Source organism: Carcharhinus amblyrhynchos, chromosome 15 (assembly GCF_965287045.1).
Source record: "Carcharhinus amblyrhynchos chromosome 15, sCarAmb.v2.hapA, whole genome shotgun sequence".
Classification (NCBI taxonomy): Eukaryota; Metazoa; Chordata; class Chondrichthyes; order Carcharhiniformes; family Carcharhinidae; genus Carcharhinus; species Carcharhinus amblyrhynchos.
Window position 1 is genome coordinate 6,390,134 of NC_137338.1, and position 144,179 is coordinate 6,534,312.

Sequence of the window (144,179 nt, forward strand, 5' to 3'; positions counted from 1 at the left end):
GGAATTTCCTTTGTAAACTTCTCCACTTGTCTCCTTTAAGATGCTTTTGTAGAACCTATCTCTGACTCGTCTTGATATCTCCATATACGGCTCACTAACAAGTTTAGTTTGACTAAATGCAAATTATTGGTGACTGATGAAGCAATGACAGTTTGATCAATGCTCCAACAACAGAAAATGCTGGAAAATCTCAGCAAGTCTGTCAGCATCTGTGGAGAGAGAATTGAGCCAATGTTTCGAGTCTGGCTGGCCCTTCATCCGAGCTGAAGAAAATCAGACAAGATTTATACTGTGAAGATTGGTGGTGGGGTGGTGGTGGTGGCGGGGGGGGGGTGGTGGTGGGGGGGGGGGGGGGGGGGGGTGGGGGGGGGGGGGGTGGTGGGGGGGGGGGGGTGGTGGTGGGGGGGGTGGGTGGTGGGGTGGTGGGGTGGTGTGGGGAGGGTGGTGGTGGGGGTTTGGGGGGGTTGGGGGGGGTTGGGGGGGTGCGGGGGGTGGTGGTGGGGGGGTGCGGGGGGGTGGGGGGGGTTTGGGGGGGGGTGGGGGGGTGGGGGGGGGCGCTGTAACTGGACAAAGGAAATATAAGTGGTGATTGTAATGTAAAGGCTGAAAAAGGTGTTAAGAGTGTCTATCAAGCGATTGGAATGTGTGAATGGCAGAACAAAAGGTACAGATCAATGCTTTATTTGGTCAACTGTATATTTTTTATTTTGTTTAACACCAACTGTATCTCTGTTGATTAAGGTCAATCCTTGACCAAGATGCCAAACTGATCTCTCACTGCTCTTTATTCCTCCCCCCCCGCCCCTCTCAATCCATGGATTCTGAGACCAATGCTCAGTGCTTCCCATCTAAACTTGGATTGGATCACTTGGATCAGTGCTTCCCATATAAATTTTATAGGAGGGGGTGGGGGGTGGGGAGGAGCTGCTGAACATACCCCTCCCTTCTCCCTCCAACTCCGGGATGAACTGTGAGACACCAATCGACCCACGTTAAACAGGGCCACTCCTCGGCAATGATACCTTCCTGGTGGACGTAAATCCGTGAAAATGAGAAGTCTGCCACTCAATGGGAGGAGATCCCAACCTCATGAGCTGTTGGTACCCATGATCAGGAATGCCCGTTAGTCTGCAAGTTCTCCATTGTGTCACAATAAGGAGTGCAACAGCTTACAGTTAAATATAGTGCTTTTAATGTAAATAAATGATCCAAAGGAGGTTCAAATATAAATGGAAACAGAATTGAAAGAAAAGTGTTAACAAAGGTCTGATTAAAAAAGTTTTTTTTTCAGGAGGGTTTTGACGGAGAGTTTTAGAGATGGAATATGGGCTGAGGTGGTTTGAGACACGGTTGGCAATGGTGGGACTAAAGAAGACAAGGTTGCATAACAGTGCAGAGAAAAAGAATATAGACAGTAGAGGGGGTAATTGAATGAGTGAATGAGTGAAAAAGGATCGCTGAATTCCCAACTATCAACATCCTGGGGGGTTACCATTGACCAAAAACTGAACTGGACCCTGACATATAAATACTGTGGCTGCAAGAAAAGGGCCAGAGGCTGGGAATCCTGCAGTGAGTAGCTCACTTCCTGACTCCCTAAAGCCTGTGCACCATCTACAGAGCATGAGACAGGAGTGTGATACAATACTCTTCACTGGTATGGGTGAGTGCAGCTCCAACAACACTCAAGAAGTTCAACACCATCCAGGACAAATTGATTGATACCCCATCTAGCACCTTAAACATTCACCCCCTCCATCACTGATGCACAGGGACAGCAGTGTGTACCATCTACAAGATGCACGACAGCAAGACTCCTTCGACTGCACCCTCAAAACCTGCGGCCTCTACCAAGTAGAATGATGAAGGACAGCAAATGTATGGAACACGCTTGCCTGCAGGTTCACCTCCAAGCCACACACCACCCTGAGTTTGAATGATATCATTGTCAGGGGAGAGGGGTGGGGAAGTGAGGAAAAACACAGAGGGTGGTGACAGTCTGGAATGGTGGAGGGTGGTGGAAGCGGGATGCCTCACATCCTTTAAAAAAGATACCTGGATGAGCACTTAGCACATCATAACACTCAGGGTTGTGAGCCAAGTGCTGGCAGAGGGGGTTAAGTGGGAGTTCAAGTATTTCCCATGGGTCAGTACGGACTGGATGGGCCAAAGGACTTCTTCTGCACTGTATGTATCAAATGGAACTCTTTCCCTAACAGCACTGTGGAGTACCTACACTACAAGGACTGCAGCGGTTCAAGAAGATGGTTCGCCTGACCTTCTCAGGGGCAATTAGGGATGGGCAATAACTGCTGACCAGGTAGTGACATTCATATCCCAGGAATGAAAAGCAGGCATTTTACATGAGTTTGCTAAGGCCATTAATTACCAGTGGAAATCAAACCTGTCAAAGTTAGATGTGCAGTAGTTGATTCTAAAGATGTGTTTAATGGAAACTATGCTGAAATTGATTGTTATTAAATTATTATTTAATTTTATAATTAATGGGACATTAATAAATGTGTACATTCAAATTGTTGCTTAATGGACATTTTAAAAAGGGAACTCTATACAATTCATTCATGTTGACACCACTGTTCACATGACATGACCCCTTCCACTCCCTCTCTCTGTCCACCTCAGGGACAGTGCTCCGTCACATTATTCTGATCATCATCAGAGCCCTTCTTCTGTCAGTGACTTCTTGTCCAGTTCAAATGCAGTAATTTCTGGAATCTTAGGATAATCAACCAAACCCTTTAGGGGCGGCACGGTGGCACAGTAGTTAGCATTGCTGCCTCACAGCACAAAGGATCCCGGGTTTAGTTCCGGCCAGGGGTGACTGTGTCGTGTTTACATATCCTCCCTGTGTCTGCATGCGTTTCCTCCGGGTGCTCTGATTTCCTCCCATACTCCAAGGGGGTGCAGGTTAGGTGGATTGGCCGTGCTAAATTACCCCTTAGGGTCAGGGGACTAGCAGGCTAAATATGTGGGATTATGGGGATTGGGCCTGGGTGGGCTTGCTGTTGGTGGAGGCTCCATGGGACCAATGGTCTCCTTCTGCTCTGTAGGGATTCTTGATGACCCATCCTTTTTGTTCATCTAGATGTTGTCCTTTAGTGATATCATACAGAGACCCGAGGTCACTATCTGGATGTGTAATCGCTAGAAGTGGTGTTCCCAGGTATCTGCTATCCTTGTCCTTCTAGGTGGCAGAAGTCACAGGTTTGGAATGTGCTGTCAAAGGAGCCTTGGTTAGTTGCTGCAATGAACGTAAACTGCTGGCACTGTGCACTGGTGTTGGAAGGAATGATTAGACAAGGTGATGAATTGGGTGCCAATCAAGTGGGCTGCTTTGTCCTGGATGGTGTCGAGCTTCTTAAGTGTTGTTGGAGCTGTACCCATCCAGACAATTGGAGAGTATTCCATCACACTCCTGATTTGGTACCTTGTAGATGGTGGACAGGATTTGGGGAAGTGGGGGGTGAGTTACTCACTGCAGAATTCCCAGCCTCCGACTGATTATGTACCCACAATATGTGGCTTGTCCAGTTTAGATTCTGGCCACTGGTAACCATCAGGATTTTAACAATGGGATATTCAGTAATGTTTTGAACATCAAAGGGAGGTGGTTAGAGTCTCTCTTGCTGGAGAAGGTCATTGACTGGCACTTCTGCGGTTTGAATATTACTTGTGCACGATTTTAAATCAAATGGAACAACCAGCTTTGAGAATGGCAGAAACAGAGCACACAAGGGAATTTTATGTGGCCACATTCACCAGTGTACTACCAGAGAAAACAAAATCCTTTGGTGTTAAAGTGATCCCAAACTCAGCCGCTGTGTTCAATCATAAATAAGAATATCTTGTATCCAATCCACGAATTCTGTAACACGTGCATAAACCCCTGGACTGTGGGGCAGCCCACATCCATGTCCGAACGAGGTTACACCAGCCAGGAACCACTGACTGCCCTGTTTACAGATGAGAGGGCCTCCAGAATCTCCCTAAGTACAAAAACAGGAATGTTGAAAATGACATTTACATACTGACCCTCCTTATCTCTCAGTCAGCTTCTGAAGTGCTACCCATATTCACAGGATCACAGATTACTACAGCGCAGAAGAGGCCCTTTGGCCCATTGAGTTGACACTGATACATGAAAGGCCTTGACCTGCCCAGCTAACCCCACTTGCCAGTACTTGGGCCATAGCCTTCATATTAATGGTAGGATTTTCATTTCCAGCCTTGTGGGGTGCTACAAATCCAGCCCAATGAATAAGTCTTGAGATGATCGACTACTGTTGTCTCAACAAACATACAATAATTTCCAAAAGAGTAAGAATGGAAATGGTCGATCCGATGGTCTTCAGGGTCATCCAGACTCAAAAAGATGGTTCTGTTTTCTCTCTCCCCAGATGCTGTTCAATCTGTTGAGATTTTCCAGCATTTGCTCTTTTTGTTTCCAGTTCCAGCAACCACAGAAATTTGCTTTTATCTCAATGGTTGATCTGTTTCTGGTGGTGTTTCGATGGACAGGATGTTGGCCAGAATAGTGGGAGAAATTCCTGCTCTTTGATTATATGGGAGAGGTGATGGCCTGGTGGTATTATCACCAGCCTATTAATCTAGAAACTCAGCTAATGTTCTGGAGAGCCGGGTTCGAATCCCACCGCGGCAGATGGTGGAATTTGAATTCAATGAAAAAAAAATCTGGAGTTTAAAATCTACTGATGACCATGAAACCATTGTCAACCGTCGGAAAAACCCATCTGGTTCACTAATGTCCTTTAGGGAAGGAAATCTGCTGTCCTTACCTGGTCTGGCCTACGTGTGACTCCAGAGCCACAACAATGTGGTTGACTCTCAACTGCCCTTGGGCAACTAGGGATGGGCAATAAATGCTACCCACGTCCAACAAATGAATAAAAATAGGGAAATCTTTCATGTCCCCTTGAAGGATAGATAAGCAGTCCTTGTTTTGAGGGCTGTCTGATTCAAGGGATTGGATCTCTGATAGAACAGCAATGCCTAGGTGCTACACAGCTGTTCCAGTCCAGAATATGTGTTGAAATCCTTGAACCTATGACCTCCTCACTTTGTTGCCAGCTGATTAGAATGTGAGAGCTGGTATGTTGGGTTGGAGGAAATTGCGGATGAAGGGTTTGGTGTGAACCCAGTGAATTTGTAAACAAAGATTTAACTTAAAGTAGGACGCAAGTGAAAAAAGACACGTGGGCCGGAATTCTCTGGCCACTCGCACTGGCTGGATTCTCCGGTCCCACCAGCAGCACACCCCCACCCATTAGTTTCCTGCCGACATGGGGTGAAGTCAGTGGGAATTTCCATCGACAGAGAATCCCGCGGCTCGCAAACAATGTGCTACCTCCTGCCAGTGGGAAACAGGGGGCTGGGAGGTGGGAGGATCTCTCCCCTGGTGTCTGGTCCCTTTAAGGGGCGATCTTCTCAAAGGATCACGTGACCACTCGGGCATCAAGTTGGGGCTTCACTCCAACTGGTTTGGGCTTGACCCAGCAGTTAGATCCTAGAGTTACATCTGGAAGCATTGAATCTGCATCACCCTGTAAATAGCTATTTTCTGTTAATAAATATTTATATTTTGTTCTAAATTGGTGGAGCCAAGTTGTTACAAAACTGTTTTGCGTTTGAGCCAGGGATCATTTTGTTGAAAAACCCAACATCTAAACAGAGCAATGTGACAAGAGATCCTCAGTATATCGGGCACCCTCGGCTGAACTGGTTATTGTTACACCTGGTAATTTGGAGCACCTTTCTCTTTGTGGTGCTGGCACAAAGGTTTTACCTGGCATGTGTCCACACCTCCGCCTTCATAGCCAGCGCAAATCATGTTTTGTGTAATGTTATACTGCGGCAACTGCTCCTGACACTTCCGATTGGACACGAGGGGGACCGCAGCCTCCTGCAGGACACTTGCTGGTGGCCCTAGGTGAAGAAGGCAAAAGGTAGATCAGATACAAGAGCTGGAGAGGGAAAACGATCCCTCAATTTGTCGTGATATGTGAGAACACTGGAGCAGGCTGGGTAGCTCAGTGAGTGTGTCCATCTGGTCTGATTCCCTGAGCATTCCTTAATGATCCTTTATTTGTGACAACTATCTATTACTTTTGAGACTATTCTGGATTGTGCCTCAACAATACTTTGTAAATTCCATATTCTGCTCATGCACAAGGAATGATTTTCTGATTTCCCTTTTAATATTGTTGCAATATTTTGTCCTATATACTGTGTAAAAATGTAATACCACTGAAAGAAAGAATTTGGATATCGCTATCATGTTGTAAAACCATGCTTCACGTCAAAAATGACTATCCATATTTCTTCGGCTGAAATCACTGGTAAAGTTTTTAAAAAGTGAGCAATACTATTTCAGTGATTTAAAACCCAGCTTTCAAGATGGGTGAATATTAAATTCACTGCACACTGCAAATTGCACCACCATTGTAATGGAGCCAGAGGCCAGATTTTTACCAGCACGCCCACCCCAATTCCAGGGGGCGGGCGAGGCTCGGAGGACGGCATTCTCCATTGGCCTCAGGCGAGATCGTACGAATCTCGGGCGGACGTTCCCGTAAAACTCCATCCAAACTGTCTAGAAGAACCATCAGGGGAGCAGTGAAGTTAGAGGAATGTCAGTGGCCCCCCTCAGGATCCATTCACAAAACATCCAGTGATTTAAATCATCCAAAACAACGGGTGTACTCAGCTAGGTACCGGACAAGGCATTCGCTACAACTCCATTGGACATTGGACTGTCTGAGAGAGGAACTCTTTCCAGCCATAATCTAAACCATGGATCTGGAATTAAGTTGCTTTGACCATGTTTGGGTAACTGCTCAGTTGGTGTGATGGAATCATGTGATGAACCGACTATTCTATTTTTGTGTTATAAGAAACTGCTTAGATCTAAGCCACAGTTCATAAGAGACACTAAAGAAGAAGCTACTTGAGTGGACACTATCTCTCTCTCTCTTTCTCTCTCTCTCTCTCATTCTATCCATCTTGCAAGCTTGAGCTCTACCTGTTTGACCAGCTAAACACCACACGCAGTATCTAAAAACGAACCCCACGACAGCTGACTCCAGCAAATCAAGTAAAAATCCACCATCACAGAACTGAGAAAGATATTGGTTTAAAAAAGAAAGCATGTACTTTTCTCAATTTCTTTGAGCATTTGTTCATGAGTTTAAAGGGTTTTGTATATTGGGGGGGAAATGGCTATTTGACTGGGTGAGTTGGCTGGGGGTAGGACACCATGTGACGAAACCTCTAGTGATACGTCCAATCAGAGAAAGGTTTCCAACTTTGGTTGGACTTATCTCTGGAGGTTTGATCACCTGCTGCTGGCACCTTCTTGGAAACTCCAGCATTTTATCCCCCCTTTCCTTATCTTTTCTCCCCCTTTGCTTCCCCTTTCCCACTTTTTTCCAATTTGACCTCTCTCCCACCCACAATTCCTCTCTCCCTACCACATCTTCAGCTGTCACAGCTTACCCTCTGATTTTCAGTTTCTCTACCATTTGGTTATTCACACCCTCTATTCGCTCTATGAACTGCCATTAGCAGCCTTTCTCCTTGTTTTTGTGGCAATGACTCACCTTTCATTCCCTCACCCTGCAGTATAAATACAAAGTAAAGTTTATTTATTAGTCACAAGTAAGGTTTATATTAGTACTGCAATGAAGTTACTGCGAAATTCCCTAAGTCACCATAGTTCAGCATGTGTTGGGTTAATGCACCCTAACCAGCACGTCTTTCAGAATGTGGGAGGAAACTGGAGCACCCAGAGGAAACCCATGCAGACACGGGGAGAGCATGCAAACTCCACGCAGGCAGTGACCCAAGCCGAGAATTGAACACAGGTCCCTAGCACTGTGAAGCAGCAGTGCTAACCACTGTGCCACCATGCTGCCCCAATTTCTATTGCTCTCTTTTAGCTTTGACAAAGGGTCATCTGGACTCGAAACGTCAGCTCTTTTCTCTCCTTCACAGATGCTGCCAGATCTGCTGAGACTTTCCAGCATTTTCTCTTTCATTTGCAAACCTGGAGAACAGCTGACCCGAAATGAGAAACTAGTATCCCTCAAGGGTAAGCCTCTCTTCTGAGACACGCCTCCTCCACACTATTGTATAAAGTCCTGCCAAGCTTACCATACTTCATCATAGCACCCCAACCGGCTATGTTGCACATCATTCCCGGTAGGAATTGCTGCGTCCTGTCTGGAAGGCATATCGGCTGGATAAACTCTGAAAAACAAGCAATCACGACTTGTAACCAAACCATTCACTGCTCTCCTAAAGCGACGGGGAGATGGGGAAGGGGGGTGGCGGGGCGGGGCTGGTGGGGAACCACCTCAACATGTTTACAAACACAGAAACTAGAAGCAAGGGTAGGCCATTTGGCCCTTCGAGCCTGCACCGCATTCGTTTTGAGCACGGCTGATGGTCAAATTCAATACCCTGATCCTCCCCATATCCCTTGATCCCTCTTGCCCCAGGAGCAAAAGAGACATTGCAGATGTTTGAGCAAAGGTGAGGAGTCAGGAAGATTCCTTAACTGCAGTGCGAAGCTGAGTGTTTGAACTGTTTTTTTTTTAAATTTGTTCATGGGATGTGTGTGGTGCTGACTGGGTCAACATTTCACCCTCCCCCCCGCGCCTCCACCAAGGGCATTTAAGAGCCACCCACATTACTGTGGGTTTGGAGTCACATTTGGTTTAGACCAGGTAATGACTGCAGATCCCCTTCCCGAAAGGGCATTGATGAATTAAATGGATTTTTCCTGACAATGGTTTCATGGTTACCATTAGATTTTTATTGAACTCACATCCTACCATCTGCCATGCTGAGATTCGAAGCCAGGGTCTTTGGATCACTAATCCAGGGACAATATCACTACGCCACTGCCTCCCCTTTACACTGTTCTACACTGCTTTGATGCAGATACTTTCACCACACATTGTGATTGTGGGGATAATGATTGCTAATGCTCTCTGGTGCTGCCATCCAATTCAACAGTGCCACACTTTCTCAAGCGACCGCTGGCATTATTTCAACCAGCACATTTATTTTTTCGCCTCTCTTGCTGCCCAATTTCCTCCCAGCAGCAAGCTAGAGGGTAACAAACCTGTTTTCAGGCGTGGACTTGCACAGGCCAGTTCAATCTGGCCAGTCCTAGCCGACAGGACCCAGGGAGACCCCCAACTTCTTTTCTTTGAAACGATGTTGTATTTCTTTTAACTTTAAAGTTCATTTATTAGCGTCACAAGTCGGCTTACGTTAACACTGCAATGAAGTTACTGTGAAAATCCCCTCCCCCTAAACACAGTAAGAAGTCTCACAACACCAGGTTAAAGTCCAGCAGGTTTATTTACCTGTTATAAACCTGTCAGACTTTAACCTGGTGTTGTGAAACTTTTCACTGGGAAATTTTCGCCATTGATTCACAGTTGCAGGGTCAAAATCCTGGAATTCCCTCCCTAACAGCATTGTGTGTCAACCCACAGCACACGATTCAAGAAGGCAGCTCACCACCACCTTCTCAAGGGGCAGCTAGGGATGGGCAATAAGATGCTGGCCAGCCAGCAACGCCCATGTCCCACAAATGAATATAAAAAAAAGTTAATTCAACAAATCTGGAATTTAAATGCTATTGTCTGCAATGATGACCATGGGACTAATAGATGCTTGTTTCCTTCAGGGGAACAATCCTTCACCTGACCCGGTTTGTTCTACATGTGGCACCTGAGCCATAATAATGTGCTGATTCTGAAATGACTGAACAAGCACTTAGTTGTGTTCAAGGGGATCAATCACCACCACTAATAGGCAATTAGCTAAATAAATAATACATTAAAGGCCAGAATCCAGACAACACAAATTGCCCTCCACACCCTCCCAAGTAAATACCCCATTAGCTTGCAGCAAGGGGAGACAGAGTGGATTGAAATGCAGCTGACATACCCGTGTAGTTCACTGGAGACACCAGATGCATCAAGGCGATATCACTGTCCTTGGTCCGCTTGTTGTAGTGAGAATTCATCATGATGCGGTCAATCAGCTGACTCTGCGTCTGTGGGTAGGTAAGATTCAGCTGTGTGTGCAGGCCCAATACTGCCTTCCAGCGTGAGGGTTCAAGGTTTCTCCTGATGATGAGAAGGTTATCTCACGTCAAAACTCTTTATTATCGCGTCTCCTGCTCCCTAGCCCTCTCTCACAAATCTTTTCACGCTACTGCTATGCAGGGCAAGTCGTGTTTGACGAATTTGCTGGATTTTTATGAAGATGTCACGAGTGCGGTAGACAGAGGGGAGCCGCTGGATGTGGTGTTTTTAGATTTCTAGAAGGCGTTCGATAAGGTGCCTCACAAAAAGTTGCTGCAGAAGGTTAGGGTGCACGGAGTTGGGGGTAAAGTTCTAGCGTGGATTGAAGATCGGCTATCTAACAGGAAGCAGAGAGTTGGAATAAATGGGTGCTTTTCTGGTTGGCAGTTGGTGACTAGTGGCGTGCTGCAGGGATCGGTGCTGGGGCCTCAACTGTTTACCATATACATAGACGATCTGGAGGAGGGGGCTAAGCAAAATTTGCTGATGACACGAAGATGAGTGGGAAAATGAATTGCGTGATCAAAAAGTTAACAGGATGCTAATCTTCACCGTAAGATACTTAGAATATAAAACTTGCGGAGAGGCTACGAGAAGTGGAGAAGGTTAGTCAGATGACGGCTGAAATTTTGGCAGGAAATTTCCTCTTAATCTATCCTCATTCACCATGGTAACCTTAAAGGAATACAAGTGTTTCGGTGCATAAAATAGAGACTGGAATGCTGGATAAACCCAGCAGGTCTGGCAGCATCTGTGGAGACAAACAAGGTTAACATTCCAAGTCTACATAACTCCTCTTCAGAACTGAAGAGAGGGAGAAATGTGATAAATTATATAATCCGAGGGGAGGGTGGAGGAGGGGGAGCAGAATAAAAGGTTGGAGCTCAGGAGAGATTGACAAAAATGTCATAGGCACAAGACAAAGGAATGTTAATGGTGGCATTAAGGATTAAAGAAGGTGCTGACAGTTTAAGTTTATTTATTAGTGTCACAAGTAGACTTACATTAACACTGCAATGAAGTTACTGTGAAAATCTCCTAGTCGCCACACCCCGGTGCCTGTTCAGGTACAGTGAGGGAGAATTTAGCTTGGCTAATGCATCTAACCAGAATGTCTTTCAGACTGTGGGAGGAAACCAGAACAGCCAGAGGAAACCCACGCAGACATGGGGAAAATGTGCAGACTCTGCACAGATAGTGACCAAGCCCAGAATTGAACCCAGGTCCTAGGGAGCATATCCTGTCAGCTAGAGCAAAACCCTTCAGGAGTGGGGTCAGAAACACATGAAACAGAAGCAAGACTTGGCACCAGTCCCTTCAATCCTGTCCAGCCATTCAATATGATCATCGTTGATCAATGTCAGCCTAGCTGCTTTTCAAGGAAGCATTTATTCTCACAAGAGCAGTGAAAGTCTGACATTCTTCCCCATCTCCAAGAACTATGGAAAATTTCAAAACTGAGATTGATGGATTTATTGAGATTTACTGAACCAAATCAGATTGACGGAGTTAAAATACACGTCAGGCCGGAACTAATTGAACCACACAGCAGACTGAATGGCCTTGGCCTAATCTTATGTTTCTGAACTAGTGGTTACTGCTCTCCTTATCGTCTTTGAAGCTCTCAGATCCCTTCTTATTGGTATTGTGCACCAAGCCTTTCCCTCACGGAGCCCGTGGCTGTGACAGAATGGTGATGTGAACAGTAAATGTCGGGAAGGTATCGAGACAGGGCTTACCCATAAACACAGTGAGCCGCTGAAACAATCCACTGCTCGCTGAGTAGCGCGGCCCCACACATATGACGACCGCCAAAGTGAAGGGACACAATCCAGGGCCAGCTGCCTTCGATGGCGTCCTTACCACCGACAATCCTCCCAACAGCACCCTTGGGTGAGACCAGGATCTTCCCACAAGCTAAAGGGAGGAAGCATAGAGTCATAGAGTCACAAAGGTTTACAGCAGGGAATCAGGCCCTTCGGCCCAACTTGTCCATGCTGCCCAGCTTTTACCACAAAGCTGGTCCCAATTGTTCACGTTAAGCCCTTATCCCTATATACCCGTTTTACCTATCTAACTGTCTAAACGCTTTTTAAAAGACAAAATTGTACCCACCTCTGGCAGCTTGTTCCAGACACTCACCACTCTCTGTGCCCCTCTGGACACTTTTTTATCTCTTCCATGTCACCTGAAACCTATGCCCTCTAGTTTTAGACTCCTCTACCTTTGGGAAATGATGTTAACTATCTAGCTGATCTGTACCCCTAATTATTTTATAAATCTCTATAAGATCACCCCTGAGCCTCCTGTGCTCCAGAGAAAAAAGTCCCAGTCTATCCAACCTCTTCTTATAATTCAAACCATCAGGTCCTGGTAGCATCCTAGTAAATTCTAGAAACCCTACAGTACAGAAAGAGGCCATTTGGCCCATTGAGTCTGCACCGACCACAATCCCACCCAGGCCCTACCTCCATATTCATGCATATTTCACCCACTAATCCTCTAACCTATGCATCTACGGTCAATTTAGCATGGCCAATCAATCTAACCCACACATCTTTGGGCTGTGGGAGGAAACTGGAGCAGCCGGAGGAAACCCACGCAGGCACGAGGAGAATGTGCACACTCCACACAGACAGTGACCCAAGCCAGGAATCGAACCCAGGTCACTGGAGCTGTGAAACAGCAGTGCTAACAACTGTGCTGCCGTGCCGCCCCTGGATAAAATTTTTTAAAAAATCACAGAATCGTAGACCCGAATTTTCAGGATGGTGAGGGCTGGCCCTGCTGGCTCCAACAACCACACTGCCAAGTTACGTTCTGACAAGTATTGATTGGCACAAGGCAAGACTTGTGTGGGGGGGCAGGATTAGTAAATTTGTGGATTATACAAAGATTGGCCAGATGGTTAACAGTGAGATAAAGCGTCTTGGGCCTCAAGAAGATAAAGACGGGATGGTCAAATGGGTGGATAAGTGGCAGGTGGAATTTAACTTTGAACAGTGAGAGGAGATACATTTTGGAAGGGGTAATTTGACAAGGAAGGGAGAGGTTCTCCCAGTCCGCTGTGCTGCTTAAGTAGTAGAGCAGATCGGGAGACATGAGCGGCAGGATTTCCGCTGGGCGTCACGCGCGTCTTTGAGCCCAAGATTTTTGACATATGAGCTCCACACCGAAAATCAACGTGGAACTGATTATCATGTGCAAATGTCATGGCGACAGACATTTCCATAGGATTAGCAGAACCAGGACTGAATTCTCCAGGCCCACTATCCTCCACCCTTTCCCCCCCCCAACATCCCAAAAAAGGGTCAGTCACCAGGGGTCATAGGTTCAGGGTGAGGGGCAGGAGGTTTAGGTGGGACATGAGGAAAAACGCTTTTACCCGGAGGGTGGTGGATGGTCTGGAATGCGCTGCCTGGGAGGGTGGTGGAGATGTGATGCCTCACATTCTTTGAAAAGTACCTGAAGGAGCACTTGGCACATCATAACATTCAGGGCTATGGGCCATGTGCTGGCAGGTGGGATTAGGTGGGCGGCAAGTGTTTCTCGTGTGTTGGTACAGACTTGATGGGTCAAAGGGCTTCTTCTGCACAGCATGGTTCTATGGCTTATGCATTCTGATTGACTGGCAGCTCTCCAATTCCTCTACAGTGCTGCAGTGGCCAGAAGAGGCACCAACTTCCAGGAACTGGAGGCCCAGCGAAGCTGCCGAGTTCCGAATGTTGGGAGAATAGGGAATGCCTGGGCGGTCACAAGGGAGATAATCGGGGTCTTATCAGATAGATTGGGGTAGGGGGTGTGGAGAGAGATCACGAGGTTTCTGGAACTTACGGAGAGATTGTTTGCAGTCAGAAGGGGGTTTCCGGTGGAGGTGCACCCAACTCCTTCTATCCATCAGTATGACTCAACCCCTTCCTCAGTAAGACATACTCTGGGTATTACACTTCATCACAGCTTTGCCCTCACTGAATTTAATTGTTGGACTGGGGAGCTTGGCAGAGTCAAAGGACATGTTGCAAAGTTGGAGACAGACCCACCCCATTTTGGATGGAAAACCTTGAACTTACCATGAGACATTCTGCCTCTGCCATGTTCCTTTGCTTGGGAAGAGGAAAATCTGTCTCTAAGTTCCATCATTACAAGTTTAGGCGCACACTGTGGGTCCAAGTCCATTGCGGTTAGTTCTTCCCTCACATTAACTAGTGATGCCGAAAATGACGTTGCTCCCCAGTCTCATTAAATGTTTATAAGATATCGGAGCAGAATCAGGCCATTCGGTCCATCGAGTCCGCTCTGCCATTCGATCATGGCTGATATGCTCCTCATCCCCATTTTCCTACCTTCTCCCCATAACCCTTCAACCCATTACCTTTTAAAAATCTGTCTAACTCCTCCTTAAATTTACTCACCGTCCCAGCATCCACTGCACTATGGGATTCACAAACCTTTGGAAGAGGTAGATTCTCCTCAACTCTGTTTTAAATTTGCTACCCCTTATCTTAAGACAATGACCTCTCATCCTAGAATGCCCCATAAGAGGACTGCATGGTGGCACAGTGGTTAGCACTGTTGCCTCGCAGTGCCAGGGATCTGGGTTCAATTGCAGTCTTGGATCACTGTCTGTGTGGAGTTTGCACATTCTCCCCATGTCTGCACGAGTTTGCTCTGGGTGCTCTGGTTTCTTCCCACAATAAAAAGTCTGACAACACCAGGTTTTAGTCCAACCTATTTATTTGATAATATACCCACATCATTCTTCCCACAATCCAAAGATGTGCAGGTAAGATGCATTGACCATACTAAATGCATGGGGTTAAGGGAACAGGGCAGAGGTGAGGGCCTGAATGGGATGCTCCTTTGGAGAGTCGGTACTGACTCAATGAGCTGAATGGCTTCCTTTTATAGTGTAGGGATTTTACTGTTAACCCTTTACCGTTTGTGTCAGATATTTAAGTTTCAGCTTTGACTCAGTGGCAGCAGTAACCTTTCTAAGTCAAAAGTCTCAATTTCCATTTTAGACAATGAGTATGTTAGCTGGGCTGACAGTCCCATGTTGGACTGAGGGAGATGTTGTCTTTGGAATGAGATATTAAACCTGAGGCCGTGTCTTTGCAAATGAATGCAAAGATTGCATGGCAAGATTGGTAGAATATCAGGAGAATTCTCCCTTGTGTCTGAACCAATATCAACACCGCTAAAGCAGGTTAAAGAGTCATAGAGTCAAAGAGGTTTACAGCATGGAAACAGGCCCTTCAGCCCAACTTGTCCATGCTGCCCTTTTTAAACCCCTAAGCTAATCCCAATTGCCCGCTTTTGGCCCATATCACTCTATACCCATCTTACCCATGTAACTATCTGAACATTTTTTAAAAGATAGAATTGTTCCAGCTTCTACTACTACCTCTGGCAGCTTGTTCCAGACACTCACCACCCTCTGTGTGAAAAAATTGCCCCTCTAGACACTTTTGTATCTCTCCCTTCTCACCTTAAACCTATGCCCTGTAGTTTTAGACTCCCCGACCTTTGGGAAAAGATCTTGACTATCTAGCTGATCTATGTCCCTCATTATTTTATAGACCTCTATAAGATTGTCCCTCAGCCTTCTACGCTCCAGAGAAAGAAATCCCAGTCTATCCATCCTCTCCTGAGAACTCAAACCATCAAGTCTAGTAACATCCTAGTAAATGTTTTCTGCACTCTTTATAGTTTAATAATATCCTTTCTATAATAGGTTGACCAGAACTGTACACAGGTTGTTTGGTCATTTATCTGATTTTTGTTGTGGGAGTTTGTTGTGTGCAATTTGGCTGCTGCATTTCTTATATTACCATGGTAACTATCCTTCAAAAATATTTCATTGACTGCACAATGTTTTGGGAGGTTGTGAAAGGTATAAATGAAAGATTATTGCTTCTTTTTTTTCCCCTTTTGTTAATTCTTTTATTCCGTCACCCAGCCTTGCAGCACTGAAAGGAAGGAGCACAGGACATCCCAGAGAGTTAGCTGCTTCAGCCCACTTACTGCGGAAACCTTCATCCGCGCTTTAGTTACTGCTAGACTCAACCGCTTTAATAGACTCTCGGCTGCCCTCTTATCATTGATCCTCCTTAGAGTTTAACCATCCAAAAGTTCTACTTGAATCACGCCAAGTTTCTGTTCACCATCACCCCTGTGCTGAACTGGACTACATTCCTGGGTCACAGAAATGCCTCAAATATAAAATTCTTATTCTGCTCTTCAAATCCCTCAATGATCTCATCCCTCCCGATCTCTGTAACTTTCCTTCAGCCCTGTGATCTTTCAAGAATCACTGTGGGGTGGCATGGTGACACAGTGGTCAGCATTGCTGCCTTAGAGCACCAGGGACCCAGGTTCAATTCTGGCCTTGGGTAACTGTGTGGGGTCTGCACATTCTCCCCGTGCCTGTGTGGGTTTCCTCCAGGTGCTCCAGTTTCCTCCCGCGGTCCAAAGATGTGCAGGGTAGGTTGATTGGCCATGCTAAATTGCCTCTTAGTGTCAGGGAGATTAGCAGGGTAAGTACATGGGGTACGAGGATAGAGCATGGGTCTGATTGTTGTTGGTGTAGACTTGATGGTTCATTTAGCCTCCTTCTGCACTGCAGGATTCTATGATTGTATTCTATGAATGAGATCTATGCCTCTATTTAAACTAAGGATTGCAGACAAAGCTCTCAATAAGATGCTTTTGCTTTTATCTCAGGGACATTCAGGACTGCAATGATACACATCCCAGTGGGACCTAACTGCAATGCAAGTGTGTACGTGCTGCATTTTAAATTCCATTTCCAGTCCTCTAGGCAGGCTGTGAGCCGTCATGTTAGAGTTATAGGAGGGAGCAGTTTGCTTCTTGGGAATTAACCCTCGAGTTATTTACTCACATTTCTTGTTGCAGTTCAGGTGCACAACGGCATTGTCAAAACATACCTCACTGGAAGGCAAAAAGAATGAAATGACTTAACGCAATGTCACTTTCACTCCTTGTGACTGCACGCTGACACACAGAAATCCACCCATAACATCAATTACAAATGTCAACATCACTCTCAATCAGACTACTGAGAAAAAAAGTACATTTTTACAGCAGAAGCAATGTGCGATCTCACTTCCTTCAAACAATGCAGTTTCTCCCATGAAGCTGTTGATTTACACTAAGATGAATACCTGCACTCTAGCACTCTCTCCCTGTACCTCTCCGCCTACCAGTCCATACCATTCTCCCTTAAATCCCCCTCTCTCACCAGGGTTTTTGGTTTCCCTTCCTAATCTGCCATTTAGTTTGGAAGTCACAAAGTCCACTTGGTATTGCTGATTGCACATCCCAGTATGAGAAGACTTTGCATCTTTACCTGGGATGTTGGAAAATCTGTGGATTGGAGTATTTGCTCAGAGTTTCTTAAGCAGTAAAACAATTCTTTCTGGTTGTACCACAGCTTGGTATGGTTCCTGCTCTGCCCAAGACTGCAAGAAACTACAAAAGGTCGTGAATGTAGCCCAATCCATCACACAAACCAGCCTCCCATCCATTGACTCTGTCTACATTTCCCGCTGCCTCAGCAAAGTAGCCTGCATAATTAAGGACCCCATGCACCACAGATATTCTCTCTTTCATCTTCTTTCTTTGGGAAATAGATACAAAAGTCTGAGGTCACGTACCAACCGACTCAAGAACAGCTTCTTCCCTGGTGCTATCAGGCTTACCTTGCATTAAGTTGATCTTTCTCTACACCCTAGCTATGACTGTAACACTACATCCTGCATTGTCTCTTTTCCTTCTCTGTAAACAGTATGTTTTATCTATATAGTGTGCAAGAAACATACTTTTCATTGTATGTTAATACATGTGACAATAATAAATCAAATCAAAGCAAATCAAATCAAAATCAGTGATTTGCTGCTGAGAATCTAACTGTAGGCTATACTCCTTCAGTGTCAGTCCATGTGTAATGTTACAACAATGACAGAGACAGAAAATGGGCAGAGAAAAGCTTACAGGAGAGACAGTTTATTTAAAACAGTTACCGCCAGGTACTCAAATAAGCAAGAGATGTCTTTTGATCTCTCGCTGTCTATCTCTCTCTCTGGAGGTTGCTGTTTGGGGCTGTCAGAAGACAGGTATCTCTCTCTCTCCCTCTCTCCAGAAGTGTTAAAAAAACTCTAGGACTGTTAACAAGTACCAGCACATAAGCCGGTGATGTTTGCTCACTCACTTTGAAGAGGAGTTTCAGTCTATAGGAGGACTATTGCTTGAATTGGAACTCATAGAGATATGTTAGCAGTTAAGAATTGTATCTGGTCATATTTAAGTATTTCAGTTGATAAAGGTTAAGTTAATTATAGTTAAGCTGTTTTGTTAAATAAAGTTTATTTTCAAGTGTGCCAATAGAATCACATCTGGAATGAAACACTTTATCTTCACATTAATTCCAAAATAGAAAATCTAGTGGGGGGGTCTAGTTAGGCTTCGTAATACACTTTGGGGTTTCTGATCCATATCTAATGCAGTCATCTCAAGGGCAACCTCGGATGGACAATAAACCCTGATCTTGCCAGCAATGCCCACATCCCATTAATCACTTAAAATATGTTTCAACTACCTTGGTATAAGTGCTGGGCCTCCATTTGGATTCTTATCCACTTTTACAAAGGGCTCATTGCCATCAGCAGAAGTTGTTGATGTTTTATTGCTGTTCCTGTCAGCGTGAAAATGAAAGATTAAATGGAAGGTTTAGTAATCACATAGATTTAAAAATCACTCAAGCTGCTATGAGAGAAACCGGAGGTCTTTATTGAAGTCAACCCAAATAAGCATCAAGGCCTAGCTGCAAGGGAGGAAACCATAGAATTTAGGTTTGTTTATCTAAAAAAGGCCTGTAGGCTGAGAGATTTCATTAAATCAGATATCTGAATATGAGAGAAGTGATTGGTACTGGGGCCAAGAATTGAGTAAATCGAGACACAAGCTGAGATGTTGAGGCTAACCTGTAACAATAATGAATTAGCTAAAATTATTAAGTATTCGCACTGCTTGGATATTATAATTAAGCAGGTACGTAATTATTGTTTTATTATCTGTATCGTATGCATGACGTAATCTTAATAAATAATTGTTAGTGGATGGAGATAACTCATATACCTTGACTAGTATTTGTAATTACTTGTAACTGAATTTGAAACTATATCTGCTTGTGGTGTGTTCCTGCATTCTATACTCTGGCTACGTACAGACTGTGACCTGTTACTTTCCAGGTCCCAGTTATCCTTTGCATTAAAACAGCTGCTAAGAGAATTCCGTGACTTGATCTGGTTACATCAAGGGAACAAATTTGTAATCAATCAAAAGGCTGAACGTCAAAGCCCGCAACACTAAACAAATGTTTTAAAACACTTCCACTTTCTTTCAATTTATCAAGATTTAAAGCCTATTATTATGCACACACAATGTGGAATGATAAACTGTAGGTATAAATTTTAAAGTATAAACTCAAAAAGGATACTTGTCTGCAACACAAAATAGAGTTAAGAGGTCAGGTGATCATTTTTCCCTTCTCTCTCTGGAGATAGAACATAGAATCCCTACAGTACAGAAGGAGACCATCCAGCCCATTGAACCTGCACTGACAACAATGCCACCCAGGACCTATCTCCCTAACTCCACATATTCATCTCACTAATCTCTCTGACACTAAGGGACAATTTAGCATGGCCAATCAACCTAACCTGTACATCTTTGGGCTGTGGGAGGAAACCAGAGTACCCCGGAGGAAACCCACGCAGACATGGGGAGAATGTACAAACTTCACACAGTCACCCGAGGCTGGAATTGAACCCGGGTCCCTGGCGCTGTGAAGCAGCAGTGCTAACCACTGTGCCATTGTTCTGCTCCTCATGGATCTTATTAAAATGTATAAAATTCTGACAGGGTTGGACAAACTGGATGTGGAATATTACTTTCCCTGTCTTGGCGGGGGAGGGGGAGTTCTAGAACAAGAGGCCACAGTCTGAATGTATAGGTTGTGCCATTAACCTCTGGAATTCTCTACCCTAGAAGGCTTGGAGGCCTCCTCTGAATATATTTAAGATAGATACAGTTAGGCTTCTAGACACTAAAGACATCAAGGAATATTGGGAGAGAATGGGAGTACGGTATTGAGATAAAGGATCAGGCGTGATCAGGCTTGAAGGGCTGAATGGCCTACTCCTGCTCCTTTTTTTATGTTTCTAATTGCATCCTTGCATTGTGGTGGCACGGTAGCACAGTGGTTAGCACTGCTGCTTCACAGCTCCAGGGTCCTGGGTTCAATTCCCAGCTTGGGTCACTGTCTGTGTGGAGTTTGCACATTCTCCTCGTGTCTGCGTGGGTTTCCTCCGGGTACTCCGGTTTCCTCCCACAGTCCAAAGATGTGTGGGTTAGGTTGATTGGCAGCGCTAAAATTGCCCCTTAGTGTCCTGGGATGTGTAGGTTTGAGGAATTAGCAGGTAAATGTATAGGGAATATGGGGGTAGGGCCTGGGTGGGTTTGTGGTCAGTGTAGACTCAATGGGCCGAAGGGCCTGTTTCTGCACTGTAGGGTTTCTATAATTGTTTCAAGTCTTCATCCCAGGGAAAAGTAAGTGTAAGAAAGAAATCTTGAAACCATGCTACTTCTGGAATCACTGGTTTTATCTGAGTGTGTTTATCCATGTGAATGTGAGCACAAGTATAGTTGCGTATATCCAGGTATTGAGCAATAAACGTTTATCTTTCTTTTAAGACTTACAAGGAAACCTGTCACTTGCCTGCTTCTGACAAGTAAAGCACTTATAAATTATAAAAGCTATTTTTCTTCAAATATAGTAGTCATGTGAGAACCAAAGGGGAGTTCTGCTCATCATTTCTCCTCTGTCTGTAACACTAGCCTTTCCTGCTCTGCAAGTTCCCTGTGTGGTGAACTTCTCTATTGACCCAATTCATTTCACCCAATGGAGACATGGAAATGTGGAGGACAGAACAGCCAGCAAAACAGTTTGAGTGAAGGTTTGTGGACAATCCCTCCTCAGCTGGTCCTCTCAGTAACATAACTTATTCAAGAATTTGCATTTATCTAGCATCCAATACAATCTGAAGGTGTCCTAAAGTGCTTTTAGGCTATCTTATTCTTGAATCAAAATCACTGTTATGGAAATAAGGCCACCACTTTAAATGCGGCAAGTTTGAGTGGCATGGTGGCACAATGGTTAGCACTGCTGCTTTGCAGCGCCATAGACCCAGTTTCGATTCCGGCCTTGGGTGACTGTCTGTGTGGAGTCTGCATGTTCTCCCGTGTCTGCGTGGGTTTCCTCCAGTGGTCCAGTTTCCTCCCACAGTCCAAAGATGTGCAGGTTATATGAATTGGCCATGTTAAATTGCCCTCAGTGTGAGAGGGATTAGCACGTAAATACATGGGGTTACAGGCATTGGGACTGGGTGGGATTGTAGTCAGTGCAGGCTCGATGGGCCTAATGGCCTCCTTCTGTACTGTAGGGATTCTATTCTTTTCTATTCTAGTTCCAGCAGTCGTTTTATCTTCTGGGGTTGGCAGAACAGTAAATGTTGGTCCAAGATACAGGGAGGACCTCCCTCTTCTTCTTTGTGTCCTTCTGAGAGGTTAGATGGAAACTTTGCTTAATGTCTCACACAGGAAATGTCATCTGGCAATGCAGCACTCCTTTAGCACTGCACTGGGAGTGTCAGCCGAGATTACGGCTGGGATTCTCCAATCTCCTTCGCCCTATCATCGCCGCATGCGAGGATGGAGAATTTGGCGTTCAGTCAAGATTCTATTCTCAGCAGTGGAACCGGAGAATCTCAGCTATGGGCGAGACTGGAGGATTCGAGCAACATGTTCAAATGTTTGGTGTGGCGGCTGAAACCCACACTCTTCCTCCTCCTAATTTCAGAGCCCGTGATTTACCATCCATTAGAATTATTAGGAAATTCTGGGGCCAAGAATTGGGTAGAACCCTGAAATCTCAGCATGTAACTCTGAGCAGGAAAGGACAGAAAAAAAAACCCTGAATGAATTGCGGAGAAGAAACAAGAATATTGTAAAAATACATAGCGAGATAAAGTGAGCGTTTGAAAGACAGTTGATGCAATTTAACGTAAGTACTACACTGTAGACATAACAATGACAGATGAGAGTAAAAGGTTGATTTTCAAAGCCCGGGTTAGCAGTCAGTTTTCACTAAGTGACAATTGTAGTGACACTGCCGGTGATTACTCCCATTCATTGGGGCACCGTGGAGATTTGATGGAAATTTAGGCTCCAGTTAAGCTATCAAAAAAAAGGTTTTCAGATACAAATAGTGATCAAAAGGTTAACAGGATGCTAATCTTCACCGTAAGATACTTAGAATATAAAACTTGCGGGAGGCTATGAGTAGTGGAGAAGGTTAGTCAGATGACGGCTGAAATTTTGGCAGGAAATTCCCTCTTAATCTATCCTCATTCACCATGGTAACCTTAAAGGAATACAAGTGTTTCGGTGCATAAAATAGAAACTGGAATGCTGGATAAACCCAGCAGGTCTGGCAGCATCAGTGGAGACAAATGAGGTTAACATTCCAAGTCTACATAACTCCTCTTCAGAACTGAAGAGAGGGAGAGATGTGATAAATTATATAATCCGAGGGGAGGGTAGAGGAAGGGGAGCAGAATAAGAGGCTGGGGTTCAGGAGAGATTGACAAAAATGTCATCGACGCAAGATAAAGGAATGTTAATGGTGGCATTAAGGATTAAAGAAGGTGCTGACAGTTTAAGTTTCTTTTATTAATGTCACAAGTAGACTTACATTAACACTGCAATGAAGTTACTGTGAAAATCCCCGAGTTGCCACGCTCTGGTGCCTGTTTGAGTACACTGAGGGAGAACTTAGCACAGCCAATCCACCTAACCAACACACCTTTTGGACTGTGGGAGGAAACCAGAGCACCCGGAGGAAACCCACGCAGACATGGGGGGCCTTATTTTACCATTTTGATTCTAAGTGCTAAATTGATCCTTGTGTTAGGGGACTAGCAGGGTAATTGTGTGGAGTTACGGGATAGGGCCTGGATGGGATTGTGGTCTGTACAGACTTAAAGTTTAACTTTTTTTTAAGTTTAAAATTTATTTATTATTATGATAAGTAGGTTTACACTAACACTGCAATTAAGTTACTGTGAAAATTCCCTAGTTGCTACACTCCGGTGCCTGTTTGGGTACACTGAGGGACAATTTAGCATAGCCAAAGTACCTAGCCAGCACGCCTTTCAGGCTGTAGGAGGAAATCGGAGCACCCGGAGGAAAACCGTACAGACACAGGAGAATGTGCAGACTCCACGCAGACAGACACTCAAGCTGGGAGTTGAACTTGGGTCCCTGGCGTTGTGAGGCAGCAGTGCTAAATACTGTGGCACCGTGCCGCCCCAGTAATATAAAGGTAAAATAGCAGATTTGTTATTTCGAGAACAAGGCACAGTGTAAGAAAAACTAGTGACAGGTAGTACAGTATGGGGTTGTTGGGGAGATGGGGTGGGGGGGAGCAAGAGGCAGAGTGTGGGGATGGTACATCGGGAGGGACCATGTTGGAAGCAGTGAATACAATGAACCAAATTGAATAGAAGTGTGGGTTCTTGGACAGTGAGGAGACGGGATGTAAAGGGAGAGGAGCTGCACCTTCTGCGACTGCATGAAAAGATGCCGTGGGAAGGGGATGAATGGTGGGGGTGATGGATGAGTGGGCCAGGGTGTCATTGACGGAGTGGTACTTGCAGAATGCTGACAGGGTAGTGCGTGGAAGGTGTGTTTCGTGGTGGCATCATGTTGGACTGAGTGGAAATGGCAGAGTAATCTATTGAGTGCGGAGGCTGCAGGAGTGAAAGATGAGGAGAAGAGGGGCCATATCTTGGTCCTGAAAGAACAAAGAACAAAGAACAAAGAACAACCCAGCACGGGAAACAGGCCCTTCGGCCCAACGAGCCCGCGCCGCCGCATCGCCCTACACCTATTCTACCCTGCATGTCTACGAATGGGACCCTACTCAGTCAGATTCAGGGAAGAAATAGTGTCAATTTGGTGGAAACCAATTAGCCTAAGAGCACATCTTTGGGGTGTGGGAGGAAACCCACGCAACCACAGGGAGAATGCGCAAACTCCCACAGACACAGGCCCAAATCCATGTATCTGCACAGCTAGCAGTGCTAGTCACTGAGCTGTTGTGGAGCCCGTCTATCGGTCCAGGATCAAGCACACACACCGACATGAAGTACTAGGCCACTCCTGGACTTCCAAGAGCAGCCCACGCACGACCCGCCGTGTGCATGCCCCTCGCTTGACACGAGGTGGACCTCCACCTGTGGAATAAAGACAAAAATATTAATCATACAGCCTGCCCTTCCGGTGTCTCCCGAGGTTTAACCCTATTTAATAGCCCCTACCATATCCCTCCATTCTCGTTTCACTCATGTGCCTATCTAACTGCATCTTAAACGAGTCCAACGTGCCTGCCTCCACCACCCTACTCGGTAGCGCATTCCAGACCCCCACAACTCTCTGCGTAAAGAACCTTCCTCTTACCTCCAAATTATACCTCCCCCCCCTCACCCTTAAGTGATGACCTCTTGTGTTCGTACCCAGTCTAGGGAGCAGTCCCTCACTATTAACTCTATCTATTCCCTTCAGTATCTTATATACCTCAATCATGTCCCCTCTCAATCTCCTTCTTTCCAAGGAGAATAGCCCCAGTCTCTTCAGTCTCTCCTCGTAACCCAGTCCCCCCATGCCAGGCAACATCCTGGTAAACCTCCTCTGCACCCTTTCCAGAGACTCCACGTCCTTCCGGTAATAAGGTAATAAGGGAGGAGAAAAGGTGAAGGCAGAGGTGCGGAAGGTGGGTTTGGCACAATTGAATGCCCTGCCAACAACAGTGAGGAGGAAGTCTCAGTTCAGGAAAAAGGTAAACATGTCCGAGGCATTGTTTCCGAAGGCGGCATCATTGGAACTGAGGGTGCAGAGGCGGAGAAACTGGGAGGATGGGATGGAGTCCTTACAGGGAATGGGAGTGAGGAGCAGTAGTCAAGGTAGCTGTGGAAATTGATGAGTCTATAATGAATATTGGCAGTCAGTTTATTGCCTGAAATGGAAATGGAAAGGTCATGGAAAAGAAATGCTTGAGATGGACCACGTGAAGATGAGAGAGGGGTGGAAATAGAAGCAAAATTGATAAATCTCCAGGTCCAGATAAGAGCGTGAAGTGGCACCAAAAAGCATTGATGTTACAGGAAAAGAGTACGGGAGAGGGCATGAATAGGACTGGAACAAGGAATGTTCCATATCCCCCACAAAAAAACAAGCATTACTGGCGCCCATGCGGATACCCAAAGCCACAACTTTTATTTGCAGGATATGCGACAAGTTAAAGGAGAAATTGCTGAATGTATTGAGAATATTGTGTGCATGGAATGCTTTTCTGGCTAATCTCTGCCTTGTATCCTATTGAATCCAAAACACTGTTACCCATATCCTAATTTTTTGCAGTTTCATTCATCTATTGCTCCATGTACATTGTTTCTTGATCCAGTAATGCCTTGGTTTTAAAATTCTCACTCTTATTTTCAAACACTTATATTTTCATTCGTGGGACATGGACGTCACTGGCTGGCCAACATTTATTGCCCATCCCTAATTGCCTGAAGGCAGTTGAGATTGTTGTGGCTCTGGAGTCACGTGTAGGCCAGACTGGATAAAGACAGCAGATTTCCTTCACTTAAGGACATTAGTGAATCAGCTGGGTTTTTCTGACAATCTGGAATGGTTTCATGGCCATCAGTAGACTCTTAATTCCAGATTTTTTTTGTATTGAATTCAAATTCCACCATCTAACATGACAGGATTTGAATCTGGGTCTTCAGAACATTCGCTCAGTTGCTGGATTCATAGTCTATTGATAATACCACTAGGTCATCGCTTCCCTCCACTCCGGTCGTGTTTTCTTTCCCAATGTCTGTGACCTCTTCCACCCAGCCCTACTACTCTCCAAGATCACCACCCACCTCTATATGGACTCTATTGCATCCTAGAATTTCAATATTGGTAGTCATTTCTTCAACTGCCTCGGCGAAAATCTCTGAAATGTCCTCCCTAAATCTCTCCATCCCGTTTTCCTTTACTCCTCCTTTGATTCCCACAAACCTATCCAGTTGATCTGGCTTGGGGGCATCTCTTCTGATACCTCCTCAGTGTAGTGTGGCTCAATGTAAAACTGTTTCTGATAATGTTCCCATGGAGTATATTGGCATGTTTGATCACGTTAAAGGTGCGATATAACTACAAATTACTGCTGAAGATGCTGAAAGTTTTTACACAATATGACTAAATGCCAATGACAAAACTATACCTTACCTGAAGCCCAATTCCATACATAGCAAAGTTGATATCTTCTCTGACCAATTGTCTGCACATGCTGAGAACCATTGAGTCTTCATCTTGAACTGCACCAGCCCGTCACTGCTCTGAGATCCATTCAACAGGCGCACTGGGGGTTTGAACAGAAAATGAGAAACTGAAGACTTCCACAAGAATCACAGAGGGGACTGGGTATTCAATACTGAGGATGCCTGGAGGCTCATTGAGCTGAAGGGATGTTCACACTGGCCATGGTGCAATGAATCGCTGTAATGTCCTGGGTTAGGGGTTGTGTGTTTTAAACAAAAAAATGTGATTTGCATATGCAGATTCAAACTGATAGTGACAAGGTTTATTGTAAGCGCTCTTGTCTATACAGAGTGGAAACTGAAACTAAACAGCCACCTGTGAAACACCCTAGTGGCATCATCACTGAACCATGTTATCTGCCCTTAAAGTAATCATGCAATTACTTCAATTTATAACAATCCCTGCTCCAGGAACAACTCACATCAGTGTCCTAGGTAGAACTATGATCAGCCCCTTCAGCAATGATCTCCAACATAGTATCAGACACGGGGGTGTTCGCTGATGATTGCGCAGTGTACGGCTCCATTCACAATACCTGTCCACTGAAGCTGTCTGGGCCCGCATGCAAGAAAACCTGGGTAACGTTCAAGCTTCAGAGGTTTGCGGCATGGAAACCAGCCCTTTGACCCAACTTGCCCATGTTGCCCAGTTTTTACCGCGAAGCAAGTCCCAATTGCTCACGTTTGGCCCATATCCCTCCATACCCATGTGACTGTCCAAATTCTTTTTAAAAGACAAAATTGTACCCACCTCTACTACTATCTCTGGCAGCTTGTTCCAGATACTTACCAACCTCTGTGTGAAAAATTTGCCCCTTTGGACCTTTTTGTATCTCTCCCCTCTCACCTTAAACCTATACCCTCTAGTTTTAGACTCCTCTACCTTTGGGAAAAGATATTGACTATCGAGCTGATCTATGTGCCCCTCATTATTTTGTAGACCTCTATAAGATCATCCCTAAGCCTTCTACATTTCAGGGAAAAAAATCTCAATCTGTCCAGCTTCTCCTTATAACTCAAACCATTAAATCCCAGTGAATCTTTTCTGCACTCTTTCTACTTTAATAATACCCTTCCTTGGCTGATGGGTAGCATGAACATTTGGGCCATGTAAGTGCCAGACAATTGATATCTCCAGCATCTCCCCTTGACGATGAACATCATTATCATTGCTGAATCTTCCACCATCAGAACACTAGGGTTGTCAATGACCAGAAACCTAACTAAACCACCTTCTAAATGCTAATTAGGAATGAACAATAAATGGTGGTCTGGCCATGCGATGTTCACACACCGTGAATGAACAAAGAAATACATTTCGCCATTTCAGGCACCTGAGGGAAAATTTCAACTCAAAACGCTGCTAGGAGACTGAGCGAGTGAGCAGTTAAAAGGTCCCATGCAAGTTAAATCTTCTGATCATCATTGTCTTTGGCACACTATAATTGCATGACACTCTTTCAACAGGTTATTGCTTAGTCACAAGTAGGCTTACACTAACACTGCAATGAAGTTACCGTGAAAATCCACTAGTCGCCACATTCCGGCGTCTGTTTGGGCAGACTGAGGGAGAATTTAGCATGGCCAATCCACCTAATCGGCACACCTTTTGTACAGTTGGAGGAAACCGGGGTACTTGGAGGAAACCCATGTAGACACGAGGAGAATGTGCAAACTCCACACAGACAGTGACCCAAGCTGGGAATCGAACCTGGGTCCCTGGCGCTGTGAGGCAGCAATGCTAACAACTGTGCCACCGTGCCACCAACGTAATTGCTTAATGCCACCAATTATACAACTTCCAAGATCTAGGAAATTCAACCCCCATGTTCTGAAAAATTGGTCCATGTACAGAGTAGAATATTTTACATCTGCACAACCAGCAAAGTCTACGGCCAAAGGTACTCACCACAATGTCTTTCATCAGAACCATCATCACAGTCTTGATGACCATTGCATAACTTGTCCATGAAGATACATTGCCCATTTGCACACCGATAATCTGTGGGAGCGCAGGGAGCTACAGAGACAAAGAACAAAGTCATTGGAATTTAAGATGAGGCTTCATTCTGTCTAAATGAATACGTTACGTGTTACCCTTACACAGAGTAGGCCAGAGATTGATCTTTCCTGGATTAGATCTCAGCGTGACAGAGGAGAACGGATTTACACACTGAACCTTTCAGAGAGAAAAGGAGAATGTGCAGGGCAAAGTGAATTGAGCAGGAGAAACAGGTCTGACTAGATTGTTCTGTAGAGAGCTGGCCTATACTCACAGGCCAGATGGTGACTTTCCGTACAGTAAACAGATGTACAACTCTTAACTCTCATTTCTGTACCTTTTTGTTGCAACTTCACCAACTTGCAAAGGACTTTACAGTGAATGAACTGCTTTCGAAGTGTGGTCACTATTATAAGGCAGGCAACAGTAGCTGCCAATCTGAGCACAGTAAGATCCCACAGCGAGCATGAGATACTGACCTGCAATATGTTTACTGACTTTGGTTGAAAAATACCATACATCGCAGAATGCAAATCGATCTTGCTTATTAGATGACCCCATTTTTCTGACCCCAAGAAGCAAGTTTTTCGCACATATGTTAAGTCACTTTTCAGTCATGACAAGCTACTTTTGTTAGCTTCAATTGTTCACACCACAAATGGATGCTTTACCTATAACTTGGAGTAAAAGACCAAGCAGGCAATACTGTCGTGTTGTGAAGGTGCGTGGCAGTTTAGGACATGCCCACAATGGCAGACACCATGTGATGAACTACAAAGATGGCAGCCCACCCACACCAACACTGGTGGCTCACTTTTATACTGACCATCAAAGTCAATCCCCATTTTTGGAGTGTGTTTTTGGACTTCAAGTAGATCGACTTAAACACCAACAACTGTGAGGAATATTGGGCAACCTTCCTGTGATCTTTAGAGAGAAAATGTTGGAAAATCTCAACAGGTCTGGCAGCATCTGTAAGGAGAGTAAGGAGCTGATGTTTTGAGTTCAGATGACCATTTGTCAAAGCTAAGAGGCATAGAAAGTGGGAGATATTTATTCTGTAGGGGGATCCATTCCCCCTTCTTGCGATCTTCTTTTGAAATAAAGCCCTGGGATCTTCTAGGCAGTCAGAGCAAATCAATCAGAACATGGAAACATGTTTAAAAAAACAAACTTAAATGCAGTCTATCTGAGCGCACGCAGCTTTTGAAAAAAGTAGATGAATTAATGGTCCAAAATAGATAAATGATTTAATTATGAATCCAGAGATATGGTTATGGGGTGACCAAGGCCAGGGTGACATGGGGAGGCAATGGCCTCGTGGCATTATTGCTAAATTATTAATCCAGAAACTCAGCCAATATTCTGGGGAAACAGGTTCGAATCCCACCATGGCAGATGGTAGAATTTGAATTCAATAAAAAATAATTTGGAATTAAGAATCTACCAGTGACCATGAAACCATTGTCGATTGTCAGAAAAAGGCTATCTGGTTCACTAATGTCCTTCAGGGAAAAGGAAAATCTGCTGTCCTTATTTGGTCTGGCCTACATGTGACTCCAGAGCCACAGCAATGTGGTTGACTCTCAACTGCCTTCCGAGGGTAACTAGGGATGGGTAATAAAGGCTGGCCAGCCAGTGATGCCAATGTCACTCGAATAAGAAAAAGACTGGGAATTAAATATTCAATGTTTCATTTAGGAAGCATAGGCAAAAATTAAAAGAGGTGGGGTAGTGTTGTTAATAAGGGATGAGATTAGTACATGAGTGATGAAGGATCTTAGAGGGGCGGCACGGTGGTACAATAGTTGGCACACAGTTCCAGGGGCCTGGGTTCGATTCCTGGCTTGGGTCATTGTGGAACAGATTTAGGATTGAGTTGAGGAGGAGTTTTTTCACCAAAAGGTTGTGAATCTGTGGAATTCCCTGCCCACTGAAGCAGTTGAGGCTACCTCACTGAATGTTTTTAAGGCAAGGATAGATTTATTTTTGGACAGTAAAGGAATTAAGGGTTATGGTGAGTGGGCGGGTAAGTGGAGCTGAGTCCACAAAAAGATCAGCCATGATCTTATTGAATGGTGGAACAGGCTCAAAGGGCCAGATGGCCTACTCCTGCTCCTAGTTCTTATGTCCTCATGTTCTGTGTGGAGCCTGCACATTCTTCCTGTGCCTGCTTGAGTTTCCTCCAGGTGCTCCGGTTTTCTCTTGCAGTCTAAAGATGTGCGGGTTAGGTGCAATAGACATGCTAAATTGCCCCTTAGTGTCCTGGGATGCATAGGTTAGAGGGATTGGGGGGTGTAAATATGTGGGGTTATGGGGATAGGGCCTGAGTGGGATTGTTATTGGTGCAGATTCGATGGGCCGAATGTCCTCCTTCTGCACTTTAGAGATTTGATGATCCAGAGGGTCACGATGTAAAGTCAGTTTGGATGGAAGAAAGCAACAGCAGGGGCAGCACATTGGTGGGCAATGTTTACACATCACCCACTGGAGGAGTAATGTTGGGCATGACATAAATAAGGAAATTAGAGCTACATTTAACATCAGTAATATTGTAATGATGGACAACTTCAATTTATGTATAATTTGGGTAAAGCTAATTAGCACTAATACGACAGAGGATGAATTACTGGAGCACTAATGAGATATGTTTCTGGAGCAACGCATTGAATAGCCAATTAGAGATTGGGCTATTGCAGATTTAGTATTAAGTAATGAGAAAGGATTAATTAATAACCTTGCTGTAAAGAAGCCTTTACATATGGACATGCATATGGATTAGGAGCAGGAGTAGGCCACTTGGCCCTCAAGCCTGCTTTGCCATTCAATAAGATCATGGCTTACCTAATTTCACTTCAACCCCACATATCCTGCCACCCCCCCCCCCCCCCCAATAACTTTCCTCCCTTCTCCTTCCCCCCACCTATTGTTAATGAAGAATGTAGCTAGCATATTTAAAGATTTTGCTTCCACTGCCTTTGGAGGAAGAGAGTTCTAGAGACTCACAAGCCTTTGAGAGAAAATAACTCTCCTCATCTCTGCCTTAAATGAGTGACCCTTTATTTTTAATCAGTGACCTCTAGTTCTAGATTCCCCGACAAGAGGAAGCATCCTCTCCATGTCAATACCCACAAGTATCTTAAAAGTTTTGAACAAGTTACTTTACTTTAGGAACTTTCAAGCAGTTATTGGATAGGCACATGGAGCACACCAGAATGATAGGGAGTGGGATAGCTTGATCTTGGGATTGGACATAGCTCGGCACAACATTGAGGGCCGAAGGGCCTGTACTGTGTTGTAATGTTCTACGTTCTATGAATAAGTTAACTCTTACTCTTTTAAACTCTAGTGGATTCAAACCTAACCTCTCCGACCTTGACCTGCTCATCCCTGGTATTGGCCCATTAAACCTTCTCTGAACTGCTTTTAATGTGTTTACATCTTTCATTAGATAATAAGATCAATACAGTACACAATGCTCCAGATGTGGTATCACAATACTCTGTAGAACTGAAGCATAATCTCTTTATTTATATAACCAAATCCGCTCAATATAAACAATAATATTATACTCATAGAACTCATAGAAGCCCTACAGTGCAGAACGAGGCCAATTGGCCCTTTGTGTCTCCATCAACAACAATCCCACCCAAGCCCTATCCCTGCGATGCCTTAAATTTATCCACTAATCCTTCTGACCCGTGATCCTGAGACACTAAGGAGAAACTTAGCGTGGCTAATGCACCTAACCTGCACATCTTTGGAGGAAACCAGAGCACCCAGAGGAAACCCACGCAGCCATGGGGAGAACATGCAAACTTCACACAGACAGTGATCCAAGTCAGGAATTGAACCCATGTCCCTGGAGCTGTGAGGCAGCAGTACTAAATACTGTGCCACCGTGCTGCCCACTCTATTAGCTTTCCTGATTACTCACTGTATCTGTGTACTAGCCTTTTGTGACTCATGTACTAGGACACCCAGATCCCTCTGCACCTCAGAGCTTTGCAATTCTCATCATTTAGATAATAAGCTTTTTTTCATTCTTCCTGTCAATGCGGACAGTTTCACATTTGCCCACATCATACTCCATTTGTCAGAGTTTTGTTCACTCATTTAACCGATCTATGTTCTTTTGTAGCCTCCTTACACCCTCCTCACAATTTATTTTCCTATCCATTTTTGTGTCACCAGCGAATTTTGCAACCATACCTTCGGCCCCTTCATCCAAGTCATTTATATCAGTGGTACATTGGGGAAGAGTGATATGATGGAACTTTACATCAAGTTTGAAAGCAATATAGCTCTGAGACTGGGCTCTTAAATCTGAACAAAGGAAATTAAGGTGTGAGGGGCAAATTGGCCATGATGGATTGGGAAAATACACTAAAAACTTTGATGGTGGGCAGACAATGGCTGATATTTGGTTTACAACAAATAAACATTTCTCTGCGGCACAAACATCCAGCAGCAAAGCTAAAGCAACTGTGGCTAATGAAAGAAGTTGAAAGACTGCATTAGATCAAAGAAAGTGGCTTCCAAGGCAACCAGAAAAAGTGGTAAGCCCGAAACTTGGAGTAAGTTGGAATTCATCAAAGGAGCCAAGAAACTGATAAGTAGGCTGAATGGTCCACTCATTCAGTGGTGGGTGCGTGGAATGGGCTGCCAGCGGTGGTGGTGGAGGCGGATTCGATAGGGTCTTTTAAGAGACTTTTGGGTAAGGACATGACACTTAGTAAGATAGAGGGTTATAGATAAGCCTAGTAGGTAGGGATATGTTCGGTGCAACTTGTGGGCCGAAGGGCCTGTTTGTGCTGTAGTTTTTCTTCCATGTTCCTGTTCTTCTACGTCCTGATGTCCATCTAAGAAGATGGACAGATCATGATTTAACATCTGATGCGAAAGACAGCACCTCTGGTGGTACAGCACTCTCTCAGTATTGCACCAAGTGCCAATTCTAGATTTTACACATTGAAACTCTTACGTAAAGCTTCTGGCTCAGAGGTGAGAACTTGATGGATCAGTTAACATTTTACAATACAGCTCGAATCATTATGATTCAATATTGGGACTGGTTTATCCAATGGCTGAAGCAAAATGAGACTGTTGTACCTGGCAATCCCAAGTGGAATCCCGTTGTAAAATTTGCCAGGAATCCTTTCCTGGTTCCCAACTTGTCTGAGGTGAAATAAACTGTCATTTCACTTTTGGTGGAGAAGAGGTCATTTACAGGTTGGTAACCTGTATACACACCTAGAACCAGAAAACAAAAAAAAGGTAGGGCGCAGTTCAGTTTTAATAAAGCTTAGACACAAAGCATTTCTTCAACATTACCCTTCGTTTCACAGTTCATTCATTTTTGAACATCTCAACGATGAATTGCCTGTGGCGTTTGTTACAGTAAGAAGTCTGACGACACCAGGTTTAAGTCCAACCGGTTTATTTGACAGTAAGTTCACAAGCTTTCGAGGTTTCCCTCTTCGTCAAGTGAATGCAGAGTTCTGGCATCAGACAGAGCATATGACAGTACAGACAGTTTACAGATTACTGATTAGAATGCAAATCTTTATACCTAGCCTGCTGTTCAAGTCCTAAAGTGGCCAACAATGTGAGTGGAAGGAGCACTGAGCACAGGTTAAAGAGATGTGTATTGTCTCCAGACAGCACAGTAAGTGAGGTTTTGCAAACCCAGGCAAGTCACGGGGGTTACAGATAGTGTGAGATGAACCCAAGATCCCCGTTGAGACCGTCCTCATGTGTGCAGAACTTGGCTATCAGTCTCTGCTCAGCGACTCTGCGCTGTTGTGTGTCATGAAGGCCACCTTGGAGAATGCTTACCCGAAGGTCAGAGGCCAAACTCTCCATTGACCTGACAAAGAGAGAAACCCCGAAAGCTTGTGAGTTTACTATCAAATAAATCAGTTGGACTTAAACTTGGTGTTGTCAGACTTCTTACTGTGTTTACCTCAGTCCAACGCCGGCATCTCCACATCGTGTCTGTTACACACAGGGTTGGTCAAGTTGACATTGCTACGTGGGAAATAAAAAAGTCCACTTTACAGTATCAAGAAGGCGTTGTATTTATCCAGCACTTTTCATGGTCCCAGATCACATCAATTAGCTAATTACCTACTTACAAAGCACGGTCTTCTCTTGCAATGCTGGGAGACCTAGCGGCATTATTGCTAGGCTACTGGGTGGAATGTTGATACAGTGATTAGCCCTGCTGCCTCACAGCGCCAGGGACTCGGGTTTGATTCCCGGCTTGGGTCACTGTCTGCGCGGAGTCTGCACATTCTACTTGTGTCTGTGTGAGTTTCCTCTGGTCTTTCCCCAGAGTCTGAAACACGTGCAGGTTAGGTGCGTTGGCCATGCTAAATTCTCCCTCAGTGTACCCGAACAGGCGCCGGAGTGTGGCAACAAGGACATTTTCACAGTAACTTCATTGCAGTGTTAATGTAAACCTACCTGTGGCACTAATGAGTAAACTTTAAACTTTATTAATCCCTAAACACAGCCAATGTTCTGGGGACCCGGGTTCAAATCCCACCATTGCGGATGATGCAATCTGAACTCAATACTAAAAATTCTGGAATTAAGAATTTACTGAAATTATTGTCGGAAAAACCCATCTGGTTCACTAATGTCCTTTAGGGAAGGAAATTTGCCACCCTTACCTGATCTGGCCTACACGCAACTCTACAGCAATGTGCTTGACTGAGAACTGTCCTCTGAAATGGCTTTGCAAGTCACTCAGTTTAAGGGGCAACTAGAGATGGGCAATAAATGCTGGCCAGCCAGTGATGCCCATGTCCCATGAACAAAATATGGTGGCTGGATTGCGGAACAGCTCTTTCCCAAAGCCAGTGAAATGAAATGATGCCACAGTCCCAGAGGACCATCCACTGCTCTCCCACTTGAGAGAGAGCTGACTGGTGGCGGTTCAACCTGAGAGTCACGGTTGAGAAGGTGGGGCCTTTAGGAATAGCTTCAGCCGGTACCCGTGAATTGGACCCGTGTCGTTGGTGTCACTCTGCATGACTAACCAGCCGACCAAAGCCGGAAATTAAAGTTTATTTCTTTGTCGCAAGTAGATTTGCATTTACTGTGAAAATCCCCCAGTCGCCACAACCCGGCACCTATTAGAGTACACTGAGGGAGAATTTAGCATGGCTGGTGCACCCTAACCAACACGTCTTTCGGACTGTGGGAGGAAACTGAGGAAACCCACGGGGAGCATGTGCAAACTCCGCACAGACAGTGACCCGAGCCGGGAATCAAACCTGGATGGCTGGAATCATTTAGCACTCAGCAATGTCTGGTTAACAGTAATGTGTCAGTGACTAGATTATCTGGTTTTAGTGATGTCGGTCGAGGGATAAATATTGGACAGGATGTAGGGTCAGAGAATCACAGAATGATACGACACAGTGGGTTCACGTTTATCCCACACTTTTAGTAGAAATGTCCAATTATTTCCATTCCCTACAGCTCTTTCCCTGTATGTTCCAATGCTTCAATTCTCTTTTGGAAAGTCACTACTGAACCTGCTTCCACAGCCCTTTCAGGCAGTGCATTCCAGTTCGTAATAACTGACTGCATCAAAACATATTTCCTCATATTGTCTCTGTTCCTTTTGACAATCATCTTGAATTTGTGACCCCTTGTCCTTTGTGCCAATGGAAACAACTTCTCCATCAGAATGGCTGTCTAACCTCCCCTAAACCTTCTCTGCTCTAAGGAGAATGGCTTAAACTTCACATAACTGAACTCACTCACCCCAGTACGATTCCAATAAATCCGATCTGCATCCAAGATCCTAATATCATTCTGAAGCATGGTACTTAGACTTTTTTCTATTCATTCGTGGGATGTGAGCATCGTTGGCTGAATCAGCATTTATTGCCCATCCCCGAGGGCATTTAAGAGTCAGCGATATTGCTGTGAGTCTGGAGTTGTGCGTAAGCCAGACCAGATGAGGATGACAGATTTCTTTCCCTGAAGGGCATTCATGAACCAGATGGGTTTTTACGACAATCAACAATGGGTTCCATGTTCATAAGTAGACTTTTAATTTCAGATTTTATTATTGAATTCAAATTTCACCCATCTGTCATGGTGGGATTCGAACCTGAGTCTCCAGAGCAATATCCTGGGGCTCTGGCCTTCCAGTCCAGTGACAGTACCACTGTGACACTGCCTCCCCAAATTGAACACAATACTCCAGCTAAGAGCTAAACTATGATTCATGAAGGCTTAGCTTTAGTTCCTTGATATGTATTCTGTGCATTTATTAATAATTTTGCTTACCCTTAATTGCCTTTGAGAAGTGGTGGCGAGCCCCATTACAAAGAGAGGAGATTTTATGGCACAGTGATAGTGTCACTTCCACTGAACCAGAAGCTCCAGGTTCAAGCCCAATGCCAGGACTTATTGTCCATGAAAGGAGCATTCAACACAGCTCAGTGGACAGGTTGGAAATCCTTCCATCACTTTCCCACTATTCACCAAATGGTAGATGGAAATAGTTTGGGTGTGAAGATACATGGACAACAACACTACAATCTGTGAAGTGCAGGTGCTCCCACTATGCCGGGAGGAGGGTTCCAGGATTTTGACCCAGGAACAGTGAAGGAATAGGGATATATTTCTAAGTTCAGGATGGTGTGGATTTGGAGGTGATGCTATTCCCAATGCCCTTGCCCTTCCATGTGCCAGAGGCTGTGTGTTAGGGAGGTGCTGTTGAAAAAGCCTTGGCGATGATGCTCACAATGACTGTTCAGGGACAGGAAGTATGTGGCTTCTGCTAGTTATTGCTGTACCATGTTACAACGGAATCCATGCATGAGGAATCATAAGGAGACTCACATTTTGCTAATGAGCAGAGTGGTGATTTAGAAATACACCAGGGCAAGTTGAAACTAGTAAGAGAGAATGAATAAAACAATGAAGGTGACGCTTACCCATCAGTAATGAATCTTTTCCTCTCCCATCTCTGACCTCCAACACGTCATAATTCTTTTCTAAACTGAAGTCTTCAAAATGGAGTTGGATATTTTTGCCCTTGCCTGCCATTAAATACCATGTACCTGAAATAAAATAAAACATATGTGGAGGATTCGGTGAAAGACGGAACATAAGAACATAAGAAATAGGAGCAGGAGTAGGCCATCTAGCCCTTCGAGCCTGTCCCACCATTCAATAAGATCATGGCTGATCTGAAGTGGCTCAGTTCCACTTTCCCGCTGTCCGCCCATAACCTTTAAGAACATAAGAACATAAGAAATAGGAGCAGGAGTAGGCCATCTGGCCCTTCGAGCCTGCCCCGCCATTCAATAAGATCATGGCTGATCTGTCGTGGCTCAGTTCCACTTTCCCGCCCTCTCCCCATAACCCTTAATCCCCTCTCTTATCAAAAACCCATCAACCCGCTTCTTAAAAATATTTAGCGAGGCAGCCTCCACCACTTCAACGGGCAGAGAATTCCAGATATTCACCACCCTTTGAGTGAAGAAGTTCCTCCTCAACTCCGTTCTGAACCGCCCCCCCTTTATCTTGAGGCTGTGCCCCCTAGTCCTACTGTCTTTTTTGAGCGGGAAGAGTCTTTCCACCTCTATCCTATCCATCCCATTCATCATCTTATACGTCTCAATGAGATCTCCCCTCATTCTTCTAAACTCTAACGAGTACAAGCCTAGTTTATTCAGCCTCTCCTCATAGCTCAACCCCCTCAACTCCCCTGTCTATCAGAAATCTATCTACCCGTGTCTTAAATATATTTAGCGAGGTAGCCTCCACCACTTCAACGGGCAGAAAATTCCAGAATTATTTTGAGGCTGTGCCTTCTAGTTCTGTTTTCCTTTCTGAATGGAGAAAGTCATCAATGGGAATTGGAATCCTTACTTAGTTAAAGCACCCTATGTCATCTCACTTGCTTAGTCCAGGAGCAACGTGACACAAAACCTCTGTCAGCTCATCTTGAAGGGTGGATGGACAACATCTATTGGCACTTAGACCAAAGAGTATAAAAAACAAAGAAAAGTACAGAACAGGGATGGGCCCTTCAGCCCTCCAAGCCTGCGCTGATCATGATGCCCTTACTATACTTAAAAAAACAATGTTTGCCCTTGCGATGTGAGGGGAAATAATACCCATGCTAATAATTATGGAGGAGAATAGTTAGCCACGTTGCCATGTTAATAATTGTGTTCAGCGAAAGGGTTAAAGGGGCCAAACCAAAAAAAAAGCCGGTTAAGAGTTTAACAGCAGAGATATTCATATCAGTATATTAAGTTGCTGTTTCCAGGCAAAAAATGACTATCCAAGTGACAGACCTTTCAGATAAGCAGGAGTTGGGGAGTGGTGGGGAGTGGGATGGGACCATCTTAGCCTGGGAGAGGCCATTGAACATTGAACCAGATATTTAGAATGGGAGAATTAATTTGTGTTTTAACATTCATTTGCATTTGGAGTGTCCAAAGACAGTTGGAACAATAACTTACAGATGCAATTAAAACATCATGCTGATTGGATATTATAATTAACAAGCTTAAGATGACAGTAATTGGTTTTAATATCCGTACCTTATGAATGATGTAATCTTAATCAATTATTGTGACAGGATAGAGATAACTCCCTGGCTGATTGGTATATGCCAATTACTTGTAATTGAATTTGAAACTATAACTGCTTGCGTATTTCTGACTTCTGTACTCCGACTGGTCTTGATGACTTAAGTCAGGGTCCTAGAGCTATAGTCCTTCAGCAAATCATCTTGAACCACTCTGTAACTTTGGCTGGCTGTTTGAGCAGAACAGTAGTTGTAACTACATTAACAAGCAAAGTATCAAAAAAGCCCCGCAACATGAAGGATTCTGTATCCCCTGTCTATGTTAGAGAGTGATCTTCTCTTGTTGGAAGAGAACCAGCTCCTCAGGCTTGCTACGCAAGGAGGTAAACTGCAAGATATTGCTTTGGAGATTGGACAATTTGGATTGTTTGTGAATGAGACAGGAACACTGCAAGCATTGGTGTGAGATTGGTAGAGGCGCAAGGTGGGGGAATTGTGGGGGTGTAGATGAGAACAGAAGTCAGGGGTGTCTCCCTGTCAGAATCTTTCTCTTTTCTCCTGATACATAGCTGAACTTGAATGGGAGTGGTGAGGGATCATCAGTGAAAGAGAAATGTTGGGAATTGCACAGGGGAACCACAATGGAGAGAATAAGAAACATTCTGATTCAAGCGCACCATCTATTCTCAAATCAATAATGTGAATAAAAAAATCCAACTGTTAGTGAAGGAGAGCCTTACTTACAAAATGCATGATTAACGTAGTTTCTGGGGTAATTCATTGAACTGAAGGTCGTGTTTGGTTCCCATAGTTCCAATGGACCTCCACAATCAGCTGTAAAAAGAAGATAATTTTTGGGAATAAATGATGTACAGTGTAACAGAGCAGTGATCAGACTTTTCACCAGGCAGGAATCTCCTTTCAGTTTTCTCTCTTCTTGCCCTCATTGGGCATGGGGTCCCATGGGCATTGGTGACCTCTCGATCATTCATCATCTCACCCACACAGGAACCTGCCTTTCTCTAATATCTTACCATGTCTTCCAGAAACAGTGCGGCAAATTTTCCCTTTCCGCACACCACGGGAATCATAGCGGGCGAGAGGGGCAGACCATGGATCCGTTGACCTCGGGTGAGCCTGGCCAGAAAATCCCACCCAATGTGCTTCAGGTAACGGCTTAACCTGAAGTGAGATCACACTTCAGGGATTACCTTCAGCAGAGATAGAGAGTGTGTTTTCCTGACTGAGAAGGCATGAGTAGCACAAAACATGGATTTTTGTTCATTGGCCTGGTGTACTACAGGTTTAAGCCCCACTCTAGGATTTGAGTTGACGGTCAGTTTAGCTCAGTTGGCTGGACCACTGGTTCGTGATACAGAGTGCAGCTAATAGCATGGGTTCAATTCCCATACCAGCTGAGGCCCCACCTTCTCAATCTTGCCCCCCACCTGAGTTGTGGTGATTCTTCCCCCCACCCCATCAAAGGGGAGAGCAGCCTATGGTCATCTTTCACTTTCTGTAGGATTTGAGTACCTAATCTGAAATTCCACTCCAAAGTGGCCTCGATGACTGCACTGTTGGACATGGTTCATCTGAGATCTCAGATTGAGGTCCCGTTTGCTTCTTTCCATGATACAATATAAAAGACTGACTAACACCATTGGGATTTTGCCCATCATGTGTCCATCAACCGATGCCACCCTGTAAGTTAACTGGTCAATCATCTCCTTGTTACTGTGGGACATAGCTCATATTAAGCATTTGTTGTACTGGTGTACAAAATAACAGACACTTCAAAAGCGATCCAGGTATAAGGCGTTCTGAGATGCTTTTCTGTTATAATGCTGTGTGCAAAGCAAATATTATTCTAATTCCAAAACTATTCTTCCAGGCAAACCCAATTCTGCTCTAAGTCAAATCTGACCACAGTCAGGGAAGATTGGATGAGTTTCTCTCTTCATGCTTAGCTCAGGAACCAACTGAGGATAATTGCAGCCTGCGACAGTTTTAAATGAAGTTCTGCAAATGCAGATTGGAAATGGAGAATGGAAACTTCTTATCATTCATTCATTTATCTACACCCTAGCTATGACTATATCAGTACATTCTACACTCTCTTATTTCCTTCTCTATGAATGGTATGCTTTGTCTGTATAGCGCAAGACACAATACTTTTCGCTGTATGTTAATACGTGACAAGAATAAATCAAATCAAAATCAAATCAAAAGGTCTCTTTATCAGTCTGCCCCATAAGTATATATCCACATGACGTTTCATACTCACTGGGCCCTGGAGGTGGTGTTGTGGGTTTCGGTTCCGCTGTTGGCTCTGGGTATTCACTCTTTTTGCAGGTGCCATTTGTCAGAAAGATGTCATCCAATGCAATGTCCGAGAAGCTGCCAGTATTCTTCATAGCTTCAAAGACAATCTGAGTGATGCATGAGTGAGTGTGCAGAAACACATGTTAGAGTGCTGAACTATTAACACCTCAGCTGACCTCCTCTTTCTCCTTCCAATGGAGTTTTGCCGAATCTGCCTCAGTGTTGTGAATCTTTGGAATTCTCTACCCCAGAGGATTTTAAATGCTCGATCATTGATGCTGGAAAATACGGATTACTGGTTTCTAAGAGATTTAAGGGATATGGGGAGCAGGCAGGTAATGGAAGTTGAAGATCAAGATCAGCCATGATGAGACTGAATGCGGACCTGCTCGATAGTACACGTGGTCTACTTCTGCTCCCATTTCTCATTCTCGTACAATGCCTGCAGACTCCTTGCATTCAGACGGTCACGGGATCTCCCTGTTCATCTTCCAGGGTATTTATGGGGTATGCCCAGCTGGAGACGGAAAGATCTGGGTCAACCTGTGTTTAGTTGTTGGTTGAGGGACAAATATTGCCCGGAATGCTGGGAACAAGGGAGGAGCCGGTGTAGTGATGGCAGTGTAATCCCCAAGGCAGTAATCTGGGGATTATTGGAGTTTATGCATGTCTACATATATTTCCTTCAGTGCCCTGGTTTCCTCCCACAGTCCAAAGATCATAGAGTCCCTACAGCCCAGAAGGAGGCCATTTGGCCCATCGAGTCTGCACCAGCCACAGTCCCACCCAGCCCCTATCCCCATAGCCCCACATATTCACCCTGCTAGCTCCCTAACACTAAAAGAAAATTTCTCATGGCTAATCAACCTAACCCACACATCTTTGGACTGTGGGAGGAAAATGGAACACCCAGGGGGAACCCACACAGGGAGAAAGTGCAAACTCCACACAGTCAGTGACCCAAGCCAGGAATCAAATCCTGATCTCTGGCGCTGTGAGGCAGCAATGCTAACCACTAAACCACTTTGCAGGTTAGGTGGATTAGCCATGCTAAGTTACCCCTGAGTGTCCAAAAATATGCAGGTTAGGTGGATTGACCATGCTAAATTGCCCCTTAGGGTCTAAAGGTATGTAGATCAGTGGGGTAAATACATGGGGTTGCAGGGCTAGTTGAGGAGTGGGGGGGATACTCGGTCGGAGAGTCAGTATAGGCTTGATGGGCCGAATGGTATCCTCTGCATTGCAGAGATTCTATAGAACTTCTCTGTTCTTCTTTGCAATAGGGCTGTAGGAATTTTACTGCTTTTTATTCATTCATGGGATGTGGTAGTCCCTGGCTAGATTAAGATTTATTGCCCATTCCTGAGGGCATTTAAGTGTCAACTGCATTGCTGTGACTCTGGAATCACATGTAGGCTCGACCAAGTAAGGACGGCAGATTTCCTTCTCTAAAAAACATTAGTGAACTGGATGGGTTTTTGTGAAATTGGTTTCATGGTCATCAGTAGGTTTTTAATTCTAGTTTTTTTTCGCCAGAATTTAAATTTCATTATCTGCCATGGCGCGATTTGAATTCTTGTCCCCAGTTCATTAGCCTGGATCCCTGGATTAGTAGTTCAGTGACATCGCCACTTGCCATTGTGACCAGAGGTTACTGACTAAAGAACCCAGAGGGACGTCAAGAAGAAATTTACTTGAGAAGTGACTTGCTATGATCTGGAAAGACACTGTCTGAAAGGGAAGTGGAAGCAGATTGAATAGTAAAAGGGAATTTGGATAAATACTTGAAAAGATAAATAATTCGAGGAATCTGAGGAATTAGGGAAGTGGGACTAATTGCATGGCTCCATCAAAGTGCTAGTACAACATTGATGGGCCGAAGTGCCTTCTTCCATGCTGTAGAATTCTACGAAACAAATAAAGCAAAGGGCAGCATTGCGGCCGCTGTCTATCAAGAACAAAGTGAGAGCCAAGGAAACGTGAGGAATAAGGATACTGTGTTAATTCACCAGCAGAGACTAACCCTGACTTCATCTGTTTCATTTATTGTCAGCTGCCCGTAGTTCCACTGATTCCCATAATTTCCTTCCTTCTGGAATGACGTCCGTGACACATTGTCGTTGCTGGTGATACGAACACGCAGCCGGGAAACGTCGAATCCATACATAAAATACCTGGGGAGAGACCAGAGTCAGACGGCCTTGTGAGTGCATGCTGACCACATGAGGATATTGCAGAGAGATGGTGAACATAAGCTTGGAATTAAGTAGCAAAGGAGGCCATTAGGTCCTTCATGTCTGTACTAAATCTTCGAAAGGGAGATCCAATCGGTGCTTTCTCTTCGGTCCTGCAGAGTATTCCTTTTCAACTGCAACATGTACCATTGAATCTGCTTCCAACACCTTTTTAGGCAATACAATCCAGATTATAGCAACTCATTCTGCAAAGAAAATTCTCTTCATCCTTCCCTCTGTGCTTCTTCCAGCCAGTGGAATCAGTTTTTCTTATTTGCTTTATCAAGCCATCTCAGAGTGAAGCCCTGTATTAACTTTCCCTTTGACCATCTCTGCCCAAGGGAGAGCTATCTGATTGTCTACAGCCTCTTTGAGGCCAAGGGCAGGTTTAATAGGTATGTACCAAATTGTGAGGGGCCTGGATAGAACAGGTGGGTAGAGGCCAGAAGGGACGGTGACAAGGGGGTGCAGATTTGCAATGATTGTCAGAAGGATTAGAGGAGAGATGAGGAAAATACCTTTCCCCAGGGCAGAAATGACAATTTCAAGGGGGCAAAAGTTCAAGGTAGAGTGGGAAGTTCAGTAGAGATGTGCAGGGGAGGTTTTTTACACAGAGTGTTGGGGGCCTGGAATACACTGCCAAGTAAGATGGTCGAGGTAGACACTTTAGCAACATTTAAGACTTATCTGGATAGACACATAAACAGTTAAGGAACAGAGGGATACAGGTGGTTGGTCTAGATAGCACAACATGACAGATGCAGACTTGGTGGGCTGAAGGACTAGTTGCCTTGTTCTCTGTGCTTTGTTCATGTCTAAATATACCCTCATTCTTGCTTATGTATCCACTCCTCCATGTCCCTGTCTTCCAATGGTCCCTTCAAAACCCAAACTTGGCCTCAAGTCACCGCTACTTCTGGAGAACGTCACCTTTTCTTTTACTCTTTCAACTCCTGTTGGTCATTGGGTCTTGTGTCTTCATTTGGTCTCTGAATAAACAATAAGTCTGAGCTCTTTACCTACCAGAAACTGAGACACCAGGGCTCAGGCTCAACAGGTAACACAGGGCTGAGGAGACTGATCTTTCTGATCTTATAGTATGGCTGCATTGGAGTCACAATATAATATCCTGGAATTAAAAGAAGAATGGGGGAAATCAGTACAACAACAGAAACCTGTACAGAGATAGATGAAACATCCCTCTTCACAAAAGTGTAAATGAATAAGAAATGGATAACTAACCCAAGATGGAGGGATGAAAGGGCTAGGTTTTAAGGCATGTTCTAAAGGAGGAGAGGAAGACAAAAGGAATTAGGGAGGCAATTTGAGTGCCTAAACAGCTAAAGGCACAATGGTGTTGATGATGGTGGAGAGACATATGGGGACTAGTCATGGCTCTGTGGGTATCATTCTTGGACCTCAGTTGGTTCAAGACACACTCATCTGAACGTGCAATTTAGGATCAGCCATGATCACACTGAATGGTGGATCAGGCTCGAAAGGCCTATTATCCTATCCTGCTCCTATGTTCTATGTTTCAATGAATTAGGCATGATGTGGATATGCTGGCGTTGGACTGGGGTAAACACAGTAAAAAGTCTGACAACACCAGGTTTAAGTCCAACCGATTTATTTGATAGTAAATTCACAAGCTTTTGGGTTTGTCCCTTCGTCAGGTGAATGGAGAGTTCTGGCCTCAGACAGAGCATATAAAGCACAGACAGTTTACAGATTACTGATTAGAATGCGAATCTTTACACCTAACCTGCTGTTCAAGACCTGAAGTGGCTGACAATGTGAGTGGAAGGAGCACTGATCACAGGTTACAGAGATGTGTATTGTCTCCAGACAGTACAGTAAGTGATGTTTTGCAAACCCAGGCAAGTCACAGGGGTTACAGATAGTGCGACATGAACCCAAGATCCCTGTTGAGACCGTCCTCATGTGTGCGGAACTTGGCTATCAGTCTCTGCTCAGCGACTCTGCGCTGTCGTGTGTCGCGAAGGCCGCCTTGGAGAATGCTTACCCGAAGGTCAGAGGCTGAATGCCCGTGACCACTGAAGTGTTCGCCAACAGTTCCCCAATGTTGGGGAGACTGTGCAGACGCTACGACAACGGATGAATGAACATCACTCGACAATCACCAGGTAAGACTGTTCCTTCCCTGTTGGTGAACACTTCGCTGGTCACGGGCATTCAGCCTCTGACCTTCGGGTAAGCATTCTCCAAGGCGGCCTTCACGACACACGACAGCGCAGAGTCGCTGAGCAGAGACTAATAGCCAGGTTCCGCACACATGAGGACGGTCTCAACAGGGATCTTGGGTTCATGTCGCACTATCTGTAACCACCATGACTTGCCTGGGTTTGCAAAACCTCACTTACTGTACTGTCTGGAGACAATACACATCTCTTTAACCTGTGATCAGTGCTCCTTCCACTCACATTGTCAGCCACTGTGGGACTTGAACAACAGGTTAGGTGTAAAGATTCGCATTCTAATCAGTAATCTGTATACTGTCTGTGCTTTATATGCTCTGTCTGAGGCCAGAACTCTCCATTCACCTGACGAAGGGACTAACCCAAAACCTAGTGAGTTTACTATCAAATAAATCAGTTGGACTTAAACCTGGTGTTGTCAGACTTTTTCCATGAATTAGGAGCAGGAGTAGGGACCTCAGCCTCTTGAATCTGTTTCGCAATTCAATAAGATTATAGAGGGAGGCAAGCTCCCTCCTACCCCAATAACCTTTCACACACCACCTTATCAAGAATCTATTTATCTCTGCCTTGAAAACATTTGACATCTCTTCTTCCATTGCCTTTTGAGGAAGAGAGTTCCAAAGTCTCACTACCCTCTGAGAGAAAAGAAAAATATTTTCCTTGCTGTCTTAAATGGATAGCTTCTTATTTTTAAATGGTAATCCTTAATTCTAAATTCTCCCACAAGAGGGAACATCTTCTCCACGTTCACCATGTCAATATCCCTTCGGATCCAGCAATCTTTTCTTTTTATTCATTCGTGGAACATGGATTTCTCTGGCAAGCTGGCATTTGTTGCCTGTCCCTAGTTGCCCTTGAAACTTAGGGACTTGCAAGGCCACTTCAGAGGGCAGTTGAGAGTCAACCGTGATTTGCAGTCACATGTAGTCTGGACAAGGTAGATTTCCTTCCCTAAAGGACATTAGTGAACCTGATGGGTTTTTCTGACAATTGACAATGGTTTTCATGGTCATTAGTAGATTCTTAATTGCAGATATTTCTTATTGAATTCAAGTTCCACCATCTGCCATGGTGGGATTCGAACCTGGGTCACCAGAACATTAGCTGAGTTTCTAGATTAATAGTCTAACGATAATACCACCAGGCCATCACCTCTCCTGAACACAAGGAAAGCTAGTCTAACATTCCAGTGTGGTAGTGGGACAATGCTGCACTGTCAGAGGTGTAATTATTAGGCTCAGGTGAGAATTCTGCCCATTGAGCTACAGTTGAGGACTAGGTTGGCCTCTACGGTAAATGTAAAAAAATGCCTCAGCACTCTTTGAAGGAGCAGGGGAGTTCTCCCCAATATCCTGGCCAACTTTCATCTCAATCAGCTTCACTCTAACAGATCATCTGGCCATTATGACAGTGCTGCTTATAGTAATTTGCTGTGTCTACTGATGACCACAAAACCATTGTCGATTGTCAGAAAAACCCATGTAGTTCACTAATGTCCTTTAGGAAATCTGCCATCCTTACTTGGTCTGGCCTATATGTGACTCCAGATACATAGCAATATGGTTGACTCTCGACTGCCCTCTGAAATGGCCATTCAGTTCAAGGAGAACTAGGGATGGGCAATAAATTACAACAGTGGCAGTGCTTCAACGTTTGTTACTTGTCTCTGAAGTGCTTTGGAAATACAAGTTATGACAATACTACGCATCTAAGAAATGTATTTTAGTCATGTTTCTTGCTTTATGATCTGTTCATGATTTGTTTTATGCACTCGGACCATTTTGTCTGGATCTCGTGGCACTGTGTTGTTACTGCAGCCAAATGATTGATCTAAATTGATACAATGTTTGTTTTAATCTGAACTAATGCAGGTTTCTGTTATTTTGAGCTTTCCCGGGGTATTGCAGAGTAGGGCTTGATTAGGTTGATTGACAAGTAATGTCATATAACTGGGTGCAGCAAGGCTTTCAAAGGAAACTCAAGGCACTCTGTTTTTTGGAATCTTTAGAGAGAGACCACTTCCTCTGTATCTCTTGCTCTGTCTGAATTCTACTGTTGGGGCGTGTGGTGGTGGTGGTGGGGGGAGAGTGGAATGAAGCTTATTCTGGAAGTTTCTGCCTAAAAATAAGAAGACAAATGTCTGTCTGGGTCACTCTGCAGAGGTGTCAAAAGGCTGGAAATCTAATACCTACATAAGCATCTTTGGTTTCTGTGCTAACTGGTTCTAAAGAAGGAATTCATGACTCAGGATAATAGAGACAGCTAGCTACTAAGAATTATACTTTGTCATGTTTAAGCTTTTTAACTAGGGAAGGTTGTGATAATTCTTTTTGTTACATTCTAACCGTGTTCTTAAAAAAAGTTTGCCTTGATAAAAGCTTCCGAGTGGGTCACTAGAATCATACCTGGAGCAAAACACCTTATACACCCTAATGGCAAATTCAAATGTAAAGCTTAGGGTCTAGGCTAACTTCATAATATACCTTGGAGCTTCTGCTCTGGTCCCTAACAAAGTCATTCAAGGGAGGTTGTAGGGGTGACACAGTGGCGCTCTGCTGCCTCACAGTGTCAGGGACTTAAGTTCAACTCCAGTCTCCAGTCACCGTCTGTGTGGAGTTTGCATTTTCTCCTCGTGTCCGCGTGGGTTTCCTTTGAGTGCTCCAGTTTCCTCCCACAGTCTAAAGGCATGCGGGTTAGGTGGATTGGCCATGCTAAATTGTATCAGGGCGATTAGGAAAGTAAGTATAAGGGGTTATGGGAATAGGGCCTGGATTGTGGTCAGTCCAGATTTGATAGGCCAAATGGCCTCCTTCTGTACTGTAGGGATTCTAAGTGATAGTTTTTCAACCACTCAAATGGTGACACTCGTGATATTAGTCAGAAGCTATACACTGCCCAAGATATCTTCATCTGGGGCCATCACCGCTCTTACTGTTGTGAGAGTTTCCATGGTCACATCTCATTTGGCTGTGGGATATTGATCTAGCTCAGCTTCTGTGCTGCTTTCCATTTCTAACTCAGCAAAACAAAAACAGCATGGGAATCTTATTAGGGGGAAAGGTTATCACAGCTTCCACACAAGAGAATAGATTGCATTAAGATAGAATGGAAGTTAATCATCTGCCAAAATACTTTACGGTTTACTGGGAACTGTAAAAGAAGAGGGTTGGTCGTGGTTAGCACTGCTGCCTCACAGCTCTAGGAACCCGGCTTCAATCCTGGGCTTGGGTCACTGCCTGTATGGAGTTTGAACGTTCTCTGCGTGGGTTTCCTCCGGGTGCTCCAGTTTCCTCCCACGTCCAAAGATGTGTGGGTTAGGTGCACTGGCCATGTTAAATTGCCCCTTAGTGCCGGGGGACTAGCTAGGATAAATGCATGGGGTTAGGGGCTGGTGGGACTGTGGCTGGTGTAGACTTGATGGGCTGAATGGGCTCCTTCTGCACTGTAGGATTCTATGTTAAGAGGGAAGTGCTGCTATAATTTATTGAACTAAAACTTAAGAAAGAAGTTTATTTCTAGAAATTCTCATATTTCTATTACGTCTTTTACAAACCAAGTTTTTTTTATCTCCAATGAAATATTTTTAAGTGTGTCATTGTAGCAATCATAGAAACCCTACAGTACAGAAGGGGGCTATTTGGCCCATCGAGTCTGCATCAACCACAATCCCACCCAGGCCCTACTCCCATATCCCTATATATTTACCTGTAAATCCCTCTAACCTATGCATCTCAGGGCTCTAAGGGGCAATTTTTAGCATGGCCAGTCAACCTAACCCACACACTTTTGGACTGTGGGAGGAAACCGGAGCACTCTGAGAAACCCACGCAGACACGAGGACAATGTGCAAATTTCACACAGACAGTGACCCAAGCCGAGAATCAAACCCAGGTCCCTGGAGCTGTGAAGCAGCAGTGCTAACCACTGTGCTACCATGCCGCGCATCGTCGAATGCGGGGAATGCATGGGGTGATGGGGACGCTCATCATCATGTAACATAGGAAATGCAGTAGCCAGTCTGTACACAGCAAATGCCTGCAAAAGCTGGTTGATCTTGTTGAGCAATGTGTGTTGGTCAGGACTCCCCTCACCCTCATTGAAACAGTACCAGGAGGTACAACTACCTGAGGGGGCAGACAAGGCATTGGTTTAATATTACATCCAGAAGATAAGGCTTTCAACAGTGCAGCACTCCCTCAGGACTGCACTGGGCTCTCAGCCTGGATTATATGCCCATTTGCCTGGTGTGAGACAGAAACCCATGAGCTGCTGACTCAGCTGAGAATCTTATGCACTGACTACAGTTACCATTGAACCATAGAATCCATACAGTGCAGAAAGATGCCACTCAGCCCATTGTGTCTGCACTGACTCTTCAAAATAAATTCTTCCATTGGAGCTTGGTTTTTAAATCTCACCCATTAAACTATTGAGCTATTTTTTTGAAACCTGTATTCCTCAATCACACGGCAAGAATAGAAAGCAGGCGGAACCTCCATGAATAGCTACAGTTCTGGATTGAAATCAGCAGGGGGCGATTTTGTTCCAGTTTATCACACCAGCACACATTCTCACACAAGGATCCTGCACTCAAGTCAGCTGCAGGAACAGACTTGGGGGTAAACCTGATCCACTTGCACCTGGCTGCTTGGGGTGGCACGGTGGCACAGTAGTTAACACTGCTGCCTCACAGCGCCAAGGACCCGGGTTTGATTCCAGCTCGGGTCACTGCCTGTGTGGAATCTGCGCTTCCCCTTTGTGTCTGCGTGGGTTTCCTCCGGGTGCTCCGGTTTCCTCCCACAGTCCGAAAGATGCGTTGGTTAGGTGCATTGGCCATGATAAATTCTCCCCCAGTGTATTTGAACAGGCGCCGGAGTGTGGCAACTAGGGGATTTTCACACTAACTTCATTGCAGTGTTAATGTAAGCCTACTTGTGAATAAATAAACGTTAACTTTAGATTGGCCCTTCCAACATTCTTCCCCTCTGGCCACTGTGGGGATGTCACATGGGGGGGGATTGCTTCCCACACACTGTGTGTTTCTAAGCCCCCACTTGAGCCTGAATCAGAGTCCCTGGAATGCAGAAGATATCAGTCCCCCCATTGAGTCTACACTAACTGTCTGACAGGGTATCTTACCCAAACTCTCTCCCCCCCGCTTTACCCCCATAACCTCACACAATTACCATGGCGAATCCACCTAACCTGCACATCTTTGGACTGTGGAAGGAAACCAGAGCACCTGGAGGAAACCCATGCAGATACGGCAGAACATTCAGACCCCACACAGACAGTGACCAAGGCTGGGGATTGAACCCGGGTCCCTGGTGCTGTGAGACAGCCGTGCTAACCACTGTCCATCATTCAGGGCATTGCTAAGCAGGGCCAGCATTTATTACCCACCCCTAATTGCCTTTGACCTGAAAGTATTTCAGAGGGCATATAAGAGTCAACCACATTAGGCCAGCCTAGGTAAGGCTGGCAGATTTCCTTCCTGAATTATATTATTTATCATTGTCACAAGTAGGTTTACATTAACTCTGCAATGAAGTTACTGTGAAAACCCCCCTGTCGCCACACTCTGGCGCCTGTTCGGGTACACTGAGGGAGAATTTCGCACCTAATCAGCATGTCTTTTGGACTGTGGGAGGGAACCGGAGCACCCAGAGGAAACCCATGCAGATATGGGGAGAACATGCAGACTCCACATAGACAGTGACCGAAGCCGGGATTCGAACCTGGGTCCCTGGTGCTGTGAGGCAGCAGTGCTAACCACTCTGTCACAGGTGGGTCTTTACGACAATCGGCAATGATTTCACGGTCATGATTAGACCTTTAATTCCAGATTGTTATTGAATTCAAATTTCATCAGCTGCCGTGTTGAGATTCAAACCTGGGTCCCCAATAACAATGTTATTGTTAAAGCAGGATTAGGAATCAACCTGATTGGTTCCCATACGTGTGGTCATCATTCGGGCCAGTTAAGGGTGGATAAGAAGGTCCACTGATCCTCTCCCAATCACCCTCGTCCGATGGGTCTTGTCGCCAATAGCAAAATCCGTCTTGGAAATCGCAGTTGATCTTCTCCCGATCTGCAGGTATACATCATGACATCACAGTTTTAAACACCTCAGCACTGCTTTCAGGAAAAGGTTCTGATCTTAACCTGACAATTCAACCAGTTCCATTGCACAAACCAGCCTCCCATCCATTGACACTGTCTACACTTCCAGCTGCCTTGGAAAAGCAGCCAGCATAATCAAGGACCCCACGCACCCCGGACATTCTCTCTTCCACTTTCTTCCATCAGAAAAAAGATACAAAAATCTGCGGTCACGTATCAATCGACTCAAGAACAGCTTCTTCCCTACTGCCATCAGGCGTTTGAATGGACCTACCTTATATTAAGTTGATTTTTCTCTACATCTTAACTATGACTGTAACCCTTACATTCTGCACTCTGTCCTTCCATCTCTATGAACAGTATATTTCATCTGTATAATGATCACGAAACAATACTTTTACTGTATAAAAATACATGTGACAATACTAAATCAAATCAAGTCAAAGTTCGCCCAATAAGAGCCTCATTGTTGACTGCGGTGGGATTGCTTAAACTGCTGGAATTGAGAATCATTCACAAAAACATGGGCTGTGCTGTCAGCAGGAAAGGACATCTTGGGAGACAGCATGAGTGTCATTTGAAACCCACGCAAACATGGGGAGAAGTTGCAGATGCTGCACAGACTTTGACACATGCCAGGAATCGGACCTGGGTCCCTGTGAGGCAGCAGTGCTCACCACTGTTTAAAGTTTATTTATTAGTGTCACAACTAGGCTTACATTAACACTGTAATGAAGTTGCTGTGAAAATCCCTGAGTCGCCACACTTTGGTGCCTGCTCGGGTTCACTGTGGGAGAATTTAGCTTGGCTAATGCACCTAACCAGCACATTTTTCTGACTATGGGAGGAAACCGGAGCACCTGGAGGAAACCATACGGACAATGGGAGAATGTGCAAACTCCACAGACGCAGTGCCCCACGTCGGGAATCAAACCCAGGCCCCTGTGAGGTGGCAGAGTTAACCACTTTGCCACCGTGTCACCCTTATATAATAGCTGTAGTGTGCTAGGGAGCAGAAAATTGATTTTGGGTCTCTAATGTTAAAATGGATCCAAGCTATGTGGTGATGTATGAAACCAGTCACTGGAATTTATGCGGAATTCCCAAAACTCCCCACATAGGGGTTTTCCACGCCTCATGTTATTGTCTGATTGCTTATCATTTCACCAGCAGAATGGTTGAATGAGACCTGGATGGATATTTGCCTTCTTGGGTGGAATCTTGCAGGGAGTCTTGCCTGCCTGCTTCAGAGTGAGAAGTCTGACAACACCAGGTTTAAGTCCAATCGGTTGGACTTAAACCTGGTGTTGTCAGACTTCTTACTGGGTTTACCCCAGTCCAATGCCGGCATCTCCACATCATGTTTTAGAGTGGGCATGGGATCTGTGCTTCCTTATTTTGGCAATCCCTCCAAACCCAACGCCAGTGAGGCATTGGTGAGGACAGCCCCTGGGAGCCTACGAAGAGCTGCTGGCCAATTGGAGACCACAGGGAAAGTGGTGGGTGCCGCCGGGAGGACAATGCTCAGACCTTCAGGATCATGAAGGACCCGGACTACAGATAAGTGAAGTTGGTGTCACAGGAGGGTGGGAGGGCGGTTCTATGGGAGAGGAGTATAGGGTGGTGAGAGGGGGTTATGTGACTCTCGGCAGCCCTCTCCTGCTCAATGTCCCATCCTTTGATCCGGGAACTCAATGTCTTTGGTTGAGGAGCCCCCCAACTACTCCCCGCACCCGAGGAGGTGACAAGCTGGCTGCATAGTTTTATCTGTTGTGTCCACTGCATGGTGACGGGCCTGTCTGTAACTGGTTCAATACATGCGGTGATGTGGGATGAGATCCTCACGTGGTCATTAATTGGCCAGCTGAAGGCCTCAATTGGCAATGGGTCGTCCTGCCCAGATCTTAGTTTGGGATCAGACACCATCCTGTCCATTTATTAAGTTTGCCACCAGAGGGAGAAGAAGAATGTGGCCCTTTATTTCTAACAATTCCTATGTTCCTATGCTTTATGTGCAGTATATTTGCTCAATGTATTGTGATGCCTGTCAGAGCATTTGGAATTTTCCACTATCAACTTACTTGGCATTTGGCTCCCAGCGATAACGCTGTGCAGTCAAATGTGGAACATGTGAGCACCTTAGAGTCTGATGGAGCCTATGTCATCTTTAATCTCGTCTTTAATCTCCAGCCCTGCTTGCACAGTCTGAACCCAACTGTCTCACGCACAATTCCATTCATCCATTACCCCAGCGCCCGCAGACCTCCACTGCCTCCTGGTTCAGCACTGCCTCGATTTTCAAATTCTCATTCTTGCTTTCAAATTCCCTCTCCTGGCCTCGCCACCTCCCTAGTACTCTAATCTCCTCCAACCCAGAGGTACCTGCACTCCGCCAATTCTGCCTCATCCTCAATTTTAATCACTCCACCATTGGTGGCTGTGCCTTCAGCTCTCTGGGCTCCAAGGCATGGTATTCCTTCTTGACTCTCTCCGCATCACCCACCTCTTTTGTCCATCAGTTGCAATATCTCCTTGTATGGCTTACAATCATGTTTTGCTTCACCATGGAGATGAGCTTTGAGACATGTTATTAAGGGTGTCATATTAATGCAAGTTGTTGTTGGCTCCTCCAAACTGGGAGATTGAATGGATGTGAGCTTCAATCAGATATAGAAGCCCAACATTGCAAACTCCTTCAGACCAGTAAGAGTGCGATCTGCATTCCAGCAATAGAGAGAGGGAACTCCCAAACCTCCCAGAAATATTGGCAATTTCAGTGCTGGAGGGCACTGTATTTTTTATTCATTCTTGGGATGCAGAGATTGTTGCTACTTATTGCCCATCTGAGATGGTGACAGTGAGCTGTCATATTGTACCTCTACAGTCCATGTGGTACAGACACTGTGTGGTTAGGGAGGGAGTTCCAGGATTTTGACTCAGCAACAGTGAAGGAACAGCGGTCTATTTCCGAGTCAGGATGCTGAATGACTTTGAGGGGAGCCTCCAAGTGGTGGATTTGCCGTGTATCTACATAAGAACATAAGAAATAGGAGCAGGGGTAGGCCATCTGGCCCTTCGAGCCTGCCCCGCCATTCAATAAGATCATGGCTGATCTGTCGTGGCTCAGTTCCACTTTCCGGCCCTCTCCCCATAACCCTTAATCCCCTCTCGTATCAAAAACCCATCAACCCGCTTCTTGAAAATATTTAGCGAGGCAGCCTCCACCACTTCAATGGGTAGAGAATTCCAGAGATTCACCACCCTTTGAGTGAAGAAGTTCCTCCTCAACTCCGTTCTAAACCGCCCCCCCTTTATCTTGAGGCTGTGCCCCCTAGTCCTACTGTCTTTTTTCAGTGGGAAGAGTCTCTCCACCTCTATCCTATCCATCCCATTCATCATCTTATACGTCTCAATGAGATCTCCCCTCATTCTTCTAAACTCTAATGAGTACAAGCCTAGTTTATTCAGCCTCTCCTCATAGTTCAACCCCCTCAACTCCGGTATCAGCCTAGTAAACCTCCTCTGCACTCCCTCCAAGGCCAAAATATCTTATTCTTCTGGGTGATTGCGGTCATGGATTTGGAAGGCGCTATCACAGACCATCTTGTAGATGGTACACACTGCTGCCACTGTGTGTTAGTGGTGGAGGGAGTGGATGTTTGTGGATTGTATATCAATCCATAAACTTTGTCCTTCATGGTGCGGAGCTTCTTGAGTTTTGTTGCAGCTGCACTCATCCAGGCAAAAAGAGAGTATTCCATCACACTCCCAACTTGTGCCTTGTAGATGGTGGACAGGTTTTGAGGAGTCAGGGGGTGAGTTACTCATCGTAAGATTCCAAGTCCTACTCTAGTAGCCACAGTATTTGTATGGCTAGTCTAGATCAGTTTCTGGTCAAATGAATACCGTGGCATTGTAACCAGGATCTTCTAAACCCATAACCTCTGCCTCTTAGCTTGATGAGGACAGCAGATGCATGGAAACACCGCCATCTGCAAATTCTCTGCCATGTCTCACATCATCCAGATGTGGAACTATATTGGTGTTTTTTCACTGTCACTGGTCCAAGTTCCTGGAAGTCCATTCCTCACAGCACTGTTGGTGTGCCTACACCACATGGGTTGCAGCAGTCTAAGAAGGTGGTTCACCACCAGCTTCTCAAGGGCGATCAGGGATGGGCAACAAATGCTGGCTTTGCCAGTGACACCACATCCTGAGAACAAATTCTTTCCTAGAAGTATACTTGCTGCTCATCCCCACTGCTAAACTTGCCCTTTAATGAAATTCACCTCTCCCCTCTGCCAAACACCCCCAGCAATATTCAGGATTAGAACAGCCACCTTCAGTGCATGGCAATTGACCGAGGTACTGGCATTGGGCATAGAGAATGGAAGAGGCCATTCAGCCCCGTTGTCCATCTAGTCCACCATTCAATGGCTAATCTTTATCTCAACTCCATTAAACTATATTTGCTTTCTTTACCCGGATATGATCTATTGATTTCAGTCTTGTTAGCTCCGATTTTCCCCCAGCCTTTTGCAGGAAGAAGGTTCCAAAGTTTCACTATCCTTTATGTGAAAATATACTTCACAATTTCTCTCCAAAACATGTTGTTGCTCTGAGTATGATAGTGTTCCCCTGGTTCCTGTGTCCAGATTTATTTCAGAGAACCACACCACTGGATCCCTGCTTTAATCTGAAGTCTTATTTATAACAAGTGCAAGCCAGTTGCTGGAACAGAAGATGTATGGTCAATAGTTTAATGAAACACAGCCTCCCTTTTTAAACAATAAAAGTGACTTACTGCTGACATCACTGATGTTAAATACAGTGAAAGTTGCGTTGAATTCAGGTTTGGAAGATGAGGATTTTTCTGTCCAGAATTCTGCTGTTGCCTGGTTGGAAAAAATCCTCACAGATATGGGATGGGAACCCGAGAGTGAAGCTAAATGAAACAAGAGCAAGGTTAGGATTGGATTACTTTATGTGAAAGAACATAGAACATAGAACACTACAGCACAAACAGGCCCTTCGGCCCACGAGTTGCGCCGATCACATCAACACCTATCTATAACCCCCAATCCCATAAAACCCCATATACTCATCCAGAAGTCTTTTAAAAGACCCCAGCGAGTTCGCCTCCACCACCACTGACGGCAGCCGATTCCACTCACTCACCACCCTCTGAGTGAAAAATTTACCCCTAACATCACATCTGTACTTTCCTCCCCGCACCTTAAATCTGTGTCCTCTCGTAGCGACCATTTCAACCCGGGGAAATAGCCTCTGAGAATCCACCCTATCTATTCGTCTCAACGTTTTATAAACCTCTATCAGGTCGCCTCTCAACCTTCTTCTCTCCAGGGAAAAGAGACCCAGCTCCCTCAACCTAACTTCATAAGGCATGCCTCCCAGTCCAGGCAACATCCTTGTAAATCTCCTCTGTACCCTTTCAATAGCTTCTACGTCTTTCCTATAGTGAGGCGACCAGAACTGCGCACAGTACTCCAAATGAGGCCTGACAAGGGTCTTATAAAGTTGCAGCATTACCTCCCGACTCCTAAACTCAATCCCTCGATTTATGAAGGCCAGTACACCATACGCCTTCTTGACCACCTCTTCCACCTGCGAGGCCGATTTAAGAGTCCTGTGGACCCGGGCCCCAAGATCCTTCTGCTCTTCAACACTACTAAGACTTCTGCCCTTGATAGTGTACTCGTTCATCCCGTTGGTTCTGCCAAAATGGACGACTACGCATTTATCCACGTTGAAGTCCATCTGCCACTTCTCCACCCAGTCCTGCATCCTATTTATGTCCTGCTGCAACTTTTGACATCCTTCCAGACCATCCACAACACCACCGACCTTCGTGTCATCAGCGAACTTACTTACCCATTTAAAAAAAAACAAGCTATTCCAACTTGATTTTGCCACAGTTCAAATCTCTTCCTCTTTTTGGTGTAATTTTCTCCACAAGTTGCTCTCCTGACTCACCCCAGGTTTGCTCCAGGGGTGGCACAGTGGCACAGTGCCACCCCTGCAGCCATTGCTTCCTCACAGCACCAGGGACACGAGTTCAATTCCGGCCTCGGGGCCCTGTCTGTGTGGAGTTTGCACATTCTCCCTGTGTCTGCATGGGTTTCGTCCGGGTGCTCCGGCTTCCCCCCACAGATGTGCAGGTTAGGTTGATTGGCCATGATCAGTTAACCCTAGTGTCAAGGAGATTAGAAGGATAATTTTGTGGGTTATGAGGTTAGAGTGGGATTGTGGTCAGTGCAAGCTCGATGGACTGACTGGCCTCTCTCTGCACTGTAGGGATTCTGTGATTCTATGATTCTACTCCCATGGGAGCCAAGAGGCAGCCAATGGGATGAATGGAGCAGGTAAGACTATCAGGCCCATTTTGAAATTGGGAATTGACACAAGAGTTCACTCAGATTACTTCTTTGTAAGCAAGAGAACATTTAGGCAGGGACTTCACTACAAATACATGGTGGTGATATCAAGGGGATGGGGAAGAGTTGAATTTCATTAAAGAGCAAATTTGGCAGTGGGGATGAGCAGCAAGCATAGTTCTAAAAAAAAATGAGGACTTGGGATGTGGGTGCCACTGGCGAAGCCAGCATTTGTTGCCCATTTCTGATTGCCCTTGAGAAGGTGGTGGTGAACCGCCTTCTTAGATTACTGCAATCCATGTGGTGTAGGCACACCAATAGTGCTGTGAGGAAAGGACTTCCAGGAACGTTGACCAGTGACAGAGAAAAAACCTATGAAGTTCCACATCTGGATGATGTGGGACACGGCAGGGAATTTGCAGATGGTGTTGTTTCCAATCATCTGCTGCCCTTGTCAAGCTAAATGGCAGAGGTTGACCTTGGGTGGGAATTTTTGGTCTCACCTGAGCGAGAGCATAAAAGATGCTGTTGAAGGAGCATTGGTGAGTTGCTGCAGTGCCCCTTACAGATGGCACAGACTGTTGCCACCGTGTGTCAGCGGTAGGGAGTATGAACATTCAAGGTGCTGGATGGGGAGATGATTAAGCAGATCTCATTCAAATTCTGCTAACCTTCTAAAACAGGTAGAGACAGCTTTAAGCAGTTTAAAACCATGGGTTCTAGAGCTTCCCCTCTGGCTCAAGTGGGCAGGGGAAGTGGGCATTGGGTCCATTTTGTAGGCAAGACAGAGGAGAAGCCAGGACAGCCGAGGTTTAGGGATGGGATTTTATGCCCTTGTTTAAGTGAGACCGGAAATTCCCACCCGCGGTCTACCAACATTGTAATTTTCCGATTCTGTGGCAGGCAGGGAGTGGGATTCTGAAGCTAGTTTTTCCCTATGCGGCCCAGAGTCATGTTCTTTTGCTTTTGATTTGTATGAGAAAGTCTCCTCTTCTTCCCTGGTGTGTGAGCGAATCCAGATTACCATCTGCATCTGATGACCAAGCCAGCTAGGAATTCTCAGCCACATAAACAACGGGTCCAGTCAGATGGAAGAGGGTAGGAATTGTACAGAAGTGACTCTTTGCAACACAAATTGTAACTGTACTCTGTGTGGTTTGGGTTAAATTTCAACTATCTCTGAAGACCTGCTATAGGACAAACCTTCCAATCTCGAGCATTAACAGTTCTTACCTTCACAAGAACACAAGAAAGAGGAGCAGACATGGGCTATTCACCTCATAGAGCCTGCTCCATCATTCAATATGATCGCGACTCATTGTGCTTCAACTCGATTTTCCCATCCACTCCCCAAATCCCTTAGTCCTCTGAAAGACCAAAACTCTCTGTATCCCATCCTTAAATATATTCAATGATGGAGTATCTACAACCCTCTGAGGTAGAGAATTTCAAAAATTTACAACCCTTTGAGTGAAAACATCTCTCTTCAGCTCAGTCCTCCATGGTAGGCCTCTTATCCTGAGACTGTGTCCCATGTTTTAGACTCCCGAAGTAGCAGAAACAATCTCTGAGTGTCCATCCTAACAAACCCCTTCAGAAGTTTGGCGACTTCAATGAGATTGTCTCTCATTCTTTGAAACTCCAGAGAATAACCCCAACTTACTTGAAAGTCTATCGCCTCATCCCAGGAACTAACTTAGTGGACGTCTGCTGTACTGTCTCCAATGCAAGTATGTCTTTTCTTACATTTGGAGACCAAAACTGTATGTGCTGTTCCAGATGTGGCTCTTATCAAAACTCTGTACAACTGTAACAGGACCTTTTTATTCTTACATTGAAAGAATAATGTCATGTGTGATTTAGTTCCTTAACAGTTGCTGTAACTGCGTGGTAACTTCCTGCATTCCTCGTACAGGTACAGCCAAGTACATTTCAACAGCCAAGTACATTTCAACATCCATGTACGTTTCACACCTTTTAACAAATATTCTGTTTTTTTCATTCTTATGACCAAAGTGAATAGCTTCACATTGCATACATGATACTCAGACTGGGATTCTCTAATCTCCCCGAATTTGAAACTATGGGCTGGATCTTATGGTCTCACTTGAGCGAGACCAGAAATTCCCATAGAACCATAGAAAATTACAGCTCAGAAACAGGCCTTTTGGCCCTTCTTGTCTGTGCTGAACCATTTTTTGCCTAGTCCCACTGACCCGCACTTGGACCATATCCCTCCACACCCCTCTCATCCATGTAGCTGTCCAAGTTTTTCTTAAATGTTAAAAGTGACCCCGCATTTACCACTTTATCCGGCAGCTCATTCCACTCTCCCACCACTCTCTGTGTAAAGAAGCCCTCCTAATATTCCCTTTAAACCTTTCTCCTTTCACCCTTAACCCACACCCTCTGGCTTTTTTTCTCCCCTAGCCTCAGTGGAAAAAGCCTGCTTGCATTAACTCTATCAAAATCTTATACACCTCTATCAAATCTCTCCTCATTCTTCTACACACCAGGGAATAAAGTCCTAACCTATTCAATCTCTCTCTGTAACTTAGCTTCTCAAGTCCCACCTGAAGTCAACAGGTATTTTCATTGTCCGGCCCTCATCCGCTCTGATTCTGTGGCGGGCGGGGTGGTAGAATTCCAGTGTACATCTGCGGGATATTCCTGGATTCTGTACTCTGGCAGTCCACTACGTGCCTCACTAGAGTCCTATTGCAATAGCTCGAATATACAATAGCTGTAAAACTCCATGACTTGATCTGGCTACTTCAAGGGGAACAAGATTGCAATAAATTGAACACCAAAAGGCCCCACAACATGGGCAATTACTTTCAGTTGATTGGCAGTTAAGCATCACTTCAGGCAGTTCCCTGTTTAGCTAAGCTATTAAACTAGGAGGGGGAAGTTTCCCATCCCACCCAACACGGGACTCATAGCAGGTGAGAGGCAGACCCTGCGCAAAGCTCCGTTGACCTTGAGCAGGAACACAGCCAAAAAATCCTGCCCATAATGTTTGAAGTTAACTCTTAATCGCAATTTCAACTTAAGGGAAGCTTACTGGAGCTTATCTCCTGAATCAAATTCTTGACTATATCTCATTCAGTTTACATTGTGTCCCGGTGGCACAGTGGTTAACACTGCTGCAACACAGAGTCAGGGATCCAGGTTCCATTCCCAACTTGGGTCACTGTCTGTGTGGAGTTTGCACACTCTCCCTGTGTCTGCGTGGGTCTCCTCCGGGTGTTCTGTTTCCTCCCACAGTCCAAAGATGAGTGGGTTAGGTAGATTGGCCATGATAAATTGCCCCTTAGGGTCAGGGGAATAGCTAGGGTAAATACATGGAATTATGTTGAGATAGGGCCTGGGTGGGATTGTGGTTGAAGCAGACTTGATGGGCCAAATGGCCTCCCTCTGCACTGTAGGATTCTATGATTGTATGAAAGAAAAGTAAAATAAATTTAATGTAAATAGCAGTGTATTGCCTACCGATTTTTGTTTTACTGCATCCCGTTCCTTCGTACAGGATCAGGTTGTCAGCCCAAACGTCCATTTGGAAGTCAGTGAAATTCACCTTTATGTAAAGGCCTGGTTCAACTCTGGTCACAAACACAAGTGGGACATAAGAGGCTCGAATTTTCTCCCAAACTTATCATCTCAAATTTAACTTGAACAACATACCTACATTGTGGGGGGGGGGTTGTTATGAGGCATTCTGAGGCCACTCCAAGGAATTTGACCCCAACAGCAGACAAAGAGGATGGCACTGGGGCACAAAGGGACTCAGGTTCAATTCCAGCCTTGGGTCACTGTCTGAGTGAAGTTTGCACATTCTCCCCATGTCTGTGTGGGTTTCCTCCAGGTGCTCCAGTTTCTTCCCCCAAAATGTGCAGATTAGGTGAATTGGCCATGCTAAATTGACCCTCAGTGTACCTGAACAGGCGCCGGAGTGTGGTGACTAGGGGATTTCCACAGCACTTTCATCATAGTGTAAATGTAAGTCTACTTGTGACTAATAAATAAACTTTACTTTAAAGAGAATTTCACTTTCAGTTTGGCTAATTAGAAGTTGTTAGGACTGCAAGTAATATCTGTGCCTCTCCCTAGTATTGGAAATTTTAGCTCTTGGCTAACTATTAATTAGAGGAAAGGAGCGCCTTTTTCTCGTGAAGTGATTTGCTGGCTAAAACCTAGAGGCAAGCGGTGACTCTACCTCAAGGTATGCTGGGAGCTACAGGACAGGGAAGTCAGAGTTTCAATTCTCCATTTAAAGGACTAAGTCACAATAGGTGTTGCAAAACTGTAAGATTCAGCATCACATGAGCATACTTCCTTTCTGTGTTAAACTTGGAACAGGGTTGTATATTTGTGAGAGCCTGGGTAAGGTGTTCTGTTGGAGAATTGATGCTGACCCGAATGTCTTCTTCTGCACTGTAGGGATTTTATGAAGTCTCACAACACCAGGTTAAAATCCAACAGATTTATTTGGTATCACGAGCTTTCAGGGCGCTGCCCCTTCATCAGGTGAATGGAGAGTTGGGTTCACAAGCAGGGCTTATACAGACAAAGACTCAATTGCAAGGTATTTTCTGTCCATTCACCTGAGGCAGGCGAAAGCTGTGCTACTAGATAAACCTGTTGGGCTTTAATCTGGTATTGTGAGACTTCTTACTGTGCCCAACCTAGTCCAATGCCTCATCAGGGATTCTATGATTCTAGGAGGGGTGTTTTCTCGAGACTAGACTATTCCTCTACTTTTCTGGCCAGCCTCCCATTATCTGCCCCTGAGCGTCAGCTCATGCAAGTGCTGCCTGTAGATCAAATCGTAGCAAGTTCCCATTCACTCATCTCCCTCGTGCTTGGTGACCATAACTGGGCCAAAATTAAAAATTCTCATCCTACTTCTCAAACATTCCCATGGCTTCACCATCACCCTCCTCACTGCAATCTCCCACGCCTCACAGGTCTCTTAGAGCTCTGCACTGCTCTGTTTCTGGCCCCTTGGGTCCCTACCAATAGTGACCGTGCCTTCATACTTTGGGCATGAGATTTGGTAATTCCATTGATAAACCTCCCTGCTCTTCCCTCCTTTAGATGCTTCTTAAAACTGGCTTTGCTGATCAAGCTTCAGGTCTGTTTATCTGGCTTGCATTAAATTTGATCTGGTGCCAAAGATCCTAATGTGAAATATATAAAATGTTCTATTTTCCATCACTTTAAACATAACCATCACTATTTTCATCATCGTTATAATAATCCTCATGAACACACTGCAGGAAGCCATCTGGAACAGTGGAAACACGTTTTATGAATCCCAGGGAGAGTGGGGCTGGCTTAGTTGTTACCAGGATGGTGGCAGATGAATGAGACAATGTAAGGCTATTGTTTGTCCTGCAATCCCTATGTTTCCTTTGTGAATGTGTTACCCTCCCTCAATCAGGGAGATTCCAGTTTGATGTCTGGTCTTTGCTGAGTTACTTAAATTAACACGGCCATCACAAATTTGCATCACAAATGAAAATCTTTGGTCCTTAATCTCAGCTTGGACAATGGTAGGAAGACCAGCATTGGGCTCAGAACCGCTGGATTAGGTAAGAGAAAGTTTCAGCCAGGGTCTCTGTGCCTGATCGCACCAGCGACTCAGGCTGGTGGGCATTTGTAGTGAATGTTAGGTGAGTTGGTTGACTTTGTGTCTGATGTTCCCTTCCCAAGTTCCAAGAATAGAGGGATACGGGGAATAGACGGATACACTGAATCCTTACAGTGCAGAAAGAGGCCATTCAGCCCATCGAGTGTGCAACGACAACAATCCTACCCAGGCCCTATTCCTGCAATCCCATGTATTTACCCCACTAACCCTCCTGACACTAAGGAGCAATTTAGCATGGCCAATTCACCTAACAAACCAGAGCACCTGAAGGAAACCCACGCAGACACGGGGAAAATGTGCAAACTCCACACAGACAGTGACCAGAATAGAACTTGGGTCCCTGGCTCTACGAGTCAGCAGTGCTAACCACTGTGCCACCATGCCGCCCATGATACAGAGCGTATTGAGGCTTTAGGTTTTAGTGTAGAAAGGTTTGGTGGGCCGAAGGACCTGTCCCTGTGCTTTACTGCTTTTTGTTCTTTGTTCTTGCAGCATAGAGGTACTCGTTGCTAATTGAGAGAAATGTTTTCACCCTCAGAATGCCCTCAAACTTCATCACAGTAAATGAGGATCTGCTGTTGTAGTCACAGTTGTAACTGAGGGATGGCAGTAGTGAATGTCTGTAAGCAAGATCCCAAAAACAGCAATGTGATAGTGTGTAAAATCAGCGAAAAGATGAGAGAGAAGGACAAAAGGGTTCAGGTGGGGATCTGGGCCCATTGGAGGAGTGGTTTGTAGAACCATATGACAGTCAAATCCCATCAGTACAATGCAATCCAAAGACATGCAGGTTAGGTAGATTAGCCATGCTAAATTGCCCCTTACTGTCAGAGGGACTAGCCGTGGTAAATATATGGAGTTATGAGGATAGGACCTGGGTGAGATTGTGGTCGGTGCAGACTGGATTGGCCGAATGGTTTCCTTCTGCACTGTAGGATCCCATAAGGAGGCCATTTGGCCCGTCGAGTTTGCACAGACTCTCCAAAAGAGTATCTTACAAAGGCCCACCCTTTGAAGACAAGGACGAGAGTTCATAGAAAAGGAAGAAAACTAATTTCAAATCCAGAAGGAAGAATTGTTTTGATAATTTACCTTATAATCCATCGGCAGAAAATGTCAGGGTCGGATGAATTGGGGAAATTCTTTGAATGGAATGAACCAGAAGAGCCAGTGAGGAGAAACTTGCCATCGCAGGGTGTAGCTGTGGAAAAGCGAGAGAGGGATTAATTCACATCTTCTGCACCAATACAGAGTGTATTTCACCACTTTCACATTACATTTGGATTGGAGACAGAAAAGATGGAAACCTGCAGCCATTGCATTAGCAACTGTTCATAAGTTCATAAGATATAGGCGGGAATTAGGCCATTTGGCCCATCGAGTCCGCTCTACTGTTTGATCAAGGCTGTTATGCTCCTCATCCCCATTTTCCTGCCTTCTCCCCAGAACCCTTCAACCCATTACCAATTAAAAATCTATCTAACACCTCCTTAAATTTACTCACTGTCCCAGTATCCACCGCACTTTGAGGTAGCGAATTCCACAGATTGACAGCCCTTTGGAAGAAGTGGTTTCTCCTCAACTCTGTTTTAAATTTGTTACCCCTTATCCGAAGACTATGACCTCAGAATGCCCCACAAGAGGCAGCATCCGCTCCACGTCTACTTTATCCATATCTTTTATCATCTGGTATACCTCAATTTGAACTCTCCTCATTTGTAGCGAATGTTAGGTGAGGAATTGGTTAACGTTGGGTGGGGTTCTCCGGCCACACTCGCCTGAAAACTAGAATTTCCCACCCGATTTCGAATGGACCTTTACACGGTCCATCCCCCCCCCCCCCCCCCCCCCCCCCCCACTGGCTCGAGTTCATAGAAAAGGAAGAAAATTTCAAATTCAGAAGGAAGAATTGTTTAGACTGAAGAGAAAAATGGTTCAGGACCAACAAGAGGCAGTGTAAAACCTCAAAGGTGGAACAAACAGTTTGCTTCCATTAGCCTGTTTCAATTTTATTGAAGCTGAGAAAACCCTATCCCATAGAAAGCATTCTTTCTGGTTGTATCATAGTTTGGTATGGGCTCCTGCACTGCCCAAGAACGCAAGGAGCTATAAAAAGTCATGAATGTAGCCCAATCCATCACACAAACCAGCTTCCCATCCATTGTCTCTGCCTACACTGCCCACTGCCTTGACAAAGCAGCAAACATAATTAAGGACCTCGCGCAGTCCAGACAATCTCTCTTCCATTTTCTTTCATCGGAAAAAAGATACAAAACTCTGAGGTCATATACCAACCGACTCAAGAGCAGCTTCTTCCCTGCTGCTGTCAGACTTTTAAATGGACCTACCTCACATTACGTTGATCTTTCTCTACATCCTAACTATGGTTGCAAAACTACATTTTGCACTATCTCGTTTCCTTCTCTATGAATGGTATGCTTTATCTATATTGTGCGCAGGAAACAATACTTTTCACTGTATGTCAATACACGTGACAATAATAAATCAAATCTCATTCTAGCTGGAGAGTGGGGAAAGAGAGACACTGGAATTACAATAAGGTCAATACATCAGGGAGGCCCAAGCTTTAAAGTTTATTTATGTATTAGTCATAAGTAAGGCTTACATTAACACCGCAGTGAAGTTACTGTGAAATTCCCCTAGTCGTCACACTCCAGCATGTGTTTGGGTCAATGCATCTAACCAGCAAGTCTTTCAGAATGTGGGAGGAAATCAGAGCAGCCAGAAGAAACCCACACAGACACAGGGAGAACGTGCAGACTCCACACAGAAAGTGGCCCATACCAGGAATCGAACTCAGATCCCTGGCACTGTGAAGCAGCAGTGCTAACCACTGTGCTACCGTGCCGGCTTTGGATGGGAACCTATGGACTATGAGGAAGGCATCCTTCCAAAGTGAAAGGTGAAAGGCAGACAGACCATAGTTGATCTCTGGGTCGAATTCTGCACACATAGAACATGATGTGGAAATGTCGGCGTTGGACTGAAGTAAACGCAGTAAGAAGTCTCACAACACCAGGTTAAAGTCCAACAGGTTTATTTGATAGTAAACGCACAAAGCTTGTGGCATTTACTATCAAATAAACCTGTTGGACTTTAACCTGGTGTTGTGAGACTTCTTACCACATATAGAACATGACAGCACACAAACTGATCAGTCTGTGTAGCAGTGTTCTCCCAATTTGCCTACTTCATTTCACCTCACATATTTATGGCTCCGAGTGAGGTCTCCCCTTCACATGGAAGCATCCTCTCTATCTATCCTATCCAAATGTTACATAATCTGGAAGAACCCCTTTGGGTCACCCCTAAACATCTGTTTTGCTTTCGAAAGAAAGAGCCTCAACCTGTTCAGTCTTTCCCATTAGTTATAACCTCTCAGTTTTGTTACTGTCTGTATATATTCCTTTTGCACTTTTTCTGATGCTTTATATTCTTTTCGTAACTTGGAGCTCCTAACTGTGCACAGTACTCCAAGTATAGCCTAACCAAGATTCTTCATAGTTTTAAACCAACCAAAGTGCTTTTCAATTCTATTTCTCTTGGTAGATGTACCAAAGTTGTAATTTATTCACCATACACAGTGTCTGCCAAGAGTAGTGTGTTTTATGTAATACTAGCAGATCGCTGATGTATCAGTCACAGTAAGACAACAGGTTGGCCAAAATATGATGTCTCAAGTTTGATGGTGTAAATGTGACAGGAAGTGAATGAGAGGGAGTGCCCACTACGTACAAGAGGTTTAGATGTGTTAGATGCCAGTTGAAATACAAGCTTCATGCTATGTTATGCAAAGAACAAAGAAAATTACAGCACAGGAACAGGCCCTTCGGCCCTCCAAGCCTGCATCGACCATGCTGCCCGACTGAACTAAAGCCCTCTATCCTTCTGGGGACCATATCCCTCTATTCCCTGTATATTTACGAGGAATATTTTCCCCACCAAAATTGTTTCCTCCGTCCTCTCTGTCTTTCCGTCTGTAAGGCACTAATAAATATAAAAGGATTCTTCATAAACATGCATAACTTAACATAAAGTTTGTATTCAATTAGTATCTACCACACCCAAATCTCTCATATATAATATGCATTTTCTCTCAGTGTCACACTCACTTCCTCATACTTTCATACTAAAGATTGGGGACAGGGTACTTGACAGGTGCAGTGCTGGGAAGGAAATGTCATTTACAAAGCTGAATAATCAAGCAGGAGTCTCAAAGCAGGAGCTCTTAGCTATAAAACACTTGATTACTTCTCATTCCTCCTCCCACTATGGATACTAAAACTCATCAGGGCATTTTCGTTACTTCTCTGGGGTCAGCTAGTTCATTCCCAGTCTGGATCCAACCCACACATCAAATGATTCACAAATCTAAATGGTACACCAATCAGGATAGGAAAGATTAAGCTAAATGGCTGAATAAAGTTGATAAGTGTTAAGCTATAACTGGCATGGTGGCATAGTGGCTAGCACTGCTGCCTTACAGTACCAGGGATCCAGGTTCAACCCTGTGTGAAGCTTGATGTTCTCCCCGTGTCTGTGTGGATTTCCTCCAGGTGCTCCATTTTGCTCCCAAAGATCAAAGATGTGTGGGTTAGGTGGATTGGCCATGCTAAATTGACCCTTAGTGTCCCAAGGTTTGGGGGATTAGTGGGGTAATGCATGGGTTTAAGGGAATGGGGCATGGCGTGGGGCTGGGTAAGATGCTGTATTGGAGAGTTAGTGCAAACTCGATGGGCCGAATTGCCTTCTTCTACTCTGTAGGGATTTTATACACTATCTTGACCAGAAAGGAATTAAGGGGGAAAATTTCAGAGGCATTAACCACAACTCTCCTGTTCTTTAGATACTGGGATGGTGTCAGAGTATTGGAGAACTGCAAATGTTACATCCTCTTCGAAAAAGGGTGTAAGGATGAACTCAGCAGCTACAGTTTAAGGTTGCGGAAACAATACCCTTGTAGAAACAATACTCTGTGACAGAATTAGCAGTCATTAACTTTGTGGATGAAGAAATGGATACCATCACTGATTTGTTAAAAGGCAAATTGTGTTTGCTCACTTGATGACATCATTTGATGAGTTACCGAGAGGGTTGCTGAGGGTAATCTCTTTGGTTCCTGAGACAGGGGCTTCAAAAAGGCATTTGTGTGATGACTTCAGCCAGGCGAATGAGGTTGGCTTGCTAGAGTATGAATGACCTGATGAGCCTTCTTCCTTGTGGAGTCCGTAGGCCATGTCTATGTTTTGTGTTTTAGATTGCACACCCTTTTTGTTTTCCTGAAAAATCTTTTATCAACGTTTTGTTTGCACTTCAGTCCCACGCTCCTGATCTACGGGCACCTGGTGCGGGGAGGGGCGGGTGGGGATGACGACCTCCTCGTGAACCTGCTCTTGGGCCTGGCGAGGTGTGGGCAGCGGGCAATCAAAGGGGTCGTCCATCCCGACAGTCTGCTCCTTTACCGCGGCTACGTTCGCGGCCAGGTGTCCCTGGAGAGGAAGCACGCGGTGTCCGCGGGTGCAGTCGACGCCTTCTGTGCCCGCTGGGCACCGCAGGGGCTGGCGTGCGTTATAGACCCCCTCAATCACATTTTGATTTAATGTTTTAAATTTCCTTTGGACTTTGGTTTCTGTTCGGGCCGTCCCCCCCGCTTCCTTTTTGGGGGGCTGCCCCTCTTAATTTGTCCCTAAGTTAATTTGAGTTATTTTTGCTCGTTTGGCTAACAAGAGCTACCTGATGAGTCCTAATTGATGATTAAATCAGGGAGCCTCATGCTCCCTATTTAAAGCAGGTGTGTCAGACTCCCAGCCTGTATTCAGCACAGAGTAACTAGAGAGCTGGCTGTGTACAGATGTATGGTGTAAATAAAATAACTTGGTGATGGGACTTTCACCTCTGTGGAGTTATAATTTGATAAAGTGCCACTTGACAGGCTTTTTAGCAAAGCTGAAGGCAAAGAAATGAAAGGGACAAAATTGGCTGAGTGTCTCAGACAATGGAGAGTGGTGGTGAATGGTTATTTTTCAGACTGGCAGAAGTGTGATAGGTTTCTGGGAAAACTGCTTTACTTGATACAGGTTAAAGACCTAGACTGAGGTGAAAAGGGCAAAATTTCAAACTCTGCATGCAACACAAAACTTGGAAATATTATGAACTCTAAGAAGGATGGAGTTAGACCTCAAGAGGATATAGATGGCCTGGCAGATTGGGCAGAGAGGTGACAGAAGCAATTTAATGCAGAGAAATGTGAAGTGATGCATTTTAGAAGGAAGATTGAGCAGAAGTAATTTAATATAAGGGGTGTTCTTTTAAAGGTGGGGCAGGAGCAAAGATACCTTGGGTATAATTGCACAAATCATTGAAGAGGGAAGGCAGAACTGGCAGGGAGCCAGGATGAACATGATAAGCTGAGTTCCACTCTCTTGTGCTGGAACCATTCTATGATTCGTTCAGTAGGCAATATAATCCCATGACTGGGAACAGTTTTATTGGACACTAAACAAAGCTTCAAGTCAATGCTCACCACCTGATTGTTTCAGTTCAAGGCATTGTGGCCTCTGGGTTGGATTTTCAAGCTGCGTGAGTCCCAAAACCAGAAATTCCCACCTGAGGTCAACAGACCTTTGAATGGTTCAGCAGATGTCCCGTCCCTTCTGTTACGATTCGAAAGGCAGGGAAGTTTCACTCTATATTTACTCTCATCCTTTGAGTTTTAAACTGTTTCTAATGAGGTAATTCTTGCATGTGTGGAATTAAATTGGAGAGGCACGGTGGCACAGTGGTTAGCACTGCTGATTCACGGTGCCAGGGACCTGGGTTCAATTCCTGGTTTCCGTCACTGTCTCTGCGGTACATTCTCTTCACGTCTGCGTGGATTTCCTCTGAGTGATTCAGTTTCCTCCCACAGTCCAAAGATGTGTTGGTTAGGTTGATTGGCCATGCTAACTTGCCCCTTAGTGTCCCAATAGGATGCGTAGGTTAGAAGGATTTGCAGGGTAAATATGTGTGATCACGGGGATAGGGCTTGGGTGGGATTATTGTCAGTGCAGACTCAATGGGCCTTTTTCTGCACTGTCGGGTTTCTATGTTTCTAAACAATAAATACATATTTGACTTGATAATTTGCATGACAATGATAAAATATTTCATGTCAACTCTCTGGTAATCAATAATTAAATATATTTTAAGCACTTTGGACAAATAATTATCAAGTATTCACTCTGATTGTTGGATTAAATTAATTATTAACATATATACATAGGAAATCCAAACTAAGATATCTCAAAAGGAGATAAATACCGCAGTGTTGTTCATTTTCATCTGAACTGTCAGGACAATTCACTGCTCCATTGCAGAACAAGTCTTGGTCAATACACGTTATGCCATCAGCACACACCCTATTTCCTGGGAGGCAATGTCCTTTGACAGAAAGAAATAAAACAATAAGTACAGCCAAGTTGCAGTAACAGTGAAACATTTCTCTTCAGCTCCTATTTAGGTTAGCTCTGCTGCCTCACCGAGCCAGGGACCCGGGTTCAATTCCAGCCTTGTGTGAGTGACTATCTGTCTAGCGTTTCCTGTTCTCCCCGTGTCTCCATGGGTTTTCTCCGGGTGCTCCGGTTTCCTCCCACATTCCGAAAGACATGCTACATTGTCCCTTCGTGTCAGGGGGATTACAGAGTAAATTTATGGGGTTATGGGGATGGGGCCTGGGTGGGATTGTTGTCAGTGCAGGCTCGCTCAATGGGCCAAATGGCCTCCTTCTGCACTGTAGGGATTCTATGAATGTACAATTACCAGAATAGGTCAGAGAAAGAACTGTCAGTCAAGAAATATTTGGAGGGATCAAGATATTGAATTTAATGATCAGCCATGATCATAATGATTGGCAGAGCAGGCTCAAAGGGCCAAATGGCCTTCTCCTGTTTCTAGTTCCTATGTTTCTTTATTTCTATTTCCACTCCCTCTTCCATTTCTCCTCCTCTTGTGAAGTCACTGATTCATTGAGTTAAAGAATTTTATGGCATGGAAACTGGCCCTTCAGCCCTATTTGTCCATGCCATCCTGTTTTTAACCATTAAGCTAGCCTCAATTGCCCGCAGTTGGCCCATATCCCTCTGTACCCATCTTGACTGTCTAAATGCTTTTTAAAAGCCTCTACTACGACCTCTGGCAGCTCATTCCAAACACTCACATCCCTCTGTGTGAAAAAATTGCCCCCCTGGACCCTTTTGTATCTCTCCCCCCCCCCCACTTTAAACCTATGCCCTCTAGTTTTAGACTCCTGTACCTTTGGGAAAAGTTGGATGCGGTTCTAAAGATGCTGGCTGTCCCTGGCATCCTTCCTTAATTCAGCCGTCAGATGCGGTTAACATATATTTTGCAGCACTATCCTATGAAGCTGCTCTGGATGCACAGGGTTCACATACTCAAGGTGATCAAGTCTACATGCGGCCAACCCAGAATTGCAAATGTCACCCAGATCCCGGGAACAAGTGCACTTTTCGATCATGGAATGTCATCATGATCAGAGGCATCCCGCTAAGTCCAGGATCACCCTTGTTACATGAGCTGGCATCAGTTGATTCAACATGGACAGAGAGTTTCAGGTTCTTTGATGGGATCAACTTTACAAATAGATGCAGAACCTGTGTAGATAGAACCTATGTAGGGAGGGAACACACAGGTTCACTGTGCATTAATCCTTCAGTAAGATGGGGTGCTATGACCTTGACATAAAATTGACCTCAATATTTCAATTGAACTCATTGATCTCTGTATGGGATACAGACCTGTTGTTGGTGTTGGCTCGTTCGATGTTTGCTGTGTTGTCCACTCCTCTGGTGCTGGTGAGAATATGGAATACAAACAGTCACTTCTTAGGACACAAATCGAATATAATTGAAAAGATCGAGAAATTGTTGAAGCTTTTCCATCCTGCACTCATTAAGACAAATATAAGAATGTCAAATGTAATTGTTTGAAATTTGGTCTTCTTGCAGTTGTCCTGATGAGTGCAAAATGATTAAGTCTAGAAACATGTCTCTTTCTTCTGCAATAGTAAGTAATCAGCTCAGTTATTTCTTATGTTCTTAAACATCAAACCCTAGTATTGAAACAGAGAAAACACTAAATCATCACCTACCTGTTGTTGGCGTTGGCTTGCTTGATGGTTGCTGTGCTGTCGATAGCTCTGGTGCTGTCGAGTGTAGAGAAATGAGCTCAGTAAAACATTAAACCCTAGTATTGAACAGAGATAATACTAAATCATCACCTACCTGTTGTTGGCATTGGCTTGCTTGATGGCTGCTGTGTTGTCCATTGCTCTGGTGCTGGAGAGTGTAGAGAAATGAACTCAGTAAAACATCAAACTTTAGTATTGAAACAGAGAAAACACTAAATCATCACCTACCTGTTGTTGGCATTGGCTTGCTCGATGGTTGCTGTGCTGTTGATAGCTCTGGTGCTGGAGAGTGTAGAGAAATGAGCCCAGTTAAACATCAAACCTTAGTATTGAAACAAAGATAACACTAAATCATCACCTACCTGTTGTTGGTGTTGGCTTGCTTGATGGCTGCTGGGTTGTCCACAGCTCTGGTGCTGGAGAGTGAAGAGAAATGAGCTCAATTAAACATTAAACCCCAGTGATAAAGTAGGCATAATGACCAGAATTCTCCCACCTTGCCTGCAGCTGGGATTCTGGGTTAGGGTGCATTGGTCACACTAAATTCTCTCTCAGTATACCCGAACAGGCGCCGGAGAGTGGCAAACAAGGCATTTTCACAGTAACTTCATTGCAGTGTTAATACGTAAAGTAAAAAGTAAAGTTTAATTATTAGTCGCAAGTAAAAATACATTAACACTGCAATGAAGTTACTGTGAAATTCCCCTAATTCCCCTAAGCCTACTTGTGACACTAAAATAAATAGGAAGCTGGGAGTTTCCAGTCCTGCTGCTGTGAATGGAGATTTGACTGAGTGCCAAATTTTCTGCTTTTGCCTCAACAGGGCATGGGAGACCGGAGAACTCTGGCCTGACACTGTACCCAAGTCATCACTCCACTTCGGCCTCAGTCTATCCCCTCACCTGTGATCTGGATGCTCTCTTTGTCGATTTGGAAGTTTCCCATAAATGACCCCTGGTTAATCTCGATGGCGGTCAACATTTCCGTCTTCACCTTGGTGTTTGAGACAGAGGTGGAGAAATAGAGGTCGAACAGTACAACCACACTCCCATTCCTGAAAAGCACAAGTAACAGCAACAACTTGCATTTATATGGTGCCCTTAACATAGTGCAATCATCCTACTTCACAGGAGTGGACGTCAGGTAAGTATTTGACACTGAGCCAATTTTGGACAGGTTATGAATAGAGCAGGTGACCCAAGCTTGGTTTACAAGAGCTTCACAAAATAGGATCGAGAGATAGAGAGAATTCAAGAGCTAAAAATGGTGAACTCAGATAATTTTGGATGATGCTTTAATTTAAATTTAGAGAATAACTACTCATTCACATGTGCTTTGTCTGAAGGCAAGTCCTTGGCTCACTGTCTGAAGATACTTCAAAGAATAAAGAAAATTACAGCACTGGAACAGGCCCTTCAACCATCCAAGTCTGCACTGACTATGCTGCCTGCCTGAACTAAAACCTTTTACCTTTCCAGTGACCATATCCCTCTATTCCCATCATATTTATGTATTTGTCAAGACAACCCTCAAAAGTCACTATCGTATCTGGATGTGCTTTGGGGTGGCGTGGTGGCACACTGGTTAGCACTGCTGCCTCACAGCGCCAGGGTCCCAGGTTCAATTCTGGGCTTGGGTCATTGCCTGTGTGGAGTCTGCACATTCTCCCCATGCCTGCGTGTGTTTCCTCCGGGTGCTCTGGTTTCCTCCCACAGTCCAAAGATGTGTGCGGGTTAGGTTGAGTGGCCATGCTAAGTTGCCCCTTAGTGTCAGTGTAAATGTGTGTTACAGGAATAGGGTCTGGATGGGATTGTTGCTGGTACAGACTCGATGGGCTGTATGGCCTCCTTCTGCACTGTAGGGATTCTATGAGCAGCAATGGTCTCCCTGATATTAAAGCCAATGTCTGTCTCTCAGTCAAAGTCATTGAAACAAATGATCTGATCAATGCCCCATTTTGTAGACCCTAACTGCAAGGCCATCTTTCCTACTATCACAAAGTGACCTTCACTGACTGTGAAGGTCCTTGGGATATCCTGAGTTTGTCTGTCTCCTAAAGTTAAAGAAGCTGTTTGCTCTTTAGGAGATGCAGGAGGCAAGTTTTTTGACACAGGGGAGGTAATGGAAGCAGATACAACAGTGACTTTTAAGAAGCGCCTGGACAAATACATGAATGGAATCAGATGGGAATAGAGGGATATGGACCCCGGAAGGGCACAGGGTTGTTCCTGTGCTGTAATTTTCCTTGTTCTTTGTTTGTTCCAATCTGCTAGCATCTTACAACATAATTCGTGACAGCAGAATTTATGTTGCATTACTGAGAGTATAACGCAGCAAATAATTTACACAGTCTGAAGTGGGGAACAACTCAAGTCAGAGATTGCACATTGGCTGCAACTCACTGATCTTGTTCATCTTGACACCACTGCCAGTAAGAATTGAGAACTTGGCCCTCAGCCAGATCTCCATTCACAGCAGAGGGACTGGAGAATCCCAGCCGCGAGTGAGATCGGAGAATTCCCTCCTATATATACGAGGGCAGGAGATTTGGAGCTCAGCATCGCTCTCACTACACTGCTCGGCTGCACTAATCTGTTAGATTTGAATGAAAGAGTTGCTTTCCCTCCACCACTAACTCACACTGGCAGCAGCATGTACCATTTATACCACAAGGAAATGCTACAGAGGCGAGAGGAAGAAAATAAGAAAGGTCTCACACTTACACAAGGGCCATCACATCCCCAACACAACTCAGGGTGTCAGCTGTGGACCAGTGACAGCTTTCTCACCTCAGTCTACTGGTTAAAGGTTCAAATCCCACTCCAGAAATGTGAGCCCGGTATCCAATCTGACAGCCCATTGCTGTCTTGAGGGAGGTGCATGCTGTATCTAAACTAAAAAAAAACGTTCTTCCCTTCCCCCTGCCTTTTGATGTACCCATCCAGATACTTCTTAAATGAGGGTGGCGGGTGCCTGGAACTTGCTGCTGGGGGAGGTAGTGGAAACAGATACGATAGTGACTTTAAAGGGGTGTCATGACAAATAGGATGGGAATAGAGGGATATGGTCCCCGGAAGGATAGGGGGTTTTAGTTAAGTCAGGCAGCATGGTTGGTGCAGGCTTGAAGGATCTGTTCCTGTGCTGTAATTTTCTTTGCTCTTTGTAAATGTTGCTAATGTGCCTGCTTCCATCGCCTCCTCTGGCAGCGCAAAGCAGGGACCCACCACTCTCCATGTGAAGAACATCCCCCACACATCTCCCTTAAGCTTTCTCCCTCTCACCCTGAACCAGTGACCCCTTGTGATTGACAAGTCCGCCCTGGGAAAAAGTCTCTGTCTATCCACACTGTTCCTCTCATAATTTTGTAGACCTCTATCAGGTCTCCCCTCAGCCTCTGTCTTCCCAGTGACAACAATCCTAGTTTATTCAACCTCTCCTCATAGCCAACACCCTCGAGACCAAGGTACCACATTGAAGGAGAATGGGAGAGCTGTTCCTGATGTCCTGGGCAAATATTTATCTCTCAACCGACATCACTGAAGCAGATGACAGAGCTATTTAATACAGTTTTGTTTTTGGGAGCTTGCCGTGTATAAATTGACTGCCATTATGCTATATTACAACAGTGAAAAAGAGCGGCTAGTTTGGGCACGAACCCGAAATGTATTCCCACAAATGAGAAAAATAAAGCAAACAAATCAGAGCTCCCTGGATGACGAAATAGATTGAGATTGTGATGAAGATGTAAAGCTTGGTTACGCTACAGAACTGCTCCCTTGGCCGGGAAGACTGGTTGTTCATCCTGAAGTTGTGAAAGGCGTAATAGAAATGTCAATTCTTTCCTTAAGCCCAGTACATTACTTCTAACTTGGTGAAGGAATGTAATTAATTAACATTCGCATGGCAAAGAAAGTAAAGAAAATGTTTTTTGGGTGTTGGTAAAGGCAGGGGTTCTCAAGCAGGGATTGAGGGCTCCTTGGCATCCGCAGGAAGGTTTCGAGGGGTCAGTCAAATCTTCAGATTGTTTTCACATTGAGGTTTACATGGATGAAAAATAGGGCATCCCATCGCAGAATTCCTACAGTACAGAAGGAGGCCATTCAGCCCATTAAGCCTGCACCGTCAACCATCCCACCCAGGCTCCATCCCCATAACATCCCCAGCGTATTTACTCTGCTGGTCCCCCTGACCCTAAGGGGCAATTTAGCATGGCCAAAAACACCAAACCCACACATCTTTGGACTGTGTGAGGAAACCGGAGCACCCGGAAGAGACCCACGCAAACATGGGAGAACATGCAAACTCCACACAGACAGTGGCCCGAGGCCGGAATTGAACCCGGGTCCCTGGCACCGTGAGGCAGCAGTGCTAACCTCCGTTCATGCCGCCCATGACTTCTTTGCCTTTCCGTGACGATGTGAGACAGATTTGAGGGGTTGTGAATGCTGCGCTTGTAGCCAGCTTATTAAATAAAATCATTAATTCCTGAATGTGTAAGAGCAATGTAAATGCAATCATCACGGATTTTATTCTCTCATCTGATATAATGGTTGTTTTTCACGTGCTTTTGCAGGGCATTTAATTTTAATTCTACACATTAGCTTAATGTGCATGAAATAACTTGCCAGTCAGCCCGTGTAATGTGATAGCAGGCTGCCTGACTTTAAACAGGATTGCAATGTCAGGGCTATTGATTTCTCAGGGATAACTTGATAGACATTGAAATGCGAACTGTTTGATTTCTCTCTGGAGATGCAGCCAATGTAAAAACAGGTTTTCATTTTAAATAATAGCAGCAGACTTCTCCACATCATCAGTCGCTTGTTATTACAAGACTTGAATACTGCTGGAAGGAGAGACATGCTGCCTGTTTTAATCTCGCACTCATCAGGACAAACACAAGAATGTCAAATTTTAAACAATAAATCATATTATGGGAGAAAAGAGTACGAATTGGTTGCAAGTTGACATTGAATGGCCACCAATGGAAAGAGATGCAGGGCATAATAGGCTCCCCAAGGTGCCGAGTAATTCAAAAAAGCCCCAAGGCTTGAACATATTCCTTTTGTTTGCAGTTTCTTCTGCAGCATACATTCTTGTGATCCTTTGAAATTCGGCATTCTAGTGTTTGTTCTGATGAATGCAAGATGAAAAGTTTCGACAACTTGTGTCTCTTTTCAGCAATCTTCACATTATCAAAAATTGGTTCCTGGTTAAATAAGGGATGGACCGAAAACAAAAAAAATCGTAATTTTCTGTTTTGAAGTTGCAAACTACCATCCACTCTTGCAATATCCAGCTGAACGCGCAGTATTAGCGCTGACTATTGAGGTGCTCAATATTTGGAGCACCAGCAAGTTTTCAGTCCTGAGGGGTGGGATTTTCCATCTGTGCTTGCCCCAAAACCAGAAAACCCCATCCAAGATCAACGGAGCTTTCCATGTTCAGGCTCCTGCCCGTTATTATTCCCATGGTGGTGGGGGAGAGGGAGGGTGGGGCAGGACTGGAAAATTCAGGTGGAGAAGTAGAATCCCAATTCATCGTTGTGAGACTTCTGCAATACATGCCATCAATTCACTAATGTCCATTAGGGAAGGAAATCTGCTGTCCTTACCTGGTCTGGCCTACTTGTGGTTCCAGAAACACAGCAATGTGGTTTAACTCTCAACTGCCCTCCAAAGTCAACTGTGGATGGGCAATAAATGCTGGGGAGCGAGTGATGCCCATGTCCCACCAATGAATAAAAAGACTTTCCTCTGTCCTATGAGTGGAACATCTATTTCCATTGTTCTCACACTGTCTGATTATAGAGTCATAGAATTCCTGAAGTGCAGACGAGGACATTGGGCAAACAAGCCTGCGCAAAGAGCATTTCACCCAGGCCCTCTCCGAGCCCTATCGCTGTAACGCCACACATTTACCACGGCTACTCTATCTAAATATGTACATCCTGGGGCACGAAGGGGCACTAAGGGACTCTCAACTGTCCTCTGAAATGGCCTGGCAAGCCATTCAGTTCAAGGGCAACTAGGGATGGGCAATAAATGCTGGTCCAGCGAACGACACTCATGCTCCATAAATGAATGAAAAGTAATGGTGATTTAAACATTGATCTAACTGGGAAGGGAAACTTCATAGTGTTATGGTGGTCACTTCCCATTTTACTATCACAGGTTACTAACACACATGATATGCCTGGCTGACCTTAACAGGTCTGGTGCAGTTAAATTCATTAAAGTCATTAGCTGCTTGTTTGCCATAGTTTCAGGAAATAAATGTGACCATTAAGAATCTTGCCGAATAGGTTAACACAACCTTTTGCCTTTAACACATATTTGTAACTAAAGCTTCTAAGTATGAATTTGAGACCATGTGGATAATGAGTATGGTTAAACAGCAGTGTTGGAGATCCATTCAGCCTCCTCACTTTGTAAACCCTGACCTTAAACCTACCAGGATTCATCAAAGCTTCGCATAAATTATTTATCACCTGAATCTCAACCCTCTTCTAAAATTAAAGTCAGTTTTTGGACCTAATGCTACTGAAAATGTTGACATTTGGAATTTGGCTTGGGAATGTTTCAGAATTATCCCCAGACAGCTCTACTATTCTGGTCCAAAAGCAAAATACTGCGGGTGCTGGAAATCTGAAACTAAAATCGAAATTTCTGACTCAGTAAGACAGGCAGGAGGTGCATAGAGAAAAACAAGATCAAAGAACAAAAAACAGTATAGCACAGGAACAGGACCTTTGGCCCTCCAAGCTTGCACTGAACACGTTGTCCTGTCTGGACCAACCACTGATATCCCTGTTTGTTCATATGCCTATCAAGATAAGTCTTAAATGTGGCTAACATAACTGTCTCAACCCCCTCACTTGGTAGTGCATTCCAAGCACCCATCACTCTGTGTAAAAAAAATTCCCTCGCGTATCTCCATTGAACATTTCCCCCCTTACCTTGAATTCATGTATCTATCCAGCTAAGTCTTAAACGTCACTAACATGAGCCCTTCAACCACTTCACTTGGCAGTGCATTGCAGGCCCCCACCTCCCTCTGTGTAAAACACATCTCCATTGAACATTTTCACCCTTACCTTGAACTTGTGCCCCCATGTAATTGTCATTTCTGCCCTGGGAAGAAGCTTCCGATTGTTCACCCTATCTATACCTCTCAATTTTATAAACTTTGATTTAGTCATCCTCAGCCTCTGTGAAGAACAATCTTAGTCTATTCAATCCCTCCTCATAGCTAATACCTTCCAGACTAGGCAACATCCTGATAAACCTTTTCTGCACTCTCTCCAAAGCCTCCTCGTCCTTCTGGCAGTGTGGTGACCAGAACTGGAAACAGCATTCCAAATGTGGCCTAACCACATTTCATACAACTGTAACATAGTTTACCAATTTTTATACTCGATACCCCATCCAATGAAGGTAAGCATACCATATGCTTTCTTCACTACCTGTTTCATCTTTGCTGCCACTTTTAATGATCTGTGGATCTGTACACCCAGATGTCCCTGTGTGTTTTTATGCTCCTGATGGTTCTGTCATTTATTTTATCACTCATCTAAATTGGATCTACCAAAATGCATCACCTCTCATTTGTCCGGATTAAATTCCACCTGCCATTTCTCTGCCCAGTTTTCCAGCCTATCGATATCCTGCTGTATTCTCTGACAGTCTTCATCACTATCCACAGAATTGACATTTATCTTATGACAGGTCTCTGGAATTTTTATAATAGGGAAGTGCTTCCTCAGACACAGCAAGGTTGGGAACTTCTGAGTCATGGAACGAAACTTGGCACAAGACACTGGAATTTTTCCTAACTCGCCTTCAAACATTGTTGTGGGAACCCTGGCATCAAGTTAATCTGAGATGCAAGGCCTGGTCACATCCAAAGACATCACATTTGAAATTGCAAATCGTCCCTCAATATAAAGCACAGGGCAAGTCAGTAATGCAAATCCTTGATTCATGTCGGGAGACTGTGAGATTGAACTGTACAGAATTAGCAATAAATGTGGTTTGTATATTTATGACAAATTTAATTAACTGTCTCAAAGAAATGTGTGCATCAGGGACAAGGCCAGCATTTGTTACCCATTGCTAAGGACCAGATCAGAAGCTTCAAGGTCCATTATGAAGTTAGCCTGGATCTTAAATTTTACATTTGATTTTGGCATTGGGGGAGCATTAAAGCATTTCACTCAAGGTGTATTTCAAGTGACCCACTAGGAAGCTTTTATCGAAACAAACTCATTTGGTTCACTAATATCCTTTAGGGAAGGAAATCTGCTGGCCTTACCTGGCCTGGCCTGCATGTGACTCCAGACTCCAGACCCATAGCAATGTTGTTGACTGTTATGAACTTTTAATTACCCTCAGAGATGAGCAACAAATGCTGGCCCAACCAATGACATCCATAGTTCATGAACAAATATATTAAAAGAATTGTCTGTTTGAATAGGTGGCAATAGTTTAAACTTTACTTGTTAGTGTCACAAGTTGGCTTACATTAACATGGCAATGAGGTTACTATAAAAATCCCCTGATCACCACACTCCAGCACCTATTCAGGTGTACTGAGGGAGAATTTAGCGTGGCTAATGCACCTTAACCAGCATGTCTTTCAGACTGTGGGAGGAAACTGGAGCACCCGGAGGAAACCCATGCAGACACGGGGAAGAAAGTGTTGAGCTCCACGCTCAGTGGAGTAGGTTGTGAAGGGATAAATCCTTGCCTTGATTTTGATTGGTTGAGTTTGGTGACTGCAGTTTCCCGTTGTAATGCCTGTGGCGTCAAAGCCAGTGACTACTGAGCTCTGATTATTAAAATGCGGCAGATCTGTCAAAAAGCTGAAGCAGGTTTATTGAATTTTCTCTGGATTTGCGTGTCATATTGGCCACAGTAGAAACAACTCAAAAGGCAGTCAGTAAACTCTGTTTACAAAGTTAGTCTACTTCCCAGACTATAAATTCTTCAAATGTACTGGCTCTATATCATTTCCTGCATTCAAATTTTGTGAAATCTGTGTGTGGTGTGCTAAATATATCCAGATTAATATGCACGTATTGAAGGCAGTATTATTTGGTACTCTGAGGTAACTGAATATCACCGCTATGGTGTCACAGTGGTGAGCACTGCTGCCTCACAGCATCAGGGTCTCGGATTCCATTCCCAGCCTTGGGTCACTGTCTGTGTGGAGTCTGTGCATTCTTCTCCCTGTCAGCGTGGGTTTCCTCCGGGTGCTCCGGTTTCCTTCCACAGTCTGAAAGACGTGCTGGTTAGGGTGCATTGGCCGTGCTAAATTCTACCTCAGTGTCGCCAAACAGGTGCTGGGGTGTGGGGACTAGGGGATTTTCACAGTAACTTCATTGCAGTGTTAATGTAAGCCTACTTATGACACTAATAAATCAACTTTAAGCTTAAACCAGTTGGAACATAGATCACAATGGCTGCAGACTGGAGTACCACACGGTGGCAGGGCAGCTGAGGGCTCAGGAAGGAGCCAATGGAGGCTTGTGTGATCGCCTGTGTGGCCTCAGGAGGTGGCCAATGGGAGTTTGGAGGAGGAGCAGTGGAGGATCTAGGGGAGGGGCGATGTGGGCTCGAGCGGAGGCAAGTCAGGGAGCAGGGGATAGCCAATGAGGCTCAGGACTGGCTTGGTAGGAGCTGGGGAGGATGTTTCCAAGGTGGAGGCGGGGGCTCAAGGGAGGGTGGGGATCAGCTGTGAGCTCAAGAGTGAATGTTTGGGGTGACGGAGGGAGCAGGTCAGTGTGGGACAGAACCATGAGGGGCAATTTAGTCCCTCCAGCCTGCTCCACTAGCCAATACGATCATGGCTAAACTCATCACGACCCCAACTCCACTTTCTTACCCGTTCTCCATAACCCTTCGTTACTAATTAAAAATCTGCCCCTCTACTCCTTAAACTCACACAAAATCCCAGCATCCACCACACTCTGCGGCAATGAATTCCACAGATTCACCATCCTTTGAGAGAAGTAATTCCTTCTCACCTCTGTTTTAAATCTACCACCCCTAAAACCATGACCTCTTGTTGAAATTTCCCCACAAGAGGAACCATCCTCTCCACCTCTACTTTGTCAATCCCCCTTAACATCTGGTACAATTCTCCTGCATTCCAGGGAGTACTGGCCTAAACTGTCCGATCTCTCTTCGAAAGATAAACCCCTCATCGCTGGAATAAATCGGGTGAATCTAGGACGAGCTGGGGGACCATCTGCTTGAGTGAAATCCCCAGTGTGAAGCCACAAACCAGCACTGGCACCAGCTGGAGCTTGGCGCACAGTGATGAGGGTTAGCTGTGGGACAAATCGTGCACACGTGGATGAACACGGTGAGAGCCTAGTGCAGATGCACAATCATTCCTGGCACTTTTAAATTGCAAAGGAAGGGTATTATCTGTATATCGTGTCAGTGTCAAGCTATGTGAGGTACTTACTCGAAGCGTAAAACCTGACAGTCTCTATATTGGTCATGGAGTCCACTCTGCAGGAATATTCTCTGAACCTGTGAAAACCAACGATTGCCACATTACACAAACCATTAGTCCTCAATGCCTGCATTTTGTCCATTAACAATGGTCCAAAATGTTTGGCATAATTTTATATTTAACCTCTATGAACCAGGCAGCACGGTTGTACAATGGTTAGCACTGCTGCCTCACAGCGCTAGGAACCAGGGTTCGATTCCTGGCTTGGGTCACTGTTTGTGTGAAGTCCAGAGGAATCCCCTTCCATTGGTTCAACTCCCCATTCTTCCATCCACCTGCCTTGTTGGGGGCCTGTCAAACAAGCCCTGGGTAAACCATCTTCTCACTCAGTTTTGAACCCCGTATCTATGACACCTTGGCATGGGAGACTGTCTGCGCTATTAGGAAAATGAAGGTAGTTTTAAGAGATTTATATTTGTATTGGTAAACATTAGAAATAAGGTATAATATTAAGTGAATGTAATGAGTCTTCAGAAGCAGAAGTGCCTTCACTGGAATGCCTTTATTTATAATTCCTACAGCAGTGCACAAAGTGTTATCAGTCAGCAGTCTATCTTCAGGAGTGCCAGAGGAATGACACTTCCAGTTAAATGCAAGGAAAAGACTCCCTGATTGGCCCAACAATTGACTCCTTAATGAGGGAGTTCACATTCCAATAGGCCAACCTCAATGGCCTGAATGAAGTCATTACAGTGGGTTTAATTTAGTATTTCTGTGGAAAGAAAGATAAAATTAGATTCGTCCTGGCTATAAAATGCAGCCAATCATTTCTACAGGTTAGTTTAGAATGTAAGTATGTGAAATTTCTGAAAATACTCAGCATCTGCGGAGAGGAGCCAATGTTCCTCTGTCAAAAACTGTGAAAGGCCATTGGGCCTGAAACATGATCTCTTTCTCTGCCCAACCTGTTGATTGTTCTCAGTTTTTCCAGCTTGAATTCCAAATTTGCAGCCTCTGTGGTATTTTGCTCTTGGATTAGGTTGGAATGTACCAGCTTCCTGTGCCTGCCTATGGTCACACTGTTCTGGACAAGTAAAACAAAATGGCTGACTCTTAACTGCCCTCCCAAGCTGCTGCCATGCAACAAGGTAGGGAGGGACAATTAATCTGGTCTTGCCAGTGATGCTCATATCCTGAGAGAAAGCTAGATAAACACATGGTTTAAGAAAAGAATAGCAGGTCATAGTCAACATCTTTTCCCAAGAGTAGGGGAGTTTAAAGAGGCCATAGGTTTTTAAGATGGGAGGGGAGAGATACAGTAGGGTCCAGAGGGGTATTCTTTTCACACAAAGTGTGGTGATGTCTGGAATGAGCTGCCAGAGGCAGTAGTAGAGGTAGGTACAATTTTGTCTTTTAAAAGCACTTAAACAGTTACATGTGTAAGATGGTTATTGAGGGATATGGGCCCAATGCAGACAACTGGGACTAGCTAAATTGTTAAAAAAAAGGGCGGCATGGATAAGTTGAGCCAAAGGGACTGTTTCAATGCTGCAAACCTCTATGACTCTCTGACTCAATAGTGCTGGGGTCAGAAAAAGTAAGGTTGGAGGAGACAAGCCAGAATGCACTAATTGGATGAATGGTCTGTTTCTTTGCTGCAAATTCTATGCGCAATAAAAATAATAATAAAAATACAGAACAAGAACTGAACCTGGGTCAAGAACAGCATCTCTGACAGTACAGCTCCCTCAGCATTGTGCTTGAGTAAGAGACCTGAGTGATGGTACTAGCAAATGTGATCATAGAAGCTAGAAGCAGGAATAGGCCATTTAGCCCTTTGAGTCTACTCCGCCATTCATTTTGATGACGGCTAATCATCGAATTCAATATCCTGATTCCCCCTTCCCCCCAAATCCCTTGATCTCTCTATCCCCAAGGGCTATGTCTGATTTATTCTTCAAATTAGACGGTGTTTTGGCCTCAACTACATTATATTAAAGCGAATTCCACACATTCACCACACTCTGGATGAAGAAACTTCTCCTCACCTCAGTTCTGAAAAGTTTACCCCTTATCCTCAAACTATGACCCCTAGTTCTGGACTGTCACACCATTGAGAACATTCTTTCTGAATTTACTCTGTCTAACCCTGTTAGAATTTTATAATTTCTATGAGATCCCCTCTCACTCTTCTAAACTCCAGTGAATATAATCCTAACCTACTTAGTATCTCCTCATATGACAGACCTGCCATCCCAGGAATCAGCCTGGTAAACCTTTGCTGTACTCCTTAATCACCTTATTAAGTCCTCTAGCAGTGTGACAATGTCCTGCTAGCTAAGCTTTGTGTGACAAAAGGTGATTGAATTCACTCTTCCACTGCCGAAGTAACTTTAATATAAGCATTAAACGGAATGACTAGATCACACATACCAAGTTCTTGAGATCAAAGGCAAGCGCTTTGAATTGTTGTGATGATTTGTTTTGTAAAAGGGCTGTGTACGACACTCCTTGGGTGATCCGAAAGGAGCCCCTTGACACTTGGGAAGGCTGATTGGTTATGTTGTGATTATCTGCAAATAAAATAAGAACAAATGAAAGAGGCCGATTAAAATGAGAACAGGTAATGATTTATTTTAGGCATTCAAAGCCTCACTGGCTCCCCCAGCATTGATTGCCCATCCCTAATTGTCCCTTGAGAAGGTGATGGTGAGCTGCCAACTTGAATGCTGCAGTCCCTGTGGTATAGGTACACCATTGGTACACATGTGTAGGTACACATTCGGCCTCTGATCTTCGGGTAAGCGTTCTCCAAGGTGGCCTTAACGACAGCGCAGAGTTGCTGAGCAGAGACTGATAGACAAGTTCCGCGTACATGACGGCCTGAACTGGGAACTTGGGTTCATGTCGCACTATCTGTAACCTGCATGACTTGCCCAGGCTTGCAAAATCTCACTAACTGTCCTTGTTGGAGACAATACACATTTCTTTAACCTGTGCTTAATCCTGACTCCACTCACATTGTCTGTACCTTTAAGACGTGATTACCTGTAAAGACTCGCATTCCAACCATTATGTCGTAAATTGAGTTTGTGTCTTTGTGTGCCCTGTTTGTGAACAGAACTCCCAATTACCTGATGAAGGGCAGTGCTCCGAAAGATCGTGGTTTTTGCTACCAAATAAACCTGTTGGAGTTTAACTTGGTGCTGTGAAACTTCTTATAGTGTGTAGGTACACCCACAGTGCTGTTAGGGAGGGATTTATAGGATTGTGAGTGGCAACAATGAAGGGTCAGCAATACATTTCCAAGTCAGGATGGTATGTGGCTTGCAGGAGAACTTCTCAGTGGTGGTGTTCCTCCTGTTCTAGTCCTTCTAGATGGTAAAGGTCATGGGTTTGGAAGATACTGTCTCAGGAGCCTTAGTGAAGTTCTTCCATGCAACTGGTAGATGGTACACACTATTACTACCATGCGTCGGTAGTTGGGAGGAAATGTCTGTGGAAGGGGTGCCAATTAAGCAGGTTACTTTGTCGAGCTTCTTGAGTGTTGTTGGAGCTGCAGTCATCCAGGTCAGTGTCGAGTATTCCATCTCACTCCTGACTTGTGCCTTGTAGATGGTAGACAGACTTTGGGCATGCATTGCTTGTTATAGGACTATGAGCCTCTGACATACTGTTGTAGCCACAGTATTTAGTTGGTTAGTTCAGTTCGGTTTCTGGTTAATGGTAATGTGCAGGCTGCCGATAGTGGGTGGGGTGGGGGGGGCTAGGTAGGGGATGGGAATTCAGGGATAGTAATGCGATGGTTAGATTGCCTGGCACTTTGTGGCACAAATGTTGCTTGCCACTTGTCAGCCCAAGCCTGGGTATTGTTCAGGTATTGCTGCATTTAGACATGGACTGCTCATGACAAAGCCTTAATTCTATCTCATCATTTATATGGAGAGTATATTGGGGACTCTGCAATTCACAGACCAGTGTCTCCAATGAGCAGCAATCCTGAGAAATTGGTTGCTTTAAATCCCAAACCACCCAGTTTCTCAGGGACTGGCCACCAGGAATTTATTACATGAAAATAAGAGACTGTAGATTCTAAGAATCAAATGGAAACACATAAACAGTGCTTAACACTACAGCCACCTCCTTATACTGAAAGCTTATCTAACATTCAAACATTCCCTAACACTTGTTATAATGATGCTACGTGCTAGGGTGGTCCAACCTGAAGTATTTGTTTCCATGTGTATTTTTCTTTTCTTAGATGTTAGCAAGAAAAGTTTGCAGCAACAGTGAGAACATAGACCTCTTTCATTAAATATCAAATAAAATGTATTGATTAATGTATTTATTGATAATAAAACACTGCAAAGAACAAACTTATACTTCAGCAAATTAACAGCAAATATTTAGTTCCTCAACAAATGAAAACGCAGAAGTATCTGTTCCCTCATAAATCTAAATTCTGCTGAGACCCCAGTTTTTCAAATAACAACCATAAGCCTCCTGCTGAAATCTAGCCAGTGATTGCCACACCATAACAGCTTAAGCAATCAGGGCCAGGAAAACGTCTTTGGCTCGGCGAAGAAAATGATCGTTTGTACAAATTAGCTTTTGCTTTAGCTGAGCTGATTCCTGAGGATGACTGACCCTCTCCCCTGCCCTTCTGCAGCCTTCCGCCCCTATCCTCCAGCTGAGTTGTTTCCTGAGGATGGCTGCCTCTCTCCCTCTTGCTGCTGCTTCTTCAACACCTCACCTGCATCCCAGCAGCCTGACTACTTGCACCAATTGCAAAGAACATCCTTTTCCCTATTCTTTCCTTGTTCCTTCCTTTCTCTTAATTACTGCCCACACATGGCTTACAAAATACATGGTAGTTTGATTTTATTTTTGCAAAAAAAAATCAATTCAATAGCATCCTACCATTTTGTGACCAATGGCTCTGAATTTTAACTTTCAGAGGATATTTTTTCTTTGCAAGGATTGCAGTGTAGATTTATCACAATGATGTCCAATGTTATGAGGACAGATTACATAAACTAGGGTTGCACACTGTACCAGAGGAGATGTGGATGGTTTGGAAAGGGTACAGAAGAGGTTTACCATGATTTGCTTTGTCTAGAGGGTATTAGCTATGAGGAGAGGTTGGGTAAACTCATTTTGCTCTCATGGAACGACAAAGGTTGAGGGATGACCTGATAGAGTTTACAAGATTATGAGTGGCACGGACAGAGTGGATAGTCAAATGCTCTTTCCTAGGGTAGAAAAGTCACATATTAGGGAATATAGGTTTTGGGGAAATGTTTAGAGGAGATGTGCGAAGCAAGTTTTTTTTTAAACATAGGGTGGTGAATGTCTGAATGCACTGCCCAGGAGATGGTGGGAGCAGGTACGATCGCAGCACTTAAGAGACATCTAGACAAATACATGAATAGAATGGGAATGGAAGGGTATGGACTCTGTAAGCGCATACGGTTTTAGTTCAGGGAAGCATCATGATCGACACAGCTTGGAGAGTTGAAGGGATGTTCCTGTGTTGTACTGTTCTTTGTTCTTTGTTCCTCCCTGGAAGTCAGAACATGAATGGATGATTTGATTAAAGTTTTCAGGATATTAAGGGGAAATAATATGGTATGGAGAGGAACAATTTTCCTAAGTTGGGATGTCTAGGACCATAGTCTAAAAACGAGAGCCAGATCTTTCAGGAGTGAAATTAAGAAATACATTGAGACACAAAGGGTGATGGAAATTTGGAGTACCCTTCTGTAAACAGCAATTCATGTGAGATTAATGGTTCATTTTAAAACTGAGATTGATATAGTTTTGTTATCCGAAGTAATCACGGATCTGCTGCCAATAAACATTTACGGTATCCGGTCACAAAGCCACAACAATCTTATTAAATCGCGGCACTGAAGGGCAAAATTTAAAATCAACTCACCTGCAGCACAGAGTGGCACAGTGGCACAGTGGTTAGCACTGCTGTCTCACAGCGCCAAGGAGCCGGGCTCAATTCCAGCCTCCAGTGCCTGTCCGTGTGGGAGTTTGCACATTTTCTCTGTGTCTGTGTAGGTTTCCTCCCACAGTCCAAGTTAGGTTAATTGGTCATGCTAAATTGTCCCTTAGTGCCAGAGGGGCTTCTTCCCTGCTGCCATCAGACTTTTGGATGGACCTACCTTATATCAAATTGATCTTTCTTTACACCCTCGCAATGACTATAACATTACATTCTGTACCCTCTCTTTCATTCTCTATGAATGGTATGCTTTATATAGTGCGCAAGAAACAATACTTTCACTGTACACCGACACATGTGACAATAATAAATGGAATGAAATCAAATCAGGGTAATTACAATGGGGGGTTACGGCAATAAGGCCAGGATGGGATTGTTGTTCGATGGGCCAACTGGCCTCCTTCTGCATTATAGGGATCCTATGAAAATGGCCACTCCAAATTCCCCATTCCTATATGCTACTTAACATGAACCAAGTCAACACTCCCAACACGCAACCAACTAAAGATGTGCAGGTTAGGTGGATTGGCTATGCTAAATTGCCCCTTAGTTTTCAGGATATTAAGGGGAAATAATAGGGTAGATAGAGAGGAACAATTTTCCTGAGTTGGGATGTCGAGCGCCGTAGTCTAAAAATGAGAGCCAGATCTTTCAGGAGTGAAATTAAGAAATACATCGAGATTAGGGATTAGCATGGTAAATGCGCAGGGTTATGGAGATGGGGTGGGGGGTGGATTTGGAAAAGATGTTCTGTTGGAGAGTCAGTGCAAACTTGATAGGCTGAATGGCCTCTTTCTGCACTGTAGGCTTTCTATGATTCAATCTCCAACAAGGCATCCCTAAAATGCACAAGCTCGCAAGACGTAAACCCACCTTGGAAAGTGAGAGAGTTGGGATATGACTAGTGTGCGAACAAATAGAACTTATTGGCCAGGATTTTATGGCCTCATTCATTGTGAAACCGTAAAATCCTACCCAAGGTCAATGGACCTTTCCATTGTCAACCCCTCGCCCACTCTGATTCCCATGGCGGACAGGATGGTAAAATTCTGGCCACTTTCAGTGGCGAAGAGATCGGACAGCTAATTCCATGAGAGGCCTCCCTTGGGCTTGTTTGGACATTCCCAAGCAAGGCTCCATAAGTAATTGCTATGCCATTTGCCCCTCTGTCCCAGTGGAGAAGGGCTGGTCTTTGGCACAATGGAACACCTGAGATCGGGAATTCTGTGGATCGAGAGAATGTGGTGCCACTCCCAAGGTATATGAGTTGCGGAAGGCACTGTATCACATGGGATTAAATATTGCTTTCAAACACCACATGCCGAGTAGGTACATCATTCGCATTGAAAATGAGCTCACCTGCAGCATACGGCTGGTGGATCACAAGCCACCCGAAGGCTATTAACCCAGCACATGCAATCAGCAGAAGGACAAAGTTGCTGACCAGTATGATTTCGAACGTGCTGAACTTTCGCCTCTCTCTGGGGTCACTGGAGCCGCCACACATTTTGTAAGTGTTGTTGGCGCGTCCACATGCAACACGCTTCAAACATACAGTGACAGCAGCTTTGCACAAGCAGTTATCAGGTAGCAAACTGAATTACCGAAGTCAGTTAGCCAGTGGCTGATGACAACTTTAAACCTGTGCTGATTAATGAGGTCTAATTTCACAATATATTTGGTTGTAGGATCACGACACTGCAAGAGAAAACTTCTTATCTGTTCAATTGCACCTATAAACAAAGTTATAAAATGGTAATTATCAGCTGCACGTGACATTTGGGAACAGTAAAGGAGATGTTGACATCTGTACAATGTTTCAAGCAGATACCCAAAGTACTTATTTTACATGATGTGTAGTCATTTTGATTTGATTTGAATTGATTTATTACTGTCACATATATTAGCATACAGTGAAAAGTATTGTTTCTTATGCGCTATGCAGACAAAGCATACCCTTCAAAGAGAAGGAAAGGAGAGAGTGCAGAATGTAGTGTTACAGACATAGCTAGGGCGTAGAGAAAGATCAACTTAATGCAAGGTAAGTCCATTCAAAAGTCTGATGGCAGCAGGGAAGAAGCTATTCTTGAATCGGTTGGTACGTGTCCTCAGACTTTCTAACTTTTTCCCTGAGGGAAGAAGGTGGAAGCAAGAATGTCCGAGGCGCATGGGATGTTTGATTATGCTGGCTGCTTTTCCGAGGCAGCGGGAAGTATAGACAGAGTCAATGGATGGGAGGCTGGTTCATGACCCTTCTTAGTTTCTTGCAATCATGGACAGATAAGTGTATCATAGAAACATAAAATCATCATAGAATCATAGAACCCTACAGTGCAGAAACAGGCCCTTCGGCCCATCAAGTCTGCACTGAACACAAAACCACCCAGGCCCTACCCCGATATCCCTACATATTATACCCACTAATCCCTCTAACCTACACATCCCTAGACACTAAGGGGCAATTTCTTAGCATGGCCAATAAACCTAACCCACACATCTTTGTAGTCGCTATCGGGATGTAGAAAAAGCAGCACTCCATTTGTAAGAAACAAGCTCCCACAAACAACAAGAACAGTTCATCTGTTTTGGTGATTTTGGCTGAGGGGTGGTTATTAGTCAGGAATCTGTGAATAATTCCCCTCACCTTTGAGATAGGGCCATGAGTTTTTTCACATCTGTCTGAGGATATGACACATTGACTGAAAGACAGACTGGAGGGACTGATTGTGGACAAGTCCCCAGGACCGGATGGAATGCATCCGAGGGTTCTGAAAGAAATGGAGGAGGTGATAGTGGATGCCTTGGTGGTTATTTCCCAAACGTCGATGGATTCCGAGGAAGTGCCAGAAGATTGGAAAATGGCTAATGTTACGCCGTTGTTTAAGAAGGGTGGCAGGCAAAAGGCAGGGAATTATAGGCCGGTTAGTTTAACGTCTGTTGTAGGTAAAATGTTAGAATCCGTCATCAAGGAGGAAATAGCGAGGCATCTTGAGGGGAATTGCTTGATAGAGCAGACACAGCATGGTTTCGTTGAGGGGAAATCGTGTCTGACAAATTTATTGGAATTCTATGAGGATGTGTCTAGGGCGGTGGATAGAGGAGAGCCGGTGGATGTGGTCTTTCTTGATTTTCAGAAGGCGTTTGACAAGGTACCTCACAAGAGGTTATTGCAGAAGGTCAGGGGGCATGGAGTTGGGGGTAGGGTGTTAGTGTGGATAGAGAATTGGTTGTCAAATAGGAGGCAGAGAGTAGGGGTCAATGGGTGCTATTCGGATTGGCGGTTGGTGACTAGTGGAGTGCCCCAGGGGTCGGTGCTGGGGCCTCAGCTATTTACCATTTATATAGATGAGCTGGAGGAGGGAACCGAGTGTATGGTGTCGAAATTTGCTGATGACACCAAGATTGGTGGAACGGCAAATTGCACGGAGGGTGTGGAGAGTCTGCAGAAGGATCTAGATAGGCTGGGCGAATGGGCCAGGAACTGGCAAATGGAATTTAATGTTGGCAAGTGCGAGGTGGTCCACTTTGGTAGGAATAATGGTAGGAAGGACTATTACTTACGTGGCGAAAAACTGCAGCATGCAACGGTGCAGAGGGACCTCGGGGTCCTTGTGCATGAGTCGCAAAAACCCAGCTTGCAGGTGCAGCAGGTGGTCAGGAAGGCGAATGGGATGCTGGCCTTCATAGCGAGGGGGATTGAATATAAAAGTAGGGAGGTCTTGCTGCAGCTGTATAGGGCATTGGTGAGGCCGCAGCTGGAGTACTGTGTGCAGTTTTGGTTGCCACACTTACGCAAGGATATTTTGGCCTTGGAGGGAGTGCAGAGGAGGTTTACTAGGCTGATACCAAAGTTGAGGGGGTTGAGCTATGAGGAGAGGCTGAATAAACTAGGCTTGTACTTGTTAGAGTTTAGAAGAATGAGGGGAGATCTCATTGAGACATATAAGATGATGAATGGGATGGATAGGATAGAGGTGGAGAGACTCTTCCCACTGAAAAAAGACAGTAGGACTAGGGGGCACAGCCTCAAGATAAAGGGGGGGGTGGTTTAGAACGGAGTTGAGGAGGAACTTCTTCACTCAAAGGGTGGTGAATCTCTGGAATTCTCTGCCAGTTGAAGTGGTGGAGGCTGCCTTGCTAAATATTTTTAAGACGCAGGTTGATGGGTTTTTGATAAGCGAGGGGATTAAGGGTTATGGGGAGAGGGCGGGAATGTGGAACTGAGCCACGACAGATCAGCCATGATCTTATTGAATGGCGGGGCAGGCTCGAAGGGCTGGATGGCCTACTCCTGCTCCTATTTCTTATGTTCTTATGTTCTTATGACAGCACCTCCTACACTGTTGCACTCCCTCGGTATAGCATTGGATTGTCACATGCAGGCTAGATTTGATGCCTCTTCTCCCCCCCCTCCCCCAACTCAGGGTAATGTGTTGGCCAGTGGGGTGAGGCACAAAGTTAGGTACCATGGTATTTGGACGCAATTTCTAGGGGCCCACCCACCAGAGGCCCACCCCCCTCCCCCGCCCACCCTTACAATCTTACCAGTGGGAGGGGAGGGATCTGGAGGCCTGTCCACCAGTAAGCCAACTGAAGCCCTTAAGTAATTGTAATTAAGTAATTAATGGCTCCTTACTGATTTCCTCCGGTCGACATGGCAGAGGTTCAATCCAGTTGAGACTCCTGCCGAGATCTTCCTACCCTGGCATTTCCCTTCCTCCCTGCCCTGCCCTGCCTATCATTAACCCCCTCACCTCCCTCGCAAGGCCTGCCACTCTGACCCTAGCAAAACCCTCGATTTACCTTAAATTTCAGCTCCATCACTTCCTACCTATTCAATTGGGACTGGCCACAGTTCCAGTAGTGGCCACCACACCCAGTGGGGCTTGCAGGGGTCAGACAGCTGCTGGCATGTATTTGGTTGTAGGCCCTGGGGAACACAGAACCTTCTCAGCAGATTGGGGGGGGTTGGGGATTTATGAAGCTGGAAGCCAATAAATCACCAGATGGCTGCTGGGTGAGCTGGGCAAGTGAAGGCAGGCACCCCTCCAACTTTAACGTGGACAGAGGGTCCCTTCCACAACTTCAACCCCTTCCCTCCATAAAATTCAATCCTTTATCCGTGGAGTGGGATTATGGAGTCTCAATTTTCTGATTCAGAGGAGTGAGGGCTACCAATTGAGGCGAGACCAACAGCTGTACCATCATCAGCTGTAAAATGCACTATTGATCCCATTCCCTCAAATATTCTTCAAATTTTCTAATGGTTAGTTAATGTCTGATGGACTATAGAACCTCTACAGTGCAGAAGAAGACTATTTGGCCCATCAGACTGCACCGACTCCCCAGTGGTACACCTTACTCAGGCCCTATCCACAGAGGACCATGTATTTACCCTGCTAATCTCCCTAATCTACAAATCATGGGACGTGTTGGGGCAATTTAGCATGGCCAATCCACCTAACCAGCACATCTTTGGACTGTGGGAGGAAACCGGAGCACCCAGAGGAAACCCACGCAGACACGGGGAGAACTCCACACAGGCAGTGAGCCAAGCCAGGAATCAAACCTGGGTCCCTGCAGCTATGAGACAACAGTGTTAACCACGAAGCCACCATGTTGTCCCTTGTGCCACTGTGCCACACCTAAGTTCTTCAGACTAAGAACAGATGGGAGCCGAGAACAAGGAGGATCCATCTTTGGAGGTCTTGAAACTATGGCTTAATTCCTCCACTCAGTGTCAGAGGTTTGACACCATCCTCCAGAGATTGCAAGAACAAAATCTAGGTTAACACTCCAAGCAGTACAACTGGAGGCATCTTTCAGCGCAGTGGTTAAACTAATGACTCATCTGCTTTCTCAGATAGATATAAAAGATCCCACATTATTTCAAAAATAAGTAGAGGTGCTTATTCCAGGATTCGCGATAATAATTATCCCTCAGTCAAAATGACGAAAGCAGACTCTCCACAAATAGTTATGCGTGGAAGGTTGCTGTGTCCAGATTGTCTGCCATATTTCCAACATTACAGACTCTGCTTGAATCATTGCCTGTAAAGCGCTATGGGATTCCTGAGCTGGTATATGCACTGTAAAAATGTAATGTCCTTCATTCTATTTTCCCAGACACTGAGTGCACCGAGGCTGGGTGTATATCACTGTAAGATGACTAACTGCATTGCCATAACCTAGGGTTCAAATTCCCTTCTTTTCTTTGATTTACCAAAGGCCACTTGAGGCAGTGGGATCGATAGATAGGGCCAGAAAGTGAAACTCCAGATAATAGAGTCTTGGAAGCACAGAGATTTACAGCATAGAAATAAGCTCTTTGGCCCAACTTGTTCATGCCACCCTTTTTTTTAAAACCCCTAAACTAATCCCAATTGCCCACATTTGGCCCATATCCCTCGATACCTATTTTACCCATGTAACCGTCTAAATGCTTTTACAAAGACAAAATTGTGCCCACCTCTACTACTACCTCAGGCAGCTCATTCTAGACACTCACCAGCCTCTGTTTGAAAATGTAATAATATAACAACTGTCTTGGCCAAATTGAGGGGGAGGCAGTGGTTGAGTGGTATTACTGCTAGATAATTAATCCAGAAACTCAGCTTATGCTCTGGGGACCCTGGTTCAAATCCCACCATGGCAGATGGCGGAAATTGATTCCAAATAAAAAAGAAAAATCTGAAATTAATAATCTACTGATGACTGAGACCAGCGCGACATGGTGGCACAGTGGTTAGCACTGCTGCCTCACAGTGCCAGGGACCCAGGTTCGATTCCCGGCTTGGGTCACTGTCTGTGTGGAGTTTGCACATTCTCCCCATGTCTGCATGGGTTTCCTCCGGGTGCTCTGGTTTCTTCCCAAAGATCTGCTGGGTCAGGTGAATTGGCCATGCTAAATTCTCCCTCAGTGTACCCGAACAGGCGCCGGAATCCTGTGAGTAGGGGATTTTCACAGTAACTTCATTGTAGTGTTAATGTAAGCCTACTTGTGACTAATAAATAAACTTTAACTTTTGAAACCATTGCTGATTGTTGGAAAAACCTTTCTGGTTCAATAAAGAAGGAAATCTGCCACCCTTACCTGGTCTGGCTTACATATGACTTCAACGCCACAGCAATGTGGTTGACTCTCAACTGCCCTCTGAAATGGCCAATTCTAGAGCAACCACGGATGGGCAATAAATGCTGGCTAGCCTCATCCTTGTCCCAAGAATGGATAAAAATATGTTAGGCAGGACATTTATCTCAAGTCTTGATCAGGACAGATCGCATCCACAAACTTTTGATTTTCAGCGAATTACTGGCTGAAATTTTCCAGCCGTTCACACCAGTGGGACTCTCTGCTGTGAACAGAGATTTGGCTGAGCGCAAAATTCTCTGTCCCCGCTTGCAGTGGCAACATGGTGTAAAGAACTGGAAAATTCTGGCCATTTGGAACCGGATACAAGGGAAGGAACTAACTCACAGGAAGTCACAATGACACCTGTACTTGCTGACCCACACTGACGCCTAGTTCAGCAATGATCCAATTAGAAAATTCTCATTCGTGTTTTCCAGTCCCTGTATGCCTCACCCCTCCCTGCCTCTGTAATCTTCTCTCACCCTACAGGTCTCCAATTGCAGCCTTCCTGTCAACCTTGATTTCCTTTGCTCATTCGAGCCTTCAGCTCCCTGAGTTGTATATTTCCTTTGTAAGCCTTTCCATCGATCTATCTATCACTCACTCCATCTTTGCAACATTCCTTACAATCCAGCTCATTGACCAAGCTTTTGTAATATCTCCTTGTATGGCTTGGTGTCCAATATTATTCGATAATGCTTCTATGAAATGCCTTGGTACATCTCACTACATTAAGGGCAGCAGAATGTAAGTGCAAATGCCGGAATTCTCTGATTTCTTACCCTTAACCACTGCTGCCAGCAAGAAGAGAGAATTTGGCACTCAGCCAAAGCTTCATTCACTGCAGCGGGACTGGAGAATCCCAGTTGCGGGCGAGATTGGAGAATTCCGGCCAAGTTATTATATTAGTGTTGATCAGAAATGATTAATAGGCTGGAAAATGTGTAAACAATTTATTTGAATTATTATTCTGCTGTTATTATTCATTTCATGCTAAAGTTATAATAAAGGGGGAAATTTTACTACCTCACCACATTTGGCAAATGGCACAGCGAGCTGGGAAGTTAGTGTGCAACTCTAAAAGTTTGATTTGTGCCCAACACCAGTTCATTAGGTTCCCGGCCTCCTTCCAAAGACACAAAGCACTTAGCGCCCAGAAAGAACGCAAAGCTTATTAGCATGGGATTGACTGGACTTCAGTATCATTGGCGAGTTCAGCAAGAATGCTTCCCCTCTTTCGGATGCTTCCCAGCTGTCCGTCAAGATGTCACGTTGCCATCAATCAGTCCCGCTCTTTAAGAGCGTGGCTCAGGTACAGCAGTAGCGAGGGAGAGCGAGGAAGTGAATACCACTGATCACCAACCTCAGGAATCCGGGATTGGCCACCACCATGGTCCGGGATGATGGTGGAGGTTTGCACGGGTGCGGGGGTTTGGGGAAACGCATGCCCAGTCTGGGGGTCCTCAGGTTGGTGTTCGCCACTAGCTTGAGGCTCTTGTTGCCCTGGCTGCTGAGTGACCCCCCCCACCCCCCTCCCTCCCAGAGGGGTTCCATATGAGGCCAAGTCCCAACCCCACTGGTGTCGCACTGGCGGCCCTGCCGACTGCTGTGACACTTTGAAATCTTTTGGGAAAATTCTGCCCAAAGACTTTCGAACAACAAGCTTTGGAGCTGCAAAGACTTGGTAAAAGCAGTGACGATTGAATAACGGCATTTTTAGATGATCCTATTCAAGGACAAGAAAAGGGGGGATTTTCCAGCCATTCACGCCCCACCGCTGCTGCCAGCGGAGGTGGAGAATTTGGCGCTCAGTCTAATCTCAGTTTACTGCAGTGGGAGCGGAGGGTCCCTCTTACACAAACGGCCAAAAAAATTTCCTGCCAAACTTCTTCACCAGAAAAAAAGGATGAGGGGTGCGAAATAAGAAGGTCAAGAGGAAGATTAAAAAGTAAATTGAACAGAAACCACAAATCACACAGTTACAAAGAGTGAGAGTCATACAAAGGGTGGTGGCGGCAGTGTGAATTGAAAGAACAAAGTCGAAAACAGGAAAGCAGATTGTCAGTTTCTCAAGAAATCTTTTTTTAAAAGCTGTGAACAAGATATGCGAGAATTAAATTGGCATTTTGCTGTTCTTTTGTTCAGTAGCTTTTGGCTTCAGCCAGTAATTTCATGGCTGGTGGTTCTTGAAGTTTTTATCAATGCCCACTTTGTAAAAAACATGTCACTCTCAGAATACAGGCACCCCTGGCAAGGCCATTGTTTATTATCCATCTCTAATTACCCACAAGAAGGTGGTCATAAGCCCACCTTCTTAAAATGCTGCAGACTCCGAGGTGTAGGTACACCCACTGCACCATTACAGGAGGATTTTGATCCTGAAACAATGAAGGAATAACAATAGATTTCAAATTAAGAATATGGGCGGCGCAGTGTTTAGCACTGATTTGATGTATTATTGTCTCGTGTTTTATTATACAGTGAAGAGTATTGTTTCTCGTGCGTTATACAGACAAAGCATAACGTTCATAGAGAAGGAAATGAGACAGTGCAGAATGTCTTATTACTAGGGTATAGAAAAAGATCAAATTAATGCAGGTTAGTCCATTCAAAAGTCTGATGGCAAGATGAAGCTGTTCTTGTATCATTTGGTACGTGGTACATGACTGCTGCCTCACAGTGCCAAGGACCCAGGTTTGATTTCAGCCTCAGGTGATTGTTGGTGTGGAGTTTGCACATTCTCCCCATGTCTGTGTGGGTTTCCTCTGGGTGCTCAGGTTTCCTCCCACAGTCCAAAGATGTGTGGGTTAGGTTGATTGGCCATGCTAAACTGTCCCTTATTGTCAGGGGGATTAAGAGGGTTATGACAGTAGGACCAGGGTGGGATTGTTGTTGGTGCGGGCTCGATCAGCCAAATGGCCTCCTTCCGCACTGTTGATTCTATGATTCTATACATAGTTCCAAGTCAGGATGGTGTTTGTAATTTGGAGGTGATTGAAATTAATATGAAATTCAATCATTCAAAGGGTCGTGAATCTGGGGAATTCTCAACTCCAGAGGGCTGTAACTCCTCTCGCGCTGAACATTTCAGGCTGAGACAAACAGTTCTCTGGTCTCTCAGGGAATCAATGGAAATAAGGAGTGGGTGGGAAAGTGGAGTTGAAGCCCAAGATTAGCTGTGAATAGCAGAGCAGGTTTGGCGGGTCAAATGGCCCCACTCTTGCTCCTACTTCTTGTGTGTTCTTGTGTGTTGTTGTGCTGCTCTTGTTCATCTAACTGGTGTGGTTGTGGCTTTGGGAAATGTTGTTGATCAGACCTTGACTGGAACTCTCAGCCGTTCACACCCTGCTGCAGCTGCTGTGAGGGCGGAGAATTTGCCACTCAGCCAAAGCTCCATTTAGTGTGGTGGAACCAGACAACCCCACTGGTGTGAACAGCCGGCGAATCCTGCCCCATGGCTCTATCAGAAAGTTAAAGAGTTCGCAGGCAGGGTAAGTAATAAACAGCCTACTTCATCCTTCCCAAAATCTTTTTGCTGTACTTATGCCTCCGAAACATGTGAAGAAATGAATGATTGACACACAGTGGGTAGAATTAGCTAGAAAAACAAAAATAGGTTCATCGGGCTTGTCAGGCAGTTTCTAAATTCCCCAAAATGATTGGGAAGAATTATCCTGCAAGTTGCATAAGAACTCATGGCATGGTGGCACAGTGGTTAGATCTGCTGCCTCACAGGGCCAGGGACCTGGGTCCAAAGATATGCGTGTTAGGTTGATTGGCCATGTTAAATTACCCCTTAGTGTCCTAAGATGTGTAGGTTAGAGGGATTAGCGGGTAAAATATGTAGGGATATGGGAGTAGAGCCTGGGTGGGATTGTGATCGGTGCAGACTCGATGGGCTGAAGGGCCTCTTTCTGCTCTGTAGGGTATCTATCTATCTATCTATCTTGGTTCCCGGCTTGGGTCACTGTCTGTGCAGAGTCTGCACATTCTGCCTGTGTCTGCATGGTTCTCCTCTGGGTGCTCTGGTTTTCTCCCGCAGTCTGAAAGACATGTTAGTTAGATGCATTGGTCATGCTAAATTCTCCCTCAGTGTACCCGGACAGGTGCCGGGGTGTGGCAGCTAGGGGATTCACAGTCACTTCATTGCAGTATTAATGTGCACCTACTTGTGAGACTTATAAACTTTAAATTTAAACACTATATATTGTTGGAATGATTCTCATCACTCCGCCTCAAACTAGAAATTTCTGCACATGTGAAATCAAGATGAATTAAACTGACGGTGGACAGTTGAAGCAGACAGGACACAGCTTACTGGGTTGGTGATTCAGAGGCCTGAACTCAAGAGTCAAAAACAGAAAACTCTGGGAAATCTCAGCAGGTTTGACTGCACCCGTGGGGAGAGAGAGCAGAACCAGTGTTACGAGCCTGGTTAACGTTTCATTAGAGCTTGTCAGATGCTGTTTGATCTGCTGTCACTGTTTGGGCTAGCATTTATTATCTATCCCCAATTGCCCTTGAACTGAATGGCTTGTTAGGCCATTGTTGTGGGTCTGAAGCCCCAGAGGTAGGTCAGACCAACTAATGAAGGCAGATTTCCTTCCTTAAAAGACGAGTGAACCAGATGGGTTTTTAAAACAACCGACTATGGTTTGTTTCATGGTCATCATTAGACTTTTTCATTCTAGATCTTTATTGAATTCACACTTTACCATCTGCTTTGGTGGGATTTGAACATGGATTTCTTGTTAGTCCTGTAACATCGTCACTCAGCTGTCCCCTCCCTGCAATATTGAATATATGTTGTAAATATCAAGAGTATTAATATTATTTTGAGACACCTCAAAATGAAACATGCTGTATGAAGAAAAAAAAGATTAACGTTGTACTTTTTGTCACCAAAATAAATTCTGTCATGATAAACATTTGAAATATTTTGGAATGTGCTTTTACACGTTTTATAGATCAAGTGTATTTCTGGAGAATCAAAATGATTTCAGGCTGGCAGTATTGCGGTTGACTCATACATGCTGTCTGAAATGGCCAAGCAAGATTATACTAAAGTACGCAAGAAGATGCCTCACCATCACCATCTCCTCAAGGGCAACCTGCAAGGCCAACATGCCATGAAAGAACGTACATCAAAAAACAGCAGTGTATTCTTTTTATGATGAGACTCTTGGGGAGGTGATGGCTTTCTGGTATTAGCACTGGACTATTAATCCAGAAACTCAGCTACTGTTCCAGGACCTTGGCACAGCAGATGGTGGAATTTGAACTCAATAAAAAGTTATTCACCCCAGAAGGTTTCATGATTTTATGGGATAGTCTGGAAGGGCCAGAACTTCTGTTATTATTCATACATCCCCTATTTAGGATTATTGACAGAAAGGGCAGGTGAAAGGTCAGACAAATTTCTTTTTTTCTGACAAGATCCTGGTGGGACCTGGATTGCATTCTCTGAAACGATGGTGGAAGCAGATTCAATAGTAACTTTCAAATGGGAAATCGATATACGCTTGGAAAGAGAAAAAAACACACGTGTATGGAATGAGAAGTTAATCTGTTGCTCTATCAGTGAGCTAGCACAGGTACAATGGGTTGAATGGTCTCAATCTATGATTCTATGTAAGGTAATATGAAATGCATTATTAAAGAAAGGTGAGATATTAAATATAAGGTAACGTCGCCATAGTCCCAAACGATCATAGGTAGCTCTGGTGATTTAAACTGAGGATCACCACACCTCAGGTGAGGGGCACAGTTGAGAAGGCGGGGTCTTCTTTTGGTATAGGAATGGAACCCGGGCTGTTGGTGTCAATCCATATCATGGCCCAGCCATCCAGCCAACTGAGCTGACTCAGTGGGTGGAATTTTACCAGCAAGTCCGCCCGGGGTTCATACAATCCCGCCCGAGGCCAACGCAGAATGCCGTTCTCCAAGCCCAGCCCGCCCTCGGAGTCAGGGCGGGCGTGCCTGTGAAATTCTGGCCAGTAACAGCGATAGATTATTAAACATTTTGGTGGGATTTTCCGGCTGTGTTCGCCCCAGAACTGGGAAATCCCACTTGAGGTCAATGGATCTTTGCATAGTCTGTGTCTCGTCTGCTACGAATCCCGTAGTGGGTGGGACAGGAAAATTCTGTTCTGAGGATGTGTCTCAGGACTTGTTCCTCACTGACCTTTCTGTTTGGCTTCTGTTGATACATATGCAATGAACAGATCTAAATTCATACTCTTAGATGTTTAACTTTTTCTCAAAATCATATAAAAAAGGTAGGGACTGAGGAAAACAAATCATTTTTTTCCATCTGGTCTATTTACATGAACATCTTTCCTTTCTGAGATCACAAACAGTCTGTTCCATACTAAGCATTATCCAATTCAGTCAATATTCTGAGGAAACATCACCGAGATTTCAAACTCTGTGAAATATTATTTGATCCCAAAGGCACTTAAAGATGCTAGAATATGGATCCACCAATCCAAGCAAACAGCTTTCATTTTACACTGTACCATTCAATTCAATTAGATCCCACTGGGTGACTTCGATTATGGAACATGTCCCCTCATAATCTTCCTTTCTATATAATAAAAACATTTTTCTCCTCGTAATTTGCATTTCAAAGTGCCCAAAAATTTCCTAAGCGCTATTCCCTGCACTCTCATTATATGAATGTTCTTCTCAGCCTCCAACATTTTCAATAGCATCTTGGTAATTAGATGCAAAGCATTTGCTGGCTTACTTTCAGAGTTTCAATCAGCTGGGACTTTTTATTTATGTGCCCTCACGCCCTTGAATTCTCGCTGATTCTTCTTTAAAAGCATATTTCCATCATCAAGCTGCTCGTTGCAAGACAGCAGCTGAATGCCATATTGTGTCTCAGGGGTGGTGATCTCACATTCAGTACCTCAGCTCAATGGGCCCTACCCAAGGCAAAACATCCTTTCATTCTTTCCAGTCTCTATCATCGAACAATGATTTGTCGCCATTGACCCTCGATTCGAGGACAACATCTAATCAGGGTCGTAAGGCCATGCATTTTCATGTCATTGAAAAGGCCGATTCTCCATCTGCAGAGCTCTGGGGACATCCCTTGAAGTAACGGGATCCAGATTGCAGGATTTGTTCCCTCTCTGCCGGCGCTCTGTCTCATCATTAAGACTTTGCAGCTCAAAGCGTGATTTGATTTGATTTGATTTATTATTATCAAATGTATTGGTATACAGCGAGAAGTATTGTTTCTTGCACGCTATACAGACAAAACATAGCGTTCATAGGGAAGGAAGCGAGAGAGTGCAGAATGTAATGTTACAGTCATAGCTAGGATGTAGAGAACGATCAACTTAATGCAAGGTAGGTCCATTCAAAAGTCTGACTGCAGCAGGGAAGAAGCTGTTCTTGAGCCGGTTGGTACGTGACCTCAGAATTTTGTATTTTTTCCCAACGGAAGAAGGTGAAAAAGAGAATGTCTGAGGTGAATGGGGTCTTTAATTATGCTGGCTGCTTTGCCAGGGCAATGGGAGTGTAGACAGAGTCAACAGATGGGAGACTAGTTTGCGTGATGGATTGGGCTACATTCACGACCTTCCGTAGTTCCTTGCAGTCTTGGACAGAGCAGGAACCATACCAAGCTGTGATACAGCCAGAAAGAATGCTTTCTATGGTATAAAATGTAGCATTTTGAACGAGTCGTGGCAGGTTCCATGCACTCATTCATATCAATTCCACCACACTTCAAAGTGAGCTTCCAAGTATTTTTGAAGCATTGTGGTGATTGTCCCTTTTAAGGGCAACATAACAGAGTAAGGGTCACATGTTCTGTGTGATCAATGAAGACTCAGGCTAGGAAATCACCCAAGACGGCGGTGGGCGGTGGGGGGGGGAGGGCGGGGGCTGGTGTCCTCTTAGGCAAAGAGTCATTTCAGGAGCTAGCTACAGCCATGAGGCTGCTGTACAATTCTTATTAATAAATACCTTTTTTGTTCAGTAATGAAGACTGTGCAAGTACATCTTTGCACCTGGAGACAAGGATAAATTATCCCCAACACTGCCTCTGGCCCAACAACTGTGAGTATCCTGTTTTAATCAATGTCTAGAAAAGTACTCACCAGAATGCTTCTCTTTTGGCTAATAGACACATTTGACTCCTCCACTGAGGACTGATACAAAGGGAGGAATTTTGCAGTCCTGCCTGCCACGGGAATCAAAGCGGGTGGGACGGACCATGCAATGGTCCATTGGTTTCAGATGGCTTTTTCTGGTTTTGGGGAAAGAGCGGCCAGGAAATCTCACCCACTATGTCAAGCTCCTTGGGCACCAACTCCAACCAAACAGGAGATGAAAATGCTTGCGACGAGTTATGTGTGGTGGCCTAATATTAATGCTGATATCATGAAGTTGTCAAGCACTATAACAGTGCCAACTGCAACAAAGTTTACCTGCTACAGCCGCACTGCATACAAGTTGGTGAGAGTTGTAGCTGGAGGTTGGAGGTGCTGATTGCAGCATTGAGTTTTTCCAAACCAGGGAGTCCTGTTGGTGGAAGCTGTGTGGAGATTGGGAAGTGAAGAACGTTGCATAGAAACTTGAAAAATAGGAGCAGGAGGAGGCCAATTGGCCCTTTGAGCCTGCTCCATCATTCATCATGAACATGGTTGACCAACCAACTCAATAGCCTAATTCTGCTTCCCCCCCCTCCATGAATCTAGGAAGAATGGTAGGAAGGACTATTACTTACGTGGCGAAAAACTGCAGCAGGCGACGGTGCAGAGGGACCTCGGGGTCCTTGTGCATGAGTCGCAAAAACCCAGCCTGCAGGTGCAGCAGGTGGTCAGGAAGGCGAATGGGATGCTGGCCTTCATCGCGAGGGGGATTGAATATAAAAGTAGGGAGGTCTTGCTGCAGCTGTATAGGGCATTGGTGAGGCCGCAGCTGGAGTACTGTGTGCAGTTTTGGGCGCCGCACCTGCGCAAGGATATTTTGGCCTTGGAGGGAGTGCAGAAGAGGTTTACTAGGCTGATACCGGAGTTGAGGGGGTTGAGCTATGAGGAGAGGCTGAATAAACTAGGCTTGTACTCGTTAGAGTTTAGAAGAATGAGGGGAGATCTCATTGAGACGTATAAGATGATGAATGGGATGGATAGGATAGAGGTGGAGAGACTCTTCCCGCTCAAAAAAGACAGTAGGACTAGGGGGCACAGCCTCAAGATAAAGGGGGGGCGGTTTAGAACGGAGTTGAGGAGGAACTTCTTCACTCAAAGGGTGGTGAATATCTGGAATTCTCTGCCCGTTGAAGTGGTGGAGGCTGCCTCGCTAAATATTTTTAAGAAGCGGGTTGATGGGTTTTTGATAAGAGAGGGGATTAAGGGTTATGGGGAGAGGGCGGGAAAGTGGAACTGAGCCACGACAGATCAGCCATGATCTTATTGAATGGCGGGGCAGGCTCGAAGGGCCAGATGGCCTACTCCTGCTCCTATTTCTTATGTTCTTATGTTCTTAATCTTTGATCCCATTTGCCACAAGCGCTATATCCAGTCACCTCTTGAATACAATGTTTGAACATCAACTACTTCCTGTGGTAATCAATTCAACAGACTCACCACTCTTTGAGTTTCCTCCCACACCCCAAAAATGTGCCCTTAGGCTGATTGGTGTAACAAATTATCCCTAAATTAGTCTTTCCTCAATCTTCCCCAGTAGGCGTAGACAAAGGTCATAGGTAGAGGAGGGCCCTCATAATGTTAAAATGGCAGCGTGGGCTTGTTGGGCCAAAGGGCCTGTTTCCCGTGCTGTGTTGTTCTTTGTTCTTTGTAAGAAATCCCTCTCCATCTCCATTCTAAATGGTCTACTCTATATCCTCAGACTGTGATCCCTGGTTCTGGACTTCCCCATCAAACAGGAACATTTACGCTGTCTAGTCCTGTTAAAATGTTATAGGTCTCTATGAGATCCTCCCCTCATTCGTTTAAAGTTTTAAAATTTATTTGTTAGTGCCACAAGTAAGACTTACATTAACACTTCAATTAAGCTACTGTGAAATTCATATGAACTCCAGTGAAAAAAATCTTAATCAAGTCAATCTCTCCTCATACATCAGTCCCGCCATCCTGGAATCAGCCTGGTAAACCTTCACTGCACTCCCTCGAGAGCAAGAACATCCTTCCTCAGAAAAGGAGATCAAAACTGCGCACAATGTTCTAGGTGCGGCCTCACCAAGGTCCTGTATAACTGCAACAACACATCCCTGCTCCTGTACTCAAAACCTCTCACAATGAAGGCCAACATACCATTTGCTTTCTTTACAGCCTGCTGCACCTGCATGCTTACCTTCAGTGACTGGTGCATAAGGAAACCCACGTCCTGGAGTGGTTAACACTGCTGCCTTACAAATCCAGGGACCAGAATTCAGTTCCGGCTTGGGTCACTGTGTGTGTGTGAGTGTGGGTCTCTGTGTGCTTGTGTATGTCCGTGTGAATGTGTATATGTTTGTGTGTGTGCATGTAAGTGTACGTATGCATCTCATTATACATGTGTGCATCTGTTTGTGCCTGTGTGTGCGGAGGCTGCATTTCTCCCCGTGTCTGTGTGGGTTTCTTCCAGGTGTTCTGGTTTCTTCCCACAGTCCGAAAGACGTGCTGGTTAGGTGCATCGATCATGCTAATTTCTCCCTCAGTGTACCCGAACAGGTGCCGGAGTGTATCGACTCGGGGATTTTCACAGTAACTTCATTGCAATGTTAATTTGTAAGCCTACTTGTGACACTAATAAATAAACTAAAGTGAATAGCTGGTGTCCCAGCACTGATCCCTGTGACGTACCACTAATTACTGCCTGCCAATTTGAAAAGGACCTTCCTACTCTTTATTTTTTTCTCTGTCAACTAGTTTGCGGCCAATTATAATACACACACACACGCGCGCGCGCACACACACACATGCACACAGACTCAAACACACACAAAGACACACACAAATACAGACACACACACACACATACATACTCACACAGACACACACGAAGAGCACAGACACACATACAGATACGTGCGCTTGCATGCACACACAGGCACACACACTCAAACACACACGGGCATACACAGTCACACTCACTCTCACACATACAAACACATAGATACACATTCACTCATAGAAGCAAATGCGAACATTCACACACACACACACACACACACACACATACACACACACAGTCAGCATGACAACATTTACAATCGGAGGCTCAATCATGAAGAGCCCTTTCTTGACGACTAGCATCTCTATAGCTCCATCTGGTAGAGAGACAACATCTTGATTTGGAAAAGAAAGAATTTTTTTGAAGAAGCAATTCAACAATGAAGACTTTTTTGTTATCGTTAATGGTTTGAACCTTCACCACTTAAAAAAAGACTTTGAAATGGAACTTTGAGTGGGTGTAATCCTCTGTATGAGCAATAAACATAACTCTTATCTCCCTCAACAGCTTAAAGAGCAAGCACTTTAAGATTCTATTTAAATTAGCAAAGCAATTAACTTAAACTATCGATAGCAGTGATTTTTAATCAAACGTTCTCACTGATACTTTCGAAAACTCTTTATTGCTATCATGCATTTCTTAAGATGGGAAAGTAAGAAAATCAATTACTTTTGGTCATCACAAACCAGTGGACTTTCAACTTATCACCTGGGTCATTTGCTGGATTCAGAAGATCATATGGGATGCCCAAGGATCAAAGGTGAGGACATAAAATGCTTCATTTTATTGGGTGTGATTTTAGAACAGTCATATTTTTATGCATGAGTGCTCTTTCTGTCACTTCCATCTTACTTGTTACATAAGAACTTAAGAACTAGGAGCAGGAATAGGCCATCTGGCCTCTCGAGCCTGCTCTGCCATTCAATAAGATCATGGTTGATCTTTTTGTGGACTCAGCTCCACTTACCCACCCGCTCACCATAACCCTTAATTCCTTTACTGTTCAAAAATGTATCTATCCTTGCCTTAAAAACATTCAATGAGGTAGCCTCAACTGCTTCACTGGGCAGGAAATTCCACAGATTCACAACCCTTTATGTGAAGAAGTTCCTCCTCAACTCAGTCCTAAATCTGCTTCCCCTTATTTTGAAGCTATGCCCCCTAGTTCTAGTTTCACCCATCAATGGAAACAACTTCCCTGCTATTATCTTATCTGTTCCCTTCATTATCTTATATGTTGCCTCATTATATGCCCTGTCATTCTTCTGAATTCCAATGAGTATAGCCGCAGTTTACTCAGTCTCTCTTCATAAGCCAACCCTCTCAACTCCGGAATCGACCTACTGAATCTCCTCTGCACCCCCTCCAGTGCCAGTATATTCTTTCTCAAGTAAGGAGACCAAAACTGTACATTGTACTCCAGGTGTGGCCTCACCAGCACCTTGTACAGCTGCAACATAATCTTGCTGTTTTTAAACTCTATCCCTCTAGCAATGAAGGACAAAATTCCATTTGCCTTCTTAATTACCTGCTGCTCCTGCAAACCAACTCCTTGAGATTCCTGCACAAGGACACCCAGGTCCCTCTGCACAGCAGCAAGCTGCAATTTTTTACCATTTAAATAATATTCCATTTTGCTGTTATTCCTACCAAAATGGATGACCTCACATTTACCAACGTTGTACTCCATCTGCCAGACCCTCGCCCACTCACTTAGATTATCTATATCATTTTGCAGACTTTCAGTATCCTCTGCAAACTTTGCTTTTCTATCCATCTTAGTGTCATCTGTGAATTTAGACACATTACACTTGGTCCCCACCTCCAAATCATTTATGAAAATCATAAACAATTGCAGTCCCAACATTGATCCCTGAAGCACACCACCAGATCACCAACCAGAAAAACACCCATTTACCCCCAGTTTTTGCTTTCTGTTAGTTAGCCAATCCTCTATCCATGCTAATACGTTATCCGTAACACTGTGTACCTTTATCTTATGTAGCAGTCTTTGGTGTGGCACCTTGTCAAATGCCTTCTGGAAATCCAGATACACCACATCCACAAATACTCCATTGTCCACTCATGTGTAATGTTCTCAAAGAATTCCACCAACTTAGTCAAACATGACCTTCCCTTCATGAACCCATGCTGCATCTTACCAATGGGACAATTTATAACCAGATGTCTCACTATTTCCTACTTGATGATAGATTCAAGCATTTTCCCAACTACAGAAGTTAAGCTAACCGGCCTATAATTACCTGCCTTTTGTCTACCTCCTTTTTTAAACAGTGGTGTCACACTTGCTGTTTTCCAACCTGCGGGGACCACCACAGAGTCCAGCGAATTTTGGTAAATTACCACTACTGCATTGCTACTTCTCCCGCCATCTCTTTTAGTATCCTCGGCTGCATTCCATCAGGACCAGGAGACTTGTCTACTTTTAGCCCCATTAACTTGCACAACACTACCTCTTTCATGATAATGATAGTTTCTAGGTTCTCACCTGCCATAGCCTTCCTGTCATCAATTTTTGGCATGTTATTTGTGACTTCCACTGTGAAGACTGACACAAAATACCTGTTTAATGCCTAAGCCATTTTCTTATTTCCAGTTATTACATCCCCCTTTTCATCCTCTAAAGGACCAATGTTTACTTTAGCTGCTCTTTTTCGTTTCATATATTTGTAGAAGCTTTTGCTATCTGTTTTTATATTCTGAGCTAGTTACTCTGATAATCCGTCTTATCTTTCTTTATAGCTTTCTTCATGGCTTTCTGCTGACCTTTAAAGATTTCCCAATCCTCTAGGTTCCCACTAATCTTTGCCACTTTGCATGCATTTTCTTTCAATTTGATACTCTCCTTTACTTCCTTCCATGGCTGATTATCTCTTTTCCTACAGTCCCTCCTTATCACTGATATATACTTTTGCTGAGTATTGTGAAAGATCGCTTTGAAAGTCTTTCACTGTTCCTCGATTGTCCCACCATAAAGTTTTTGCTCCCAGTCTACCTTAGCCAACTCCTCCCTCATCCCATTGTAGTCTCTTTTGTTTAAGGACAAGACACTGGTACTGGATTTTACCTTCTCGCGCTCCATCTGTATTTTAAATTCAACCATACTGTGATCGCTTCTTCCAAGAGGATCCCTACCTGCAAGATTATTAATTATTTCCATCTCATTACACAGGACCAGATCTAGGAGAGCTTGCTCCCTTGTCAGTTCCATTACATACTGTTCAAGGAAGCTATTGCAGATACATTCTATGAACTCCTCCTCAAGGCTGCCTTGACTGACTTAGTTTGACCAATTGATATGTAGATTAAAATCCCCCATGATAATTGCTGTACCATTTTTATATGCATCAGTTATTTCTTTGTTTATTTCTCGCCCCACCATGATATCATTATTTAGTGGCCTATAGACTACGCCTATCAATGACTTTTTCTCCTTACTATTTCTAATTTCCACCTAAATGGATTCAACCTTTTTTTCCATTGAACCTGTATCACCTCTCACCACCACCATGATGTCAACCTTAAATACCGGTGTTACACCACCTCCCTTACCTTCCTGTCGGTCTGTCCGAACAGTTTGATACCCCTGGATATTCAACTCCCAGTCGTGACCATCCTGCAACCATGTCTCGGTAATGCTCACCAAATCATATTCATTTGCAATGATTTGTGCTGTCAACTCATTTATCTTGTTTCGAATACTACGAGCTTCAGATAACGCGGCCTTATGCTAGTTTTTGTACCTTCTTTTTGAATTCTAACAGTTCCATTAATAACATCTCCTGAGTTCTCCTTCCTTTTAGTTTTTTTCCTGATTTTTGATGTAGTTGGAACCTTTTCCCCACATTTTGTTCAGCAAGTCCTTCTTGGACTCCTTACATGGGCTCCCATCCCCCCGGCATATTAGTTTAAACCCTCCCCAACCGCTCTAGCAAACACTCCCCCTAGGACATCAGTCCCAGTCCTGCCCAGGTGTAAACTCCATCCAATTTATACAAGTCCCACTTCCCCCAGAACTGCTCCCAATGCCCCACGAATCTGAAACCCTCCTGACACCATCTATACAGCCACATATTTATCTGACACATCCTCTCATTTCTGCTCTGACTAGCACATGGCACTGGTAGTAATCCTAAAATCACTACCTTTGAGATCCAATTTCTTAACTTGCTTCCTAGCATTTTTATTCTGCTTTTAGGACCTCATTCCTTTTTTTAACCTATGTTGCTTGTACCAATGTGTACTATGATCACTAGCTGTTTGTCCTCCCCCTTCAGAATGTTCTGCAGCTGCTCTGAGACATCCTTCATCCTCGCACCAGGGAGGCAACATACCATCCTAGAGTCTCATTTGCAGCCACAGAAATGCCTGTCTAATCCCCTTACATTGAATCCCCTATAACTACTGCACTGACACATCTTTTACCCCTCCCCTCTGCAGCAGAAACAACCATGGAGCAACAAGTTTGGCTGCCGCTACTTTCCCCAGAAAGGTCATTCCCCCCAACAGTACCCAAAGCGGTATACCTGTTTGGCAGGGGAATGGTCACAGGAGGCTGCTGCACTACCTGCCTATCTCTCTTGCTCAGTCTGGTGGTCACCCATTCTCTTCCTGCCTGTGACCAACTCTCTATTCGTGCTTTCCACAATGCTCTCTGACTCGCGGATGCTCCATATTGTCTCCTGCTGCCACACCAGCTCTGAAACTCAAGCTTCCAGGAGCTGTCGCTGGAGACACTTCCCGCACACATGCTGGCCCAGGGGACTGGAACTGTCCCCAGCCTCCCACATGGAGCAAGAGGAGCAAACTACAGCTTGCTGCTCTCCTGTCATGTCTTACCCTCACTTGCCATCTCGCTAAGTTGTTCAATTTTGTCTCTTTGTACAGCTTACTGCCCGATCAGTAAAAGGATGGTCACCTGTTCCAAAATGTCTCACTTAAACTTTTTGAATACTGTGCTCACAGGAAGGACGTGAAAGCTATTGAAAGGGTGTAGAGGAGATTTACAAGGATGTTGCCTGGATTAGGTGGCATGCCTTATGAGGATAGGTTGAGGGAGCTTGGTCTTTTCTCCCTAGAGAGACGAAGGATGAGAGGTGACCTGGTAGAATTGTATAAGATGTTGAGAGGTATAGATAGGGTGGATTCTCAGAGGCTTTTTCCAAGGGTTGGAATGGTCGCTACGAGAGGACACAGGTTTAAGGTGCTGGGGAGTAGGTACAGAGGAGATGTCAGGGGTAAGTTTTTCACTCAGAGGGTGGTGGGTGAGTGGAATCGGTTGCCGTCAGTGGTGGTGGAGGCGAATTCGACAGGGTCTTTCAAAAGATTTCTGGATGAGTACGTGGGATTTAATAGAATTGAGGGTTATAGGTAAGCCTAGTAGGTATGGATATCATCGGTGCAACTTGTGGGCCGAAGGGCCTGTTTGTGCTATAGTTTTTCTATGTTCTATGCTCTAATCAAGGAGCCTTACAACCATCCTGGAGGGACAGAGGAGAAAATAAGATAGTAAGCCAGTTCCTGTGTGCTCTCTGTAATCCAAATCTCCTTTATCTGACTAATCTCAATGTGCAGCCCCTATCTAAACCCCTATTTCTCAAGTAAACATCTATCTCGTCTTTCAACACTTGCTCTGTGTTTACATATATTTTTGATAAAGATACATTTTGTTGGCTTTGTTTTTGATTTGAAGAATATGTCATCTTGTTCTCAATTCCCACTACTCAAGAAAATAGTCATTCTTTACCAGCAATTCTCTTCATTATTTTAAACACCCTTGTCTCAATAAATTATTCATAGAATCCAGAATGCAGAATGAAGTCACTCAGTCCATCAAGTGTGCATTGACTTGCCAATGGAATAACTTACCCAGGCCCTATCCCTGTAACCCCATGCATTTACCCCACTAACCTCTTCAATCTACACAACTTGGGACACTAAAAGGCAATTTAGCATGTCCAATCAATCTAACTCGCACATCTTTAGAGTGTAGGAGGAAACCAGAGCACACAGAGGAAACCCACACAGACACGGGGAGAATGTGCAAACTCAACACAGTCAGTTACCCAAGGCTGGAATTGAACCCTGGTACCTGACACGGTGAGGCAGCAGTACTAACCACAATGCCACTGTGTCACCCGTATAGACAAATGACTAAATAACTAGGGGTCATAAATTTGTCATTAATATATCTAGTAACAAATTCAGGAGTAAAGTCTTTAACTGTAGAGAGTAATAAGATTGTGGACAGTGCATAATTTTCCAAATGAGTTGTAACCAAAAGCTTTCTGCATGACAGAAGTCCCTCGCTTGCGTATTCTAATCACCTTGCGAAAAATCCCATTAGCCCTTTGGATTATAATTTGGACTGATGGAGCTGCTTTGTAATGATCTATGTTTGTTCATCTCCCACTCACAGTGCTTCCCCAATGAGGTTGCTCCTTCCTCGGGGCTGTACCTTTGCATGGTGGGAAGGCAAGCATGGTGCTATGACCCTGAGTGCTATACAAAGGTACATGACTCCAAATAGGGCCTAAACCCGTCTAGTCAATTAATACCGGACTATGGAATAACCCTTGGCTCTCCCATTGTGAAACGGGAACCAATAGGATCTGTTACAGACTAACAAATATAGATATCATCTGTGGGGAACCTTAAACTGTTGCTTATGAGGCGCAGTGAAGACAAGTATCTTGTTCTGGTTGGACAGCAGTGGGAGAAGTAAGTTGTTGCATGTTTCAAAAGCACAGGAAACCAACTAAATAACTAACTTAATGTAACATTTAATGCCCTCCCTTGAGGCATGTTCAGTTGCTGAATGTGCAAGGTGCTCCCCCCTCCCGCCCCTCCACCCCTCACCCTTCCTCCTCCTATCCAGTCCAAGTTGGGAAATCCTGCCAATAGGTGGGAAGAGACCTTAAGTATTTTTTGATTCATTTATATGATGTGGGTGTCGTTAGCTAGGCCGGCATTTATTACTCATCCCTAGTTGCCCTTCAGAAGGTAGTGGTGAGCTGCCTTCTTGAACTGCTGTAGTCCCTGAGGTGTAGGTATGCCCAAATTGCTGTTGGAGAGAGTTCCAGGACTTTGACCCAGTGACAGTGAAGGAATGGCGATATGTTTCCAAGTCATGATGAGTGACTTGGAGGGGAACTTCCAGGTGGTGGTGTCCCTAGGTAGCTGCTGCTCTTGTCCTTCTAGATGGTGGCAGTTGCGGATTAGGAAGGTGCTGCCGAAGGAACCTTGGTGAGTTTTTGCAGTGCATCTCGTAGATGGTACACATTGTTTGTCAGTCGTGGAGTGAGTGAATGTTTTTTGAAGAGGTAGTAACCAAATGGGCTGCTTTTTCTCTGATGGTGTGAAACTTCTTGAGTATTGTTGGAGCTGCACTCACGTGGAGAATATTCCAGCATAATTCTGACTTGTGACTTGTAGATGGTGGACAGGCTTTGGGGAGTCAGGAGGTGAGTTACTTGATGACCATAACATCTGACTGCTGGTGATTAAACTTGTGGATCACCACACCTCAGGCGAGGGACAAGGTGGAAAAGGCAGAGCTTTCATGAGTAACTTCAGCTAAGTGTCTGTACCTATATTTATTAACCATCTAACCATATTAATTACATTCCCATAGAACCATACAATCCTTACAGTGCAGAAGGAGGCCATTCAACCCAATGGGTTTGCACTGATTCTCCAAAAGAACTTGCCACTTAGGCCCACTGCCCATAACCCCATGCATTTACGTGGTCAATCCATATAACCTACACATCCAGGGACACTAGGGGACAATTTAGCATGGCCAATCCACTTAATCCATCTTTAGACTGTGGGAGGAAACTGGATCACCCGGAGGAAACCCATGCAGACACTTTTTTTGTCCAGAATGTCCTTGATCCCATTTTGTTGTGTTGAACTGTGTCTACCTCCTCTCTGCCTGCTTGCTTCATGCAGTTTTCAACCTCTCTTTTCAGAGTTTATCATCTTACCTGGTTTCATATCTTTTGTGAGTGTGGTATAACTGCCCTTCTGTCCAATCCAGTTCATTACTCTCCGGATTAAAAAGCCTAGCCTGAAGGACACATTAGTTACCTGCCAGGTGACAATACTTTTATCCCAACTGTCCACCTTTTATCTCCTGACATGTTCCCAAACTGTTCATAAAATCATCTCCAATTCACTGTGCCTCAGTTAAAACCTGCTCTCTTCTATTTGTCAATTTTATAGACCGTCCAATTTTGCTTCTGACTCATGAAGGGAAAATACGATGCAGTCGTGTGTCAAATGGATCTGATCTTAATGGGAGAATTATTAAAATTACTTCCAAATCTTAGAGAGTGAAAAACCCTTAAGCATCAATCATATTATTAAGCCACTTTCAATGGTCCTGTCTAATGCGTTAAGCCATGTGGTTATTGATTCAAGGGTTACGATAAATTGAAGTTTCACCCAATAAAGTCTATTTAGAGTTGGTGAGAAGGCATTATTTTGTGAAAATTACCCTTTTATTTTGAGAACATAAGAACATAAGAAATAGGAGCAGGAGTAGGCCATCTAGCCCTTCGAGCCTGCCCCGCCATTCAATAAGATCATGACTGATCTGAAGTGGCTCAGTTCCACTTTCCCGCTTTCTCCCCATAACCCTTAATCCCCTTGCCTACCAAAAACCTATCAACCCGCGTCTTAAATATATTTAGCGAGGTAGCCTCCACCATTTCAACGGGCAGAGAATTCCAGAGATTCACCACCCTTTGAGTGATAATCTTTTTTCTGATAATCATCGGGCTACTGATGGTTACTAATAAAGGGACGTGTGCTGCAGCACGGTTTTCTCACAGATATCAGTCACCTTGGACTTGCCCAATACTCATTATCATGAGGCAGATTATTCATTAGGTGGAGGCGATGGCATCTTGTCACTTGACTAGCAATCCAGAAACCCAGGGCAAGATCTGAGGACCCGGGTTTGAATCCCACCACAGCAGATGGTGAAATTTGAGTTGGAGTCATAGAGTCACAGAGGTTTACAGCATGGAAACAGGCCCTTTGGCCCAACTTGTCCATGCCGCCCTTTTTTTTAACCATTAAGCTTGTCCCAATTGCTCATATTTGGCCCATATCCCTCTATACCCATCTTACTCATGTAACTGTCTAAATGCTTTTAAAAAGACAAAATTGTAACTGTCTCTACTACTGCCTCTGATAGTCCATTCCAGACACACTATGAAAAAATTGCCCCCTTGGACACTTTTATATCTCTCCCCTCTCACCTTAAACCTATGGCCTCTAGTTTTAGACACGCCTACCATTGGGAAAAGATATTGACTGTCTAGCTGACCTATGCCCCTCATTATTTTATAAATCTCTGTAAGTTCACCCTTAAGCCTTCTACACTCCAGGGAAAAAAGTTGCAGTCTATCCAGCCTCTCCTTAAAACTCAAACCATCAAGTCCCGGTAGCATCCTAGTAAATCCTTTCTGCCCTCTTTCTAGTTTAATGATATTGTTTCTATAGTAGGGTCAATAAAAACTGGAAATAAGAATCTACTGATGACCATGAAACCGATTGTCATAAAAATCCATCTGGTTCATCTAATGTTCTTTGGGGAAGGAAATCTGACGAACTTATCTGGTCTACCCTAAATGTGATTCCAGAGCCACAGCAATGTGATTGACTCTCAAATGCCCTCTGAAATTAAGGGCAGTTAGAGCGATAGATGTCCTATGTCTAGATCCCATCTGCTAGCACTTTATTCTTTCATGGGAAGAGGGCACCACTGGCAAGATCAGCATTTGTTGCTCATTCCTAATTGTCCTTGTACTCAGTGGCTTGCTCACCCATTTCAGGGCACAGTTAAGAGTCAGATGGAGACAAGACCAGGTAAGGACAGCAGATTTCCTTCCCTCAAGGACATTATAGAACCCAATGGTTTACTTACGTTCATCAATGATAGTTCCATCATCACCAATACTGAGACGAGCTTTCAAGGTCAGATTTTATTAATTGAATTTAAATTTCCCCAGTGGGATTTGAACTCATGTCCTTAGATCATTAGCCTGGGCCTCTGCATTGAACAACATCACCACGAGGCTACCATTCCTCTATAATCTGCTGGCCTGTGAGATCTCATTAGGAAGAGGGGGAACATCCGATTAGACTTTGTCTATTTGCTAACCGAATATATGGCTGAGAATTCTGGACTCTGTCTTCTGTCTGAGGTAATACCTGGCTCACTCCAGGGCCCTTCTCCTCTCAGACCACATAATCATTTTGGAAACTCCACCAAGGGAGCAGACAAAAGAATCACTATCAGCTTTGGAGAGAAGATAACAGCCCCCATGGCATTGTCATACTTTCTTTCCCTACGTGTAGGATCGACGTTTGTCCATCTGGAAGTTGCTATATCTCATGTATCAAACAGTACAGTTTAGGCTAATACTCTCTGAGATTTAGAAGAATGAGGGGAGATCAAATTGAGGTATACAAGATGATAAAAGATATGGATAAAGTAGACATGGAGCAGATGCTTCCTCTTGTGGGGCATTCTAGGACAAGAGGTCAGAGTCTTAGGATAAGGGATAGCAAATTTAAAACAGAATTGAGCAGAAATTATTTCTCCCAAAGGATTGTGAATCTGTGGAATTCGTTATCTTAAAGTGTGGTGGATGCTGAGACAGTGAATATATTTAAGGGGGAGCTAGATAGATTTTAAATTAGTAATGGGTTGAAAGGTTACGGGAGAAGGCAGGAAAATGGGGATGAGGAGCGTATTAGCCATGCTCGAATGGCAAAGTGGACTCGATGGGCTGAATGGCCTAATTCATCTCCTTTATCTTATGAACTGACAAACTCATGTCCCTCTTCCTACTGATCTCCGGCTATACATTTGTTGTAGTTGTGCCAAGGATGAAGGAACTCCCAATCTGAGCAATCTTTGTCTGTCGACTCTCGTTATCCCCTTCCTATCAATCAACTTGCAACAGGTAAGCAGAAATGAGAAATTCCGATTTAAATCTACATGTAGAGTGTCAAAGAACAAAGAAAATGACAGCACAGGAGCAGGCCCTTTGGCCCTCCAAACCTGCATAGACCATGATGCCTGTGTGAACTAAAACCCCCTACCCTTCCAGGGACTATATCCCTCTACTCCCATTCCCTCATGTATTTGTCCAGACTAAAGTCACTGTCATATCTGCTTCCATTACCTTCCCGGCAGCGAGTTCCACCACCCTCTGTGTAAAAAAAACTTGCCCCCTACATCTCCTTTAATCCTTGCCCCTCGCACCTTAAGGTTATGCCCCCTGCTAATTGACTCTTCCACCCTGGGGAAAAGACTATCCACTCTGTCCATGCCCCTCAAAATGTATACAGCCAGGTCCCATCAAAGTCGTCTTCTATATTTCTCACAAGTGGAACTCTTCCAGGGGGGGAATGGAGGGGCGGAAGCTTCTTGGGCGAGGCTTTTGAACTACGTTCCAGGTAGAATAAAGAAACACATTGTAGTTTTAAGTCTGTCTTCGCAAGAGATGGGGGGAGTCAGCAATGTGATAAAGTTCAGCTCATTTGCTGCCATACAGAAAATAGACTTCACGGACCAGGGATCAGCAACAGACAAGTAGAGCAATTTTCAGTAAAAAGAAAGAATTTGCATTTATATAGCACTCTTCACAGCTTGCCCAACGTGCTTCACAGCTAATAAAGTACTTCCTGAAGTGTGGTCGCTGTTGCAGTGTAGGGAAACGCAGCTGCCAATCTGTGCACAGCAAGACCCAACAAACGTAAAGGGGATAAATGAACAAATAACCAGTTTTGGTGATGTTAGTCCAGGACTAAGTATTGGCCGGAACTCAGGAAAACGCACACCCACTCGTTCTTTGAGAAAGTGGGCATGGGATCTTCAAGATGGCAGCTGGGAACTGGGTTTGATGCCATGACAATCTTACTGGTGGCCATTCCGACGAAATGAAACATGGGGGAAGGAATAGAAGTTATAGAAGCAGGGGGAGGCCCTTCCAGCCTGAGCCACCATTCATTTTGATCATCAAGTTCAATATCCTGATCCCCCTTCCCCCTATATCTCTTGATCCCTTTAGCCCCAAGAGCTATATCCAATTTCTTCTTAAAATCAGGCAACATTTTGGCTTCAACGACTTTCTGTTGTAGTGAATTCCACACATTCACCACCTTCTGGGTGAAGAAATCTCTCCTCACCTCAGTCCTAAAATGTTTACCCCTTATCCTCAAACTATGACCCCCTAGTTCTGGACCACCCCCACCATCAAGAACATTCTTTCTGAATCTACCCTGTCTAACCCTGTTAGAATTTTATAAGTTCCTACGAGATGCCCTCTCACTGTTCTAAACTCCATTTGTAAGGTGTGACCATCCTAAGAAGTTTGAAATAGATATTGAAGCAAAAATGGGTGTTGTGCTGCAAAGGCCACTGTGTGGCGCTGTTGTTTTGTGGTTGATCTGTATACAGTATTTTTATTCTTCAATAATAATAGTCTTTCAAACGTTTCGTGACATGATGTGGACCTACAGCCCAGGCCGCACTTTATCAGCATTTGGACGGTGGAGGCCCTCTGACATATATGGTGTTCACCAGGTTTTCCTTGGAAGGTTCTAGATAGGGCTCCCCTTTTTCATGCAATCTTTGATCCATGGATGACTAGCCACTCCCGTGTGTGATGATACTCTGCCTTTAAGTAATATATTTTGACCCTACTTCTCTGCAGGATATTTCTAACAGTCCCTGGCATTTTGCTGGAGCCGTTCTGTCAACCGACATCCTATATTGCTGTTGCAGTGGCAAAATTATTTCTAATCTGAACTACTGTTGTTCTGCTGTTTTTCCCTGGGATTTTGCAGAGTGGGGCTTCATTGGGATGATTGGCAGGTATGGTCATGTGATGGAGAAGTGACCACCCCCTCTTCTGTCACTGGGGACTGCCCAATTGGCCTCTGTTTCCCCCAGGCTACTGGCTTTGAGGGCACATGATCACTGAGGGTGAAGCTACCCACCTCTTCTTGAAATTCAATGGCATTACCATCAGTGATTTCACCGCCATCAAAATCCTGGCGTTTGTCGTTGACCAGAAGCTGAACTGCACTAACCATATAAATACTGTGGCTACAAGAGGAGGTCAGAGGTTGGGAATCCTGCAGCCAACAGCTCATCTCCTGACTCCTCAAAGCCTGTCCGCCATCCACAAGGCACAAATAAGAGTGTGCTGGAATGCTCTCACATTCCCTGGGTGTGTGTAGCTCCAACAACACTCAGGTAGTTCAACACCACCCAAGACAAAGCAGTCCAATTGACTGACGCCCAATCCACCATTTTACAACATTCACTCCCTCCATCACTGATACACAGGGACATGATCCATTGACAAGGTGTATTGCAGTAACTCTGCAGGGCACTGCAATATGCTCAACCTGATGAAAAGTCACAACCTGAAACTTTAACTCTGAGTTGAACAAATGTTTCAAGACATTTTTGTTACCAAAAGGATATAAATAACAAACTCCAAGGGTCCAAGGCAAATAAGCATCCAGATTGAGGTTAGAAGTTCCCACATTTAAATTGGAATTTTCTTTAGAAATACATGAATTAACATCAATTTTTAAAAAAATTATTCATGGGACGTGGACATTTCTGGCTGGGCAAACATTTATTGCTTGTTCCTAATTGACCTTAACTGAGTGGTGTGCTAATCCATTTCAGAGGGCATTTAAGAGTCGACAACATTGCTGTGGCTCTGGAGTCACATGTAAGCCAGACCGGGTAAGGACGGGAGATCTCCTTCCCTAAGGGATATGAATGAACCTGATGGGTTTTTACAACAATCATTTCATGGTCATCGTTAGATTTTTTTAATTCCAGATATTTTAATGGGATCATGTTTCACCATCAGCCTTGGTGGGATTAGAATCTGAGTCCCCAGAATATTACCCTGGATCTCCAAGTTACTAGTCTTGTGGCAATGCCACTGCCTCCCCACTAGCGTGGGGTAATTGGGACAGGTCCCCTTACCTAAAACTTGATCAAAAGTGTGAAACATAGAAACTAGAAACAGAAGTAGGCCATTTGGCCCTTTGAGCCTGCTCCGCTATTCATTTTGATCATGGCTGATCATCAAATTCAATATCTTGATTCCCGCCTCACCCCCACCTTCACCCCCATATCCCTTGATCTCTTTAGCCCAAGAGCTATATCGAATTTCTTCTTGAAATCAGACAGTGTCTTGGCCTTGGCTTGGGATCGAGAATATTGTCTCAGAACAAGGGTTCAAGCATTTAAGAATAAGACAAGGAGAAATCTTTTCACTCAAAGGAATGTGAATCTTTGGAGATAGCTGTGAATACTCAGGTTTTGAGTATATTTAAGAAAGAGATGATAGACCTTTTTTGGATATTAAAGTAATTAAAGGATATTAGGACAGTGTTTGGGAAGACATGATCTTAATAAATGGAAGAGCGGGTCTAAAGGGTCAAATGGCCATCCCCTACTCCAATTTCTTACGTCTGGAATAATGGGTGGGATTTTACGGTCTCGCTCATGCCAAAACCATAAAATCCCGACCAAGATCATCAAACCTTTCCGTAGTCCATCCCTCGCTCGCTCCGATTCCCGTGGCGGACAAGGTGGTAGAATTCTGACCATTGGCTATGTGCGCTCTCCACAGATGCTGTCAGACCTGCTGGGATTTTCCAGCATTTCCTGTTGTGGTTTTGGATTCCAGCATCCCACAGCATTTTGCCTTTAGCCCGCTATAATCATCTTGCTGTTTATGAGATCTCGATGTTTACAAATTGACGACCATATTTTCCTGCATCACAATAGTGACTATGCTTCAAAAGTGCTTTACTGTCTATAAAGTGCCTTTGGATGTCCTGAGGTGGTGGAAGGACCTTTGTAAATACACGTTCTTTCCTTAAACGTATGATAGGTCTCATTGTATGAGCTACTGATCAAATCAGCTTCAGCTTTGTTCCAGCAGAGCTCCAGATTCTTGGATGCCTGCCCGTACATTGCTGCCAAAAATTGATTAAAATGAATCACGGCATTGCAAGTTGAGTGGCGTTGTCATTGATAGAGGCATCAGCATGCATGTTCATCAATTATCAGGATAAAAAGAGGACAGAGAGGGGCAATAGCATCTTTCCCATGAGGATAAGAAACATTTGCCAGCTATTGGTTGTTGGATCCTCCTCCTTCAGCTGGCTGCAATCATTTTTGGGCACAGTTGTACTCGCATCCGCTGGGTTACCAATTAAACTGGCCCTGCGGTCCTCTGGCACGTGTTAATGAATGACAGGTTTGGCGATGAAAAAATGGTGATATAATTCCAAGTCAGCAGTACGGGGCTGGGAGAGTAACTTGCAGGCGTTCCCAAACATCTGCTGCTAGGTGGTCAAGCTTGCAAATCTGGAGGGTGCTGTCAAAGGAGACTTGCTGCAAAGGATCTTGCAGATGGTACACAATTCTGTCACTGTATGTCACTGGCCACTTTACACATTCACTCCCTTCATCATTGTTGGAGTGAGTGAATGTATAAGATGGCCAGTGATGTATAGATCATATGGGTTGCATTGTTCTGGATGGTGATGACCCTCTCGAGTGTTGTCACTCATGTATAGTTGAGTGTGCTGCGCTCATCTGGGGTGGTGGAGAGAACTCCAATCCAATCCTGACCTGTAGCTTGTGTAAGAAGTCTCATAGCGCCAGATTCTTCTTATTGTGCTTACCCCAGTCCAATGCCAGCATCTCCACTTCTGTAGCTTGTGGGCAGGTTTTAGAGAGTCCCTCACAGCTTCTTTGAATTGTAGTCACAGTATTTACATAGCTACTCCAGTTAAAGTCTGGTCAATTAATCAAAGGCATTTTTTATTTTCCTGAAATGTACAGGCCCTTGCATGAATGTTGCACAGGTCCCTGTGTGCATGTTCAATGTTCACTGTGTTTGGAGCAGCACAATGGTTAGCACTGCTGCCTCACAGTGCCAGGGACCCGGGTTCAATTCCTGTCTTAGGTCACCGTCTATGTGGAGTTTGTATTTTCTCCCTGTGTCTGCGTGGGTTTCCTCTGGGTGCTCTGGTTTCCTCCCACAGTCCAAAGATGTGTGGGTTATGTTGATTGGCCGTGCTAAATTGATCCTAGTGTCAGGGAATTAGTAGGGTAAATATGTGGGGTTATGGGAATAGGGTCTGGGTGGGATTGTAATCAGTGTAGACTAGATGGGCTGAATGGCCTCTCCCTACACTTTAGGGATTCTATGATGTGTGCAGAGGTATGCTATCCGTAAGGGTGTATTCATGCGTGTGAATTCATGTGTAACACATGGAGTCACCAAGTCAATGGTGAATGTTCTTGGCAAATATTTATCCCTCATCCAACACCATCGTGTAACAGATTGTCAAGTCATTATTTGCAGGATCTTGCTGTGTGAAAAAGATTGGCTGCCTAAGTTATAACAGTGCCTGATTTTACCATCGTCACCTGCCCGTTTTTGGGCGTGAAAGCATGGTAAAGTCGGGCATGAGGCCATTAACACGATTCGCACCCATGTCTGCGCGGATGCCCACTTTACCGAGGCCTGGGAATGACCACCATCCGATTTGTGCACAAAACAGGAGCAACAGCAATTCAAATGTATTTGCATTTATTTAAATTGAATTAATGAACTGCCTGCCCAACTTTACCAGCATTTCCCCCTTTACCATCGCGTTCGCCAATCTGGAATCGAGGCAAAATGGACATGCTAAATAAAAGTCTGTTTCGGGCACTCCAGCTACTGAAGAGGTAAGTTTAGAGCTTTCAAAGGCTCTCTGACTCAGATCGATGGTGGGGGTGGGGGTGGGGGTTGGGGGTGGGGGGAGTGGTGGGGGTGGGGGGATGGGGGGCGTTTTGTGGGGGGAGGCAAGCCAGATCATTCTCTGATAATGGGAGAGGGAGGAGGGAGGCTTGATTGTTGTCTGGTTGGGGGGTGAGACCAAATCATTCTCTGGGGTAGGGGAGGGAGTGGGTAAGCCAGATCTCTGGTGAGGGGGAGGGCTTGGGGGGGGCGGGGTGCAGCAGGGGTTTTTTGCATGTTATGGTTAATTTTCTTCAATGGGGTCAGATGTAGAAGATGCTGTGGTTATTTTGAGATCTCGGCTCACTGGTAGTTTTCTGGTGGAGTTAATTTCTCAAAGCAGGCAACATGCTTATTCCAAAAGAGAGAGAGCAGCAGCTCCCAGCTTATTTCCTCTGCTGAAGACTTTCTTCACACTGCCTGAGTCACTTGCAATCTCCATCTCGTAGCTCATAGCTCAGTCTTGAAATACTTCACCCATTGTGTATCCCTAAGGTGTTTTGCATGGGTCTGTCATTGTGTTGATATCAGGTTTTCGCATTTTAATAGCTCTTCCTTGGATAGTTATGAGTTTCAATGAGTGTCTAGATTATCATAGAATCCCTACAGTGCAGAAGGAGGCTATTTGGTCTGTTAAGTCTGCATCGACCACAATTCCACCCAGGCCCTATTCTTGTAATCCCATGTATTTACCCTGCTCATCCCCCTGACACTCAGGGGCAATTTAGCATGGCCAATCAGCTTAATCCACACGTCTTTGGAAGATGGGAGGAACCTGGAGGAAACCCATGCCGATATGGGAAGCTCCACACAGACAATGACCCAAGCCAGGAATTGAACCTGGGTCCCTGGTCCTGTGAGGCAGCAATGCTAACCCCTGCGCCGCTGTGCTGTTCCTGTTTTCCTCTCTTCACATCCCCCTGTGGGTGAATTGCTGATTTCCCACCTGAAACTTGAAATGCGGTCTTTTCAATTGTTTGCTCCATCTCGGCTCAGATCACAGAAGTTCCAGTAAGTTTAAAGTTGAAAAATTACATTTTCTGAAATAAAGGACATGTCCTGGTAATGCCTTATGTTCCGGTGTTGCTGAAACCATAATACCATAAGATACAGGAGCAGAATTAGGCCACTGTGTCTGCTTCACCATTCAATCATGGCTGATATGATTCTCATCAAAAAAAAGCCCACCAATGCCTCTATTTTCTCAGAAGACTGAGGAAATTTGGCATGTCAGCGACGACTCTCACCAACTTTTACAGATGCACCATAGAAAGCATCCTTTCTGGTCATATCACAGCTTGGTATGGGCTCCTGCTCTGCCCAAGATCACAAGGAACTACAAAAGGTTGTGAATGTAACCCAATCCATCACTCAAACCAGCCTCCCATCTATTGACTCTGTCTACACTTGCCGCTGCCTCGGCAAAGCAGCCAGCATAATCAAGGACCCCACACACCTTGGGCACTCTCCCTTCCATCTTCGTCCACTGAGAAAAAGATACAAAACTCTGAGGTCATGTACCAACTGATTCAAGAACAGCTTCTTCCCTGCTGCTGTCAGACTTCTGAATGGACTTACTTTGCCATCTTTCTCTAAACCCTTGCTATGACTGTAACGCTACATTCTGCACTCTCTTGTTTCCTTCTCTATGAAGAGTATGTTTTGTCTGTGTAGCACACAAGAAACAATACTTTTCACTGTATGTTAATACATGTGACAATAATAAATCAGATCAAATCAAATCCCCACTCTCCTGCCTGTAACCCTGGATCCCCTTACTGATCGAGGGCATATCTAATTTTGTCTTAAAGACACTCAATGATCTAGCCTCCACAGCTCTTGTTGGCAATGAGTTTCATAGATTCACCATCCTCTGGCTGAAGAAATCCCTCTTCATCTCAGTTTCAAAGGAGCGTCCCTGTAATCTGTAATATATGTGTCCTCAGCGCTTTTGCTGTCCCACCAGAAGTAACGAGGAAATCTTCCTGAATGTACCAACATGGATTCTGGATAAGTTATGGCAGTGGCATGGGCAGTAGCTCAGGGCCTTATCCCGAGTTGCGGTCTTTGGAGTCAGACCAGGGGCTGTTGGGTGTGATGAACCACTTCTGTGGGTCTGGAGTAGAGCCAGATGGTCCTTCACAGCTGGTTACCAGCAACCTGCAGAGCCAGCGTTAATTTCAAGAACCTCCGAAAAAATATTGGTCTTTAAATCTAAACTGTATCCAACAAATAATCACGTCAGCTTGCCATGGATCAGAAAATACTGTTCACTCTCTCACCTCATGGTACAGGAGAACATGTCCTGTGTTATGCAGCTAGATATTACACTTGAGGTGAATGGGATCAAAGTTTACAGGGAGAAAGCAGGATTGGGCTATTGAGTTGGACAATTAGCCATGATTGTAATATATCCTAAACTCTCAGCAAAGAGTGGGAGTAAATGGGTGTTTTTCAGGTTGGTCTTCATAGCGAGGGGGATTGAATATAAAAGTAGGGAGGTCTTGCTGCAGCTGTATAGGGCATTGGTGAGGCCGCAGCTGGAGTACTGTGTGCAGTTTTGGGCGCCGCACCTGCGCAAGGATATTTTGGCCTTGGAGGGAGTGCAGAGGAGGTTTACTAGGCTGATACCGGAGTTGAGGGGGTTGAGCTATGAGGAGAGGCTGAATAAACTAGGCTTGTACTCGTTAGAGTTTAGAAGAATGAGGGGAGATCTCATTGAGACGTATAAGATGATGAATGGGATGGATAGGATGGAGGTGGAAAGACTCTTCCCGCTCAAAAAAGACAGTAGGACTAGGGGGCACAGCCTCAAGATAAAGGGGGGGCGGTTCAGAACGGAGTTGAGGAGGAACTTCTTCACTCAAAGGGTGGTGAATCTCTGGAATTCTCTGCCCGTTGAAGTGGTGGAGGCTGCCTCGCTAAATATTTTTAAGAAGCGGGTTGATGGGTTTTTGATAAGAGAAGGGATTAAGGGTTATGGGGAGAGGGCGGGAAAGTGGAACTGAGCCACGACAGATCAGCCATGATCTTATTGAATGGCGGGGCAGGCTCGAAGGGCCAGATGGCCTACTTCTGCTCCTATTTCTTATGTTCTTATGTTCTTATGTAATCAGTGACTAGTAGTGTGCCTCAGGGATAAGTGTTGGGACTGCAAATGAGCAAAGTGGGTGCTGAAAGTCTGCAAAGGGATAAAGATAGTCTAAGTTAGTGGGCGAGGGTCTGGCAGACGGTGTACAATGTTGGTAAATGTGAGGTCATCCATTTTGGCAGGAATAACAGCAAAATGGACTATTATTTAAATGGTAAAAAATTGCAGCATGCTGCTGTGCAGAGGGACCTGGGTGTCCTTGTGCAAGAATCACAAGGAATTTTGCAGGTGCAGTAGGTAATTAAGAAAGCAAATGAAATGTTGTCCTTTATTGTGAGAGGGATGGAGTTTAAAAACAGCGAGATTATGTTGCAGCTGTATAAGATGCTGGTGAGGCCTCACCTAGAGTACTGTGTACAGTTTTTGTCTCCTTACTTGAGAAAGGATATACTAGCACTGGAGGGGGTGCAGAGGAGATTCACTGGGTTGATTCTGGAGTTGAGAGGATTGGCTTATGAGGAGAGACTGAGTAAACTGGGGCTATACTCATTGGAATTCAGAAGAATGAAGGGAGATCTTATAGAAACATATAAGATTGTGAAGGGAATAGATAAGATAGAAGCAGGGAAGTTGTTTCCACTGGCGGGTGAAACTAGAACTAGGGGGCATAGCCTCAAAATAAGGGGGAACAGATTTAGGACTGAGTTGAGGAGGAACTTCTTCACACAAAGGGTTATTTATCTGTGGAATTTCCTGCCCAGTGAAGCAGTTGAGGCTACCTCATTGAATGTTCTTAAGGCAAGGATAGATAAGCTTTTGAAAAGTTATGGTGAGTGGGCGGGTAAGTGGAGCTGAGTCCACAAAAAGATCAGCCATGATCTTATTGAATGGCGGAGCAGGCTCGAGGGGTTAGATGGCCTACGCCTGCTCCTAGTTCTTATGTTCTTATGATCTATGTTTCTATGTTTACACTGCCTAGGGACTGTAATTGAAACAATACCCATCCAGTGTGTTTATATTTTGAATAAAAATGACCTTTCATGACTTGGGATGTCCCAAGGCTCTTTGGGATAAGCTATGAGAAACTTTTGAAGTATAGGCGCTGTTGTAATGTAGCCAAATGCGGCTATAAGTTTTGCACAGCAAGATCCCAGAAGCAACAAGTGAGATAGTTTGCGAGCAGCGGCATATCCACAATACCCACAAATGATCAGTTCTTTATCTCCTGCAATTGCAATTAGATTCCACCAGAGGATGCTCAAGTCCTCAAAATGGCAAACCTGAGCTTGGACCAAATGTCTTTGACTGGGAACTTGTTGGGAACTGCTCGGGTTCTGGCACACACCCTCAGCAGAGGTGGCGAGCCACCTTCTTGAGCTGCTGCAGTGATAGTGGTTCACCCACAGTGCTGTTGGGGAGGGATTTCCAGGATTTTGACCCAGCGCCAGTGAAGGAACGTTGACGTAGTTCCAAGTCAAGATGGGTGGGTGACTTAGAGGGGGGACTTGTAGGCAATGGTATTCCCATGCACCTGCTGCTCATTGGATTGCCAAGAGAATGTTGGCCTGATTGGAGTGTGTCTGATTAAATTCTGGCTGCTCCAACATTACAATCAAGCCAATATTTTATACATATCCTGGCAACACGTAACATCACGACCCAGTGTCATGCGAATCAGACTAGCATAACTAGGCACCAATCAAGTTCTTTTTCTTGGTGGGTTCCTGATGGTGAGACTCTCTCTATGAAAGGGGTCCCTGATTCTCTCCATAAAAGGGGTCCCTGATTCTCTCTATAAAAGGGGTCCCTGATGGTGAGACTCTCTCTCTATAAAAGGGTTTCTGATGGTGATTCTCTCTCTATAAAAGGGGTCCCTGATGGTGAGATTCTCTCTATAAAAGGGGTCCCTGATGGTGATTCTCTCTCTATAAAAGGAGTCCCTGATGGTGAGACTCTCTCTATAAAAGGGGTCCCTGATGGTGAGACTCTCTCTCTATAAAAAGGGTCTCTGATGGTGAGACTCTCTCTATAAAAGGGGTCCCTGATGGTGATTCTCTCTCTATAAAAGGGGTCCCTGATGGTGAGACTCTCTCTATAAAAGGGGTCCCTGATGGTGAGACTCTCTCTATAAAAGGGGTCTCTGATGGTGAGATTCTCTCTATAAAAGGGGTCCCTGATGGTGAGACTCTCTCTATAAAAAGGGTCCCTGATGGTGATTCTCTCTCTATAAAAGGGGTCCCTGATGGTGAGACTCTCTCTATAAAAGGGGTCCCTGATGGTGAGACTCTCTCTATAAAAGGGGTCTCTGATGGTGAGATTCTCTCTATAAAAGGGGTCCCTGATGGTGAGAATCTCTCTGTGAAGCGGTCTCCAGTACAGAGTCCCTACCGAAGAGCTTGGACTGGTACAGTGACTGTGAGAGGTTTGGAAGCCTGCTTGACAGTATGCTATTGTGAATACAAGGCTTGTTTATTCAACTGAATGAATTAATGTCACCCGACTCACTTTGACTGAACCAATGGATTGTACCATGACAGTTGACACATGAGGTGATCAGATTATCCATCTGTCTTAACAAAGGTCTTGCTGATGACTCCTTTTCAACAAGAAGAAAGCCTTTCCTTGCAGCCCACATTTTCAGCATTATTTCACTGAGTTTATTCAAAGGAGTGGTCACTACCTGCTGTCAACATCGAGCCTTCTAATTCTGAAGTGCTTTGCAGAAAACAAACATTTTCAGATCTATTCTCAATCTATAAAGCGTTCAGACAGTTACATGGGTAAGATGGGAAAAGAGGGATATGGGCCAAATGCGGGCAACTGGGCCTAGCTTAATGGTTAAAAAGAAGGACAGCATGGACAAGTTGGGCTGAGGGGCCTGTTTCAATGCTGTAAATCCCTATGACTCTAATGTCTACGCTCATGTATCATAATCATAGAATGATACAGTCCAAAAGAAGCCATTTGGTCAATCATTCATGCGCCAGCCTTTTGGTAGAGCTATCCCTATAACTTTGTAATTGTTTTCCATGTGAGTATTTATTCAATGGCCCTTCAAAAGTTACTACTGGAATTGATCCCTTCCCCTTTGCGTGAAATGTATTACAGATCATACAACTCGCTCTGTAAAAATATCGTTCCCCCGTCACCTCTTATTTTTTGCAGCTAACTCTATGGTCTTCTGACCTTTCAGCCGCAGGGGACATTCTCTCTTTAGTTGTTCTGTCACAATTTTGGAAAACACTTTCAAAACTCCCCTTCACCTTCTCTGCTCAAGGAGAACAACACCAGCTTCTGCAGTCTCCACATAACTGAAGTCCCTGATCATGGTAACTGTAGTAAACCGAATAAATCTCCTCCACATTCTCTCTCAAGCCTTAATATCCACTGAAAGCATGATGTCCAGAATTCATAGAATCATACAATGCTTATAGCACAGAAGGAGGCTATTTGGCTCATTGAACTTGAACCAACAATGACCCCACCCAGGACCTACCTCATAACCCCACATATTTACCCTACTAATCACCCCCTGACATTAAGGGGCAATTGAGCATGGCCAATCAACCTAACCCACACATCTTTGGAGAGTGGGAGGAAACTGGAGCACCCAGAAGAAACCCACGCAGACACAAGGAGAACGTGCAAACTCCATGCAGATAGTGAGCCAAGGCCAGAATTCATAAGAATGATCCCAGGAATGAAGAGTTTGTCATATGAGGAGCAGTTGAGGAGTCTAGGAATATAAAAGGATGGAGGAGGGGATCTAATTGAAAATTTCAGAACACTGAGCAGCCTAGAAAGACTGGGCATGGAGATGTTTCCACAAGTAGCAGAGACTAGAAGTCAAGGGCACAACCTCAGAGTGAAGGGATGCTCCTTTAAAACTGAGATGAGGAAAAATTTCTTCAGCCAGACAGAGGCAAATCTGTGGAACTCATTGCCGCAAAGGGCTTTGGAGACCACGTCATTGAGTGTCGTTAAGACAGAGATAGATAGGTTCTTGATCAATAAGGAGATCAAGGATTACGGGGGGAATGGGAATGAGAATCATATCAGCCATGATTGAATAGCTTGATAGGCTGGATGGCTAATTCTGCTCCTATATCTTATGGTCTTATGAACCCGGTTCCTTGGTGCTGTGAGGTCATGATGTGGAGATCCCAGTGTTGGACTGAGGTAAGGAATTAGCAGTGTTGTGAGGCAGCAGTGCTAACCACTGTACCACTATCATAATACTGCAGGTAAGGCCTATCCAGTGCTATACAAAGGTTTAGCATTGCATTCTTGCTTTGGTACTCGAGTCATCTATTAATAAAATCAAGGATTGCTTATGCTTTTTTAAAAGCCTTCATGACTTACCCTGCTACCTTTAAAGGTTTGTGTACATACACACCCATTCCTGCTTCTGCTTTAATATTGTGCCATTTAGTTCATGTAGCCTCTCCTCAGTCTTCCCAGCCGCAGGAACTGATTCACACTTCTCTGTGCTATATTGCACCTGCCATATGTCCGCCTGTTTCATCCATCTGGTTATATCCTCCTGAAGTCTTCTACACATCATCTGCAGAATGATTTGTCCCTCCCTCTGCACTATTGTATTGAAGTGTAACATGTGACTTGGAGGGAAGAGTCCTTTTGGCCAGACAAACTATTTGCATTAAGCTTGATTGACCTCCCCATCTAGACATGGCCATTGCCAATATTAAAACCATAGAAACTATATGCAGGAGTAGGCCATTCAGCCCTTCCAACCTGCTCCATCATTCAACGTGATCGTGGCTGATCCTCTATCTCAACACCATACTCTCCCCATTCCCACTGACATCTTTAGGGTCTAGAAATCTATTTCCTGCTGAAATATATTCAGTGACTCTGCCTCCACAGCCTTCTATGGTAGAGAATTCCACAGGTTCATCAGTCTCTGAGTGAAAAAAGCTTTCTTCATCTCAGTCCTAAATGGCCTTACCCATATCCTGAGATTGTGACGCTTGTTCTAGACCACCCCCAGCTGGGTGGCATGGTGGCACAGTGGTTAGCACTACTGCCTCACAGATCCAGGGACCTAGGTTCAATTCTTGGCTTGGGTCACTGCCTTTGTGAAGTTTGCACATGCTACCTGTGCCTGCGTAGGCTTCCTTCAGCTATTCCAGTTTGCTTCCACCATCCAAAGGGGTGCAGGTTAGGTCCATTGGCCATGCTAAATTGCCCTTTAGTGTCCCGGGATGTGTAAATTAGAGGGATTAATGGGGTAAATGTGTGATGTTATAAGGATAGGGCCTTGGTGGGATTGCTGTCAGTGCAGACTTGATGGGCTGAATGGCCTCCTTCTGAACTGTAGGGATTCTATTCTATTCTATCAGTCCTGCATCCAGTATGTCAGAATTTTATCCCTTTCAATTTGATTCTCTCTCATTCTTCTAAACTCCAGTGAATAAAGGTGCTGTCGATGCAATCACATCCTACATAATGACCGGAATTTTACCGTCCCGCCTGCCATGGGAATTGGGGCAGGTAAGGAGTGGACAATGGGAAGGTCTGTTGACCTCAGGTGGGATATTATAGTTTTTGGGACAAGTGAGGCCATAAAAACCTACCCAATAAGTCTGCCATCCCAGGAATCGGTCTGGTGGACTGTTTCCGTTCTATGACAGGAGATCAAAACTACTCATTATACTCCAGGTATGGTCTCACCAAGGCCCTGTACAGCTTTAGTGAGACATCCTTGTTCCTGCACTCAAGCACTTGAATAAGGTCAACATACCACATGCTTTCCAAACTGCCTTCTGTACTTGCATGCTTGCTTTCAGTGACTGGTGCACTGGGAAACCCTTTGAACCTCAACATTTGACCTCAACATGGCGTAGACAAAGGTCACAAGTAGAGGAGGGCACTCATAATGTTAAAATGGCGGCACGGGCTCGTTGGACTGAAGGGCCTGTTTCCTGTGCTGTGTTGTTCTTTGTTCTTTATTTCCCAATCCATCACCATTTAAATAACACTCATATTAATAATGAAGTGCTGGATGTGTGTTTCATACTGCCATTGTTATTTTAGTGAATAAAATTTAGTGACAAATCTATTTAAAATATAAAGTTTCTGCTTTTCTCCCACCTTTTTCACTGAAACCCATTCCTCGGATCTCAATGTGCAATCCATTCTCTCAGCAGTAATATATCTAATTGCTTTCGAACCCACTCATGCTTTCCACTTCTTTGCCCTCTTCTTACTTCTTCCGTCTGCCCATTAAAAAGTTCCGCCTGACAAGTTTTCTCATTTCCCATTTTGTATCTTGTGCCCAGAGCCATTGATGTCTTTGCCGTAGTGTCCTAGGTCAGCTCCCTCCATATTCTTGCAAATATTAATTTACATAAGAACATAAGAACATAAGAAATAGGAGCAGGAGTAGGCCATCTAGCCCTTCGAGCCTGCCCCGCCATTCAATAAGATCATGGCTGATCTGTCGCTGCTCAGTTCCACCTTCCCGCCCTCTCCCCATAACCCCTAATCCCCTCTCTTATCAAAAACCCATCAACCCGCGTCTTAAAAATATTTAGCGAGGCAGCCTCCACCACTTCAACGGGCAGAGAATTCCAGAGATTCACCACCCTTTGAGTGAAGAAGTTCCTCCTCAACTCCGTTCTAAACCGCCCCCCTTTTATCTTGAGGCTGTGCCCCCTAGTCCTACTGTCTTTTTTGAGCGGGAAGAGTCTCTCCACCTCTATCCTATCCATCCCATTCATCATCTTATACGTCTCAATGAGATCTCCCCTCATTCTTCTAAACTCTAACGAGTACAAGCCCAGTTTATTCAGCCTCTCCTCATAGCTCAACCCCCTCAACTCCGGTATCAGCCTAGTAAACCTCCTCTGCACTCCCTCCAAGGCCAAAATATCCTTGCGCAGGTGCGGCGCCCAAAACTGCACACAGTACTCCAGCTGCGGCCTCACCAATGCCCTATACAGCTGCAGCAAGACCTCCCTACTTTTATATTCAATCCCCCTCGCTATGAAGGCCAGCATCCCATTCGCCTTCCTGACCACCTGCTGCACCTGCAAGCTGGGTTTTTGCGACTCATGCACAAGGACCCCGAGGTCCCTCTGCACCGTCGCCTGCTGTAGTTTTTTGCCACGTGGCTGCAACGTCCTCACTTCTCCAAAGGCCAACCAATTCCAATGTCTTCAATACTAAAGCAAGATACTGTTGATGCTGGATGTCTGAAATCTGAATCAAAAATGCTGGAAATACTCAGCACATCAGGCAGCGTCTGCGAAGAGAAAAACAAAGTTAATGTTTTGGGTCGATGACCTTTAATTAGAATCTCCTTAACCTGTGCTCAAAATGTCAGTATCTGCTTGTCTCTGCATCTGGTCTCAACTTTCCTTCTGTGATCAGTGCAGACGAAATGGGCCAAATGGCATCATTCTGCATTGTAGAATCCTACAGTACAGAAGGAGACCATTCGGCCCATCGAGTCTGCACTGACCACAATCCCACCCAGGCCCTATCCCCATAGCCACATATATTTATCCTACCTAGTACCCCTGACACAAAGGACAATTTAGCATGGCCAATCAAGCTAACCCACACATCTTTGGACTGCGGGAGAAAACTGGAGCACCCGGAAGAAACCCACGCAGACACAGGGAGAACATGCAAGCTCCACACGTACAGTGATCCGAGGCTGGAATTGGACTTGGGTCCCTGGCGCCGTGAGGCAGCACTGCTAACCCTTGTGGGGGCACAGTGCTCATATATGCTCATTTTCCTGTATAAAGCCTTGGATGACAGTGCACAGAGGGAAATGTGGAAAGAATGGGTTATTCTGTGGAAATTTTGTAAAAATGATAATTCTCCCACCATTTACCATGCTCTCCTTATCATGGGAAACAAACTATCTTGTGACTTCAATATTCCAATGGAGTTATTTTCAGAGGCCTCACTCATCATGTAGTAAGTGTCCAATAATTTTGAGTGTTCAAGTTGATCCTTCTGTATCAATAGTTGCAGTGTTTTGAATGAAGGGTGGCAGCCACACTGCTCCAGACTGTCCCACACAGCCCAAGTACACATCCACTCCTGAACTCCCACCTGAGGGACATGTGATTAAAATTGACCAATTTGGTGAGGAGAAAATCTGGACATTTCCTCTCACAGGATCCCTACAGTGCAAAAGAGGCCATGTGGCCCATTTATTTTGCAGTTTCTCTGACAGCGAACCTTATCCAGGCCCTCTCTCTTGCCTTAACCCCATAACCTCACATATTTAGCATGGCTAATCCATCTAACCTACACATCCTGGGACACTAAGGGGCAATTTATCATGGCTAATCCACATAACCTAGAACATAGAACATAGAACATTACAGCGCAGAACAGGCCCTTCGGCCCACGATGTTGCGCCGACCAGTTACAAAAACAATGACCCACTAGCCTATACCAATGTAGATGTAGATGTACATAACCTGTACATCTCTGGACTGTGGGAGGAAGCCAGAGCAGCTGGAGGAAACCTGTGCAGACACAGGGAGAACATGCAAACCCCACACAATCATCCGAGGTCGGAATTGAATCTGGGTTCCTGGCGCTGTGATGCAGCAGTGCTGACCACTGTGCCACTGTGCCATCCAGCCAGATGAAGCAACCAAAATGAGTCCAGGACATTCTGGCCCTGATGAACATCATGCAGCACCTCCGTTTAGTGTGAGCCATTCTTCATTCCAAACATAAATAGTTCCAATTCTTATTCTTGTGAGTTCTTTTTGTCTTTTGGTTCCCAGATATTGGTTATAATCATACCTTAAGCTTGGAAACATGAGGGCTTTTTAACTTGCCATGCTGCCTTTTACACAATAAACAAGACCTGGACTATATCCAGGCTGGTGAGTGGCAAGTGACAGTCACACCATTGAAGTGCCAGGAATGACCATCTCCAACAAGAGAGGACCTAATTGTTGTCCCTTGATGTTCAATGATTTTGCCGTCAGTGAATCCCCTACTGTCAACATTCTGAGGGTTACCATTGAATAGCCTTATAAATACTATGGCTCCAAGAGCAGATCATAATCTAGGAATGCTGTGGAGAGTAAACACACCTCTTAACTCCCCAAAACCTGTCTATCACAAGCAGCACAGTGGTCAGCGTTGCTGCCTCATAGCGCCAGGGACACAAGTTCAATTCTGGCCTTAGGTGACGATGTGGAGTTTGCACATTCTCCCCATGTCTGCCTGGGTTTCCTCCCACAGTCCAATAATGTGTAGGTTAGGTGGATTGGCGATGCTAAATTGCCTCTAGGTGTCCCAATAAGTGTAGGTTAGAGGGATTATTGGGGTAAGTACGTGGGGTTACGGGGATAGGCCTGGGTAAGATGCTCTGTTGGAGGGTCGGTGAAGATTCAATGGGCTCAATGGCCTCCTTCTGCACTGTAGGGATTCTATGATTCTGTCTCCAAGACATAGCTCAGGAGTGTGATGGAATGCTCTCTACTTGCCTAGACGAGCGCAGTTCCAACAACACTCAAGAAGCTCAACACCATCCAGAACAAAGCAATCCGCTTGATTGGCATCCCATCCACAAGCATTCGCTCTGTCCACCACTGACATACACTGGCAGCCATGTGTACCATGTACAAAATGCAGTGCAGGAACTCACCATGGCACCGACCAAGCACGCGGCCATTATCTTTTAGAAGGACAAGGGCAACAGATATCAGGGAATACCATCAGCTGGATGTTCCCCTCTGAGCCACTCACCATCCTGACTTGGGAAAACATCACTGCCCCTACACTGTCACTGGGTCAAAACCCTGGAACTCCCACTCTAACAGCACTGTGGGTGTACCTACACCACAGAAACTGCAACAGTTTGTGAAAGTAGGTCCCACCAACTTCTCATGGGGATGGGAGATAAATTCTGGCCCAGCCAGCGATATCCACATCCTGCAAATAAACAAAAGAAGAAGGACCAGTTTGAACTGATCTGTTACAAGTCACATCTGCCTCTGGTGCAGTTGTAAATTGTGCCCCCAGAAAACTTACACGTCCCAATTTAGTTCCTATCTAATTAGCGCTTACAGGCATTTACAGAAGATACAACAAATAGTAACAGTTATCCACTCACATAACCACACCCAAAATCACACACACGCATAATCACACACACTCACAACATAGCCCAAACTCACAAGCATGTTTACAAAGAACAAAGAACAACACACAGCAATGGGAAACAGGCCCTTCGGCCCAACAAGCCCACGCCGCCATCTTAACAATGTGTTTTCCCTCCTCCACCCTTGACCCAGGTCTATGCTTATGGTACACAGACAGTCATTCACATTCACGCACTCACTGAAGCACACAGACACACACACACACACTTACATCAATATATAGCGCATGCAAATATGCAAACCACATAATGATTTTTAAATACACTCATGCACAACGGTATAAAGGGAGATAATGACGTGCTGGTAATGTCACTGGCTAGCAGCTGGTGGAACTTAAATTCAATTAATAAAATAATCTGGAACTTAAAGCTAGTCTCTGTCATGGTGGCTATGAAACAATCATATAGGAAAGGCTAGAATCTGAGGATACAGCCCCAGAGTAAAGGAATAGCCCTTTAGAACCGAGGTGAGAACTAATTTCTTCAGCCAGAGGGTGGTGAATCTACAGTATTCATTGCCACAAGACTGTGGAGGCCAGGTCATTGAGTATATTTAAGACAGAGATAGAAACATTATTGATTAGGAAGGAGAGCAAAGGTTACGGGGAAAAGGTGGGAGAATGGGGTTGCCGTGATTGAATGGCAGAGCAGACTCGATGGGCCGAATGGCCTAATTCTACTCCTATATCTTATGGTCTAATCATTAATTGTCTTAAAAACCCATTTGGTTCCCGTATGCTTTTTTCGGAAGGGAAATTGCCATTACTGGGCATTCTGGCCTACATGTGACATCAGATACACTACAATGTGGTTGACTCTTAATTGCCCCTCCAAAATGGCCCTAACAAGGCCCATTGACTCTGTCTACACTTCCCACAGCCTCAGCGAAGCAGGCAGCATAATTAAGGACCCCACACACCCCAGACCTACTCTCTTTCACCTTCTTCCATCAGGAAAAAGATACAAAAGTCTGCGTACCAACCGACTTTTGAATGGACCTGCCTCGCTCTAAGTTGATCGTTCTCGCCATCCTAGTTATGACTATAACACTATATTCTGTGCTCTCTTGTTTCCTTCTCTATGAATGGTGTGCTTTGTCTGTACAGCATGTAAGAAAAACACTTTTCACTGTATACCAGTACATGTGACAGTAATGAATCAAATCAAATCAAGTCAAAAGTTCAGGGGCAATTAGGAATGGGCATCAAAAGCTAGCCTTGTCTATGACATGAATAGTCCATGAAAGTATAAATAAAACATCGAAATATATTGATATAAATGCACACCACATACTCATGCACAGCACTAACTCACAACACCAGATAGATGCATTTTGATTTGATTTGATTTTTTAATGTCACATGTATTAGCATACAGGGAAAGGTTATAGCTTTTTGCACACTATACAGACAAAGCATACCATTCATAGAGAAGGAAAGGAGAGAGTGCAGAATGTAGTGTTACAGTCACAGCTAGGGTGTAGAGAAAGATCAACTTAGTGCAAGGTAAGTCCATTCAGAAGTCTAACAGCAGCAGGGAAGAAGCTGTTCTTGAGTCAGTTCATACATGATCTCAGACTTTATTATCCTTTTCCCAATGGAAGAAGGTGGAAGAGACAATGTCCGGGGTGCATGGGGTCCTTAATTATGCTGGCTGCTTTGCTGAGGCAGCAGGAAGTGTAGACAGAGTCAATGGATGAGAGGCTGGTTTGCGTGATGGATTGGGACACATTCATGACCTTTTGTAGCTCCTTGCAGCCTTGGGCAGAGCAGGAACCCATACCAAACTGTGATACAACCAGAAAGAATGTTGCATCTGTAAAAGCTGGTGAGAGTCATGCATACATCTCACAAATTCATAGAGCGAGATTTTCCTGCTTGATGTGAACGGACTTTTGCATGGTCTGCCTCCCCACACCTCGCCTGCTACAATTCCCATGGTGGGCAGGATGAGAAAATCCACTCTATAGAGTCACATAGGATGAAAACAGGCTCTTCGGCCCAACTCATTCATGCTGACCAGATTTCCTAAACTGAACTAGTCTCATTGCCTCTGCTTGGCCCATATCCCTCTAAACCTTTCCCATCCATGTACTTGTCCAAATATATTTTAAATGTTGTAATTGTACCTGCTTCTACCACCTCCTCTGGCAGCTCATTTCCATACCTTATCATAGAACCCTACAGTGCAGAAAGAGGCCCTTCGGCCCATCAAGTCTGCACCGAACACAATCCCACCCAGGCCCCACCCCCATATATTATACCCAATAATCCCTCTAACCTCCACTACCCTGGACACTAAGGGACAATTTCTTACCATGGCCAATCAACTTAACCCGCACATCTTTGGACTGTGAGAGGAAACCAGAGTACCCGGAGGAAACCCACCCAGTCACGAGGAGAATGTGCAAACTCCACACGGACAGTGACCCAAGCCGAGAATCGAACCCAGGACCCTGGAGCTGTGAAGCAGCGGTGCTAACCGCTGTGCTACCGTGCCGGTATCTACCCCATGTACACATCGCATAGACTCCTGCCTGAGATAATGGGGTCAATCCAGAAAAGGAACATTCGCAGGGAAATAAAGCTCCCATTGCAAATTGAGCAGCACCGATGGGATGGAGGCACAGCACACGTTCCGGTGTCAGGACATGACCCATTTCCTTGGACGGGAAAAGGCTGCTCGTCACTGTACCCACGGCAGAAACAAAGAGACAGATGACTTTATGAGAACTCGAGGGAAATTAGTCTGCTTTATTGCAACGGGCCTGACTTGTCTGGTGTTCAATCAAACAATAAAAGTGATCGATTTAGCATATTAAAAGAAATTCAGAGCACTTCTCCACAAAATGAAGATTAAGTGAGTGGAATTCTTTTGATCTCCAAATAACAAGATTAGAACAGTCCAGAGACATTCATTATCTTTTCACTGCTCAGAATTTTCTTCTGGTTGGTGATCGGCAAGTTTAGAAAAACAAATGGACGGGGGCTGATCTTTGCTTTGAATTTTGTTGGAACCCACTGTCCACATCAGTCCCTGCCAGCCATAATACACATCACAAGCTCAGGACATTTACAGCTAGTGACATATCCCTATGGGATGCAGTCATTATTGCAATGTATGAAATGTAGCAATTTACTTGGGTATTTCAAGGCCCCACGAACAGCAATGTGACGATGATAAAATCTTCTGCCAAAGGTACAAGCTCTCCTCCCACTCTGGCCTTTTCTTCATCACTGATTCCCATCGCCACCCCATCCTCTCTCCCCCGTACCCCACCTCATTGGCTGTCTGGGCTCAGAGCTCCATAATATCCTGCCCTCAATCTCTTCACGTCACTCACGCCTTCTGTAAGACTCCCCTTTAAGGCCTATCTCTTTGACCAAGCTTTTTGCCACCTGTCCTGAGATCCCTTTTTGGGGTTCAGTGCCAAATTTTGTTTGATAGCAGTGCTAAGAGGCATAAAAATACAAGTTATTGTTGCTGATTGATGGATAAATGGTGGCACAGTGGTTAGCACTGCTGCCTCACAGCGCCAGAGAGCTGTGTTCAATTTCCAGTTTGGGTCGCTGTCTGTGCGGAGTATGCACACTCTCCCCGTGTCTGCGTGGGTTCCCTCCAGCTGTTCCAGTTTCCTCCCACAGTCTGGTAAACATGCTGGTTAGGTGCATTGATCTGAACAGGCGCTGGAGTGTGGCAACTAGAGGAATTTCACAGTAACTTCATTGCAGTGTTAATGTAAGCCTTACTTGTGAGTAATAAATAAACTTCAAAACAATGTTAAACAGAGAGCTTACTGGCCCTATGCATATGTCCTGAACTGTGGCCCTTCAATGGAATTCTCAAATAAAAGGAAATAAATATTCAGGTGCCAAAGGCTGATAATATTTCACTGAGGCATAAATCAATAAATAATACAGAACAAGTAAAGCAATTTGGTCCATTGAACAAAGAACAGTACAGCACAAGAACAGGCCCTTCATCCCTCCAAGTCTTCACCGACCAAGATGCCTGCCTAAACTAAAACACACTCCATTCACCATCTTATCCATGTTTTCATTTAGTTGCCCCTCAAATGCCGCTATCGTACCTGCTTCCACCACCTCCACGGGCCGCGTGTTCCAGACATTCACCACCCTCTGTGTAAAATAACCTGCCTTGCATATCTCCTCAAACTTTCCCATTGTGCCTTTTCCAGCTATTTCAGAGAACCTTCCAATAAGTTACGCTCCACTGCTCCTTCAATATAGCCCTGTAAACATTTTTCCTCTAAGTAATTACCCAGTTTCTTTCAGAAGTGTGGAATTTTTGATTTAATACTGTGATGATAGTGTGAATATAGAGAGTTAGGCAAAAAGGCTAAAGTGCAGGACCTTGAAGGTAATCATTTCTGGACTACTACCCATGCCACGTGCTAGTGAGAGTAGGAATAGGCAGGTGAATGCGTGGCTTGAGAGCTGGTGCAGGGGGCAGGGATTTAGATTTTTGGATCATTGGGATCTTTTTTGGGGAAGAGCTGACCTGTTTAAGAGTAATGGGCTACACCTGAACTGGAGGGGGACTAACATCCTGGCGGGGAGATTTGCTAGAGGCAGTCGGGAGGGTTTTAACCAGTTTGTGTGGGGGGGGGGGGGGCGGTGGTGGTGGAGAGGAAGAGATGGTGGTGGGACCCAAAGCAGTAGGTAGACAGGAGAGAAGGTTGAGCACAGCACAAAACTTAAAGAGAGCACACTAAATAGTAAAGGCAGTGTCAGTAATCTTACTACTGGACAGATCAGAGAAAAGCAAAACAGAGAGCAAGGAAAATCCAGGTTAAGTTGCATTTATTTCAATGCAAGGCAGATGATCTCAGGGCATGGATGGGTGCATGGGACTGGGATATTATAACAATAACTCAAACATGGTTAAGGAAGGAACAGAACAGGCATCTCAATGTTCTAGGTATAGATTCCATAGGAAAGATAGTACAGGAGGTAAGAGAGGAGGGGGAGTTGCATTTTTGATTAAGGAAAACATCACAACAGAATTGAGAGGGGATATATCCAAGGATTCATCCACTGAGTCTATGTGGGTTGAACTGAGAAATAAAAAGGGGGAAATCACTTTGATAGGATTGTATTATAGTTCCCTAAATAGTCGGCGGAAAATTGAGGAGCAAATATGTAAGGAGATTGCAGATAGCTCCAAGGAAAATAGAGTGGTAATCGTAGGGGATTTTAACTTTCCAAAATTGACTGGGACAGCCATGGTATTAGAGGGTTGGATGGAGAGAAATTTGTTGAGTGCATTCAGGAGGAATTTCTCATTCAGTATGTGGATGGTCTGACTAGAGAGGGGGCAAAACTTGATCTCCCAGTGACCAGGGAGTACAACAAATTGAAGGCGAGAAAAAGGTCAAAGAAAAAAAACTAACAAAATTATAAAAATCAGGCCTGAGAGGTTGTGATTATCGTGGGTGGAGCTTCGGAAAAACATGCAAAAGCGGCTACAGTAACACCCATCTCAGGAGAAGAAAGGTGGAAGGGATATATTAAAAATATCCACAAAATTCCCCAGTTTCATATGGAAAGTGAGTGAGCCAAGAACTAAATTCAAAATTATACAGCATACAGAGCCATGGAGTTTCTCGATTCAGGTGTCTCTGGGCCAGATGAAATAATGCTATAAAATGACACTCAGCAATTGGGAAATAAGGTAAATGCAGGGTAAATATGTCAGGATTAACAGAAAAAAGAGCGACAGGATCTCCTATTGACATGGATTACACTGGATGGATTGTTCAGAATCAGATTAAACTTTGTATTATGGATTAGACTTCATGTCATTTTGATAACAGCTAGCAGAATCCACAGGCCACTTCATCAGCAGACACAGAGAAAAGGGTAACTGTCTGTATGGAGTTTGTGACTTTTCAAATGCAGGACTAGCACTGTGAGTTGTTGAGCTGGCACATTGACTCCCATGGAAGATGGCACAGTGGTTAGCACTGCTGCCTCACGGTGCCAGGGACCCTGGTCCAGTTCCAGCATTGGGTGACTGTGCCGAGTTGACATGCTGTCCCGTGTCTATGTGGGTTC

The 144,179-nt window shown here is 44.7% G+C and overlaps 1 protein-coding gene across 1 annotated transcript; it reads right to left on the minus strand.

Annotated features, from left to right (window-relative positions):
* Positions 1–3,845: 3,845 nt before the first annotated feature.
* Positions 3,846–91,367, minus strand: tmprss15 (transmembrane serine protease 15). Its single transcript, XM_080203205.1, has 24 exons — positions 91,220–91,367; positions 86,281–86,420; positions 83,857–83,924; positions 74,286–74,437; positions 71,499–71,618; positions 65,271–65,379; positions 62,018–62,127; positions 56,935–57,075; positions 51,949–52,098; positions 44,808–44,913; positions 43,574–43,724; positions 41,513–41,657; positions 39,973–40,062; positions 37,622–37,747; positions 33,771–33,911; positions 28,566–28,676; positions 26,565–26,697; positions 18,760–18,855; positions 17,044–17,093; positions 11,882–12,059; positions 10,003–10,184; positions 8,191–8,286; positions 5,825–5,964; positions 3,846–4,007 (listed from the first exon to the last, which is right to left on the minus strand). The coding sequence occupies exons 1-24, from the start codon at positions 91,365–91,367 to the stop codon at positions 3,846–3,848; spliced, it is 3,045 nt and encodes a 1,014-aa protein (XP_080059331.1).
* Positions 91,368–144,179: the final 52,812 nt, after the last annotated feature.

Coding starts and splice junctions, on each gene's coding strand:
- tmprss15 (XM_080203205.1), bottom strand. CDS start 91,367: ATGTGTGGCGGCTCCAGTGACCCCAGAGAGAGGCGAAAGTTCAGCACG. Junction 37,748..39,972: donor CTACGTTAATCATGCATTTT/GTAAGTAAGGCT, acceptor ATTTTATTTCAG/GTACATGGTATTTAATGGCA. Junction 26,698..28,565: donor TTCTGATGAAAGACATTGTG/GTGAGTACCTTT, acceptor TCAAACCCCCAG/TGCGCCTGTTGAATGGATCT.